Source organism: Lutjanus erythropterus, chromosome 22, assembly GCF_056507025.1.
Source record: "Lutjanus erythropterus isolate fLutEry1 chromosome 22, fLutEry1.hap2, whole genome shotgun sequence".
Lineage (NCBI taxonomy): Eukaryota > Metazoa > Chordata > Actinopteri > Lutjaniformes > Lutjanidae > Lutjanus > Lutjanus erythropterus.
In genome coordinates, this window is record NC_139338.1 from 27,252,670 (window position 1) to 27,395,827 (window position 143,158).

Sequence of the window (143,158 nt, forward strand, 5' to 3'; positions counted from 1 at the left end):
TCAGTCAACTTTCTGTTTTAACCCAGCACTAGAAGAAGAGCAGTATGAATCTAATAGCCCTGCCCTCAACAATGTGTGTGTGAAAAGGGGCTAAGTTATTCCTGGATTAACTCTTAGCCCAGGGCTAACGATATGCAGCGTGAAAAGCCCTTTAGCTATTCTATGTTTTCGGCTCATCTATGTTAAAAAGAAACCAGATTTTGAAGATGATTTAAAGACGCTACTGACGGACCTGTAAAGGCAGTGTATTTCCACATCTTAATCAAGCTAATGTTAGCAAAACCTGAGCTAATTTGACAGTCATTAGCTAACTAGTTAGTGAGAATTAAGATAGCATTAACAAGCGAGTTAGCTAACATTTTGCTAACATTAGCTAACTTAAGATGTGACCTTATATGTTGCTTTACAGGGAAAGGACAAAGTTGATCGAAGTGCCAAGTTTGCTCAACTGTTGTTGGAGCACAGAGCAAAAACAGTGGAACTTATGAGTCAATTGCAATATAGTTTACAATATTACAAGGAATTGGTGTTGCTCACAGTGGAGCAGAAAGTTGTCAGTGTGGCAGTAAATGTACAGTTCAGGTTACAGTGTGTAAGTTAATAAACAGCAGTTTCTTAAGATGAAGAAATATCTTGTCTGTTGTTTCCTAGGTGCTAGAAAAGTGAAGGTGGGTAGCACCAAAGTAAGCCGAGCAGGAATAGCCAACGTTAAGCTAACGCTAGCGTTGTACATTTATATGCTGGCTCCGGTGCGATTGTATCCGTTTCAGAGGTTTATAATCCAGCCTTGAATTGCAGTGTAAAATAAATCCATAATGATAAATCCAACACTGAATGACTCCTGTGATTGTTGATCCATTTTTTCATTTTCAAAACAGTTGCTTTTGTTGTTAGCATGTTGTTAGCTATTCACTGGCAATGAAAATGAAAATGACTTTTTAAGTCAAAACTTGGACTAAGTCAAAATTAAATTAGGTGAAAATTACAAAATACAAAACTGTGAGAAAGTTAAAATTTTACAATAGATAATTTTGACATAGTTCTATTTTTACTTAATAAGTCTTTTTTTCCCTGGTGGTAATGGGCTTCCACACAACTTAGCAGCTGCTACTTACGCTGCCTTCAAGACAACTGGAATATTCAAGCATCCAACCTCCTTGCAAATAAAGGTGCAATAGAGAGATAAACATGATTCTACTGACCTCTATTTCATGATGTCATTTTGCATACAGACTGGATTATTATTAGTTTACACCATGGCCTCTTTTCTCTTCATATCCACAGAAACAAACTCTTGGCACAGTCGCCACCAACCTTCAGATTAACATGACGGATTGTTTTCTTAAATGAATTTTTAGCGGTTTCGTGGATTCAATCCCTCAAATCTTTTGCTTTTTTTTTTTTTAGTACATGTTCAAATTAATATTTTTAAACCAAATTTTTATTCACTTCTGAGCAATTCTTAGAAATGTGGGTGCTTAATCTGAGTTTTGAGATTATTTTAAAAAATCTTCACTCAACTGACCTTCACTAAACCCCAAAAGTAAGCTGCAAATGTTAGCATGTCTGGCTAACTAGCTTACTATAAACAGTAAAGTTACCTCCAGCCAAAATTGTTCAGAACATATTTCATTTTTGCTGCACCCTGTTCTGAGGGGTTGGGAGACAGAGGTCAGAGGTCACAGGGGTCACATGGTGTCTTTGGGCTTTGCTGAAACAAACCAGGAGCCAATCAGCATGCAGACTTTGGCCACGAAAACTCACCCAAGTCTCTTATGACATCTTCGTGAGCTGCACCAAAATATACTGAACAATTTTTGTTAAATATATTAAGAGATTGTTGCCATGACGTCACCGCTGTAGATATGTGTGTGTGTGTGTGTGTGTGTGTGTGTGTGTGTGTGTTGGGTGGGCGTGGCATGGCGATGAGATACTGAAGGCACAAAGTTACGACTCTCAGCACTCGTCTCACTAAAAAAATTTAAAAAATTAAAAAACACAATCAACCAACCAATCAAATCCTTAGAAAACAAAACAAAACAAAAAAAAAAACATCAGAGAGGACCTCCCCACCCATTCCCCCCACGTGCACACACTTCCTCCTCCTCCTCCTCCTCCTCCTTCAGGTACTTCCTGTTTACTGTCCAGGTCCAGGAGGGGGGGGGGGGCGGAGCTTCCCCTGAGATGGGCGGAGCAGGTAGTGTCTGTGTGTTTTACATTGATCAGTTCCTTCTGTCATTCACTTTTCCCCCTCCATGTGCTACATTACACCACGGTTGCCAGGCCGACGGCTCTTCCTCATCATCCTCCTCCTCCTCCTCTTCCTCGCCCCGACAAACTGCAGAGTGCGTTCAGATACGACTGTGTGTTTCTACATGTGTATATATACTGTATGTGTGTGTGTTTGTGAGGGAACAAGCTTTAAGAAAATCTCTCGTTAACGTTGACATTACACACACACACACACACACACACACACACACACACACACACACACACACACACACACACACACACACAGCTACATACAACACACACATACATACACACACACACACACATTCAAGTATACGTTATGAACTGCACATCATAGTAAATATGTAGATTAGATTAATAAATATTAATTAAATTGTAGTAAATAAATAAGAAGCATCTTCAAACGCCCGATCACATTGATATCTCCATTTACCAATACTGACCTCTGATCAATACATTAACAGTCAGTCTGACTGCTCGACACATTACTATAACTGTTTATTTCATTTTAATCTGCATCAGGGCTCCGTCACACCAGGAGGTGTGATTCCTTCATGTGATGTTGAGAAAACAGGCAGCGGCAGAAGCGAGCAATAAAGCAAAATGCTCTGGTTTATCCTGTTCAGGTTCGCAGGAGGCTGGAGCCTTTTCCCAGCATGCATTGAGAGAGAGAGAGAGAGAGCTACAGTTCATGCACGCAAGAAACCAATATGTCTGATGATTCACAGCCATCCAGGTCATGTCAGGTTATTCAAGAAAGGTTGAATTGAGGGACTTGAAAATGATTCGCCACTCGTCTGAGAGGCTTCTTCAGCTCTGACTGACTGTTGGGGCGTTTAGTTTGAACCAGGAAGTCAGAATTTCTGACCTCCGAGTTGGAAATACCAACTTGAATTAAAAAGAAAATAGACAGCAAAGTGACAGCTCAGTGCAGACAAATGGCCGTCTAACAACTCACCAGTCAGTTCACTTTTAACCAGCTGACAGGCACAAAGCTAGCACGCTAACACAGACTAGCTACACACTGTAAAACAACAGATAGCTAAGAAAGTTAGCCAGCTAACAAGTAAATTTAAGTTAAATGTGACAATAAATGCCCACGTCTTCCTGTCTTGCTGCTCACAAAGTTTAACAACTATAATTCTTTTCATGAATTTATGATGCGTTCCATTTGAACCAGGAAGTTGGAATTTCCAACTCTGGATGTTCTCAAATAATCGATGAATTGATCCTGTCACAATCTTGTCAGTTTGAAAAATAGGTCCAAACACGAGGAGCACGCAGACGTACGTCGTGCAACAATTATTTTCCTTAACGATCAGTCTGCCGATCATTTTCTCCACTAATCCTTTAGATGATATCACGATATCTAGTCTCATTTCATGATGTAATATCAACATATTGCCCAGCCCTAACCAACATAATGACGCACACTTGTCGAGGCGGTATTGTGCGATCTCTGCGTACGAAGAGCTGCTGCAACAACCTGCTAACCAGCTCAAAACACACATTAAAAAACATTTAAGCGCACCTGTATCACCTGAACACATGCTGATGTGACTGGAGCCCTTTTTTTTTTTTTAACAATATCATTATTTATATACATTTCATTGGAGATGTTTAGAAGTTTGAAAGAAACCCTGAATTAAAACTGGAGCTCTGTTTTATCCAATCCTCTTAGCTTCAGAGTTGGCTGAAGTGATTCCACTAAAACATTTTGTTCCAAATCCATGTCTGATCTTTGCTCTTGACTTATTATGTGTTCAGTTGTGTGGTAATTTAAATCTTTCATTGTTCCCACCTACATTTGAGTTGAACCCAGACGATATCTCTCTATATAACCAGCTGACTGATACAGTAACGGTGTCTGTAGTCCTAAAATACAACTGAAGGCTCATGTTTCTCTGCACTGGTCCTATATGTCAGGTACCTTCAGGCTATCACTGCTGCTGCTGAGCTCCAGTTACATAAACGTTGAAGAACAGTCATAAAAACGTCTCCATTGTTCAGACACACAGACTCCATATAGACGGTTTGAATCGATGATGTAAAGCTGCAGCCAGAAGGTAAAAACAGTCAGTTCTCTGCACGTTGTCAGAAAATTTTACAGCCGTCTAAACAAACTCTGCTCTGTGTTGTGATATTGAAGGAAATATTCTGCCATCATGTGATTTCTGTGTGTCTGAGGGTCTTTTTTTAGCACGCTAAAATTGAGTTTCCCTTGATAACTGCTGACTTGTTCTTCTTTTCTCACAATAATCCATAAAATTAGTTTCTTAAGATGTTTATATTCTTTAAAAGAACATGGTCTGAACAAGAACATGTTGATAGAACAGCTTTTCAATCTTGTTTTTACGTTTCAGACCAGGACATTGTGCATAAACCTTTAACTAATTGTAATTTAGCTAATTAAATGCTAGCCTGTTGTTTCAGGTCATACTACAGCCACACGTTTTATTTTCTCTCCTTTCAGATATGAAAAACTTTGGTTGCTAACAGCCCTTTGATTTAAAAAATGATTTAGAACTTCTCCATAAAACTGCCTTTATTCCACTTTCTTCTCGATCTTCACAGCTCCTTCAGCCATTTTTTATTCCTTAAGAATCAGATTTGGTTCATTAAATAGAGAACAAAGTGGTGCAAGTTAAAACAAACATACTTATTTTCTTGTCTTTTTGCACTTCAGCTCTCTTCTCTCTCTCTTTTTTTCTTCTAACCTTCAGAAAACTTAAAAAAAACGTTAAAACTAAATCTGTGCTTCGTAAGGCTGGGCAGTGGAGAGCTAACAGGCTATGGCTAAAAAAGGCTAAGGCTAGCCACCAGACTGCCAAAAAAGGCAAATCGTGAGCCAGCTACAGCTAGCTGACTGATTTAAAGTTTGCTAGGCTAACTGCTAGCCAGTTAGAAGGTAAATAGGTAGCAAAGTGACAGCTAAACGCAGACACCACTGGTCATTAGCCAGTTAACAGTTAGCCAGCTGACAGGCACAAAACTAGCATGCTAACACAGGCTAGCTACACACTGTAAAACAAAAGCTAGCTAAGAAAATTAGCCAGCGAACAGGTAGATGGTAGGCTTGCTAAGATTTTGTTTTGATTATGTTGCCATTTACGTCAGAGGTGATGAGAAATACCCACCAATGTTCCCCAAACTGAAACATGACACAAAATTAGTTATTTCATGATGATATGTACAAAGATTAGCAAGCTAATCATTGCTTTTTTTTGCATCTGTTCACTTAGTATTATAAGGATATATCTGACTTATTTGTCAGTAAACCACATGAGACCGTAGATATGTGTAGATATAACCTTGCAAGACTAAGTTAATAAAAAGCTGACTGATTTAAAGTTTGCTAGGCTAACTGCTAGCCAGTTAACAGCTAAACAGGTAGCAACGTGACAGCTAAGCGCAGACAAACAGCTGTGTAACAAACAACCACTGGTTATTAGCCAGTTTACAGTTAGAAAACTGACAGGCACACAGCTAGCATGACAACACAGGCTAGCTAAGAAGGTTAGCCAGCTAACATGATATGGGTCAGTTCAGGTTGCCAGGATTTTGATTTGATTAACCGTGTAGTTATTTATGTCAAAAGTGATGACCAATGCTCAAAAATGTTCCCCAAACAGAAAAATAACACAAAATTAGTTATTTTATGATGATATGAACAAAGATTAGCGAGCTAATCCTTGCTTTTTTGCATCCGTTATCTTGGTATTATGAAGATAGATCTGACTTATTTATCAGTAAACCACATGAACCTTTTACATGAGCCCACATGAGTAGATGGAACCTTGTTAAGACTACGGTCATAAAACTTGATTTAAAGTTTGCTTGGCTAACTGCTAGCCAGCAAATAGGTAGCAAAGTTAAACACAGACAAATAGCTGTCTAACAACTAACCAGCCAGTTAACAGTTGGCCAGCTGGCAGGCACAAAGCTAGCATGCTAACACAGGCTAGCTACACACTGTAAAACAACAGATAGCTAACAAGCCAGCTAACAAGAAAATGGTTCAGTTTGAGTTCAGTTTTGATTCATAGTTAAAGTTAAATGTGATGACAAATGCCCATCAATGTTCTCAAACTGAGACATAACACAAAATCTGTTATTTGATGAGGATATGAAACAAAGATTAGCAAGCTAATTGTTGCTTTTTTGCAGCTGTTACCTTAGTTTCATAAGGAAATATCTGATTTATTTGTCAGTAAACATCATGAACATATTACGAGTAGATATAACCTTATAAGACTAAAGTTATAAAAAGTTGTTTTTGGTGTCAAATCGATTTATCGACTATCAGCTCAGCTAAATAGATTCTGTGCTAAAAACATAAAAAAGCCTTGTTCCCTCCGTCAGCACCATGTTTTTGTTGTGTTTGTGTGTTTGGAGCTACAGAGTTGTGTGTTCTGATTGTCTGAGCAGCTCCGCAATCATTTTAAACACGTCTTCCTGTCTCGCTGCTCACAAAGTTAAACAACTATCGTCTCTCTCAGACAGGACAGAGAATTTCAGGAGTCTGAACGCACCCCACTTTATCAATAAAGTTTCCTTCAGCTCGGCTCACATCCCAGCCTGGCCGTTCTGCACACTTTAACACCCCAACGCCGAGTTTCCACGACTGTCCTGAACGCACTCTAACGCCGCTGAGAAAACCAGCGTGAAAAAACCAAACGCTCTTCAAAACTGGACAAACCAGTTTTATTCAGTTCCAGCTGGTCGCTCACAGACGTGAGCGCAGCTTTCATCTCCCGCCACGGTGAGCGGGGTGCATTCACTCTCAGCTGACCAGCTTAGGCAGAACCGTCCTAGGCTGGATGTTTCCGTTGGCGTCGGTGATCGCTGCCAAGTTAGTCCTGGTTTTGGAGGAGGAGGACGTGGTGGTCGAGGAGGTGGTGGCGAGCTTGGAGATGGAGGTGATGGCGCCGTCGGTGGTGGTGGTTCCCCGTTTGGAGGAGGAGGTCTTTTCCCCGGTAGTGGTTCCTGTTGGCGGCTTGGGGAGTCGCCTCCGCAGCCACGGGTGGCGCAGAGCCTGGCTGGGCGTCATCCTGAGAGCCGGGTCCCACTCCAAACACTGTTTGAGGAAGTCCAGGAACAGCGGGTCGTCGCAGCCTTTCAGCGCCGCGCTCCAGTCCTTGCTGCCCGGTGGGCCGCGTACCTTCCCCCGTCGCGAGCGGCCACCGTTCAGCACCGTGGTGCCATCAGGCAGCGTGGTGACGGTGCAGTACCGCGGGTATCCTTTGGACGACACAAAGTTCTTGGCTCTCTTAGAGGCGTCGAGAAGCTTCTGGCTGGGCATACCCAGCAGCTCGATGATGCAGGCCAGCTGGTCGGCTTCGTCTTCGCCCGGCAACAGCGGGTAACCGGTCAGCAGCTCGGCCAGGATGCAGCCCAGAGACCACATGTCGATGGGCATCCCATACCTGGAGCCTGGAGAGAGGGAAACCATTGATCAATGATCGTTTTCAGGGGTGGAAGTAACTAATTACAAATACTCAAATCACTGTAATCAGGCAGGTTGTCTGCTGGCTGCAAGGAGCGCGAGAAGAGCGAAACATAATATTAGACACACTCAAACGAGGACGAGTCTTCCGCTTTGTCCGTCCTCATTTGTTTATAACTGTCGATGTAAAGTTAAACCTGTTTTCCTTAAACCAAAAGCCCACCGCTCTGAAAATACACAGTCCACACCAAACTCCATTAACATTTTGCTCGATTTAACCGTTATAAACATCTACTCCTTCTAAAAGATTTTTTACGACTCAGAAACAGACACTGACTCATTCTGCGAACATTCAGCATTAATTCAAACTCTAATTAATACGGAACGGGCAAACAAAAACAGATGTTTTGGCCCAGACTGGGGAATTTTAAAAGGAGACCATGCTGGCTGTAGCATTGATGTCAGAGTTTTTAATTCAGCATTCAGTTATCTCTGATAACACGGTCATGGTCCATTTTATGATTTATTACATTAAATATACTGCAGATTTTTCCTTTAAAGAAGCACATCTGCTCTCAGATGAACTGCCACACACAGAGAACAAAACTTTGACCATGATGAGCAAACTTCAACGCTGCAGGAAGTCTCAACAAATTTGATTTTCGTGGTTGAAATGAAGTGAAACTGTGTCGATCACAGGCTGTTTTCAGTTTCTCGTGTTTGGTCTTCTTACCTAGGATGACCTCCGGTGCTCGGTAGAACCTGGACTGGATGTAGGTGTAAACTCTCTGATGTTCGTAACAGCTGGAACCAAAATCTATGACCTGCAGAGAGACGGACAGAGAGTTTTATAGACTGATCAACAGGATTAACATTTAAACAGACGTGTGAAGTTTAGCGTCTCACCTTGATGCCGCTGCGTCCCTGCTGCTTGAGTAAAATGTTCTCGGGCTTGAGGTCGCAGTGGATGATGCGGTTCTTGTGCAGCGAGTCGAGACACTGCAGGATGGAGTGGGCGAACTTCCTGACCAGCGGGAGGCTGAAGCCCTGGAACTTGTTCTTCTTGATGAGCTCGTACAGGTTCATGCTGAGCAGCTCGAAGGTCATGCAGATGTGGTTGCGGAAGGTGAAGTTCTCCAGCATGTGGATGACGTTCATGCTCGAGTCCTTGTCCTGCTTCCTCAGGTGCTCCAGGATGCGGATCTCCTCCGCCGCCTGCCGGTGGAAGCGCTTCTCGTTGCGGACCATCTTCAGGGCGACGTGCGCCTGAGACTTGTGGTCGAAGGCCTTCACCACCTGGACAAACAGGACGTGATACATACTTACTGGTATAAAATCACTCAACTGGAGCAACATGTGACCACATTCAGCACAGACACGGACATTAACCTGCAAGGAGAGCAGCTGCTGCTAGCGCTGCTAATGTTAGCCACAGTATTGCAGGCTGGCAGCTGATGTCAGCTCCGGGTAAACAAATGTTGAAATGCTGAACATTTAGTGAGTTGCTGTCATGTCTTGTAGGTATTTTTTGTTGTTTGTATTTTTTTTGGACGACATTTAACATCATCAATTAATACAATTTGCTCAATTTGACCTGTTTTCTGAGTGTTGCTCTTAGACTAGTCAACATTTAATCTGACAGAGAAAATTAGTCAGAGAACATCTCTGGTAATATTAGTAGCAGACACAGGATCAACTGTTACTCCTGTTGTATAACTGTTAGTACTCGTACCTGTCCAAAGCTGCCCTTGCCGATGACCTTGAGGACTTCGTAGCGGTAGGAGATGTGGTCATGTGGAACGTGGATGTAGGATCCCTGATCGTCGTCATAGCCACCGTTGTTGGCTCCGCCCATGACCCCTGACCTCTTCTTGGCATTTGGACCAACAAAATACACTGAGGAGAGACGAGCACACAATCATTCGTTATTCTCATTCAGATCAAAACAGTCGGTTTAGTTTAGTTTCGACCCGCTCACCCTCGGGGAAGTTGAACACCTCGTGGTGTTCGAACGACGACATTTTGGACATGTACTGCTTCATGGCCTGCTCCGGGGTCAGGGAGGTGGGCTTTGGCTTGCTGTCTGTCGACTTGTTGGAGGCGGCGCTGCCCTGCCGGCAGTGGTGGGCGGGCTCCGAGGCTGATGTCTGGCGGTCCGGCAGCGGCAGCCCCGGCCGCGTGGAGCTGAGCGGAGCCAGGCCGTTGGGCTGGGAGGTGAGGACCGGACGCTTGTTGGTGTTCTCCTCGTACAGCTGGGTGACGTGGACCTGCGACTGAGACGACAGCTGGACGGCGTCCGACATGGCGGCTTTAGAGCCTCCCTGAGGAGAAACAGAGGCAACACATTCCAGATGTTTATTTGATAGAAGATCAATTAAATTTCACATGATCGATCAAATCCTTAACAACTGATTAATCGATCATTGATGAGACCAAAGTTTTCACTGGATGTCAGTGTTTGAGCCGACGTGAAGCCTGACAGAAGAGGGTGAGGGTGAGAGTATCGTTTGTGCCCTGCAGTGATGATCATAACACTCTGTGGTGCCTGAAAATTAAACCCTGTAGAAGACCAACAATTAATGTCTAAGTCCTTGAACACATCACAGAGAGATTTCTGCTCTGCGCTGTATGAAACCTGGATGATATCAGGAGAAAGAATTGGATAATTAATGTCCACAAATTAGTAATTTGTTCCCTCAAATGAAGAACTCACACAGTCTAATTACACACACACACACACACACACACACACACACACACACACACACACACACACACACACACACACACACACACAGAGAGAGACACACAGCTGTCTCTCTCATTTGGTCTCTTTGTCTCTCGCTCAGTGAGTCACTCCCTGTTGCCGTAGAGACCGGCACACCTGGGTCCTTTCAGATAACAGAGGTGCGTTTGGTTTCAGGTCACCATCTGACACACACACACACACACACACACACACACACACGACTCAGTTCAAAGACCTGCTATTAACCGTGTGTGTGTGTGTTATAGAAACAAGGAAGCGAGTCGACAGAGGAAATCGAAACAATAACAAACTCATGTTGTGTGTCGTCAGTAGTTACAGTGACACCCGAGAGCGGAGTGTTTGGCTCCGTTAACTCCGCCCTCACATGACAACACCTTCTCTCTCACGCACGCGTGCGCACACACACACGTTTTTGTCTTGCTGTGTTCAAATGACAACATCTGCAACTAAGGATTTTGTTTTTTCTTTAAAGGAGTAAAGGAGACACGCAGAAAATCACATCACATCTGAGAGGCTGGAGTTAAAGAGGTTTTAGATCATTTTAGTTTTGAAAATGGCTGCAAAAAAAATTCATTCTCAAAATTGTTGTTAATTAATTTTCTGTTGATCAAATAATCAGTTAGTTCAGCTCTAATCCATCCAATCCTCTAATCCTAAAAACGGGTCCAAACATGAAGCGCATGTTAATTAATTGATTAATTGAGAAAATAATCCACTGATTAATCGACATTGACAATAATCGTTAAAACAATAATAAAACAACCACCTACGACTGTGACTACTGCTATAAAAATACTGAAATTATTGCTCATTAGTGGCTGTACAGTCTGTTCAGATCAATAAATATTTGCCTCATTCATTAAATATGTGGCCGTCGATAAGTGATACAGAATCTCTGATCAGTTTCTCTAAAACAACCATTAAAACATGTTACAGGAAACTCTGCTAATGCTAATAGTCAAGGACATCACTCTGAAGCTAATGGAGTAAATAAATGCTGCATCAGCTCCTACATACCATTAGTCCAGTGTGTGTGTGTGTGTGTGTGTCCTTCACACCAGCCTATAAACCAATCAGCTGTTTAAAGCATCCTGAGAGCCGAGGGCTATTATTAGCCGGGGTGGCTACAGCTGACTGTTCCTGTTGAGAGCTGCTGCTCAGGCTCAGTGCTTCACAGGGCTAACAGCATGCTAACATGCTAACTGCAGCTTGCTAGTCAAACTACAACCTTCCTAAGCCTGCATGGCTCTGACACAGCAACAGAACGGCATTTTATGCACAAACAATGTCAAACTGCCAACAGTCCAACAGTTTAAGAGCAAAGTTTCTCAACACAAAACTGCAGGAATTTATAGATTTGACCATCTACAATCTATAATATCATTAAAAGAGTCAAAGAATCCAGAGAAATCTCTACATGTAAGGAGCAAGACTGAAAACCAACACTGAATGTCTGTGACCTTTGACCCCTCAGGCAGCACTGCATTAAAAACTGCATTAAAACCCTCATCATTGTATAAATGATACTACATGGACTCAGGAACACTTTTGAAAACCGTCATCAGTAAACACAGTTTGTCTCTGCATCTACAAATGCAAGTTCAGACTCTACCATGCAAAGAGAAAGACATATATCAACAACATCCAGAAACACTGCAGACTTCTCTGGGAAGATGTGAGTGTGTTCGTACCGTCAGCGGGTTGTGGTTGTTATTGCGAAGCCGCGGCAGGGCGACAGGCGACGTCGTCTGAGAGCCACTGTGACCAGGAGAGTAGACCGGCTCGCCCACTTTGCCTGAAATTAAAAAACAGAGACAGATGTTAATCTTTTATCCTGTCATGTATGGAGATAAATCAGTGTTTAGCCTAGCTCAGCACAAAGACTTGAAGCAGGGGGAAAGTGCTAGCCTAGCTCCATCAAAAGAGGAAAATCTCCACCTTCCAACAGCTCAGCGTCTCCCTGATTTACACATCGAATCTTGTAGGTGCAGAAAGAGAAATATAAATTTAGCAGCAATTAGCTTTGGAGCTATTTGTTGACTGCAGCTCTGCAGTCTTGTCCTCGTCGTGGGGTTGCCATGTTTGAGCTCTGACTAATTAGTGATGTTACACTGGAAGCAGACTACATGACACCTTTTCAGAGTACAAGATGTGTCGATGCCTCCCTCCAACATACCAAACATATCACATGACTCGACCGCCACGAAAAGAACTCGTTACGTAACACGGACACATATCAGGAACACGCTCGTCAATCTCCTGAAATACTGGAAAGTGGTCAGAAACCCTTCGACCCCCCAGCAGGGTATCTGAGCAGGGAAGACTTCAGTGTTTTCATTGAGACACAGACAGACACATATAGAATCTGACAGTCAGACAGACAGACAGACAGACAGAGACGTGGCCATTTAAAGATGTGCAAACACATACACTGATCCTAAGCTCCTCCTCTTTCCTTAAATGCACCAATCACAGCCAATCATGAGCTTGAAAACCTGTCTAGGGATATTCCTTGTGACTAATTACCCTGTTGATGAAACGGAAATTTGAATTTAGACCGGTCAACTAGTCTAAAAGTAAGAAACTACTCATAAAACAAACAAAAAAAAGAACAAAGAATTACAACATGTATGTTTTAAATGTTGATGTGGACCAACAACTAACGATAAGCTAACGATTAGTTGTTTTGTTCCTTAAGTTTTCAGAAAATGGTGAAAAATATCAATCAGTGTTTCCCAAAAGCCCAAGATGACGTCCTTAAAATTTCTTTTTTTTGTCCACAACACAAAGATATTCAGTTTTCCTGTCAGAGAGGACAAAAAGCTTGAAAATACTGACACTTTATATATATGGGCAGTAAATAAAGACCTATTAGTTTGCAGAATGTGGCTAATGTTAGCACTGCAGTACTAATAGCAGCAGTAGCAGCAGCAGTCTGCTCTCCTTGCAGGTTAACGTCCACATGTCTGTGCTGAGTGTTGTTACACATCGCTCCGGTCCAGTTGTTATAAGCCTGTTTATCCAGACACAACCTACATAAAACCTTATTTTCATTTCCCAAATCAAAACACTGACAAACTAGGCTGGTTTTACGAGATGTTATCTTTGTCCTGCTTTCCACCTCACTGATTTACATCTTGAGATGACCTCTTGATAAAAGTGAAATGTGTGACAAAGCAGCGTTATAATGAAGCATTGCAGTGCTGCAGAGACGCTCTGGCCGACAAAACATGTTTGTTTAGTAGGGGTGTAACGATTCCCTCATGTGCCCGATGCATCGGACTTTAATGTGTTAGACACGAGTGCATCGGTTCAGACGGCCCTGCATCAGTAAAAAGCTGAACATGAATCGGAAACAAATCGATGCAGCACTAGCGTATCAATACATCTCACTGGGATGCGCATACGTTCAATTTTGGCATCAGGGAGCTGCCACTGTAACTCTCCTCCGCCTTCTCTCTCCCGCTGTCTCTGCCTGCACTGCTCTCACTGGACGTCTGCTGCCGCGCTCACAAAACAAGCGCTCCCTCCTCCCTCTCCTGTGTCTCCTCTTCATTTGCTCATAACAGACGGCGCTGAAAACAGCGACAGAAGTGACATTGTACCGCGTCGCACCACCAAGCTTTCAAAACATGTAGAATAAATGTGATTAAGTTTGGGTTTCATAAGAAAGATGAGAAACGCTGCTGCAGATCATTTATGTAAAACGTGTCGGACAGCGAAAGTTTTAAATTTTCTCATTTATCTCATCTCATTTACACATGAGACTCATAATAAGATATAAACATCACTGTAATGTCTCCTTCTCTCTGTCTCTACTGTTAATATATTTAGTAAAATTATCAGGATTTTTTGGCAACTAACAGCATTAATTGAATCAAAATGTAAAGACTGACACACTGCATTGTCTTGTATTGTATTGTATCGTATCGTGACAGAGCTGAATTGTATTGAACCGAATCGTTGGCCACTTAAAGATTTATAAAATATATCGTATCGTTGAACATGTATCGAGATACGTATCGAATCGTCTCAGTGAGATACACACCCCTATTGTTTAGTCAAGACACACTGATACCAAAACATGTCACATGCAGGTGCAACAGCACGGCAGCGCAGTCAGTGTCAGAGTTACTGCAAGAAACGTTATACAGTTACAAACAGGGCTGCATAATTACTTGCAATATGGCAAAGTGCAATATCCACATTGCAGAACCAAATCACAACTTTTTGGAAAAGGAAAAGAAAACAGCAAATCTTGATCTCTAGATGAAAGAAAACATGTTTGGTTCAGACCCCAACAAATGTCACGTTATCAAGATTTTCATAGTTTTAATTTGCTTTATTTCAAAACTTTTTTGTGGATGTAAACTAATGCAAAGAGCTCCAGAATCAACATGAACTCAGAGACGTTTGACATGGGAGGACTGAAGTACTAAAGACATGAAGTATCACAGGCATGTAGACACAGCTGTTTGTGGCTCTCACATGCTCTGTCTCACAGACCGTCTCTTCAGCTTCCCCGTCATCTCTCGTCTGTTTGTGGATTGATATAATCAGGGAAAATGGAATTAGAGCTGAAAGTTCTATTTACAACCACGAGACGCAAGCAGGAACCAAAGTAAGCGGCATGTACTGTAGGGGTGGGAACTTCTGGGTACTTCACGATTCGATTCCGATTCAGAGGAATACGACTGGATGATAAAATGATTCTCCATGCGTCACATTACATTCAGGGGAAGGAATATTTTTGTCTGATTTAATTCAGAATCTGAATCATGAATGAACAGAAGAGGGAGGCACGATGTACAGTCTCTCACTAAATACCGAAACCCTGAAATGTTCTGCAACCGTTTTATTTTGAAAAGTTAACTCAGATATTGCACTTGGCCATGGTGCCATTTTGCTAGTATTTAAATGAACTGTGAAGCCCTGGTCTTTGTTGTAAATAAGCCAGCTTGTGCAGGGGCAAGTAAAACCTGACTTTGGGCAAGTATGTTTCCTGAGTGAGCAAGTGAAAAAAAAAAGTTGAACCCTGTAACCCCACTTTAAGAAATGCTGAACTGTCTCTTTAATTCTACTACATGTTTATCACTGAGGTCGTAGTTAGTGACGTTGTTGTACTTTAATTATATGGAACTGTTTCTAATGTTCGTCCCCTTCATGTTTGTAAATGAGGTGGAAAAACATCTTCGTAAAGGTAGAACTCGTGTCAGATCCGTTGTATTGGACAGGTGTACCTAATAAAGCGGCCAGTGGAAGGTGAGTCCATTTAAAACCGTTTATTGCTTTGATATTCTTTGGATGACGTCCAGCCTCAGACGGCCCTGGAGGGGACTGACTCAGGTCAAAGTGATCCAGCCCGTCTGGATGCCACGAGTCCTGCAGGTTGTCTCAGTCTAAGGAGGATGAAGGGTTTAATATAGCCTGATAATCCTCGATACACTGCCTACATCATTCTCTGCGTCTCCTTGTCTCTTTAACTGCAGCTTCACCTACTTCACAGCAACATTAACAGCATCACCACCGTGGGAGGGTCAAGGGTCAGAGGTCAGAGAAGACGCCGCTATCTTCATACAGTGAAGAGTGATAAGAAGTTCTGTACTTTGACTGACGTCCCTTCCACTGTTTTACACCCGAGACACTGAGACATCAGCCTCAGCGCAGCAGCTGTTAGCGTCAGCTCAGTCACAATTAAACACAAAACTAATCACAGGAACACAGGAGGGTTTATTCTCACCAATATTCAGCCACATTAATTGTTATCTCATTATAAATGTCAAACTCGTGTGATGTCTCCAGCTGTGACGATAACCACGTAACCACAGTCACCTCATGCTCGCTGCAGGGATGAGCTCATTACCGTCATCACCGCAAACTTTATTTTGAAGGGTCAATCTCATGTTGAGATCAGCGCATGGATCTATTAATACACCTAAGGATCAGCTGTCCCACACAAGTCAGGGACGCAGCCTCTAATTGGTCGACAGACTCAATCCAAAGCATCTTGGGATTGCCAGAAGGGCGGAATGATTTAAATAAAATATCTAATTGTGATTATTTTGAATTATATTGCAATATTAGATACTACAGGGAATGCTTTTTACATCATTATCATTTTCATTTAAAACATGTCTGCAACATGATATTTAATTCAAAATGGTAGTTTGACACAAATTTTGCGGCACATCTTGCGCCTCATGCAATTGGAAATTTGTAATTTCGATAAAATGTTGATTATTTCTTCAGCCCTAATTGCAAGTGGGCAGCCAACATCATGCTAACAGCAACAACAACAAGATGGAAAAACAGATAAATAACTACAGATGGCGTTCAGTGTTGGATTTATCATCATGGAAAGTAAGTTCCAGAAGGTAAGTTGCAGCTCAGAGGTTGTTCTTGTTTCCTGGGGACTTCTACCAGCAGTGTGCATACAGCGAGTCAGACTAGTAAAAACCCTGCGGATTGGTTTTTTAAATCAATCAATTGGTCAATAAAACATGAGACAATAGTGTCCCAGAACCCAAGGTGACAACTTCAAATCTTGTTTTTTTCAGACCAACAAATAAAACAGAGAAAAGCAAAAAACTGTCACATCTGAGAGGTTGGAAAGAGCATATATTTGCAGTTTTTGCTTGAAAAAAAAAAAGGTCCAACCAAACAACCACTTCGACTCTATCCAGATTCAGCATTAAGATCACTGATCAGATCACACAAAAATATTCTGGACCTGAACAGACTCTACAATAGTCATGGACAGAATAAACATCAAAGCGATGTAGTGAATGAATGGAAACAGCCTCTGAGCTGCAGACCCTCACAGGCCACCGTCCGGCTGTCAGCAGCATCCTGCGTCCACGCAGCAGCAGCAGCAGGTTAAAGCAGACAGATGGTCTCTGTCGCTGCTCTCTGCCTCTAATCTGAACCCTCACTGTAATCCTGCTAATGAGGACGACTAGGAGAGATGTTCGGCAACCGCACACGTCCACACGGACAACACGCTGCAAAACCGCCGCACAAACAATACAGCTTCTCATGACTGTGATATAACAAACTCCAGACTGGCTTCAGACCTGAAACGGAAAGTGCAGACGCAGCACAAACATGCTGCAGTGAAACAATGCAGCCTCTAATGCATCTTCACTGTGATCCTGCACAATCAATCAATATGTTCTGATAGTCTTATCAATACACAAGCACTTAGATGTCTTCTGCTCTGTCCCTAAATCGGAGGTTTCTGCAGAAACAACTCATTGATTAGATTAACTGATTAGACAGTTAGTTGGCTGAAAGACGACGATTCACTAAAAGTAAATTATCAAGCAAATATGCCAAATATTCTCTGGTTCCAGCTTCTCAGATAAAAGTCTGAACTGCTCTTCTCTGTTTTAAATGGAACTTGAGTTCTAGGAAATTATGATGGGCGTCTTACCAGCTGCATTATTTTATCTCAATCACAATACGTCTTTCTGCAATCTTCAAACTGCAGGAGGTGCAAAAACTGTTAAAAGCTAAATGTGTGTGAAAAAAACTTTAAATGAATGAAAGTGGTGAGAACAGTTGTTTCTTTTAAATTGCCAGCAAATGGTGAAAATGTTTGCTTTATAGGCTGCGTGTTTACCTTTCTTAAAAATTTATTTTCATTATTATTATTGTTGTTTATAATAATAATGATTTGATACCTTATTTATATCTTCACCTTTAATATTGTTGAATTGTAAATATGCTGCTTTTATCACAACTTTTAATTAACAAGCCTGTACTGTTAATTAGGGCTGCAACTAATTATTATTTCTGTCCAATAAATCGATCACAGATGTTAAGAGAAGAGTAAAGAAACCAGAAAATATTCACATTGATTATCAAAATAGTTGATAATTGATTGATAACCAATTAATGGTTGCAGCTCTACTCTTAAAAAACTGCAGTCTCTCATGCTTTAATTCAAACTGTCCACTACAGCTGCAATCAATAGTTGATTAATTGATTAGTTGTCAACTAAAGTAATCTGCAACTATTTTGATAATCAGCTAATCATCGTCAAATATGTCCAGTTCTCTTATTTCAGCTACTTCACTGTGAATATTTCCTTGTTTCTTTACTCCTCTCTGACAGTAAACTGAAAATCTTTGCAATGTGAACAAAGACATTGGAGGAAAATGACTGACAGGGTGATGGAGAATGAAAATAATCATTAGTTGCAGCCCTGCTGTCCGTAGGGATTCCCCACAGGTCTTCATCAGCTCTTCATCACGAGACGACACTGTGCTCTGCCTGTTCTGTACACACTGATAATGCAGCAGGGATCTATACTGCAGAGCACACACAGTGTTCCTCGCTGCCGGCCTGACAGATGCATGCTAACAGAGTGGAAAAGCAGCGTGCTGAATGTGAACCTGACACTGAGCTGGAGATGCCAGAGCGCCGGCGAGCACGCTCGGCATGCTGCTCGACAGGACGAGTGGGAAAATCTGCAGCAACGTGACCGCACACAGAAACTAACAGAGGTGTCGAGAAAAAAAAGAAAACAACCTGCAAAGCCCAGAAAGTGACCTGGAAGTTACAGATGAGTGAGGGTGCTACAACAACCAGCCCATTTCAACCTGCTGACATTCTGTCCCTCACAGGCTCCTGTAGATTAATCACTGGAGGTTTTTAAGATCACAGGTGCGTAATATCTACAGGTTCAAACAAAATGCTTACCAGCATTTTAGAATATCTAACAACAATTCATTTTAAACCTCAGTTCAGTTTTTACTCCAAACTTTGATTAAATTTAGTTCTGTTGGGCCAAAACTTTACTACAGACTTGAAACTTGAGGAGGTTAAACATTTAAATCAACTGCTTTTTTAAAATGGATGAGTTCAGAGTTTAATGATGCATCTCTTCTTTCTTTCAGTCCAGCTGATAATTCACCAACAAGTTTTTCTCAAAAGATGAGAAATTACAGTTTCTCTCTTGAGCCATCAAGAGAAGCTAACTGTGCTAACTTTTTCATCTAGCTAGCAAACAATGTAGCTTTTTAAAAAAGTTTTCAGCTAGCAAGCAAACAATATCATGATTTTTACTCTATAGCTAACTAGCAATTAACATCTTGTTAACTTTTAGCTAGCTAGCAAACAATGTTTTTGTATTTTTGAGCTGACAAGCAAATGATGCAACATTTTGTTAACTACTTATCTAGTTAGCAATCAATATAGGTTTGTTTGTTTTTTGGACTTTTTGCTAACTAGCAAATGATGTAACAATGTTGTTAACTTTTAGCTAGCTGGCAAGCAATATAATGGTTTTTTTTTTTTACTTTTTAGCTAATTAGCAAACAGTGCAACATTTTGTTACCTTTGAGCCAGCTAGCAAACAATATCATGGTGTTTTTTACTTTTTACCTAAAGAGTAAACTATGTAACATTTTGTTTAAGTCTGAACTATCAGGAAATTTACATTTTTACAAATTTTAAGCTAGCTAGCAAACAATGCAAGGTTTTGTTAAGGAATACAGAGCAAAGTTAAAAGTAAAGTTAATTTGGATAAACAAGCATCAAAAAAAGGTAGTTGGCACAGTTAGCTCAGTTAGCTGTGCAGCTAGCAGCGGTGCTATTAGCTGACTCTGTACAAGAGGAAGCTCAGAAGGGGAGTGGTGCTGGAACGGGCACCCGAGTTGGAACCGGGCCAGAATATTTTCACATCTGATGCAGTGAAGTAAGGGTTTATTTCAACCAACTAGTGGTTGCTGGAACAGTGGAAAGACAAACCAAGGTGAGTTTTGTTTTCCTGTCGAATTTGAAGAATGTGTTTTTATTTTTCTGTTTCACAAGAAAAAAAGTGTAAGAATATTTCCTTTACTGACATTTTGTGTTTTTCACAATCTGTGTATAACTGCAGTTACTTCTTGTAGTTAGTTCTCATGTATTGGTCCTTTAAATTGGCGTTATGAAACTGGGACTCAAAATGGAACGAAACTGAAAATGCAGCCTGAAGCGGCACAAACTGTCACCACACAGCCCACAGGAACAAACTCCAACAAACTCAAACCACTAATAAACTATTAGAAAACCACCAGAATGAATACATGTGGTAAACAGAGGGATTAAATAGATTGCAGAGCCAGAACTATACGAAATAAAGTTAAAACAGCCACAGTCATGAGGTTAAAAGCCAACATGGAGGTGTAATTCTAGTACTTGACTTAACAATCAGACTGAGACAGAAAGCACTCTGATGAGGCCGATACCGGCAGAATCCAGACTAACGGACAAACTAAACTGCAGCACAGTGAGCCAACAGTGAGGTGAGCGTTTGTTTACATAATCAAAACTCTTCCTGCATCAAATTTTATAACAACTCAGCAACTGAAATGTCCAGCTGTATTCATCCCTGTGATCAGCTGTGTTCACTGGGAGGCTGCTGAGCCCAGTCCTGTTACCCGCTAACGGCGGCCAACAGTTAACGCTTAGCTACTTTAGCAACAGGTAAGCTAAAGCTACAAGCCAACTTAGATGCAGCATAAATGACAACTGTCTGCAAGACAACAAACATTAAATATTTATATTTAAATTATGATAAATATTACAAAATTCTATTACACCCAGCCCCATGCTGGAAACATCAAGACAACAATGTCTTCTAATGGTAAAAACATTTACATTTTATAAAGATGTAAAACAACAGTCCCCACAGTTAGATGCTGACTGTTTTCAAGCTAATACAAGCTAACTTAGACGCAGTGTAAATGACAACTGTCTGTAAACAAACAAACATTAAATATTTACATTTAAATTATGGTAAATCATCACAACATTCTATTAATACCCAACACCAAGCTGGACAACAATGTCTTCTAATGGTTTAAATAAAAACATCAGCAGTTTTTAAAGCTGTAAAACAGTTAGACTGCAACTGTTTCAAGCAAATACAAGCTAACTGTCTGTAACCCAACAAACACTGAGTATCTCCATTTGAATTATGATAAATCATAACATTGTCATAATATTCCAACACCATGCTAGAAACATCAAAACAACGTTTTCTAATGGTTTAAATAAAGATTAGCATTTCATAAAGCTGTAAAACAACAGTCCAACAGTAAGCTAACACAAAGCAGCAGCATGAATATTAACATACAGCTAATAATAGCTCCAACAGTCTATAGCAACATTAGCATGTGTTTGTCAGGCAAATTCAACGAAACAAGGCGTTTTATTGTCGTGAATGTATTTTCTTTTTCTTTTTTTTTTTTTAACTGACAGCTACAAATAAAACTCCATTACAGAGACGTTCAAACACCAAAGAGAAAACAGCTGACCTCTGACTGAACTGAACCGAAGCTTTATTTCTGTCTGCAGAGCTGGAGGCCAAAAATTACCCAGCAACCAACTGACAACACACACACACACACACACACACACCAACACACGAAACACCACCAAATACCAAACCAACCAGCACACACACAACCCTTAAACACGCTGATAAATGTGTTACAGACGTGTGGCGGTGTTATGAAGGCGTTATAAGCAGGTAAACGAGAAGCTAACAGGCAGTAAACACACCAGTAGAAACCTGTTTGTGCTGCTGCTGTCACTTCTCATCTGTTGGTTAACAGCTAACTTAACGCTAGCTATAAATAAACCTCCCAGAGAGACAGACAGAGGGACAGAGAGACAGACAGGAGGAGGAGGACGTCTGGAGCAGCTCGTCTCTGCTTTTTTGTTGGCTCCGTGTCCACATTGAGCTTGTCCTGTGTCTCCCTTTATGAGATTAACACATAATTTAATGAGCAGAGAAAGAAAGACGAGCCTCAGTCTAAGCTAGCAGAGCCTCCAGCCCTTCCCTTCACTGTTTTTCTTCCCTGTCTGACTCGTTACGTTTCGGTTTAAACAGCGTAAAACTGAGGCGGGGGGATCGGCGGTGTGTCCCCGCCGCGCTGGCCGGGATCGGGCGCCCCGCGGCCGGCTACAGAGGCTGTGCTCACCCGTCGGGAGGACCGAGGCTCCGGGCTTCTTGGTTAACATGGCGGCCGCTCCTCTCCTCTGGACACAGACGGACAGGACGCCTCCTCTTCCTCCATCTGCAGCTCCTCCTCTTCCTCCTCCCTACTCCTCCCACTCCGTCTTTAGTTAATCCCTCTGTTCACCAACTCCTTCACACAACTCCATGGAAGACGATTTATTTTAGAATTACTTATTTTGTTTAACATCCTGACTTTTTATCTCCTACTTTTGACTTTTTAATCTCAAAACTGTGTCTTTCTATCTCAGAATTATGACTTTATCTTATAATTTTGACTTTTTATCTCAGAATTATGACATTTTATTTCAGTATTTCGATTTTTAATCTCACAATTATCATAATTTCTACTTTTATATGTCATAATTATGACCTTATCCCATTATTTTGACTTTTTATCTAATAATTATGACTTTATGTCATAATTATGACTTTTTATCTCATAATTTTGACTTTTTATCCCATAATTATGACTTTTTATCTCATAATTATGACTTTTATCTCCTAATTCCTTTTTTATATCTCATAATTTTGACTTTTTTTTAAATCTCATAATCTCTTCTTACAATTTCTGGAGATTTCAACCCAACCCCCTTTTTTCTTTTTGTCAAACTAATAATATTAATCCAACAGCAGGAAACCATAACAACAAAACTTACCGGCTTACCAATCAGAGAAAGGTAAAAAAAAATAAAAAAAATAACGATACTCACCAACTTTTCCAGAAGAAGTTTAAAGTTTGTCTTTTCTTGTTTGGAGGGAGAATCCCAGAGTCCCAGAACAGAAGATGATGCTCAGTGTGTATCAGAGCAGCTCGTGCAGCATTTTCCTTATGAGGACATCATGCTTTTACAAAGTGTGTGATTATTTACGCGGCTGCTTGGAGACCAACAACTTGTTTCCATCAGAGACACGGACAGCAGCTTTCTGACTGTTGCTCCTGGGCAGCGTTGTGTTGACAATAAAGTTTGTTCAACCATCGTGTGTGTGGTCTCAGGTTTCACAGCTTTTAGTTAAATTACAGAGTGACTTACGTAAGACACACACACACACACACACACACACACACACACACACACACACGGAGTGTGGAAGTAACTAACTCAGCAGAAATAAGCACAGAACATCACCACACCCTTTTAAACTGTGACGACAACAACAACAACAACAACAACAACAAGTTCAAGGCAACTGTCTTCACTATTTTTTGGAGTTTTGAATCAAACCTTAAATCTTAAGTTTTGAAATAAATTGTAAAAAGCTTAGAGAAAGAGAACTGTTGCACCAACTTTTGAATTGACTTTGATCGAAACAATTTTTTAAAGTTTGTTACCAAACTTTCTGTTCAGCGAAATCATAAACTGAAATTGTAACTCGAAAAAATCAAGATAACAATTCCTTTAAAATTTATTTGATAAAACTTTGTTTTTGGTTTAATTCTGGTTTACCAGTTGAAAGACTTTTTTAAAGGTGGTCTCTCATTTCAAGGCAGCCATCTTTACTTGTTAACTTGATTTGAAAAAACTCCTTTCATTTGTGTTTTAGTGACTGAAATACTTCCATTTGAAAGAAAACGTTATTGTTAACTATTTGTGTGTCACCGAGTTTGGTTGGCCCAGCAACAAAAACATTAAGAAACTAAATGCTTGAATTTTAAATTTTTAAAAGACCAAGTCTTTTGCTCTAGAAACTGAGTTAAGGAACCAGGGGTAGTGTGCGTGTGTGTGTGTGTGTACGTGTGTGTGTGTGTGCGTGTGTGCGTGTGTGTGTGTGTGTGTGTGTGTGTGTGTGCGCGTGTGTGTAGGGGGGGGTGTTGGTGTGTCAGGTTCTAATCTGTCCAAGTAGATAACTGCAACTGAACACCCACTTCTAAGAATGAGTAGAGAATACTTCAGGCAGGGCCAGACAAGGCAAATTTATTTATAAAGCACATTTCATAAAGGCAACCTAAAGGGCTTTACAGCGAACACAGACAGAATATTCTTTAAAACTTTTAATGTCTTAGAGGAGCAGTTCAGTTTGGAAAGTGAATGAATACAAAAAGACCAGCAGTGAATAAAAGCAACATTAATTATCTTTTGCAGAATATTTTCGCTGAAAATAATGAGTCAGCATCCCAAAGTAATCATAATATGCTTGCTTGCTGTTATTTTGAGAAAGTTTCTTTTTTTTGAACTCATTATTTTGAAATTGCAATTAATTATTTTGAGATATTAAGTCATTACTTTTACATACTAACTCGATATTATGAAAAACTGTTTACTCTTTTATTACTTAGTATTTATTATTTTTGAAGCAGTCATTTTGAGAACGTTTCTCATTATTTTGATACACCTCTCATTATTTCTAGATATTTATTATTTCGATAAAGTTTATGATTATAATGAGTTAGGATCTTTTTTTTCATCACTTTGGAGGAAATGGGCCTGGCTGCGATATTGATCACCCAATGAGGCTTTTATTGTGAAAAGATAAAGGTGACCGGAAGTAGTACCCTCGACCTGACAAGGGCGGTTTCTTCAACAAACTCCATGATGGCGGTCGGACGAGGGGAGTTTTTCCGGAGTTTGTTGGAGGGCCTGGAGAGGATACCCGCTCAGGCGGCTCCGGGTAGATTACAGCCGTGTCACGGTGAAGAAAACCCGGGTTTAGGCGGAGGACAGTTCGGTCTGGATAAAGGAAAAAGAGGCGGCAAGAGGAGGAAGAGACGGACGAGCTGGGTTAACTTTAGCGGGAGTGACCACAGGTGACGGGGCGCGCGGTTACCTCCCACACCCAGCATTATTTACCTGAAGGATTTAACTTAAACTTGGTACGTTAATGTTTTTTATACAGCTGTCCAGAACCGAGAATAGAGAGAAAAAAAGCAGATTCTCCTCAATTAATAACGTCTCCACCTGAGGAAAACTTACTGGAAAGGTAAGTTAGCTAGCCACCATAAATTAGCAGTTAATGCTAACTGCAATTATCTTTGACTCCATCTGTAGTGTCTGGTTCAGTTGAAATTTATTGTGCAGAATAAAATTCAAAAATGCTTTTACTTAACATTAGCTACTTTAGCTAACATGATGGTTGATAAATTATTACTTAAGAAGAAAAAGGAAGCTAATTGAAAAAATCAATCAGTAATTTGACAGAAATCTGTAAACTGTAGAGCTGCAATGATTATTTGATTTTTAACCGTTTGTTAAGTTAATCACAGCTGTTGTCATAATTGCTTAATCGTTTTGAGTCATTTATAATAAATAAATAAAAAAAATTCTCAGCTTTCAGCTTCTCCGATGTAAATATTTTCTGTTTTCTCTATTTCTTTTATGACTGTAAACTGAAACTCTTTGTGTTGTGGACAAAACAAGACACTTGAGGACATCATCTTGGGCTTTTGGGAAACACTGATTCACCATTTGTAGTTGTTTTATGAACCAAACAACTGATTAATCTAGAATATAATCAATAGATTAATTGATTATTGAAGTAATCGTTAGTTGCAGCTTGAGTAAATTGTGTTTCTTGATAATTAAACCACTGGGTTAGCTAAGTGATTAATAAATGTACAGAAAAAAAATATCTATTTTAATAATTATTCAAGTGTTTTTTAAGCTGCTGTGCAAAAAATTTACTGGTTCCAGCTAGTGTTGCTACTTCTGTGCTTTTTACTTAAAGGGATAGTTCAGATTATTTGGTGTGGGGCTGTATGGGGTTGTCTACTCACCCATAGTCAGTAGATGCTGGTCGGTAGGCCCCCAGTTTGAAGAAGCAGAGAGGAGTACCAGGATGGAAGCTGTTCAATAATGCTATTAGTCGGTGTCAGTTTAAGTGTATGCTATATTTAGAGCACTTTTGCCAGTTTACTTTGCCATCAGACAGCCTTCTCTGATGGGGAAACCCAATATTTCGCTTATATAATTGCGGTTTCCTGTCAGAAAAGACTGTCTGACAGCAAGGGTATGTCTGTCGGTATGTGACTGGCAAAACCACAGGTGGAATGAAAAGGTAGAAATGCCTTGTTATTTGTTCTTCAGGCTGCCCTCTGAGATCCTGGTAAAAATTCTGACGTACCTGGACGCCTCCTCTCTGTTCTGCATCAGCCACGTCAGCAAGCTCTTCAACCAGCTTGCCAACAGCAAGTAAGTGTGACAGAGTCAACACAATTCTGCTTTGAGTAGAGGAGTATTTTAATAACTGTCCTGCACATCAGTTGCCTTTTTATCTCATTGAAGGCAGATATTGATGTGGACATATTTTCAGATATTCAAGTATATGTCTTTAATATGTAGGCTGTGATGTCTTCAGTTGTCTTCTTTTGTCCAACCAGCAGTCCAAAACCCAGTGACTCCTCATTTTCTGCCATATGTGACAAAGAAATGCAGCAAATCCTCATGTTTAAGAAGCCAGAACCAGCAATGTTGTCAGATGTCTCAACCATAACATGTCGGCTCTGTCGCCCTTCTAAATCAAAGCTAAGAGTAAAAATCAAGAGTCCCTCAGAATATGGTTTTGTCACAGTTCACAGAATCATATTTTTTTGTGTGTTTTTATGTGCAGTCACAACAGTCACGTGTCTCTCGGCTTGCAGCAGCTTCAGGGTCTTGTTTCCTCCATTGCAGTGTCATGTGGCAGAAGATTTACATGTCAGACTTTGGGAGTCAAACGTGGAGGCCTAAGTTGGCGGATGGTGCAGAGCAGAAGGATCCGTCGGAGGGCCACTGGAAGAAGCTGTACCTCAGGACCATCGCTGGACAAGAGCTGAACAACTGGAGGAGACAGCTGAGACACATCAACCCGTACACCGGGATGCCCAGGGACACAGAGTGGGTCCTCAGGTACGTCGATGATGATCAGTGATGATGTCCCTTAATGACTTGTTTTAACCACAACCCAAAGATTTTTTTTCTTATCCAGGTACCTGAATGTGAGCTGGGAGCTGACGGTGTGCGACTGTTGGGGAGCGGAGCAGACGCTGCAGCAGAGCCGAGTGTACTTCTGCAACTCTTCTGTGATCGTCCGTTGGAGCGGAGGCAGCTTCCCCCTGTACCATCAAATCAGCAAAATCCAGCTGCACGGAGTCCGGAGAGAGACGCCGACGAGCCACGATGTCAGGAAGTAAGATACACTTCCCACCTTCCACATCACCTCCGCCACCATCACCACCACACCTTCACCCTTCACTCCTCTTCCTCTCCGTCAGGCTGGATTGGCGCTCTCTGATTTTAAAGCTGGACATGAAGACTCACCCGGGTCGGTTCATTGGCAAAGACAGACTGATCAAACTGATGCACGTGCTGCCCGGCGTCGTCATCGGCATCTGGAGGGTAAGTGTTTCCCAAACTTTTTCTGACAGGCCTACATTATTTATTCATCAACTATTAAATTAATCATCAACTATTTTGATAATCAGTGAATCATTTTGTGTAATTTTATTCAGAGAAAAAATGTCAAAATTCTCAAAATCTTTATTTTTGGGTTGTGGACAAAACGAGACATTTGAGGACGTCATCGTGGACTTTGGGAAACAGAAATCAAGAAAGAAAGAAAATCAACTTTGTTCATCATTTTCAGACATTTTATTGACCAAACAACTAATTCTTTTATCAAGAAAATAATCGATGGTTTAATCGATAATGAGGAAAGACTTAAAAAATCGGTCAAAACATGGATTTATTTTTCAACATTGTGACAGGATTAATTAATCAAGAAATTGAAAAAATAACTGACAGATTAATGGACAATGAAAATAATTGTTGGTTACATCCTTAAATCATTAACAATAATTGGAGAAGCACCTGATAAAAATGAATTCAAAAGTTGAATTTTAGTGAAATAAAGGTCGGCGTGACAGAAGTAAACTCTTGATTATTTCCCTACATAAATGATTCAACTTTCTTTGTCTCTTTATTTCTTCCCTGTAGGGTCAGAGCAGCGTTGCCTTCATCATGGTCAGTCTGCACTTCCACAGACTGGTGGAAAAGAGTCTGCTGGGAACTCCAGTGTGGTGAGTTCACATGTCATCAACTCAACCCGTCAGACTGACAAAACAAACATCCAGTGAATGTGGAAGCACCTTTTTCCAGTCTGAACTGGGTCAAAGTGCTGAAGTTTATCCAACAAGTTCTGTAAAGACCAGCGAGTCGGCTCAGTTTGGACATGATCAGAGAGGTAAGAGCTCCCTCTGCTGGTCACAACGCATCACTGCAGCTGCAGTCACCAAGCTGATAACATGTATGAAGGTGGAAGTTCCCAAAAATATTTACAAAGATACACTTTTCAAATGATAAATTGTTTTTTTTTAGTTTAGTAATTTAGTAAAAATTTAGTATATAAAAGTAGGAGTGAAGACAAACATGTTTTGTGATTATTGATGATAGGGATTAGTCCTTATTGCAGTAACATTTCAAAATCATATCAAAATGCTCTTATTTCAAATGACTTGAGAGCAGTTTTCATCATCTTAAAATAAACTTTTGAACCCCATTTTCATGCCTCTGCACCTGCGACAGCTGTGGCTGGAGGTATTATGTTGTCAGGTCGTCTGTCCCTCCGTCCATCCCATTCTTATGAACACAATATCTCAAGAATGCCTTCAGGGAATTTCTTCAAACTTGACACAAATGTCCCCCTGGAATCACGAAGGAGCCGATGAGATTTTGGGGGTCAAAGGTCACTGTGACCACACAAAACACTCTAGATTTCATACACTTATTACGACAAAATTTCACACAAATATCTGATAGTATAAAGTGATGAGGTAATGACATTTTATAGCCCAAAGGTTGAGGGTCAATGTCATTGTGACATCACAACAGAAACCTTTACTTGATGCTGAAGTAGTTGCTGCTGCTATCTTCTGTTAAGCGGAGTGGTGCTGGTGGCACGCAAAAGTCGTTGGCGAGAGCTTTGTGAATTAAAAGATGCTGAGCTGCCGTCTCTTGCTGTTGGACTTGTGAGTTTCAGTCGGCTGATACTTGGTAAGTATTAGCTGGCGTTCTCTGTTTTGTCTTGATGCACTTGCTTGATGTTTTGCTGCGTTAGCAAAGTTGCCGGCTCGCTAGGTTTTGGTTAAAATAATGTAATTATAACTAATGTTTGTGTACATCTGTCCATATTTATGATAGCAGGGTGTAAGTAAATCTGAAACTGTAGAGGGCACCAAATCACAAAAATATCAGTTCCTTTCTTATAGTGGTTTGTTAAATCCATAATTTACAAATTCAGGGACAGACCGAGTTGTAACAGTAGCTGTAAAATAAATTTTATCTGGTCAGTTACATTTTCATAAGCTTTGATTTTAGTGTAAGAAAATATTGAGTATTGTGATATTATTTTTTATGATACTGTGTTGATTCTCAGATCGTGACGTGTGTGGTGATATTCTGATACATGCAAAGTTTCATGGTTAACTTTGTGTTGTGTTTAAACCCCCAACTGCTGGATAGCACTGCTGTTACCTGTCTTCTCTGTTCTGATTGCATAAAACTTTTTTAATATGGTGTTTATACTCTATTCACTTTATACTTTTCTTAAATAAAGTAATATATCATCTTGTTAACTGTATTGCAGTATATTGACTCTTAACCCCTGTATTGTGATTTGTATCTTATTGTCAGATTCTTGCTTTGATTTAGTTCCGTATATAGTCCTTATAGTTGTGTCTGTTGTGCTCATTTATGCTCTGCTCAGGTTTTTCCTGTAGTTTTCATCATGTTTGTCCCTCCCTGCAGCCTGTACTCTGAGCCTGTGGACATTGCGCCTGTGGATAACTCGGACCCTGTGTCCGGTCTACACGGATACACTCTGCACTTTGTCCTGTACAACACCGGCGCTGAGATCATGTCGGGACACTTCAGCCAGCTCTCCTGTCGTACAGGTAATCTGATTACATAAGGCAGTCTGATCAACAGGAAGCCCAATCAGTATGAATATATCTGAGGTTATCTAATCCACATATAATCTGAGTATTCTGTTTTTTCTGGTTAACCGGTAATTTGATCAACATCTACACTGATTAACAGGCAAATTAATGACTTTATCTGATTACTTAATCTGAGAAATTAGTAATTGATTACTCTCACACTCACAGCCTCAACCTATTAATAAATATTAATTCATAATTCAGAATTTGGGGTTTTACACTTTTTTTAGTTGTGAGTTAAACCTGAATCTTGTCTTTATTAATTCAGACTCATGACTTGTATAGATGTTTAACTTTTAAAGAGAATTCTGGCTTTAGATTCTAACATTTTGATGAAAAGACAACTGCAACTGTCCTGCTCATGGTGTAAAGGCCTGATGTTTGTTTTATTGCTGCGCTCAGTCCAGGCCCAGCCAGGACTTCTGGAGCTGAGGGTCATCAGCAAGACCAGCTTCTCTCAGCACAGATCGCTGTCTGGAAGCATCAAGCTGCCCTGGAAGACCGAGGGACTGGAGGGCTCAGTGGAGGTACAACTATTTTTTAACAGGACAGAACTGATTAAGTTTAACAATAAGAAACAATTATTTCATGTTTGGTAAAGCTTAAACCTAATAGTTTAAGTTTTTTCTACTAATTACTGTGAGCATTTGGTTTTACACTGTGTGACACTGTGGTCATAGACTTCTGTTTTGACTGAGCAAAGTAAGTTTCGTTTTTGCTCAGCTGTCTGGGGGGAACAATGGGACACATCTTTTTTATCTCTGATGTTTTTTGGGTGTTTTTTTGTCCTCACGCTGCGTAGAACTGCTGCATGATGATGCTGACCCTGCTGGATGTGTTCCAGAAACCCTTCTGGTGCGTCAGCTCACCCATTCGCATCACGATGGTGAAGAAGATGCAGTCCTCCGACTACAGCGGCGAGCACTTTCTGATGGAGTACTGGGACCCGGAGGGTCATGTGAAGATGAGGCTGGTCTGGTTGAAGGAGCAGAAGCAGTTCTTCCTCATCAGACTCTCTGTCTATGTTCCTGTTTTCAAAGTCAACAAGCATTTCAGCACAGATTACTGAAGCTGAACTGGATCGCTCAGTGTTGTAGTGTACGAGTCTTTCAGTTCTGACTTCTGCAGTGTTATATCAGTTGTTAACAACATTTCCTACTTAGTGGTTGTTGTTAATATATTTATACAAAAGGCTCAAAGCAAAAAGCACTAAGTGTTTATTTTGAATTCCAGTATTTACTGAGGACATATTAAATTTAGTAAGATATTTCAGTTTCAATCACAAACACATGGCAGAGTTTCATGTGACTAAATGTTGAGCTTCACAGTCCTAAGAAAATAAACCTTATTCTCAGAGATTTTGCCATGATTTTTTTTTTCTTTTCAAAAATGCTTCTCATCTTTGACAAGGAATTCAGTTTTGATGTTATGATTCTTACATGGTTACATTTTAATGTACCTAAAAGGAGCAGAATTTCAGCTGTGCATTAGCAGTTTTAAATGACAGAGAACCTCTTTTGAGAAAACCGATTAATTTAATTAGTGTGATTTACAGGAAAAATATTCAGAGTGTTTTATATTAGTGTAAAAAAGGTACCCAACACCTCAATGATATTATGGCAAAAGAAAAAAAAGTCCTAGGCACAGAAAATAGAAATGTCACAGAAAAAAAGTCACTGAACGCTGTCTGGTTTTGCCACCAACCGATTTTCTGGCAGGACAATAATGACTGAACTGAACAAAGTGCTTGAATGATTACTAAGATAATTTCTTTTTTACAGCATCGGTACCTTGAATACTATCATGTGGCATTGAAAAAGTATTGAAGTATCATTGCTTTTAACAACTGTATCTGACAATTCGGAGAGATGGACAAGGTTTTCATCATTGTCCTCATTTCCAAAGGCCAGTTGCCAACATCAGGACTCAGTTGTGCTTTGTTCCCTCCTGTTGGTTGATTCTTTGGCCACTCCAACAGACACATCTGAAAAATCTCTCGGGGTTGTCCAGTAGTTTCTTCCTCACGTCACAGTATTGTGCTTGTTTTCCATCACCAGATAAGATGAGTTTAGGATCCAGAGTCACGTCCACTGTGAACGGCTGGACGCTCTTCAACTCGCTCTTCTTTCTTTCACAGTCTCGCAGACTAACGTCTAAAACATGGCAGAGGTGGAGACACTGTTATTATCATTAGGCTGTTATTATTGGACAGAGGTTATAACTTTTGGAAACTAAATCAAGTTTTATGATGCATAATGTTGCCAGGCAACCAGCGATTCTGTTTTGTTTTTTGAACTAAACCAGTGGACACTGCAGACAGACACTGCAGCCGCTCTACTCTGTCTCCTGACCCAAAAACAGATGGATGGCTCAATGACTGAATGAATAGTTGACAGAATTATTATATTATATTTTCCCCAGCTTACCTTTTGGTTCCAGGCAGGACTTCTGTAAACTCTGCACCAGATCGTTCCTGCTGATCTTCTCTAACACCTTCATGGTTTCCTCCATGGCTCCGGTGCCACCATATTTCTGTGCCATCAGATCCACTGTGTCCTGCCTGTCCGCTTTCTCCAGCTGAGCTGCTGCGATACCCGAGTGGCCTTCCAAGACGTCATCCTGCTTCAGGAACCACTTGAATTTCTTGAACTCGTCATCTTTTAATTGCTGCAGTGCTTTCCAGAGCTCTATGGAAAATTTTGCCATTTAGGCTCCCTGGTAAAATTTATAGAGAAAAATATTCTTAAGGACATTTGTGTCTGTTGAGATGATTCAATCAAAATTATTTTTTGGTGACTTGTTGGCAACCAAACAAGCTGTAAACAACACTGACATATTAACTGACATTAGCACGTCTGCAGCCAGAGACTTAACAGTGTAACTTAACCCTCCATGGGCATCAAAACTTCAATCAACATCTTCAGGTGATTGATTATCTCGTTGGGTAAGTTGTTGTTGGAGATAACTGGGCTGCTTCTGAAATATGACATTAAGCATGCTAAAACAGTTTGAGATTTATTATGTCTAGAACCTTGGTATGAAACCAATATTTGTGAACTGCAGACTCTTAAAGGGAAGATATTACAGTATTCAAGCACAGAAGTGCTAACGACATCAACATAACAGGAAGGATGTCACGTGTGCTTTCTCCGCGACACAAACGGCAGCATTGCCTTGGTGACACACTGACAGGCTGCAGGTTGTAGGATGGGTTTGAGAGGGGAGAGGGAGGGATTCTACTTAATGTGGTGTGTAAATTGCTCTAAATAAATAAATAACAGTATTGAAATTGATAGATTTGGACTTGGAGGACTGAAATGACATTTTTCTTACTACAGAGTACAAAGAAAGGTATAGTTGTCCAGTATTCACTCTGTTTGCTCTGTTTTGCGCCGCACAAACTCCTGATATTTTGTTCTTTAGCTGCTAAAAGCCAGTCCATGCTTTTGTTTTTCTGCTGTTTGGTGCCAGGCAGGTAGAGTACGGTAACCTTTCAGAGCATTTTCACTGATAGCAATCAAATCTGTGGGTTTGTCAGTGTACAGCTTCTGTCAGATTACATGTTAAGATTGTTGTAGACAGCGTGTCAAGTGCAGCTCAAATTATGTGACTTGTTAAAAAGCTGAAGTTGTTGTCATGGTGAGAACTGGAGACCAGGTTGGAGGTGGGGCTCCGTTCATTTCACTGAAAGCTGTTCATTGTGGATTTCTGGGTATAAAATGACCCAGATCTTCCCCCATCTTGCAGCCTATAAAGCAAGTGCACCGTTTGCTGAGTCGACTTAACTTCTGGTTTAGTTCTCTGCAAATGTGAATGGGCATAAAATGATTTAATCGTGAGACTCTTACAGATTTTCCAAATGCTGTTGGACCATATGGATCAAATTCTGACAGTGAAATCAGTCTTTTCACAGAGTTGAAATGCAGAAAATTCCTCCACCGTTTTACAGTGGCTTCTTTCAGAATTTAATCTTGAGGAAAAAAGTCGTTTTGGGTCGCTGTATATCACATGACGTTGTCATTAGGATTTTTACAATTTTCTCTCAGGTTTTCAGTTTTCCCTTTGACTTAAATTTCTGGATAAAATTATTTTCCATGGATTTAAACAGCTTGTGGATAATGAATGAATGAATGAATAAATAAAGCTGATTCCAGGACCGACAACTGTAAAAAGTACTTTCCCAAATTTAGTGACAAAAAGACCAGGAATACACTTTAAAGACCACCACTATCAAGGGATTTTCTAACATCTGTGTGTGTTTTTTCATATGTTTTAATCAAACTCACCAAGCAGAATTCAGCACTGAGATCTCCAAGTGTAGAGAGATGAACGGTCCAGTTTGGTAGTTTGTGATCCTCTGTCCAGGAGAATTTGGATGTCTTTTCTTTCACTTCCACTTCTCACCATTTTTGGTTTTGCACATTTTTTTATTTTTTATTTTATCTTGTCATGAACCTCAGGTTCCTCATCGAGGTGGACATGACCTCCACATGACAACAGGCCCAAAGCATCAAACCGGCTCTTAAAAAATACAGTATAAAAGATAAAACAAATACAAAACAAAAACATTCATTCCTTTGTTGGAGGATATACTTCCTAATGCTGAAGTGAGATATACCTTCTTCAACTTAGTAATTTAATTAATTATAATATTATGTAATATAAAAGGACTCGGTCCTTGAAAGGTCATAAAGTTAAAGTGTCAGCGACACTGCACTGTGAAAAACCACACAATGGATACTGATTACTTGCACAGAAAGGTTTCACTTCCTTCTTGCAGGGTTATACGTGAGGCCACTTGTGAATTTTTGCTGCGGCTAAAATGAACACTTAAGAAAGTAAATTTCAGTTTTACTGACACCCCTTACTGGCTGTGTCACCTTATCAGCATTTTTAAGAGCCACTGTTTCCTGTAAAAGCAAAGGGAAACTCTCTGTGCATTAAATCGGCAAGTTAGCAGATTTGAGAGTGATAAATCAAGGATCTTATTCTTTAATAAAAAGGTCTCACTTTGTAGGGATCCTTTCCATAATTTTGTCAGCCACTTAGCATAACAGTCTGAGCCCTTTAAGTGGCAAAAACAAGTAAGTGGTCTGGCTCAATACTGGACCAATGTCAAAAATTATTCTCCCAATTAGTGCCTTAGTTAAAAAAAATCATGAGTTACCCTTTAACCTCTAAAATGCATTATTTATTATTCATTAGTAATTATTTTTGATGATGAAATTGTTGGACACAATGTTATACATTTTGTAAAATATTACATGATTATTCTGTTGTGTTAAACTGATTACTTTAGACTGTTAGCACAAAAATATTTTGTTTTGAAAAAAAGCTTCTGAAATTCTTTTTGTAATTTGCTCACAATTTTATTTAAAACAATTGGCACAATTTTACGTAAGTCAATACATTTCTGGAATTTACAAAGCTAAAGCAAAAAAAAAAAAAAGGATGACATGACTGATTACTTTTTATATAATCAGATTGAAATAAAAAAAATCATCCAACATTAGTAAATAGCTGCACTTGAAACGTGAAATCTTTTGTTTCTCAGCACAAAACAAACAAGCTGTTTTTCTGGTTTTTACAAACAAGACTAAACAATCCAATCCATTATTTATTTGTCAGTCATTTACTTGATTTAATACACAATCGTCTTCACAAGTCTAAAAGATAGAAGTGCAAAGTTGGATCAGTTTGAGTGTAGCGGCTTTCAGTTTGGTATTCAGATATATTGTTTGGTACGGCAACACTGGATTACATTTGGAACACATACAGCACTATTAATTAAAGTAAGGAGAAAAGTGATGTATTACAAAAATGAAAGTAGTAATGGAATACAGCAAAAATAAAAACATCTACAAACGCAATAAGAAAAATTCACCAGTATTTGAAATACAGTACATACAAGTCATTACCAGTGAAAAAGTCCGAGCCTGCTCAGGCATCAGGCGTAGCAATATGGCACTTATTTGAAAAAAAAAAAAAGCTTGTCTTGGATCTGTTTTTGTGAAGTTACGTGTACTTGCTCCACCTCTAACATATTTTCATGGTCAAAGTCATCCTTGGCGTTTGTTTCCCCTCCAGTCAGCGGCCACCGTGGCTGACGAGAGACAAATTTACAAGATTGACAAGCAGCAGATCTTGTGAGTCACGGGACTTTCTTTACAAGGATATCCTCAAAAAGAATGTGGTTTCAAAAGAAAATTGGGGCACTGTTGGGAGTTAGTAAGTAAGTAAACTGTCCTAGAACTATATATAAACAAGCAAAAACAATAGGTTAGTTATGGATAAACAACTGAGACACAGTAGCACCAAATAAAAAAAAATCTTATCCATTCCTTGCACCTCAATATTGCTTGTAGATGATGAACATCTCCTGCCAACAAAGTCTGTTATGTTAAAGTTTTTTGGCGAATTGTTTCCAACAGCTGTTGATCAGGAAAATTGTGTGAAACTGAAGGATGTTGTACTGTATAGCCCCCTTAGATTTGATAGATATGACAATCTGCAGGGATGCAAATTGTATTACAGTGTACGCTAACAGAGTACAAGATACAGACAAGAGTGGTTAAAAACTTTAGTGAGATAATATAGTTCTATATTAGTCTGATAAGTACTGTTTACCAGGTTCATGTGATTCACAACTCAACCCTGTCCAACTTCAAGATGAGTAGAAGTTTAATCAATTGGTATACTGAAACACCTCCAAGTATGATTAATTGTCATGATTGACAGGACATATGATCAAGGGGGTGGAGTTTATACCATCATCATTAGTACAGGGACTTAAGTATGGAAGGACTTTCTCAGTGAAGGAGCAGCCAGTGATTGAGTAGAGACGATCTGCAGTATCTACATCATAGAAGGAGACCAGACCGTCCTCATAATCCACAAACACTCCCACCCTCTGAGGATTGGACTTCAGAGAGAGACTCACTGATGGGTCATCAATGGCCTCATACTCATCTCCATTCCTCAACCATAAAGTCCAGAAGCCATTCTTTGGACACAGTGTGATGTTTCCTTTTCTGTCAATGGACTCTTTGGCGATTCCTACGGTCCAGGCTGTCTTCCCTTTAACCTGAACCTCGTAGTAAAATCTTCCTGAAGAGAAACTCTGCTTTCCTAAGACGTTCACACATGTGTTAAATCTTTCAGGGTTGTCAGGTAGGTTCTTTCTCACATCACCATGATGAACTCGTTTCCCATCATCGGACAGGATGAGTTTAGGATGTGCTGTATCGGGATCCAGAGTCACATCCACTGCAAACAGTTGGACACTCATCAGCTCAGCCTTCTTTCTTTCATGTTCCTCTGAATTTTCAGACGTTTGAAATCTAGATGTCTTAATGTTCAGTGGATGGTTGATGGGAGAGATAACCAGAGGAGCAGAGTTTATACCACCATCTTTAGTAGATGGACTGAAGAATGGGTAGAGTTTCTCAGTGAAGGTGCAGTCAGTGAAGGAATAGAGATGATCTGCAGCATCTACGTCATAAAAGGAGACCAGACCTTCTTCATAGTCCACAAACACCCCCACCTTCTGAGGATGCGTCTTCAGTGGGAGACGCACTATAGGGTCATCAACAGCCATGTACTCATCTCCATTCTCTAAAGAAACTGTCCAGAAACCATATTCTGGACTCAGTGTGATCATTTTCTTCCTGTTAATTGACTCTTTGGCCATTCCTAAAGTCCAGGCAGTCTTCCCTTTAACCTGAACCTCAAAATAAAACTTTCCAGTGGAGAAACTCTGCTTTCCTAAGACATTAACACATCTCTTAAACCTCTTAGGGTTGTCTGGGAGTTTCCACACATCACCATCATGCACTTGTTTGCAATCATCAGACAGGAAGAGAGCAGGATGTGCTGTATCAGGATCGAGAGTCACTTCCACTGCAAACTTCTGGACACTCATCAGCTCAGCTTTTTTCTTCTGATTAACAGGTGACATAATCAGAGGGGCAGAGTTTATACCACCGTCGTTAGTACAGGGGCTGAAGAATGGGTAGAGTTTCTCAGTGAAGGAGCAATCTGTGAAGGAATAGAGGTGATCTGCAGTATCTACGTCATAAAAGGAGACCAGACCATTGTCATAATCCACAAACACCCCCACTTTCTGAGGCTGTGACTTCAGGGTGAGACACACTGATGGGCCAGTAAGAGCCTTGTACTCATATCCATTCCTTAAACCAAAAGTCCAAAGACCACCTTCAGGACTCAGTGTGATATCTTCCTTCCTGTTAATCGACCCTTTCGCCACTCCTACGGTCCAGGCAGTCTTCCCTTTAACCTGCACCTCATAGTAAAATTTTCCTGAAGAGAAACTCTGCTTTCCTAAGACGTTCACACATTTGAAAAATCTCTCAGGGTTGTCTGGCAGATTCCTCCTCACATCACTACAATATACTTGTTTTCTATCATCAGACAGGATGAGAGCAGGATGTGCTGTATCAGGATCCAGGGTCACCTCCACTGCAAACTGCTGGATACTCGTCAGCTCAGCTTTTTTTCTTATGCACGCTTCTTTCTGATTACTGAGGTCATGTGTCTTAAGGTTGAGTGGGTGATCAACATGTGACATAATCAGAGGAGCAGAGTTTATACCACCATTATTAGTACAGGGGCTGAAGAATGGGTAGAGTTTCTCAGTGAAGGTGCAGCCAGTGAAGGAGTAGAGATGATCTGCAGCATCTACGTCATAAAAGGAGACCAGATCATTGTCATAATCCACAAACACCCCCACCTTCTTAAGCTGTGACTTCAAGGAGATATTGACAGGAAGTTCATCATTGGCAGTGTACTCATTTCCATTCCTCAACCATATGGTCCAGAAGCCATCCTCAGGACTCAGTGTAATTTTTTTTTTTCTGTTGATGGATTCTTTTGCCACTCCTACAGTCCAGGCAGTCTTCCCTTTAACCTGAACCTCAAAGTAAGATTTTCCTGAAGAAAAACTCTGCTTTCCTAAGACGTTGACACATTTGTAAAATCTCTCAGGGTTGTCTGGAAGTTTCCTTCTCACATCACCATGATTTACTTGTCTCCTGTCACTAGACACAATGAGATTAGGATGTGCTGTATCAGGATCCAGAGTCACATCCACTGCAAACTGTTGAACCCACTTTAGCTCAGGCGTCTTTCTGTTATATTCTGCTTTCCGAGCAAATTGTTCCAGCCAGTTTAGCTTGGGCATCTTTTTCTCATACTCTTCTTTCCTAGCACCATCTAGAACCAAGCAGAGGATACGTGGACATAATTAATTTTAAAACTTAAGATGCAAAGGTTTAACTTCATTACATCTTGTAGGCTGCGCCTGCCAAGCATACAGCCTAGTTTTTAACAGAAGACACAAATAGACTCCTCTTCCACGAGGATTAGTTTCTCATGTTCTTGTTTTCCTCTAGTGAGAATCTGGGTTGGTTGTCAGAGGAACAGGGTACACCTGACACTTGTAGGTAAGGGCACCCTCAAATGTGTTGAAAACCTTGAGTGAAGGTGAGACTGAAAAATGATTAGTAAATCCCTTGCTAGGTCGTACCCATATCTAATGCTGGTCTCAGGTTTAGCCGGTTTCTCTGATGACCCATGCAGGGTCTCCAAAGAGGAAAACAAGAACACAGGAAACCAGACAGATTGTCTCATCAAGCAAACACTTGTTCAGTTTGCAGCCAAGTGTGAAGTGATTGAGTCGAAGAGGCTGCAAATAGTTAGATTATCTCTACTGGGCTGGGTGCATATTTTTGCCAGAAGTCAGGAAATTCAAGTATCTTGTAGCTCTTGTTTCGCAGTGGGGTGAAGATGAGACTGAAAAATGACTAGTAGCAGTTTGTGATGCAGAGTAAAAAAGAGGGAATTGGGTTGTTATGAGCCAGTTCACAAATTTATTTATAGCTCCTAATTATGTCATCTTTTTGATATAAATACAAGGATATTCTTTTTCCAGCTTTTCGAAGAAATAAATTATTACTAAGTAGTCTCTGCATTTTTATTAATACCTTTCTATTAATAAAATAGTCATAACATGTAAAAAATTGAGATGAATGTAACCCTTCTGTGTTTTTCAGACGTTCTCATTTTCACCTTCCCCTGTCTTACCTTTTGGTCCTGAGCTGAAGTTTTCTAAACGCTGCACCAGATCATTTCTGTTGATCTTTTCTAAAACCTTTATGGTTAACTTCAGAGCTCCAGAACCTGGATACGTCTGCACTATTAGATCCACCATGTCCTGCCTGTCAGCCTTCTCCAGCCGAGCCGCTGGGATGCCTGGAAAGCCTTCCAGGGTGCCATCGTCCTTCAGGAACCACTTGAAGTGCTTAAAGTCGTCTTCTTCTAAGTCATGCAAAGTTTTCCAGAGCTCCTCTTTAATTGTCGGCATTATGGCTCCCTGCTTAAAATAAGAGGAAATTTAATCACCCTTTCTTGACAATTGGGAAAAATCATGTCCTAACCCAAAAAGATGACAAATTATTAATATGAACACTTAAATTCCAGTTTTTGGTCAAAGACGAGGCATGTTTATATATAAAATATGTGTAATTTATGACAAAAATTCAAAACTTCAAATAACTTAAAATTGTTAAAATCCTTTAAACTGTAAAACTTAACAGTACCTACTGATATCATTGGTATAAAAATGTGCTAGTACAGTCATCTTTGTTTTAAAATAATTTTTTAAATGAAAATGTTGGCCCTTTAAATTTGTTTCCCAGATTTCCATCAACTCTGTCAGATTTTTACTTAAGCATGATTTAATCAGGCACAAAAGGGTTTAGCTATACTGTCAGATGAATCTTAATCAGTTTGATTTAATACAAAAAAATCAATGAAATAAATTACTAGCCAAGAGTTTCATCTATTAAAATATATTTTCCCATCTTAATTGAAGATTAAAAATGAAAACCCTCTTCTTCACATACCTCTACAGGAGTTCATGGATGGTCACACTGGATGTTGAGGGCAGCAGTTTGGCCTGTGAAAACCTGAAAGAAAACATGAAAACATGATAGAAATAATGATTAGATTCTGCACCTCACCATTTTTATTCCTGGTGTTTCAACTGGGAGGTCAGAGGTCAGCCATTGATGAGGAACTCAAGTATTCAGTGTGTATGTCAAGAACTAATCGGCATGTATGATGCTCGTCAACATTTGGAGTAGAAGATTCACCTCCCAAACAAATGCTAGTTATTCGTGATAAACGCTCCTGTAACACCTGGCAATCTGAGTTTATTTATTTTGCACATTTCATACAAAAAGACAGTTCAAAGTGCTTTAGTTAATGTGAAACCTCTAACCTAAGAAGAACAGTATAATGGCTGCTTTCTGTTTCCCCAGTTCCTGAAGTTTGCTTGACCTCTTTCTGTTGGCTGAACGCCAGTGAAGGAAGCAACACACAGCGGGTAATTCTGACTCTACACTTGACATGTCCCTGAAAAAGACATTTATAAGGGTGATGTCTTTCTGCTTTTCTTGTACAGACTTTCCATAATATCATTAAAAAAACTCATATATATATATATATATATATATATATATATATATATATATATATATATATATAATATATATATATATATGTATATATGTGTGTGTGTGTATGTATATATGTGGCCTGGTCATAAAATGACGGGACCGGACACAGAATAAAATTTTTTGTGGGTCTTTATTCCACGACTGAACTTATAAAAACATAAGAACAGTGTTAATACTGTTGATTGAGGATTGTAGATAATTACAGTGATAATTGTAAAGGATGGCTACCTTGCTTTTTCGTACACAGAACTGGTACTCTAACTGTTAACCTCGTACTCTGATAGCATTGATGCAAAAAAAAAAAAAAAAAAAAAAAACACCCATTAATACATTTGCACCTTTAAAGTGTAATCTCTGGTTTACCCTCTAAATACACCAGGTTCATCGACTACAAAACGATAAACAAATTACTACAGAATATAGACAACAGTAGTGGCTATTTCCTAACAATAAAACAAAAAGACAATACAAATTAATACATTTTCTTAGGCCACAAAATTATTCAAGTACTTCAGTAACTTCAATTGTGTATTACCTTAGTGGAAACGTACTGTGCATTTATGAACAAAATACTGCCAACATTTACACAAAAGTCAAAAATAAAGTTCACAGGAAAATAAGAAAAAAAACTCACTTTCACTCCAGTGTGTAGTCTGCGTGCCAGGACACACACACCAGGAACTCAACACGGCATATCTCCCCTCTAAAATTAGGCAAAAGCAGACAAAACTCAGATATTTCAGTTAAACGACTAGCATAAAGCACCATAAACTTTGTTTTCACCCATAAGTGTAATAAATCACCACTTTCGCTGCCCCGCCGTTCAGTCTTTCCCTCAGAGTGATGGAGAGATGACACACTAAACACGTTTTAACAGTCTACAAAAATCTTCAGCAATACAGAATCATCACTCATCTGCTGGCGCCAATGACTATTTTTGCGTTAAATTAACGTTTACAGGGATATTTTCCTCTATACGGACAAAGAGACACACCTTAGTGGTCCAGTGTTTTGCAGTTGTTTTATTTAGTCTCAGTTTCATGTCCTAGGACCTCCATGCTCTTGAGGGTTTAGCCCTGCGCTGCTCTTAAAGGGACAGTGTTACCTTAGTTGGAACAAACAACTTTTACACTATTTATGCCTCAGTTCTTATCAAATCAGGCTATCAACACCCTGTAAAAAGTCTCTAATTCACCCGGCTACATATATATATGTACATATATATTTGGTTGGTTTATGTGTCCCTGGTCACAGTAGGACCAACATCCATTTTCTAAACTCAGGTTAGATGAACATTGTGGCACTATGAGGTATAAAAATCAAATTTATCACACTGCTTTTCATACATGAAACACCTCTAGAGATGTCAGAACCTAATTTACTTTTTCACTGTTGAAACCATACACTGTTTATGATAGAAGGCGTCTTTGAGTTTTCTGGCTTTACACTTCCCCACCCTTCCTTCCTACTTTGGGTACTTCGTATGCAGGTGTTGTATCAATGCCATCAATAGCAGTGGAACTTTTTACTTGAACAATTTCCATATGAATTTTAAAGATCCATAAAATTGCCAAAAACTCACCCTAAAAGTAAATATCTTGTCAAAAACATACCAAAACTTAATATCGTCAAAAGCCCATAATAGAATTTAACTGAACTTTGAAACCCTTTTCAAAGGCTTCCTTATTTAACATCTCTTCACCAAGAACATGCATATGCAGCACTCCTGGTTTCACTACTTTCTGAACATCACGTTTCACATGCGCACAGCAAGAACTTGTTCTTAGAATGGCTGTCAGTGACAAATGCACTAAAACTTATGAAAAGACATGCAAATAGACGAAACAGGCAAATTTTAAGAAAACAAACACTTTAAACAGCCTTACTAGAAAGAAGCCAAATATTCTTTAATATTCATCAATTTATTATTTTATTTTGTTTAGACAGAATTCAACAGTGAGTTCTTCAAATGTCAAAAGATAACCAATGCAATTAAATTATTTATTTTAACAAATGGTACAACATACCGAAAGTTGCTTTTACAGTTTCCAGATGAAGTTTGTAATCTTCAGTCTTGGAGTTCAACAGTTCATTACGCTGACCTGCTCTTCTCCCTGTAAAATTTTATGTTTGCCCCCACCCTCTTGAAAAATTTACTTTCGTCATGCGCAAGCCATCCCCCTCTCACCATCTTTGGGTTTTGTGCAGTCGGCCCGCCTTATTCTCTCTCTCGTCACGAAACTCTGGTTTCTCTTTGAGGTTTATTCTATGTGACCATAGGCCCAAACCATCACACCAGCTCAGAAAAAAATAATCCTTAAAGGTGCATAAAGTCAAAGTGTCAGCTACAGTGCACTCTGCAAAACCACGCAACATATGCTAATAATGTGCAGAGTAAGGTTCCACTTCCCTTTTTACAGGTTCTCACGTTGCCTTCTTGCCTCTGTTACAGCATTGTTAAGAGTTAATCTGTTAACAGAGCAATAAATCCACAGACTAAGGCTGGATATGCGTCATATGATGATTTGTTGGAAATTATTACCTAATGTAAGAGCAAATCAACAAGGCCCATGCGGGTCTCACCACATTCCCCAACTCTGATTGCAGGTAACTCTGGACTAATGCGAGACAGAAAGCAATGGATTGACACTGACTGTTGATTAAATGTTGAATTTACAATAGAATTAATTGACTGTACTAATTACCAGGAAGCAAAGCCAAAGCTCAGTGATATATTTTAATTTCTTATTTAGGTTTAAGCCACTACAAGGACTGTTCACGTTGTGTTCATTTCAGAGGTCCCTGTGGACAAAAGTGGTACCCCACCACATACATTGCCATTATTCTTTTTGCCCCTGCCCCTCAGACAACCTGGGTCACTGTGTCAAAAGCAGACCAATGGCATATCTGGACTTAATCTGGTGAGAATTAGGTATAAATAAATAATTAAATCTAAAATATAGACGTGTATTTTAAGATATTGGGTGTCAAGCAAGAACATTTTCGTGTTCTTATCTTAAATTTAATTTACTTTTTTTCATATGAAGGGCTTGTATGAACATGTCACGTCAGACTCTGCAAACACTGATAACTTCAGGTAACTGTGCAAACGATTCACCTGTGCATATCTGAGTGCATTAGAATTGTAAATTAGCCTAAATAGTGGTTAGATAATATCATATAGGGCTACACTTCCCGCCACATATGTCAGGAAATGTTCATTCATGAAAATGGCATCAAAGAGTGAAAAAAAGAATGTTTCAAGTTTGGAGTTTGACGTCCTGCTGTCAGAGATCCACAAGGGAAAATGTGATTTTAACAGCGTCGACAGTGGAATTAAAGAAGCTGATAAAGCAAAGAAACAGGAAACTCAAGTGCTGTTAATGCAGGGATACCTGAGGGACTGTCACTGAGATAAAGAAGAAATGTCTTGATGTGAAAGTGATCACCCTGCCAGGGGCAATGGATGACTCCAGTGGGATGAGAGGGTCAAGGGAAAGTTTCCATCACGGAGACAGAGGACAGAATAAATGAGGATGTTCCCATGAACAGTGACTTCATAAGATTCAGGAGAAATTAGTAAAAAACTTTCCTTTGGGTAACAGCGGACTAACTGGACATAACTGTTTGCATCTGAAAGAAAATTATAATTACAAGAAATTTGGTGAATGCGACGAGTTCTCCTAAATCTCTCATACGCACCACTTAAGAACAAATCTGTTTGTACGAATGGTTCTTGCATGAGGCCCATTGTCTGTAGTTTGCATGTGAAATAGCTCGTCATTGTTTTTGCACCCCTGGACTCCCACTTTTTGTATCGCCTTAAGTCCCTTTTATATTTTGTCTTGATACCTTTTATGTTCAATGTAAAGCACAAACCACATCCAGTCTGGACTCCAGCTTTGCTGCTCTCTGAGCTACTTTGACTAAAATCTGAGAGTTGTGACACTGAGTCGCTCCTTTGTTTTCGCTTTCTCAGACAACTTTTATGGTTTATTGTGTTTGCTTGGCTTATCTAATCTGCTTGGACTTGTAAATATTTGACATCAAAGTATGTTACCTGGACAGGGTCTATAAACTCCATATCTGGCAGTCAGTATTTATGATTATGATTGCCACAAAATTGAAAATGAAACTGCAATGCTGCTAATTAATCATTAATTGTGATGCTATAGTAACAAGGGCTGAAACTCTGTAGCTTGTCTAACTTTGGCCTGGACCCACAAAAAATGAATAGCAAATGTCTTAAGTCTTTTTAGGTGTTATCATAGTGACTTTTTTGCTTTTCATGTGTCATTTAAAGCCATTTAGTCTGTATAGACTTATACAGAGTCAGCCTGTCATTTTATGGGTGAATGTTATGAAGGAAAAATGTTTTAATTTTCATCCATGGCTTTCTGATTGTGAAATAAAAGGGGAGCAGAGGAAATCCTAGGCATGATGGTTTCCTCTGATTGATTTATCTGCCGGTCTCGAGGGAAGGTATTAAATGGGTGAGAAAATAGTGTGATTTGCCTGAGAAAAAAATACTTTGTTTTTCTCACGTGTGTGAGCAAAGAACTGCAACGGATAGAATGTGCACTGATCAGATTGTCATGTCACACACCCCTGATGTGATGCCCCATGTAATTTCCAGAAGGGAGACATTGTTTAGTATTTGTATCACAGTATTCCCATCGATTGTCTGGTCTGTTAAACCTCTCAGTGATTATTACTGTACTGTACTTGGTACAGGAGCAAAGTCCAAGTGTCAACATGAAAGCTCACAATAAATTGTTTATGACCATATTTTTTCTGTACCATTTCATCCAACCTTTAGCTTTACCTAGTTTCCTTTATAGATAATGTGGCAGGTGGTTTGTTGGTACGGACAGAAGAAAAGTCAGTGATCTGGTGTCTTTGAATGAGCACCATTTGCCTTTCCTCCACTTTCACCGTTTCACCGAAATTGTCTTGTGATACCAAGAATTTTGAGATCTTGTCACCTACAGATTGAGTACTCCTGCTAGTAAACCAGCACCACTTACATTTTTTTTTTTAAGGACGCACATTAGCAGAAACGATACTCTGCCTCTTTTGTCCTCAGTAGTTGCCACACAAAATGGCCATCCTAAATGATTGGTTCAGCAATGGATTTTCTTAAACTCGCTGTTTGTTTCCACTCAGTTTTAGCAACAAAAAGCTGAGAGACTGTCCTCAGTCTCTGCTGAGTGAAGCGTTTAGAGACTGACTTGAAAGCCCAGAAAAGGAAGAGGCTCTGTTAGCTAAGTCCACATGTTGAAGTTTTGATATAATATTTCTGTCTTCTGGTACAAGAACTACAGGTATGACTATGCACTCGCTGGTACTTGGCCCATACATAGGGCTTGATGAATATTGACTCATCACTGTGGTCTGAGGAGCCCGTATGTTTTGGGGGGCGGGTGTTCAAGTGGAAATGAAGGGCACTCTTGTCATAATTTTTTTTTATAAGTCTTCAGTTACGTATGATATGACGAAACTTTATTTATATAATAGCACATACTTTATATGTATTTATTTCAGTATACACTTGTAGATGTTTAATACTCAGAGGTTTATGCAAAATTATCAATTCACATGATAATGGTCTTTAGCATTCACTATTTATATATTTATGATAAAAACATCTGCACTGAGTACTTTTCTTTTAATACTTTAAGTACAATTTCCTGATTATACTTTTCACTTAAACATTTTCAATGCAGGACTGTTACCTACTTGTAGAGTCATTTTACAGTGTGATCTTAGTAGTTTTACTTCAGTAAAGGATCTGAATACTCCCCCAACACTGCTCAAATAGACTCTCTCCTCTTCTGTATCTTATACACAGAGTGAATACTGCGTATAATGATTGACACAGTCACTATAGTAGCTCTGTCCAGCTGAACCTTTCAGATATCCAGTTATGACTCCATAAGCTGTTAACCACATGGATTCATTTTTATTTATTTGTTTCAGTTGCCTGACAAAGGAACTAACTTCTACTGGAGTTTATTTGTTGCGATGACAGAATTTTACTTGAGACTAGCTTGTGAAAATTAATGGCGCACTATTGCTTAAATTAGTCAGACTGAATTGAGATGTTTTAATGGTAGTTTAATTTCACATCAGTGGCTGTTACGTGCCACAGTGTCTGTGTGGTGCTGTACTCACCTGTGCCCAGGTTCTGCCCCTCCCCACTTGCAGGTTGCAGTGATTGGTATCAGGTGCAGCTGCTCTGCAATCAGGACCTGGAGCTTAAAAGCCCGGAGAGTGCAGCCAGTTAGGGCCAGTGGGCCATTCGGAGGGCGGAAGTCTGCATTTCAGGGCCAGTGGACCATACGGCAGCCTGAGGTCTGCATTTTGATAGACTAGTCATTTGTGTGTGTCTTGCTAGCCTCATCAGCTAGCAAGATACTCGTTTGGGCGCCCCATGTGCCTTGTGAGCTTCACCAGCTTACAAGGGCACTCGTTGTCTTTGTCCTTGTCCATGTGTTCTTGTTAGCCTCCCTGGCTAGCGTGGACACTCGCTGTCTTGTGTGTATTTGTCGTTTAATTTAGTAGGTTAAGTTAACCCTTTTGTTCAATTTAACTTAATTTGACACAATTTGTTAATAAAGGAACCTTTGTTTACATTCTTGTCTCAGTTTTCCTTCCTGTCTTTTTCTCCTGGTTAAATTTATTTATTGTTACACCCCTCATCCCCTAACCCAACAGTGGCAAATAATGCAGAGGCTCGGGGCAAAACACTATTGTTACCTGACTGGTTATCCCTGATAACAGCTGCAGGTCAGGGAGATAAAACATGGATCATGCTGCTCTGTAGTGTGCTTGATTTGCGTGATCATGTCTAGAATGGAACCCCAGGTCAAAGATCTCATGAGAGTGATCGTACACATGAGAAAAAAGCAACAAGACTGCAACAAGAATAACTAATGTCCAAATCTTGTGAGAGTTGCATAAATCAAGACTTTCCTTCAAGAACAATTTGCATCCTGAAGGGAAGTCCAAGGGTGAGGGGCAGGGCCTCTGTGGTCTCTCAGAATTAATTGAAATACACTTGTTGGGCCTCATTTTGTTCATATTTGTTACTGAAGTTGTACTCAGACACAGAGAATGAACAGACTGGACAAATGTCTTTCCAAGATTAGTATTTATTGTAGGCATAAAGTCGGAGTTCCTGAGAACGGGTGTTGTAAGCATAATCTCTGAGGCACAGGTGTGATGATAAATTAGGTTGACATTTTTTAAGTAGCCCATCATAGGTGAATCCATAAAACTGCTGATCACACCTGACAGAGAAGGAAGGCCAGCCCACCTTCTGATCCAAAATGCAATGATCGGTGCCATGTAGGTTGTCAGTAAGAAATCTAAGAGCTGCTTTATTCATACATGAGTGGCTGAATATGGATTTGGAGAATTAACTCTACAGACTGTGGCAGAGAGCAGAGCGAGGCAGCTGTAGCTCCAATTCATCAAACAGAAAGTGGCCCCATCTAGTTGCACAACTTAGTACTAACACATTCCTGAGAACTGGGACAAATCATGTCCTACCAAAGAAAAACTTTTAAAATTGTTAGTACCAGCACTCTAATTCCAATTTCTTTGTGAAAAATATTTTTTTAAGGATTTATGTAATGCATGTAAAATGGTTAGCTTTACCTTGAGAACCCCTGTCTCACTTCTTGGTTAAAAAAGGCTGGAATGCTGCTCGTGCACTGGTAAACTTTCTGTTTTTCAACAAATTCATTAATATTGCTCATGTGTATCTCAGCCATAACATGTTTGACTCTGTAGACTTTCTTAATCAAACCTAAACAAGAATTATGGTGTATTTTGATTAGCATTAAGAGAACCAGTAGCAGCTTTAAAAAGTAGCTGCTCACTATAATTGAAGAGTAAAAATCAAAACCCTCTAAAAATGTACTTTTGTCCAAATTCTCAAGAATGAGAAGAAGAATGTACTACAGCCAAACCTCAAAACACTGTCAGACTGCCTCAAAGATGTTCCTCATCTCTTAAATTGTTTTAAACATATTTTATTGATTTCACACTAATTTGATGCTTTTAAAAAATGTTTTTTTAATTGAATCAGTTTTGGATGATTGATCAAATCTAAACAGTGTAATTGACAGGAGAAATGACCAGAGGGGTAAAGTTTGTACCTCTGTGATGACGACCGGGACTGAAGAATGGGTAGAGTTTCTCAGTGAAGGAACAGTTAGTAAACTCGTGGATAATGTCTGCAGAATCTACATCATAAAAGGAGACTGAACCTTCTTCATAATCCACAAAGACACCCACCTTCTTTGGCTGACATTTTACATTTACATGGGCAGCAAAAGCTTTGCACTTATCTCCCCTCAAATATATAGTCCAGTAGCCATTCTTAGGGCTTGCCATGATCGATCCTTTTCTATTGATCGACTCTGTGACGACACCTAAATCCCAGGAAGTATTCCCTTTAACCTGAACCTCGTAGTAAAATCTTCCTGTGGAGAAACTTTGCCTTCCCAAGACATTGCAAGCAGTATCGAACCTTTTTGGGTTGTCTGGTAGGTTTCGCTTTACCTCACCACAGTAAACTTGTTTCTCGTCATCAGACAAAATGAGGTAGGGATTTGCTGTATCTGGATCTAGAGTAACATCCTTTGCAAATTGCTGGACCCTGTTCAGCTTGGCCTTTGCAATCAGCTTCTCCTTCTCTGTGGTGATTTTTTCCTGCAGTTGATTCACAGCGCTGTCCACATTTCTCCCATAAGATGGCGGAGAAATGGTAACCTCTGTCCAGTTCTTGGTGGTTGGAATAGCACTTGGGGACAAGAAGCCTTGGAGGAAGTTGGGGTGGTCTTCTGTGTGTGAGAGCTGCTCCAACTCATTGCTTCTCTTTGTCAGCTCAGAAATTTCCTGATTCAGCTCTTGAATATATTTATCAGCCTCTTTCTGAGTTGTTTTCTGCTTTTCATCAATGGCTTTGATGAGATCAGTCAGACTTGTCTTAACGGACTGCAGCAGAACAGTAAAGACCTGCTTACTGTCTGCGATATGTCTGTTTGCAGATTTGCTGCTGAGCTTCGCTGAGAGTTCAATTTCCCCGATCTTCATCTGTCTCTCCCGGATCATCCGTTTGATTTTAGCCCCCAGCTCGTCCTTCTGCCTTTCATAATCGCTATTGAGCAGAGCAGAGTGATTGTTCTTGAGGTCTAAAACAAGGCAGAACACAGAAACATCGGGTCAATCTTAGAGAACATCTCTTTGTGATGTCACAGTTCACTAAAGAAGGGGTTTAATTATGAGAAGATGTGAAACCTCTTTTAGATATTCAAATTTTTATGTTCCCTCAACTTACCGTTTTGAGCTGAGCTGGAGTTTTGCAAAAGCTGCACCAGATCATTCCTGCTGATCTTTTCCAAAACTACCAAAGTTAACTTCAGAGCTCCAGGACCTTGATATTTTTGGACCATGAGATCGACTGTGTCCTGCCTTTCTGCCTTCTCCAACCGAGCTGCTGGGATGCCTGGAAAGCCTTTTACGATGTCATCCTGCTTCAGGAACCACTTGAATTTCTTAAAGTCACTTTCTTCTAAGTCCTGCAGGGTATTCCAGAGCTCCTCTGCAAGTTTTGCCATTAATGCACCCTGCTGAAAATAACAGAGGTTTCAGTCAGAAGGATACCACCTCACCAGTACAACTGTTATAAATGTGCATTGATCTGAATCTACTGCTCGATTAAGAGATAACAAGTTGTTCTACATTTCTTTCTTTCTTTGGATCCTTTTACCTGGTGTGAATACAGTCCAGTTACTGACAATCCACACATGAATTCAAGCTGGGTACATTACCTTAAATTACATTCATTTGGCAAATTCTTTTTTTTTTTTTAAACCTATTTACTATGCATTAATTCAAACTGAAAAGGAACAAGATCTGCAAATGCAAATAGCTACTGTAAACACTAGGCAAATTAGCTTGATAAGGCATGCAAAGGTGACTGCAGTGTTTTTGATACATTTTCACACAACAGGAAACAAAGAGTCATTGCGTGTTTTTTTTTTTCTGTGGCGGAAAAAGAAACTGAAAACTCAAGAACCTTTCTTCAAAGTAGCAATAAATATTGACAACAAATATTGAAGCTTAGTTTTGAAGCTCAGTTTTTTGTCCTGTGTAATCTTTCACTTTGTTTTTTGTCTTGTTAGGACTTTTTTGTCTTGATATGTCTTTCACATAGTTTTTGTCTTATGCAATTCTCCTGAGGTAGTTTTACTGAAGTAGTGAGCCTGTTTTGAAAATGTAAGAAATAGAAATTACAGATATTTGTGTTAAAATGCAGGGAGTAAAAGTAAAAAGTAGTCAGAAAAAAAAAATACTCAAGTAAAATACAGATACCTGAAAAATCTACTACAGTAATGAAGTATTTGTACTTAGTTACTTCCCACCTCTGGATGACAAAATACTGCTTTATTTGTTTTGAATAATAAATGGTCTTGCAGTTTTGTAACCAGACTAAATAAGAAGTGCAAAAGAAAAAAAACCATCTCGCTCTGGCAGCATTAAAGTGATTCTGAGGCCTGTTCTGACATGACGGATCTCTTCATGAAAACAGATGTGATGAAATAAGGATAAAAAAAAAGAAAAACTACACTTCACACTAGAAACATTTCATGTTTATCATGTCATACTCATATAACATTACTTGATTATTAATAAATATTTTAAATTAATCACAGTTTTCATATTCTGCCTCACTGTCATAAATTAGTAACAATTAGTAATAAATCAGTCGTTAATTTATTCATCAGACGTGTCTGTTTCCTGAAGGAAGTCTTACCTGTTAAACGTACGCAGATGACTGTAGACAAATCCTCAAACTTTCACCTTCCACACCTACAAAAGTAAAATATCAGACCAAATTACCTCTAGGCTATATAATGAAAAGAAAACAGAGTATGGATGCAGCGCAGATGGAAATATTTGGTGTTAAGCCAGCAGTTCACGGTTGAGTAAATAAGCAGATTAAGATATACTAGATAATTTAAATATACCATCACCGTTCCTGTGGAAAAGATAAAAGGGCAGAGGACCCGCCAGACGCAGGAGGAGCAGGTTGAAACCAAGAGACTAAAGTATAAACTATGACTAAAAACGAGCTTGATAGTAGTCAAAAAACGTAAGAAGCAGGTTAGCAACTGACAGGTGTGACACTGCCTGTTGCCTGGCTACTGACAGGTTTACAGAACAGAAACAGGAAGAAGATTTTGGCTCACACCCATCGGCGTCATAAAAATTAATGAATTGGCATAGGGGATACCGAGAGTGAGTGGTTTTTGGGCCATTCTACCAAATTAGTGCAAACTGCTTTCCCACTACCAAAAAGCAAGCTTAAAAATTTTCATAGCTTTTTTTAAATGATCTTTTTGATGTATTTGAAAGTTATGTTGAAAAAACTACTTAAAAATCTTACTTAAACTATTTATTTTGAATTTGCTTTGTAAATCATGAATCTCTGTTGTCCTGCATTTTCATGTCACACACGAAGTACATGTGTTTCAAAAGTCTTAAGATCAGGCCGTACCTTTTAAGGACCGTCAAAAGATCAGAAAACGTCAAGCATCCACAAGAAATCCTGCACGACTTAAAAAGCTGCTACTAGTCCAAAAACAGCTGGTGAAGGAACGGAAAGGTTTTACACACTGCAGATGTGGAGTTGTACCGAGATACCAGACGGGCTTCTCATTCTCCCACTCAGCTGCATGCTCACACAGAATCAACCCTCTCCCTGCCCCCTCTTTGTCTTTCACCAGCCACGTACACACAAACACATCCCGACCAGCCCGCCCCCGCCCCCCGTCGGACCGTTGTGTCTCCTCCCCCTCAGACACAGACAGTGGTGGCAGATGTACCCACATTCTACACTCAAGTACGTGTTTAAAAAAACGACTGATTCAACTGATTCTTTACTGCAGTAAAAGTGAAAAAGTTCAGGCTCTGAATCGTACTCAGAGTATAAAAGTAAAAAGTCGTCTTCTGAAGGACTGTTTCCGTGCAAAGCTCACTGAACCTCATTTTGTTCTGCGGTTGAGTCCTCTCTCTGTTTCATCTTTTGTTTGTTTTTTACATTGTTTTTGTCTTGGGACATCCTCTTATGTATTGTTGTGCAGTTTTTGTCTCCTTATGTCTGTTACATCATTTCTGTCTTGTTACGTATTATTATGTTGTTTACATCTCATGTATGATAACATTGTTTTCATCCTGTTATATTGTTTTATTTTTTTATATAAAATTGCTCTTGGTAGGACATCCGGGGTGGGTTGTTTTTAACAACATTAGCACGTGGAAAGGTTCTGCATAGACTCCCCAGAGAGGGTTGTTTTGTGGAACCTGCAACATGGTTTTATGAAAGTAAAAAGTAAAGGACACTGAACTGTTGTGTCGTTACTTTTTCTACATCAGTTTCATCTTGTTACGTCTTTTACGTTATTTTCTTCCTGATACGTTGTTTTGTCTTTACTGTTTTCGTGTTGCGTCTTTTGCATTGTTTTCATCTTGTTACGTCTTTTAAGCCAGACTGCACATATTTGAAGCCAGAGTCTGTGCAGTAGGGATCAGCATTGGAGCCACGCTTTCAAACTCAAAAGCTCAATGGTGACCAGAGCTCAGATGTCAATCATGATGTGAAAATCCCCTTTTTATATAACTAATTAAAATCAGCATGATAATAATTACCTAAAATGACAGAAACCATCTTTGGAGAAAAAAAATTACTTGATGTGTACATGGATTTTTATAAGTTTGGCCCAGAGGAAAATATGTATTTTCTGTTCTGTTTCTGTTCCTTTAACTGTTAACTAATCGGAGGTGAGACAGGAAACTTGTCGATATAGAAAGGAAGGAAATTGTGCAGAAATGTTTGCATGATTGTGTTGTAGGTGAGCACAGCTGCCACTAGATGGTGATAAAGAATCATTTCTATGACTTCACCTTTCCTCTAGTGACCATATCATTGTGCTGATGCTGCTGTTTTGCTGCTCATTTGTTTAACTAAAAGATAATACATGTTCTGCAAAAAGAGATTCGTAGTCTGTGATGAGGCTGAAACGATCAGTGTCATGGTTAACAGTTCATAGTTTGAGACTGATTGCTTTCCTCTCCTCCCGTACAATTTAGGGATATTGTGGTATTTGACTCATTTGAGATAAACTCGCCATCGCTGTTGTTTGTTTAGAGATTAGTCATTTCCATGGACGCTTCTCACTGTCAGTGTTCCTAAAACCACACCTGTAGCTGCCAGATCGGCTCGCAGCACCTCTGTTGCAGACAAAAATGGACAGCTTGGATTCTGTCAGGATGGATTCTCAAGATGAGATCTTCTTTAAAACATCAATGGTAAAAAAATTGCTGAATTTTGTTGAAAATTGTTGAAATTTGGAGGTTAGGTTCCGAGACAGCCACGTCCCAATTCAAAGTACCCTACAAATGATGGTTTTATATATATGTTATCTGTATGTATGTTATATGTGTGTTGTTACCTCCTTCAGCTTGTCTGCTTTGAACCGTAGCAAGAAGCACACTGCTTTACTGTTAACGTGGCTCGTAGCTTAGCTGGCAGCTAGCTTTAGCAGTCCAGACCGCCTTGTAGAGACAGACCAGGTGTGAGGCGTTTAGGTTTCATTCACAAAACAGGGGTTTTAGTCTCCTCTTCGGCAGCAAACACAATACACTGCCTGCTCTGCTGCAACCCAGAACTTATTTGAACACTTATGCTGACTACAATCACTCACCCCAAGAGATTAGACCTGCTTCCTGCAACAACTCTCCATGAGCTACGTCATACACGCACAGGGTTTCCCACACACCTGCCCTCTTAAAGGGGAAGGCTGAGCTGATAACAGCGTGTAACATGAAGGAACTACAACTCTTTTTTTTGTTGCAGCTCTGTGCTGAGCAATGATAACAGACTACCTTGATACCTTTGAGTTAACTTTGATGTGGATCTTAGTTTTGAACCGCATGTTAGAAACATAACTAAAACTACATTTTATCCTCTTAACATAGCCAGTGTGCTATTTTCTCTCTCAAGCAACACAGAGACACTAGTGCATGCTTTTGTTACCAGAGGTGGGAAGTAACTCAGTACAAATACTGGACCTTTGCTTGAGGAAATTTCCTCTTAATTGAACTTGTTTGAATTTTAATTGAACTCACACAAGCCTCTCAGCCCATTTGGACGATAAACTACGACGAAATGAGGAGGTACGGGACGAAAGAAGGTTGAGGAGCAGGTGTAGGAAAGAGGAGGAGGAGGGTGCATGGGTGGGAAGCCAAAAGGGACGCACCCTCTGAGAGAGGAAACAGGTAGAGCAGGCTGGTCTGTTTACTCGGCTGAGTGAGTCTCTGTTTTCTGCTTTCATTCTGTAGGAAGCTCGAGTGTCTTTAGGACAGCTGCTGCTGAGGAGGGACGACTTGAAAAAAAAGAAAAGCCATGGCTGTGAATAAATGCATCAAATACCTTCTGTTCTTCTTCAACCTTCTTTTCTGGGTAAGTCTGGAAAACAAAACACAGTCATTTAAAATATTTTTTACATAATTTCAAACTTCTCTACACTTTGAATTTACAGGTGATGTGTTGGACCAGTGTAGATATAACATTTTAGAGATTATGCCGTGTGTTTAAATCATAATAATGTTTTCAAGAACTGGTGAGTCAATCTGTTTATTTGGTTAGTCACTGAAATTATTTGAATTTTCTCAGTTTTGATGCAGGATTTATTTGTTACACTGTTGTCTGCAAAATGCAGCAGCTTTTAACTGAAAAAGTCAGATTATTATCATCGTTTATTTTTGTTCCTTTTTTAAACTATTTTAAGCTTGTTGACTGTTGAGCAGGTATCAGACATTTTTATTTTAGACTTTTTTATCTGATTTTTTTCAATCTTAGTCCAACGGTACAATAGTTCCCTCTGGGACATAGTGGACTTGAAGTACAAAGTGGACTGAAAAGAAAGTATAAGTGCTTCAACTTTGCACAGTGTCTGTAGTAAATGTCAGTTGCTGTATGGAGCCGTCCGCCTTTACGTTGTTTCAGCCAGCCGTTTCGTAGAGTAGAACAGGTTGTATCAGCTCTTTATGATCTCTCTGCCTCTCCCTCCACAAACAAACACTTGCTCAGTTTCAGGGCGTGGCTCCGCCGCTCGGCCTCGCAGCATCACGTCTGACATCTGCAGCCTCACATCACTCCTCAAATGGACGAGTTAATGATGTTGCATGTAATTGACTTTGATGAAATCATCTCCTGCTTAGTCAGAGCGCTTGGACCACTTCCTAAATAGTGGTCGGTATTTGCTTGATTCATTTAGTGGAGAATGTGATTCAGCCCACTCTGAATTCTGTGCTTCCTCATATTCTCTGCCGGGAGTTCCCCTTTAAAACCTAATGGTCCATGTTGGCTAATCTATAGCTCCGCTCAGTCAACACAAACCTGATGAGACTTGTTCAGGGTTGAGGGTTTGCACGTATTATTTTTGTTTAGTGTAAAAGGTGGAGTTACATAACAAGGAGCTTATCAAACGAGACATGGTAGTTTTATCAGATGTTAGTCTTGCTGAGTCTTGTTTGGCTATTTCCTGACCCACAACCACTAAAAGATTATTAATCAGATAAATTGTTGATGAGTATTATTTGTTTTGGTACATATAGCACACAATTAAGCATTTTTATGTAAAACAATTGAAAATCAAAGACAAAAGGAAACAAAATCACAAAAAAAGACAAAAAACATATAAACAACGAATCAACACCAGTAAAACTTTTCAGCTGCATTGTGTCGTGTGCATCACCTTCCCTGACAGTCGGTTACAAACGTACCTTCACTGACCCTTTCAGTCTAAATCAGTGCAGCAGTTCACCTCAGCTCACTTCACTCCAACAACCCGACACAGAAGGAAAAAAAAAGTACCGTCCTGTCACCGTCCTCTGGCTCAAACGTGTCTCGACATGTCCAATAAAGCCGCAGTGTTTGACACAGTGGAGCCAAAACGCCCCCAGCGTTTCAGAGCAGAGAAAACTGCTCATTTTTTCATGAATTTTTATATTTAGCAATTTTTTTAATCATTCAAATTAGGCTCGGTGGTTAATAACACATGTGAAAGTAAAAATTTAGTATAGTAGTTATAATGAGGAAAATGTACTTAAAGTATTAAGTACTCAATGCGGTAAAATGCCCCCCGTGACGGTTATATCTGATGTCATTACATTATTGTGACTCATGCATTAATGTAAAAGTAGGATTTTATTGTGTAATAGTTGCAGTGGAGCTGATTTTGAAGAACTTTGTATCAGACTACAACTAATGATTATTTTCCTCATGGATCTCATTTAGTAAAGCTGTCAGATTAATGTAATGAAGTATAAAGTACAATATTTCACTGTGAGATATAGTTGAGCTGAAGTTGAACGCGGCAAAAAAAATTTAGTTACTTACTTCTCCAAACTGTTTAGATATCCTGCATCATATCTTTCCTTTTTTTTTTTTTTTTTTTAGGTGAGAAATAACAATAAACGTGAGAAATAATCCAAACATCCTTGTTTAAAATAAACCTGCTACTTTTTGGAACGTCGGCCCTGCAGCACGCCGAGGTTATTTCAGTCCTTCTCTCATGTTCCCAGAAACGATGTTAAATCGATGTTAACTGGATTCTGACCACTCAGTGGACATGATGTGTTTATGATGATGGTGATGATGATGGTCATGGTCAGGGTGGGGTGGGCGTCTTATTTTCTGTGAAGTCTGTTTACTGTAGTTTGTAACTTGTGGCTCTGCTGTAGCTTTCAGTTGCTAAGTGATGCTGAACAGCGCAGCCATAATGAGCTCTGTAGGAGGATGTTGGTCAGATCATATTCGTTTGATTCCTCTCCACTTATTACCAAGTGCGTCACTGTGAATTCAGCCGTGTGGCGTCCGTGAGGAGGGATACATTATGAGGGTCCCACACCAGGGCGAGAACAGAGCAAGGCTATTATAGTTCTGAGTTTGCAATTAGTTTTGACTTTTAGATTTCATTTTACTTTACTATTTTGTTGCTTTTCACACTGTTTGGCTTTCAATTCAGTTTACAACTTTTTTTGCTGCTTTTTTTTTCGTTTCAGTTTTAGGTGAGGGATCATTTACAAAGAGCAGGTCATTATTATGAAATAAACCCTGACAGGTGGTGGTGAATCATCCTGAAGGACTTTATGTCACAATACTGACCTGCTCACCGTACATTATCCCACTTCTTCATAGCAAACGGTCTGTTCTTCATAGCAACGGTCTGTTCTTCATCTTTGAGTCCCCTCACTAACTTTGCCGTTGTCTCTCTGACTGAAAACTGAACATCTTGTCAAGCAGCAGGGGTTTTATGGACTGTGGTGGGAGACAAACAACCGATCATGTGTGGTTCTGTCTCCGTACATTAACGCCTTTTAGCAGAGTGCCCATATACTCCATGAATAATACATGCTGCGTTCAGGGACCAGTCCTGCACAGGAAAGAGACGACCGAACAGAGAGAAAACACGCTTTAGCACTGCAGCAAACTACAAAGAGGCAGTAACTAAATACCTACTACCCATCCAAGGTTAGGAGAGTTAAAAATGTCTTCTGATGCAGTCACTAAGTACCTATAAAAAAAAATATAGTCAGTACCCTGATCACGTCATAATGTGTATATAAACTAGTTATCAGTGCAATGAAATTCTTAGTTTGGTGCCTTCAATTATTCCATTCACAAATATTAAAATATACTACAAACATCAGTTTAATAAATAAATAGAAAAGAAAGAAGAAACAAGAACAAGGAGACTGAGGTAGACGAGGTGATAAACAATTTAAAAAGAATTTTGTGCAGTGTAAAAAACAGTATAAAAGTTTGTTTACCTCAGTCAATGTTTGCACAAAGTGATAAGCAGCTGTGCTAAAGACAGCACAGAAAGATTTAATGCCTGTTGAGCCACATGGACCTGAAGAAGGCCGCAGACTCTGTGGCATGTCTTTGACAGGCGCAGTGAGCTCATGACTCTACACACTTACCTGTGTGTGTGTGTGTGTGTTTTTTGGGGGGGGGTGGGGGTGATTGTGTAATGACACCGTCTCGTCTGCTCACTGGTGTGATGGATTTACAAAGAAAGAAACCCGCGGATCAGTTTGTGTCTCAGTTACGCAATGACTCATTCCACCTGTGTTACTCGCTGCCTGTGAGTCACTGCTGAGGAATCAACCGCCCCGCCTCCACTGTAACTGACGGAAGGAGCAACGGTTCAGCTGACCTTTTCATTATCATCATTATTATTATTATTATTTTCACAGTGTTTATTAGCTGACCTCAACATTTCATTGATACATCTACAGAAACCCAGCAGGGACAAAAATTGAATCTTTTTCCAGTAAAGCGAATGAATGGTTGAGATTTTATACTCATGCAAATTGCTTCAAGTGTAAGAAAAACAAATTAAGTACATTTAAAGAAAGGAAGATCACACAGGAGTTAAAATCCTGATTAACAATAATCAAATCCACATCCTGTTCAGGTGTAATCCTGATCAGTTCCAATCCTGATAAGCTGCTGTCCCAATAAATGCTGAATGCAGACGTGCTCCGGTGAACACCGAACACGTGTTTGTCTTTCAGACCTGTTTGCTATGTTGCTCTGCAGGTTCGCCATGTCGTCTTACTGCAAAACTGCATTTTGAACAGTTTTAAAGTTTGTTCACAGATTCTCATTTAGGTTTCAGCTTCTCGTGTACAAGTAAGATTTCTAATAAGGAGGCGTGGACGTCTCATTAGCTGCTGATCCGCTGCTCTGTTTCTTATCAAGAGTGCTGTGGTTTTGATTGAATTTGACCGTGCAAACAAAGTGGGGTGTGGAGGAACAGTGATGCTACGTGTTACCTGCTCTCGCACTGACCTGGCATCTTTTCCAAACAGTTTCTGTGGATGGCTTCCCAGATGGTGCTGTGTAACAAACCATCTGACATTTCTAACTGTTCTAACTGTTAACGGAGAACAAATATACTCCAGGAGACTCTACTGAAAGTCTGATTTAACCCAAAATCCAGAACCAGGAACTTCTCCAACTCGTCCCGTCTCTTTGACCTCTTTGACCCTTTTGGTTTTGTTTATCTCAGGGAAGACACTGGCGGATTTATTTCCATAGATCTGTTCTTTAGATAACCTTTCTGTCTGTCTTTGTGTCCTCTGATGGTTCAAATGTTGAACCCAGTCGGTCTAGTTGTGTTGTGACCGTGTGCTCGGGTCCCACATTCACAGTTTCCATCACATGTTTGAGTGATAACAAAGATCAACATCTCTGTAAAAAAAAGGCTTTTCATCAAATGTTTGTCTGCTTCTTTTTCACTCCAGCGTGACTCACTTGTTACCGTTGGCAACCATTTAAAGTAAAACACTTTTGTACAGGCGTGTTTTCTTTCTCAGTGATAAAGCAGGTGAGGCAGAGGAGAAGCGGGAAATCGGTCCTCTGTTTCACAATCCACATATCACGTATCAACTGAGAGGTTTCCTGTTTGTCCCCATCGGTTTTTCCACAGCTTCGTTCTGTTTTGGGAAACCACATGTTGATAGATGAGTACGTGACACACGCAGCTCCAGAAGTAGATGGTAGCTTTAAGAATCAAGAACAAAGAAATGAAAGAGGCAGAAAAACTATAAGAGGACGTCTTCTTTTGAATGGCAAAATAATTGTGTACACAGAAATATGTTAATTTTATTTTTTTATACAGAAATAGTATATATGTTTTTTTGTCAATGTGTTGTTTTTATATCTTTTAAACAGAAATATGTAGTTTGTTTTCTATTCTATTTTTGCTTTATTTTTTTTTCACGGACATGTGCTTTTTTACTTAAAAAAAAAACTTTAAAAAACCCAAAAACAAATATGAAGAACCTGAAGAGTTGGAAGTTTTGTTTTTTGTTATCTTTAATCTCTTTATTGCATGTGGGCTGACGTCTCCACAACAAACCCAGCGTGTGCAGACAGATGGAGGTTTTTTCCTCAGGCGGTTTTACCACCACCACACCGACTGTCTCTGTGTTTGTTGTTCAAACAGTCGGCGCTGTGGCTGCCTGTTCTACTGACACCTCAAACTCTCTGTCGCTCCTTTTCGAGCTGAACTTTAAAAGTCATATATCATGGTGCTCTGATGAGGGTCTTTTTGGACTGAGAGCTTAGGTTGTTATGTGCAGGTGAAATAACGGGGAGGATGTTTTGATCTTTTTTTGGTCCATCTACTCTCTTTTTAAGTGAGCAAACAGCCAGAACAAAGATAAGTTAGCAGTTGCTCTATGTAGCTAACGTAGCTAACTTTTTACTTTTTTACACAGAAATATGTAGTTTTTGCATTTTGTAAAAAAGAAATATGTATATATTGTATTTTTTTCCACAAATATCTATGTTTTATATGTACGATTTTATAATTATGATATTTTTGGAAACAACTTATGAACACATAAACCTATAACCTTTTAAACTGATATGTTGAACATATCAGCAAATACTTCATCTATAGAGAGCAGTGACAGCAGGTGCAGGTTTGTTTTTAGCCGCTTCAAGTCAATGAAAATTGTTTGGTCACCTGTGAAGATGTGTTTGACCAATCGGCTGCGACCTCAGCTCCAGACTGTGGTCGCACTGGTTTCGCTGGTCAGGTCTGTGCCTCTGTCATGTAGGTGTGACTCAGAAAGAGCAGTCAAATCTTCAGCATGCTCTTATTTATTCAGCCTTCCTGTATAAGATTACAGTATAAATAGTTTGAGGGTGTGGCGATGTGTTTGTTAGTGTGATACCACAGTGAGCGCAGAGGTCACGTCCTCTCGCCGTTTGTCTGTTTCCTTTCATTCAGAAGTCCACTGAATGATGATTCTTTTTTTCTGTCCCGAACATTTTGTCTTTATTTATAGTTTAAAACAATCATGTGTCTTCATGCCAACATTAATTCAACCAGGGGATGATCAAAGTACTTGCAACTTTTTGCCACGTTTCCTCAGCTTCCACTGCCGAGAGAAGATTGCCAGAAGATGCTAGAAAGTTTATAAATTAAACTGGAACTTAAAGAGAACATATTTTGTTTGTTCTAAATTCTACTTTAAGTGCTTTTCACATGATCTAAGAACACTTTACATAAATAAATAAGACAAAACTAAATTAAATAAACATAAAAAATCATTTAAAAACACATTTGTCCATATTGAGACAATAAATTAGCTAAATTCTCTTGGAGCTCAGACATCAGTGTGTTTCTGTTTCATCAGCATCCTGTAATTAGCCGCTCTGTGTTTGTCTCCATGGAAACGCTGTGGTCCAGTCCTCTGACTGGTCTCTGTCTTCACTCTGCTGAGGATGAAATATTAATGGCAGATAATTACTCGCAGTAGTGTGTTTTTTTTGTGTCGGCTAATTGTATAAGTGCTGAATTATAGATGTACACTCATCGCTCCTGAGGCCCCGCCCTCGTACGAGCCGGACACGAGTCTCTCTGTGTCGTCCTCAGAGACTCCTGATCCTCGCTGATGATCAGCTGCTTCTTCTGTCTTTGGTCCAGTTTCATTAGCATGCTACCATGCCCACAATGACAAAGCTAATGTGCTAATGTTTAGCAGGTCCACCATCTTACTTTAGCGTGTTAGCGAACTAATGTGCCAATGTTAGCTAGCTTAGTTTGTTTGCAAGCTACTGTGCTAATGTTTAACAGGGATAATGTTAGGTCAGCATGTTAGCATGCTAATATTTTCTATTACATTCTATATTATTAATATTTGCTGTTGGCATTAGTTTTGCAGGTATTTGATCATTAAAACAAAATAAATTTTCCACCCATGAGATTTAATTTAAAACCAAAAACTACAACAGCATTATGTTCTTGAAGGTTCTGTGTGTGTGCGGTAGAATAGTACAGACAGGTTTACACACATGATGATGTGTGCAGCCGTCAGTCAATCATCTTCTGTTTAAATTATTTAGTGTGCATTAGTTTGTTCTGCTGTGGGAACCTTTGATAGAACACGACAAGCTCTCCTGCAAACTGATGCACACACATCTTCAGTCCACACTCACAATCAAAACACACTGCACGTTATCTGGCGTGGGATAAAAATGTTTCTCAAGAACACAATTAACAACATGGCCAAAAGTGTGTGGACAGTCCTGCCTGAAAACAGATGAAGCAGATTAATGAAAATGCACTCTTAGAAATAAAACTAGAACCTTGGTTCTACCTAGTGAAACAGTCTGCATTTCCACCAGTTATTTAATTTTTATCCATTATGCTTTAATATGCTTAAATCTTTCCACTGCTGATCGTTGCCTCATTATGGAAAGCAATAAATAATCATGATCAAAACAACAAAGTTAATAAGGATTATATACACTGATTTCTGTGGGTTTAAAGAAACTTGCAGCGGCATTTCTGGTAACAATTTAGAAGTGATGATAAAAGGTTAAAGAGTCTGGAAATTTTTGTACTAGGAACCTCGAAATTTGTACAAACCCTGTCAGAAAACAGCATTCATCTCACAAATCTACTCAGTAAGTTTCAGGAACTGAGGTATCTTGTTTGTGGCGTTTGAGTTGTGGCAGGTTTTCACCACCAGGTGGCGCCAGATTCTCACCAGTAAACTCAAATGATGCTTGTTGCACATTTTGTACTTCTTTTCTCTCTTTCTACAGATCAGCGGTTGCATCATCCTGGGCGTCTCCATCTACCTGAAGGTTGAGAAGAAAGGAATCGAGGTGAGACTCGACTGACGCCTTGAACTTTTCCAAATGTCTTAATTCAGAGACCTGATGATGATGATTGTCACCTTCCTCAGCAGTCGCATCAATGTTAAAAATCCAACTTTCCAAAACGGTATTAATGACTTTCTGCTGTCATCAGTGTAAAATGCTGATTTATTTCCTCCCGCCTCCTCCTGTCTTCAGTTCGCCGATGAATATCTTCCTGGCGTCGACCTGATGATCGCCATCGGAGTCATCATCATGGTGCTCGGCTTCCTGGGCTGCTGTGGAGCCATCAGAGAGAACCGCTGCATGCTGCTGCTGGTGGGAACCATCGCATTATTCCATCTGTTCTACATTTGATTGGATATATAATCAGGCTTTAATCATTTATATTTCATTTAAAAAAAAGAGATTTGCTTTGTTTTTTGGGGGAAAACAAAGCAACAGTGTTTCAAAGTTCCTTAATTATTTTTCATCCATGAAAAAAAGTTTTTAATGCTAATAATTTCATGCATTTTCAGCCTAAAGAAAGACACAACAGTAATGTTACATAACCTGCAAACACACGATATAAAGTGTGTTCTTTGTGTTCAGACCACATGGAGAAATTAAAACTCACCTGGAAGAAACCATCAGTACTTTCAGACCTGTTTAAAACATGGAGGAGTGGCGCACGGCGGCCTCTTGTGGTCATAATGAGGACTACAACAACAAAGGCTTGATCACAAAACTGATCCTGAGAAAACTTGAAGTAAAACTCCAGCAACACCTGCAGGATATTAAACAACTTTATTGTTTGAACGTGTTCTGACTCGTGGCCTTCACCTGCGTCAACACGAAACACGTCGCTGATGTATAGATTCTTTTTCCTTTATGTATTTTTTATCGTGCATCAGACTCTTCTGATACTGTATACAATGCTGCACAGTGCTTCAATTTCCAGGTCCCATAATTTCATGGTAAATAGATGAGAATTACCAAATAATATATTTGGTAATTACCCATAAATTTCATGGTTAATTAAGTGATAATTACCCTGAGATTATTTAGTAATTATGAATGAGAGACATTTATGGGACAGTTACAGAAAACATTTTCACACGATGTTTGCAAACTGCTCAGTTTTCGGAGATTTCTGCACACAGAGAAGATTTTTTTGTGGTAAAGGTAACAGTCATCTTCACATTTTCTCTGCCTTCCCTCAGTTCTTCATCAGCCTCCTCCTCATCTTCATCCTCCTGCTGGCGGCGGGCATCCTGGGTGCAGTGGGTGAGAAGAAGGTAAAACAGGAAGCGACGCCGTCCTCGCATCACCTGCGCTCTCACCGGTTTGTGTGGGAGGATCACAGTTTGTGTTGTTTGTGTGTGCGTGCAGGTGAAGGACTGGGTGAAGGAGCGTCTGGAGGAGAAGTTCATCCCGCTGTCGACGCAAGATCAGAGCGTGAAGGACGAACTGGAGAAACTGCAGAGGGAGGTAAACATTTTCTGCACAATCAGACTTTGTTCAGTTTTCCTCAGTTTAAATTGTTAAAGTGATAATACTGACAGTCTGCAGGTAGAAAATGTAAAGTAGAGATCGACTGTCCTGAAACTGGAAGAAGAATGTAACTAAACTAATCATAAGTTAGAAGAATGTTTCAAAATAAATGCTAGAAATTTTCAGTTCGACCGAGTTCAGTCACCTCTGGATGATCTGAAATCATTGTGCGTTTTCCTCCCAGATCAAGTGCTGCGGTGTAGTGCAGGGACCAGCAGACTGGGGTTCTGCCGTTCCCGACTCCTGCCGCTGCAACGCCACTGAGCCAGACTGCAATTCCAGCAGAGTCTACTCCACGGTGAGACCAGAGGCTTTAGAGCTTTTCAGAGTGACGTTCCTCCTTCCAGGCGGGAAAATCAACCTGCAGAGACTTTTAATCTCGTCGCAGTGAAATAAAAATAGAATGTGGATGTACAGTTTGATTATTTATGATGATGTCATGGTCTCATCCTGCAGCCCTGCGCCTCCCAAATCGCTCGTATACTGGAGAAAAACATGGAGGTGGTGCTGGGAATTGCCTTTGCCATCGCCATCCTGCTGGTCAGTGTGCAACACACACAGACACACACACACACACATGCACGCACAGCGGCGCACAATTTCTTTTCCCAGGAGAAACAACCATGCAAAGAATAATTTTAAATTTTGACCAGACTTGATGATTTACGGAGTAAAATGAAGCTACATTTCTTTAGTTATGGTTTTGCTGATGTTTTTTGCCCTCGCTCTGCAGATTTTCGGCATGGTCTTCGCCATGATCCTGTACTGTCAAATCGGCAGGAAGGACGCCGCCGCCACCACCGCCTGAACGCTCAAACATGGCCGCACACGTTCGCTGCCTGGCGACGGCCAATCAGCGGCGCCCAAATGACCCATGTAACATGCACCATGTATCCTCAGTGCTTCTGTAACTTAACCCCGTGCTTTTAATGTGAAGGAACACGCTGATATTTTGTCTTGAATGTGCAGAAATGAAACAGCTCGTGAGATTATTACCTTATTTTTTCCCAAAATATCAACGTGTTCCTCTAACTTAACAGAAAAGATGTGACAGCTGTGAGTTTATGGACATTTTATCAAACAGATCATGTCAAAACAAAGCTATAAAACGAGTAAAACAGTAACACTAATCTATGTTTCCGTTCACACTGTGGCCTCAAGGAACAAAACTGTCAAAAACACGGGCTCATGTATGGAAGCCCATTACTGCCAAAAATTAAATAAATGATTAAAAAAGTATATATGAAATTCTTTCCCATACAGATGATTTATATGTATACACAGTTAAATGACATTTTCTGATAATTATGACAAAATATTTACTCAAATTTAGACGTAAGAGTCAAACTCTTTAATGTTCATTAATTTTACCACTTTCTGTGTTAACTGTCTGCACGTTATGTGAAAGATGCTTAAAATCAAATGTATTATGACTTTAATGAAGTACTGAATTGTAGTTTTTAGATCTCTGTCACAGTTGTATTTCTGCAGTGTTGTATTTTTTCATTTCTTTTTGGCAGGAATGTGCTTCCATAGATTCAGTCCAAGTTCTGCTGTAACTGTCTGTCGCAACGTCTGCTGCCATTTTTGGAAAATAATCCTCAGGAAGTTGTCGTGTGTTTGTCGTTCTGGCTTCACAAATATAATATTCTCATTATAGAAAAATAAGCCTTAAATTTGTCACTGTTGCTTAGATTTATTATCTTTGGGACCACATTGTCAAATTACTCTTTAACTTTTGATTTTTATTTTCAGTGTAGAAGTGGTTTAATCTTGTGGAGCAAAACTTGATCTCTTATTTTTTCGTTGCATCTGTTGCATTTATGAATTAATTCTTTTTTTTTTTTTTTTTACCAGCACTGGTTGAAAACTGTAAGATTATTTTGTGTATTTTTGTCACCTAACTGTCTTAAGTTTGGGACATTATGTGTCATACTATCTAAGAGTTTCTCCAAACATTGCTTGTCTTTTTATTTCGTTGTCTACTCTCATAGTCATCTTCATTATTATTATTATTATTAAAGGAATAGTTCAGAATATTTGAAGTGTGAAGTATTTTTCCATTGGGAAAGCAAACAGGAGTACCAGCATGGATGCTAAGCTAATGAAGTTTACGTTTTATTTAGAATATTTTCACTACTTTACCTTTCTGTCAGACAGACTTTTCTGACAGTGAACTGCTGTTATATAAGCTAAATATCACTCTCTCCAAACTAACCAGACTCCATTGGCAAAATCAGTAATTTTACCTCACAGAACACAGGAGTTGATCGCCTTCTGTTGCCTCAATCGGCTAGATCGTAGGTGTTATTGTGCGACTTTGGTGTTTTAAAAAGTTGGATTTCAATTTACTGAGTTGCAAAATAACTCAAACGAACTAACAGATCGATGCAGCGGTAGAACAGCGACTCCTGTGTTCTGCAAAGTAAAATTGCTGATTTTGCCAATGGAGTTTGGTTGGTTTGGGGAAAGCGATCTTCGGCTAATTTAACAGCAGATTCAGGTCAGAAAACTCAGTCTGACGGCGACGCTAAATGGTGAAAATATTTTAATTATAGCGTACAAACTTTTTAAACGTCTTTTGCGGCGTCTTCCTACACCAGTACTCCTGCTGCTTCTCCAAACTGGAGCTCTGCTGTTGGTAATACGCAGTTTCAAATAATCCAAACTGTCCCTTTAAGTACATTTAAATTCATTTAAATTGAAGTCATAGTTATGCGATGCATTAGAATTTGTATTTTCTTACAGGAAGTGGCTTCCATATTCTTCAATGTTGTCAAAGTAAATTTAAATGTTAGAAAGACAAAAGAAGATGTGTTTTTTTTTCCTGTGGACCCCCTCAGCTTCCCTCCAGGACCTCTGATCGCCCGTCACGATCACACTGTGATGAAATATAACAGAGGATGTCGTTTGTTCACCGTCTTGACACGCTGAGCCGTGACGTGTTCCCGTGTGAGCGTCTGCAGCCTGTTGTTTAAAATGGTTTTATCACCGTTCCAGCTGTCTAAATACAATAAAATGATGAAGGGAAGCTCTGGCTGCAGCCTCTCTGTCTGTGTCGCAGGTGAAGTGGTTAAATGTTGGATTTTCTGATAGATGCCAGGACTCTGTGTCCTTCCTCCTCCACATGAGTCCAAACTGCTCTTTTATTACAGGAATTAAAGCCTCTCAAGTACCAAAAGTTCAGAATTTAGCATCTGCAAAGATTGATAGTTTCCTCATTTCGTTTACTTTTTAAAAACTTAATCTGAGCTCAGAAGGTTTATTTACACTGGAGAAGAGGCTGGTAACAGCAGCTGTCTTGTGTATCAAAGCCAGTGACCGCATCAGTTTGGAAGGGGTCAAAGGTCATCCGCCAGGAGTCAGGGGACGTTCAGGACAGACACTACAACCCAGAACAGAGACAGGAGTCACACAACCACCTCTCATCATGTGACGAAGCTCAGCTCCAGTTTATAAAAGAAAGACTCTGTTCAAGTTGTGCGAGGTGTGAACAAAACGATGTGTTACTGTGGGAGGAACAGGACGGACCTGCTGGGCCAAAGAAACACAATTAAAGGGATAATCCGCCCAATTATCTGCTCACCTTCATGGCAGTTGAAGGTCAGGTTTAGTTTTTTTTTAGTGTTGCAGAATGACTAAAATGACTGAAAATGTTATTTCCACCATGTTTTTAGCCTGAATCTTCGCTGCAGATCTTTAGCTTTGAGCCACGTTAAGCATCAGATTCAGAGTGAGTGTATATTTACAAAAAACAATAAAGTTAATCAGTTTGAACATTAAATATCTTGTCTTTGTTCTATGTTCAGTCGAATTAAGGTCAAAAAGTACTCGCAAGTCACTGCATTCTGTTTCTATTTACATATTAGACATCATCCCAACTTTACTGGAGTTGGATTTGTAAAATAGAAACAACTTCTAGAAAATAAAACACAAAAGACAACTAACTTATCTATGTCTTATCTAAGAGTTGAACTTTTACAACAACTGCAGCAACCAAGAGAGACGAGTGGATGATCGACTCTCTATACACTGACTCTGGATCAGCAGCTCAAACACACTTCAAATAATCCAAACTTCACACACAAGACAGAAGCCTCTCTGAGCTCATTGTCTGAGGTCTCCTGGTTCTCGTTGCTAATTGGTTCCCCTCAGATTCAAAATGACCAGTGAGGAGTCGAACCTGGAGCTCACAGGTGGAACCCAATCAGCTGATGACACCTGGTATTTATTTGGAGAGCTGCTTGTCCTTCAACTCTGTGTGAAATCTGACTTGGAGGAAACATTTCTGCAAATCTGATCTATTTGTTTGACTAATTTTCAACATTAAAATTAGCTGAATTAGCAGTTTCTTTTTACAGCGTATCAGTGGATGTGCAGACAACTGTCACTGGATGACTTTTATACTGAAGAAAACTTAAAAATACGATTATTTTCAGGGAAGTTCTGCAGGGCCTTTCTTTCATGGTTTCTAATTGGATTTATTTATTTTATTTTTTCTAACTGGAACTATGACAGTTAAATGTGGGATAAAAAGCGAGGGGGGAGACATGATCTCCTTTATCTGTAGATAATTGTGCACATTTTCAGACGGACTCTGCAGGAGGACATTCAGTGTTGCACACAGAAACTGTCATCAAGCGTTAAAAAGAAAGTTGAAGAAAAAAAAAAAAAGCTGCTGATCTGACCAGCCGTCACACACTTCTGACAACCAGTGTTTCCTGAACAAAGATAACAGTTTGTGTATAAAAGAAGTTTCAATGAAAATAAACCAAACATTAATAAGATGAAGTGTTTTGTTGTTACTACACTCAGACAACAAGACAAAGAAAAGAGTGGACTGGAGGCAGCTGTGGTGTAAAAAGCTCAGATTTTCTCTTCCTCTCTAAAATAATTAATGGCTGAGAAATAAACAGTCACATGAGCATTAATCATAAAGTACTTCAGAGTGTTCCTTTCTGTTCCATTTCCATTTTGTATAATTTAATGTTTTATTTCTGCAACTTTGTCTGGATTCTAAGTTTGTTGTGTTTCTACTGTTTGTGGATTTGTCCGCTGAGGGACAGTCAGTCATTGTCCCATTGTAAATAATAATAATGATAAAAAAACTTTTCCACAAATAGCACCAAGATCTGATTCAACTCAAACTCCAGAAAGCTCAAAATCACCCTCAGTTAGAAAAGCAAGGCTGAGAAGACCACAGCAGCTGCAGTGAGTCGGTGAAGTTTCACACTGGCTTTGATTCTCCACTTCTCTTTACATCGACAGAAAAGGCGTCATGACCACCTGACTGACGGAGAGATCGACTCGCCCAGCTGCTCTCAATCATTCATCAGGAGTCAGCTGATCTGGTTCAAACTACAATCTACATTCAGAGGAAACAAACTGGGAAAAGTGAGGAGATAAAGGACAGATTCTCCATATATAAACCTCCTCATTATAGAATAAAGATTTATTATCTCTGTGTTTTGTTCAGAGGATTACTTCCTCCATTACTTCTTCTTTCTGTGATGATTAAAAACAACTAAACTGTCTTTGTTTCATGAACTTTATTCATGTGTGCTCCTTCAGGGGACACCAGAAGTCAAATTCAAGCACTTTTCAAGGTGCATTTTCAAGCTTTTCCAGCACCTCACAGCTGTGGTAGATTCTATATTTCTATTCAAAGTGATTATTTCACCTCTTCATCACATTAAGTCAGATGTAATGTATGGATTGTATTATCAACCAAAATGATCTTTCATGACAGAATCCAAGAGCTTAAAAACATTAAAGTTCGAGTGTTTTCAATCATTTCCTGCACCTGTATGAACCTGAACTTTATAAAAGTCTGAGTATAAAACTATTTAAAAAGATGTTAGAATAAAAACTAAAAACTGTTTGGAATGAATCATGTAATCACAGTGATGGAGGGCTCAGATTTCCTTAAATAGGTAGGGGGCGCTCTGAGGAGAAAAGTTTGGGAACCACTGCTCTAAAACATTACTGCATTATATTACAAATGTAAAAAGAAAAGTGTCAGGAGAGCTTTAACTCTAAAACAATGCATGCTGGGAAATCTGCTAATATGCTGCTAATTTCCCTTCAGAAAAACTTAATTTAATGAGTTGATTGAATTAAATTATTAAAACGTGAATATTTACATGAACTTAATGAGAAAAAACGAGTTGAAGCCTAAAAACTTCACTATAAATGGTCAGTCTCTGGTCTGAATGAAGTCCTGACGGCGCCCCCTGGAGGCCGTAACGTGTACTGACACTCCACACTGTTCAAATGTTGGATGGAACAGAGTGAGAACCCGCTCAGAGAACCAGAGTGACTCCAGATATCTGCAGATCTGAGGCGTGTTTACAGACGTGATGGATGAAAATGTTCCAGTCGGCTTCGTCACGTGTTGCTGCAGCGAGCAGCTGAAGTGTCCGTCATTGTTTATCATCATTATCACACACACACACACACACACACACACACACACACACACACACACACACACACACATGTATGGGCATAAACGCACACACACCCAGACAGTCCGTCCGTCCCCTTCAGTTATTTTTAGTCTAAAGTCAACACAGCACTTTGCTTAAAGACTCCACTGGATTCCATTCTCTTCTATTTTATTTGATCATATCTGTCCAACAGGCTCCACTGACATGTTGTCAGAAATGTTTCTGTCAGTAATGAAGCGTCTTATTCTGTTTTTATTTCTAGATTATTCTAAATGTTTTGTTGTTTTTAATTTGCCTCGGTCCTGAAATGTTTAAATCCTGTTCAGTCACGTAAAAAACTTTTGAACTTTGTTTTGAAAAGTTCTGTACAAAGACATGGGTGCATTATTTGGCAGGACAGATTTTGGACCTGCTGAGATTTGCACCCTCCTGTTTTCTCAGCATGGATGAGTGTTAGATTTGTTAAATTCTCATTGTCAAGTGAAAACTGCCATAAATATGAGCTGCTAACAATGTTTGACCACAAGTGACACTTTATATTAAAGCTGCTCATAATAAGGATGAGTTAATAAGTAATAAAGCCCTTATACCAGGCTTATTAACACATGTTTAATGTTAACAAGTGCATAATAAAAGACTAATTAACTGCACTGTTCACACTTTAGATCCAGTGCCCCAAAATGCATTAATTAACTGTTAATAAATGCCTTATTAAGTATGTAGAAGTCTGAATAACTTAATAATAATACATAGTTAATGTGGGAGCATTATTTGGCAGCAGTGTCCACCTGTTCTCTCAGGATAAAAGACTTTCAGACGTGTGAAAATCTCGAGAGAAGCTCAAACGGCTGCTGGGAGTCGAAGGAGTCAGCTGAGTTGTTTTGGGCGTCAGATCAGAGGTTTCCTGGGAACAACAGGAAACTCTGCAGGAAGTATTTAGTGAGTCGGGCGTCTGTGTGGTTCTGTTGAGTCTGATGTCGAACACTTTCAGCTTGTTTTTGTTCTGCAACGTGTTGTATAAATACACAGATCATTACATCAGAGATGTTCTTCTCTCTGCACTTGTTCTTTGTTTTCCATCTTTCTTTCAGCTTCAACACACTTTCACTTTCTCTTTCATCCTTCATCCTTCTCTTCTCTTCTCTTCTCTTCTCTTCTCTTCTCTTCTCTTCTCTTCTCTTCTCTTCGTTTTGCTTCCTTCTCTTCAGATCTACTTCTTCATCAGTCTCTTCTCCCTCATTTCCACTTAATTTAACCAATAATTAACTAATAACTACAGTAACCTTTCCTCCTCTCCTCTCTCCTTATTTCCTCTCATTGTTTTCCTCTCCTTATTTCTTCTCTTATCTTATTTCCTTTCTTGCCTTGTTTCCTATCCTTATTTCCTCCTCTATCGTGTTTCCTCTCCTTGTTTCTGCTCCTATTTTATTTCCTCTTCTTGTTTCCTCCCCTTGCTTCCTGTCCTGTTTTACTTCCTCTCTGTACTTCCTCTCCTATCTTATTCCCCGTCCTTGTTTCTTCTATTTCCTTTCCTTGTTTCCTCTCCTTACCTCCTCTCCTATCTTATTTCCCTGTCCCTTTTCCCCTCCTTGCTTCCTGTCCTATTTCATTTCCTCTCTGTTTTCTCTCCCTATTTCCTCTCCTATCTTATTTCCTCTCCTTGTTTCCTCTCCTTACTTCCTCTCCCATCTCCTCTCCTCTCCTCTCCTCTCCTCTCCTCTCCTCTCCTCTCCTCTCCTCTCCTCTCCTCTCCTCTCCAGTTGATCTTCCAAACTTGGTCATGTTCTTCGTTCTGCAGCCAAACACTCTTGAGGTTTAAACAACATCCATCACACACACACACACACACACACACACACACACACACACACACACACACACAGGGTCGGCTCTGGTCTTTACTCTGTTTCTATTTTAGCTCGACTCTCTCAGACAGCAGTCATGGCTCGCTGCAGGAGTTACTTGCGAGGACTCGCCATCTGTGTCACTGTGCTGCTACTGGTAAGCTAACAGCTAACAGCTAACAGCTAACAGCTAACAGCATGTTTGTGTTTGGTTTTGATGGATGTGACGATGACGAGCAGCTGGAATCTTCAGCAGCAGGAAAAAGAATCAGAGGAGGAAAATAAATTAAATTATTTCTTAAAACATTTTTATTTTATTTAAATTTTAGCTTTTATTTAACTTTACTCAGAGCTCTCTTTTAAATTAAACTGCAATGGATTTTTCAGTTAAAACACATAATAAATGTAGAGGTAAGATGTGATGTAGATTAAATATGTTTATTAATAATTAAATTCTTTACATATATATTACCTGATTTCTAACTTTGATAACTGCTTTAAAAGCTTTTAATCAGCGGCTTTTAAATGACAGTTTAATTACTTAAAACAGACTTTATATGTTAAGTTAAATTTTTTAACTTAGAAGATTGTTTTTTTTTTGTCCATGTTGGCTATAGAGTTAATTACTTAGCATGTTTCTAATAATTAATTCTAAACATTTTAATTAACTAATTAAAATATGTACTTTGTCTGATCCGTATTCAGTCTGAGTTGAGCTACAGAATGATGTCTGAAATTTAATTATTTTTAGTTTCTCCTTGTCCTGTTGTTGTTGTTTAAATACTTCTTTATTACTCTGCCAGATTTATTTGACAACTTTAGTCGCTAACAGGTTTACAAAATAAAAAATAAAATATTTTACATGGCAAACATCCTGTTTATGATCAGATTATAAAATATGATGCACTGTTGTAGATTGATCACCTGAGAGCTGCAACATTTAAATCTTCTCACTGTGATTAAAACTCATCTTCTCACAGAAACACAAACTAACAAACAAACCGTCTGTAAATGTTTGAGAAAAAGCAGCAACATGATATTTGTCTCAGTTGGTTATAAAATAAGGGGTGGAGTTCCTCCAGGATCCAGTTTAGGGCGTCTGCAGTTTAATCTTCATGAAGTCTGTAACTCTGCTCAGTTTAGTGCAGAAAGATATAAAACCTTTAAACACAAATATTAAACCAAACCTTTTATGGACATTATTTTATTTATTTTTTGGTGTTGAGTTTCTGTGTTTTTTTTTGTTCGTGTGCTCTCTGAGTTTTACTGAATGACGTTTTGTTGCTTATGAAAAAGAAACTGCAGGATCACAGACACACTTTTAACTTTTAATTTGCAAAGTAAAACAGCTGTGAAGTTTCACACAGTGAAACATTTATTTTAATTATGTTCAAACAGATTGTTCTCCAGCTGAATTATTTTTCATTTCTGTTTTCAGTTCAGTTTACTTTCAGTTAGTTTTGTTCATTCTCATTTTTTTTTTTTTTTTTTTTACATATTTTTGTCTTGTTCAGTCACTTTTCATCTTATTACATCATTCTTATTTTCTTTCATCTTTCTGTCTTGTAATGTTTCTTTTTGTTACATTATTTTTGTCTCATTAAGTCATTTTTATCTGTTTGTGTTTACATTTTTTTCTTTCGTTCAGTCTTTTTTCTTCTTCATCGTGTCACTTTACATCTTTTTTCATGTTATATAATTTATTTATATAAAAGTTATGTCATTTGTCAGCTTGTTTGTTGTTACATACTTTTTCTTATTATATCTTTTTTCTCTTGTTGCGTCTGTTATATCTTTTATTTTTGCTGCTTCTGTCGTCCTCAGTATGCACTGATAGATACACAAAGTAATCTTCTTTTCCATGTTTTGTTTTCCTGTTGAAATCCGTCTTAATTCTTGATGCAAAATAAAAATAATTCTCTTCAAATGCATGAAAACTAAATGAACAATCCTGTTCTGAGATACAGATATTTGTGTTCAAATGTTGGAAGTAAAAGTAAAAAGTTGTCAGAAAAATAAAGTAAGTAAATCACAGATACTTGAAAACTCAGTACAGTAACAAAGTATTTGTACTTCCCACCTTTACGTGTTTATTCAAAAAATAAAAACTGTTTTGTTGTGTAATTGGCGGTTAATCTTTGTTTTGGTGTTTTGTTCTTTTCCTCTTCTTGTTTTCTTTTCCCTCCCACTGTTTCCTTGTTGTTTCCTTCATTTCTTCCACTCTTTTTTCTCACGAGGCCTAAAAAAAAAAAACAGCTGAAAAACTTTTTAACTTTTAATCCTCTTCCTGCACAAACTCTGAAAATATTCCACAATCCTTATTTCATTTTATTGCCTCTTTGTTGTTGTTTGTTTTGCAGATATTTGTGCTCCGTGCACGATGATGCATAAAATAAATAACTGATTAAATCAGTGTTTTTATTTGCTGTTGTATTTAACTACAGTAGCTGCAAAAAGTGATAACCTTCAGATAAACAGCTGCAGGAATATTAACTCCTAACAGAGTCTGGAAAGTGTGAGCCGGATGACGTGTGGGACTCGGAGTCTGATGAGCGTCTCTCTGGGGAAGAACAACAGTTTCAGAGGAATGTTGTTGTTGCTGCTGTTAAAGATTTCTTCCTCCTCCTCCTCCTCCTCCTCCTCCTCCTCCTCCTCCTCCTCCTCCTCCTCCTCTGGTCTCAGCAGCTTCATCCAGTGTTTCCCTTCGTTATCTCTCTGCAGGTGTCCGGTGTGGTGATGATCGGCGTCGGGTTTTCCTCCATCGAAGGAAACACACCGGTTGCCGCGGTAACTGTCTCCATCACATTTGATATCAAAGTTTTACTGCTGCCTGTTTTTCCTTCCAAAGTGTAGATGTCACATTATTATCTTCATGGGGAGGAAATTAAATATATAAGTGATAAAACTGTAACTATAAATATAAAATTATATCAACTGATCATTTTAACGTCACTGAAGGAGAAAAAATACACAATAAAATTACTGAAAAATCCACGAAATACTAAGAAATGAATCAATAACTCCATTAAATCATGGCAGTAGAATGATATGCATAAATACAGATTTTTTATTTCATTATATTTTCTAGGTGTGGATATTTAATCATAAAATCAGAAATATTAGCGTCAGGCAAATGAGAACAAAGGGGAGGAAGATGTTTTTTCATTTTTCATTTTTTTATTCATTATTTTTCAACTTTATTCTCAACATTTTGCCTTTGAATTTCATATTCATTCTCAATATTTTACGTTTATTTGAAGAAATCCAACTTTATTCTTCATATTTTGACTTTATTCTCAACATGTCAATTTTCTTTTCTTTTTTTTAACTTTGAGTCAACTTTTTAAACTTTTATTTCAGCTCTAAAACTCCTTGATACTTTCTAGTGTGTAAGTAACTTGATTACTTGTATAGTTTGGATTATTTTCATGTTGCAGGACGTGTTTTGTCCCATTTTTCAAGAATAACTGCAACTGAAATTCAGTTTTGTCACAAGAGCCGTTTTGAACTTAACACTGAATACATTTCTGAGCTGTCAGTTAAACAGTGTCTTCAGCTGCTTCTGGTCCGAGTTTATAGACTTTATCTGAACAGTAGCTGTTTGTTTTTATCCACAGAAAATCATGTTGCATAAAGTTTTCATTTTATAAAGTTAAGAAGATGACGTGGGCCGTGACGGCGGTAACAGATAGATGGAGTTCAGCTGATAATACTTGTAATAGTTTCCCTCTCAGAATAATTCCCCATCCTGTCCGTCCTCACTGAGCTGCAGCCCAGTTGGGAAAAGTTATTTTGGTTCTCATGGTAACAGAAAGTTTTGTTCTTTTCCCACAAACGACTGCGTTTGTTTTAAAAGTAGAATAAAGTCTGTAGAGTCTCCAGAGGGAGCAGCGTAAAATTTAATACGTCCTCAACTTTAAAATGTGTGGTTTTGATTTTGGGGTGAAATGTACCTTTACATCTGTCTCTCTGTCTCTCTCTCTGTCTGTCTCGCCGTCTGTCTCTCTGTCTGTCTCTCTGTCTGTCTCTCTGTCTGTCTGTCTCCCAGTTGTTTGACCAGTTGTCCACCAGTGACGGTTTACTGGTCCTGCAGGTGTTCGGTCCACTCACAGTGGTTCTGTCCGTTTTGGGTGTCTGTGCTGCGACACTGGACCTCAAACCTCTGCTGCTGGTGGTAAGGAACACACACACACACACACACACACACACACACACACACACACACACACACACACACACACACACAGGGAGGGAAGGGGGTGGAGCTAATCTGTGTTTGTCTCCTCCTCCAGTTTTCTGCTCTGATCTTCGTGGAGTTCGTGGCCCTGATGGTCGTCGCCTCGCCGCTGGTTCAGGTTCAGGCTCAGGTGACACTTCCTGTCTGTGTGATCATCTCTTCAGCTGCCTCTGCTGCCCCCTGCAGGCTGCAGGCTTCATCACAGCCTCACTCTGAAAGATCCAGAGACAAACTGTTAATATTTGATACAGAAATCCTTTCAAAATAAAACGTCCTGTGAGCATTAAATCTCTCCGTCTCTGCTCCACTGCTCTGTTGTCGTTTATTTCCTGTCCTGCAGATGGACAGCACGGTGGACGAGGCGTTTCTGAACGCGACTCCCCTCTACAGAACCGAGTCTGACATCCAGAAGGAGCTGCACAAACTCCAGGCCTCGGTAAAAACTTTTTATTTTTAAATGAAGACGTGAACCAGGGAGGGATTGAAAAAAGAAGCAGAAGGTTTATTATTGAGATGTACACATATGATGTTTACTCGGGCGACTGCTGTGATTGGTGGAACTGGCAGGAAGTGATGATGATTGGACAAAGTTTGGACAAAATTACAAGTTTGCACAGAATTAAAAGGGATCAGTTGAATTTGTGTGAATTGTTGTGTTATGAATTATTTTTCTGCTTATTAACTAAAAGCATCTTCAGTTTTGATAAACCAGGACTCCAGATCTAAAACCGACTTTACAAGAATAATTAGTTATATCTCAGTTGTTTTTTCTTAATCTGCTTTTTCTAACGTTTGTCTCTCAGGACTCTTGTTGTGGCTTGAGGAGTTTCGAGGACTGGGACAAAAAGTTTCCTCTCTCTTGTTTCTGCTCGCCTCCGACTCCTCGTCCCGCCTCCGAGCTGCAGCCGAGGTACGAAAACAGCTTCACGACCTCTGGAGCGTATTTGAGTTTCTAAAACAGCTTTTGAGTTTAGACATGACTGCAAGTTTATTAAGAGGTTTTTTTTTCCATAAACAGTTGATCATTTTTATGGGCTTTCAAACATTTATTTACATGAATTTGTGGATTTATATGTGATCTTATCATCTCTGTTTGCAGATAAATTCAACAACTCTTTTTTCTTTTCTTTTGATTTTACTGAGTTTTTATTGAACTTTTATTGAGTTTTTCAGCTGCTTGAAGAACTTTTGGGTAACTGTTTTTTCAAGTTTTGAGAAGAATTTATATGGATTATGGATTATTTCTCAGGTTTCTAGATTTTTTTGAGTGATTTGTTGAGCTTCTAGATAAGTTTTTGGATTTCAGAAAGAGTGTTTGAGTTTCTCATTAAGCCTCTATTCCAAAATTTAAGAACGCCACAGCCCAACTAGAAATCTGAGAATCTTTTGAACATCTTTTCTAAGACATAATTTAAATCTCATAACTTTGTTTTATTAGTTCTCTCTCTCTCTTTTTTTTTTTTAATGAACCACAAACATTTTACGGTAATTTCAAACTTATAAGACTGAAACTTCAGAAAGTTTCTGACGTTCCTCAAAGAATTTATACATTTCTCTTAAAGCTTTGGAAATTCTAGAAGTTTGTTGAAGATTTCCTTTTCTTCAGTATTTTTTTTTTAGATGCCTCCTGCAGCAAACATTTGTGAAATTCCATATTTCGTCTCTGACAGAGATGCTGCTCAGGTTCTGTTCTTCCTCTCTTGTCTCACAGCTCTCAGTCTGGTAACGTCAGCTCCGAGGGCCCCTGTGTGATGGTGGAGGGTCATCGTTTGGCCTCACAGCGCTCAGATAAATTATGGGTTCACTCCAAGGTATCTGCACCGCCTCCTCTTTGTTTCTAATATCTTTCTCTGCCTTCGTCCATGTTTGGTTCTTTGTGTTAGTTTTCCACTTTTCCATCTCTCCTCCTTTTGCCACTTCTACACTGACTGAAGTTCTCCTGATGTACATCAGCAGAGGTAATAAAATCTGTTGACCTTTGACCTCTGTTTGTTGCAGCCCTGTGGTCCCATCCTGAAGAGCTACCTGAGCTTCCCCATCAAACTGAGGATAGGAATCATTTCAGCCTTCGCCACCATCGCGGTACATTAACACACTTCATTTCCCTTCATGGAAACAAACTAATAATTTAATGAAAATGCAAGTTGATGATCAGATGGAGAAGATGAACAGATGAACAATTTCTAGATGAGTTTTCTAGAAGAATTTACTTTCAGTATATCCAGATAAAAAAAGGGGTTTTTGGAGCGACTGGGGTTTCAAGTTTCAAGAAGAGATCAAATCTCTGGTTTGACAGTAAATGTTTCCAGTTACACTTTTCTTGAAGAGCTTCTGGAGCAGTTTGAGTCTTTAGAAGACATTTAAAGTTTCTAGTTATGGAATCACACAAATACAATTTTGTCTCTTGTGTTTCTGGAAAAGTTACGAGAATCCAGAAGAGTTTGTAAGTTTCTGGAACCAGTTTTTACAAAAGATTTTTGGAGGAGTTTCTAGGACTGCTTGTAGGTTTCTGGAAGTTTCACAAGAAGGAAACTAGAATTTAACTGGAATGCAGAAACAGGAAAAAACAAACAAACAAACAAACAAAAAAAATGTACAAAACCAGCAAAATAAGTGTGCAAAGTCCAACAAACAGTCCAGAAATCCAAAGATGAAGACGAACCAGCAGCTGAAGAGGGAACAGACACAAGGCGATCAGGAGCAGGTGGAAACAATCAGACGTCAAAAAAGAAGTAAAGACAACAAAGTGACCTACAAACCCCCAAACCATGATACACAAGTTTCAAAAAGTGACAAAAGTTGTTAATAAAAAAAGAATATTAAGGGTTTCTAGACGTGTATCGAGATTTGGTGGATGAGTTTACGAGATTTTAGTCAGTGAAGGTCTTTGTGTTTGTGTTGCAGATGGCGGCCATCGCTCTGTGTCTGACGTTGGGTTTGGAGAAATACTGGAAGAAGCCTCCAGTAGAAACCACAGTGGACGACTTCAACAGAGTCAAATACCAACCCAAACCCTCCCTCACCTGACCTCTGACCTCCGACCCCTCACCTGCAACCGAAGCATCAGTTCATGCCGCTGGTCAGCCGCTCTTACATCGATCTGAAAATTCTCTCAAAACAGCGTATTTACGTTTATTCAACAGAAACTGTGACCAGCAGAAGTCGTGGGCTTTCTGTCATTTGGACTGATATCATTTCAGTCTGCAGGTTGAGACGTTGAGTCTGGTGAGGGGTGAAAAAACAGCCAGTCAGTGTTTGAAAACTTTCTCCAGTCATGATGTTTAACTGATATCTTTTTGGTAAATCAGCTGCAGAAGTGACGCCAAAAGACTCCTGGGACTGCTGGGAGGAAAACTTTGTAATTTAAATCAGAAGGAATGACTGCGTGTTTGAAAAGTGCATTATAAATAAAGTTTATTTTACAAGTTATGCTTGTGTGGTCATTAGTCGTAATTCCCCCCTGCAGCCACAAGATGGCGGTAATGATGCAAACTTCCCACCATGCCTGCAGCAGGTCTGTCAGCACGTGTGTGTGTGTGTGTGTGTGTGTGTGTGTGTGTGTGTGTGTGTGTGTCTGTCTGTGTGTGCGCATCCTGTTACTCATAAAACAAAAATGTACTGAGCAGAATGTGGTGGTCTGGTCCTGTGAGCAAACACATTTTATTAACATACAAACAAGCTTTCTGTCTTCTCTCTACCTGCCTTGTTGCAGCACCTGAAACCAATTATCACGCAGGAGGAGGAGGAGGAGGAGGAGGAAGAGGAGGAGGAAGAGAAGGAGGAGGAGGAGGAGGAGGAGGGAGATTAAGAAATCCACATGTAAACGGGTATTTTTAAACTGTAAAGCAACAAAAAGTGTGTGTCCTGAGTTTCTCACACAACAGAAACATGTTATTAACCACCCAGATGAATATGAATGATTAAAAAAAGTATAAAAGTATATAAATTTAAGATAATTTTTCTCTGGGATCTGAATTTGGCGGGAAAAAAAAGCTAATGTACTTAAAACAGCAAGTTGCTAACAAAAACTTTTGGCTGAGACAGAAATTACAAAAGAAAAAAAAATGTTAACTTTGGTAATTAATAAAGTCCTAATAAAGTCTAATAGTAAAATAATTAATAAATGCAATTTGGCTAAGAGGAAAAAGTTGTAAACAATGTGAACTTTGCTTAAAAAAGTTTGTATAGTAGACTAATGTTGCTAACTAATAAAGCTTCTATAGATTGCTAAAATGATAAACTGCTAGTTTAAATAGTTAAAATGCTAAAATAATGAATTGCTAAAAGTCAGCTAAGATAGGTGTTATCTTTTCTAATTGATAAATATTTCTGAACATGGCTAATAAAAAAAATGCTAATAAATTAGTAATAAAAAAACAGGCTAGTGTCCTCGAGACAGCAAGTTGTTAACAAATACTAATTTATCTGAGAAAATAAGGTGCTAACAAACACCAACTTTACCAACTGATAAAGCTTTCAGTAGATTGCTAAAATAATACATAGTTAATGTTACGTGCCACAGTTTCTGTGTGGTTCTGTGTTCTCCTGTGTCCAGGTTCTGCCCCTCCCCCTCCTTGCAGGTTGCAGTGATTGGCATCAGGTGCAGCTGCTCTGCAATCAGGACCTGGAGCTTAAAAACCTGGAGAGTGCAGCCGCTCGGGTCCAGTGGACCGTTCGGCATTTTGGCAGACTAGTCATTTGTGTATATGTGTCTTGTTAGCCTCATCAGCTAGCAGGATTTGAAGTTTGGACGCCCCATGTGCTTTGAGAGCTTCACTAGATTACAAGAGCACTTGTTGTCTTTGTCTTTGTCCATGTGTCTTTGTCAGCCGACACTCGCTGTCTTGTGTGTATTTGTAGTTTGAGTTAGTAGGTTAAGTTAACCCTTTTGTTTAATTTAATTTGTTAACTTAATTTGACACTTTGTTAATAAAAGAACCTCTGTTTGCATTTTTGTCTCAGTTTTCCTTCATTCCTTTTTCTCCTGGTTAAATGTATTTATTGTTACACCCCTCATCCCGTAGCCCAACTTGGGAGTCGTAACAGTTAACAATTATTAAGTCAGCTAAAATGGTTGCTGGCAAATGCTATCTTTTCTAATACTGCTAATAAATTGCTAATAATAAGAATGTTAATGTAAGACAGCAGGTTGCTGACAAATACTAATTTGAACAAGAAAGTAAGTTGCAACGTCACGCACAAGGAAGTGATTGCATGATCCCCTCCCGGCTTACAGTTGGCAGGGAAAATGAAATGAACTTTTTAGCTACTTCACAACTTAATTACAGATGTGTTTCCCTCAATCATACAGGCATTAATAATCTGCACACAGTACAGAAACAGTCACAGAACGACACCATCAGTCGATCTGTTTTCATTTCATGTTTCCAGGATTGAAATATTTTCAGTGATGTATTTCCTGCTATTGATTGGCTCTGGGTTTTGTGACAGCAGCAGAACATCCTGCTCCTTGGAAAAGCATCTCAAACCATATCATCGTCGGAGCTGACAGGAAATCATGCCGGGCGCCACCCAGGCTCCACCTGGGGGTTTCTATAATCCACTCAGCGGATGGACTGAGCCTCCAAAACCACTCAGATTTATTTTTCTCTCATTACTGAATATTTACAATCTGTCTGAGAGCACTGAGCTGCTGGAACTCGGCCAGAGATGATGTCAAAACTGTCCTGAAGTCAGAAGAAACCTGTTGGACAGTCAGTGGGCTTTTATTTTGACAACTGATATTTATAGCCAAAGCATGAAATAAATTCTATGCCCAGAGACGGAGACTCACAGAGACAGAGACAAAGTTCTCACATTCTTTATTCAAATAAAAGAACAGATAAAAAGACTAGAAGTACTGAGTCAACTTCCTGTCTGCAGTAAAAGTGAAAAGTATAAAAGTAAAAAGACGTCCTCTGATGGACATTTGAACTGACTGTTTCTGTGCAAAGTCAACTGGACTTCATGTTTTTATTACGGCCGAGTCTCCCTCTGTCTCATTATGTCAGTTACATCTTGTTAAACATCCTTTGTCATTTTTGTCTTGATGCATCTTTTATATTGTGTTTAACATTGTGTTTCTGTCTCTTTTGTCTGTCTTTTATGCATTTTTCATCTTGTTACAAGTCTTACAGTTTTACAAATTATGTGCACTTTTCGTCTTGTATGTGTTTTGTTTTTCTGTCTTTTGTTGTCTAGTTTCATCTTTTATATCTTTTTTGTCTTGTCATGTCTTTCATGTTGTTTTTTTGTCAGGTTATGTCTTTTACATCTGTCTTGTTATGTCTTTTGTCTTGCTTGTCTTTTAAGTTGTTATTGCCGTCGTGTGTGATTTGCACTGATGCAGGGAATTGTCTTTTTTTTTTTTTTTTATTGTCATATCCATTTAGATTGAAATCAGTCTTGATCTTTGGAGGACAATGCTGCAAAAAACCAAAAATCAATAATTCCCTTGAAATGCATTAAAACTGAATGAACGAGCCCGACTTGAAAATGTCAGGAGGACATACAGTGTAACTACACTGACCCCACAGAGTCGTCCCTCTGGACACAAACACACTTTTTATATCTTAATGTCCCTGCCACAACAGATCGATGCAGACATTTTACTACAGGACACTACGCAGTAATGTCCTGTGGAGACCATCTGGGAAGCGTACGATATTTTCTGTGATTAAGAGGAAAGCCATCCCAGGTAACATGGATTAAGATAAGTGGGGTGTCATATTACAGAAAATACACAGTATCTCACCCCTGTGGGAGGACGGGCTGCTGCAGCACACGGTGTGTCTCTGTGGGAATCTCTTCATATCACAGGGCCCATGTTTACATGCATTGTGGGTCTTATTGTGAAAAAGACAATAGGCTTCATGCAAGAACTGCTAGTATGAACATATTTGTTGTAGAGTAGGTAACATTGTTTTGGTATCATTGAGAAATAATTTCATAATAACCTTTCAGCACATTGTAAATCAAGTGGTTTGACTTCTGCACCTCCTCTTGCTTTCAACATTTAAAGAATGTGACTAAACCAATCACGGGTCATCTCAGAGCAGGGCTCCTGTTGGCTGTTCTACTGGTGCAGCTGTGTGTGCACGTTCCTTCAGTGAGACCCTGAATCAACGGTCCGAACTCCTGCAGGAAAAGTCACTATAAAATGGAATTATCAGAAAGAGAATCTTAAAAACAGTCCAGCTAACGAGCAACATTCTTTACTTTTGACTTCACCTTTAGTTGAGTTCATTCACGTGTATCTCAGGGCTTTTACTGAGGGCTGACAGGACCGTGCAGAGCTGAGACACAGCTGACAGACAGTTGCTCAGAGGTGGGGAGCTCTGCAGGAGAGGGTCGGTCACAGACAGGAGCTTCTGGAGGAAGAAACACCAGAGTCCCTCTGATGCCGACTCCTTTATCGGCAGGAGGGGAGTTCAGACTGTATGTTTCAAACTTTTGGAATTAAAAAGTGGATTTATTTTCAGTCCTGCTTCTCAACCTCTCTGCAGCAGTGAACCACGAAGAAATCACGAACCTGCGGACCAGCAGTTTGTTTATTAAACACTTTAGATGAAAAAGAGGATTTATTTTTTTCTCCTGCCTCTCAGCCCCTTTGCAGCATCGATGCACAGAGAAATTGTGGACCAGCAGACTGGCCAGATGAGAGCTCACTGTGTTTTTATCTTCATGTTTGCTTGTGAATCGGTGTGCAGCAGCACCACGGAGGAGCCGACTGCACTGTTTACAGTAAGGTGATTAGTCTGTTTGTCCATGTTGAGCACTGAGCAGAGGAGAAATCACATCATGAGAGTAAAGAGAGAAATGATGTAAAGGAAAGAAATGAGTGCTGAGACACAAATACTCACACGGGTCTTTTGCACTGGCAGTGGTGGTTTCTGTTACCACTTTTATCACACCAAGCCACGCCCGGGATGCACCTACTCTAGAGTGGGGACAACGTGAACCTGACTCGCCTCCGGGCAGGATGTGGTCATGTTGTGCCAACTGTGACCAAAACGTGAAAGGCCTCCTTTTCTCCCCCTAAAACAAGCACTGAGCTTGAGTGTGCAGGAGAGCAGAGTCTCTTTATGTTCAGCTCGCAGTACTTCTGTAGCTTCACACTGAATCTTTGTTTTGAAATGTAGTTTCTCTCTTCTGTTGGTGTTTTTTTTGCTGCCAGGTATCTGCTTTATGATGCGCATACATGAAGCAGGTGCTGATGTCTGGTAAGACGAATGCTTTCGTTGTAAAACGAAACCAAACTACAAAGAGACTCAACAATAACTGTCTCAGACTTTCAGGCAGTGTGATATAATTTAGCTCTGGTTTTATTTCTTGTGCCCAGCTGCCAGCTGCAGATTAGGTTTAATTTGATCTTGGCTGTGTTCGAGTGGCAAACAGGAACATTTCATAACAGTTTCATAACCTCAAACTCTCACTTCCCCCTCACAAACTGCCCTCTGTGCGAAACAGAGAGATCTCCTCTGGATCATCACAGACAACCCTGTCAGTATCTCCTGTTTATACAACATATGGCCAAAGGTCTGTGAACGCCTGAACATTACACCCATATGTTTTGGTTTCAACCCAATGATGGAAAAAGTTTTCAGATCCTTCAGTTAAGTACCGAACCAACAATGTTAAAGTACTCCATTACAAGTAAGAAACTCTTTCCATTCAAAATCCAACCTAATCAAGTGTTTGTTCTGCTATAAAGTGTCTTAGACTATTAATAATAATGCATCAGTGCTGGAGCAGGTTTTTACTGTTGTAGCTGCTTCAGGTGGACCTACATAGGACAAAACTAAGTTCTGAGGAACTTGTGAGGAAATGTGTCAGTGGTGAAACTGAAAACAACTCATATGACATAAGAAATGTGACTTGCACCTGGTATTCAAATGGAATTTGTATCTGGATGTGTTATCTGAGGCGGCGGCAGATCAGCCCCAGACTCCCTCAAAACAAACAGTGTTTTTGACCTGTTGAGTCACGGGACACTTTATAAACTTTGTGAAACAACGTCTATAATGATTTCTTAATTATCTCTTTCCTCTTGTTCATTCGGCAACTGTAATACATGACAATCATTATTTCTTTGTATAAAAAATGTTTGTCCAGGTGTGTTGTAGCGCCGGTGTTGACGCTACTTTGTGATTAGATAAATTGTATAAAAGTTGAACTATATCATTCTACAGACTGAGTATCATGAGTCACATTTCCAAAAAACACTGTGCATCACATGTTAGTTGGTCTTTGTGAGTTTTATTTCTGCAGCATCATTGCTATACTGCATATAAAATTCATCAGCTTGCTATTTTATTTTCCAAAATGCAAATGTTAGATTTAATCTGTTTATTCAGAACAAGGTAGTTTATTTTGGTATTTTTTAATGCTGGTTTATTGTTACACCATGAGTGACTTATTTTTTAATTTATTAACAACTGAATTTTCACTTCCTGTCCTAGGTTTTTTTTTTTTTTAAACTGATAACATGCAAAGGGAAACCAGTCAAGGTTCTTATACAGCATTTCTTCATGGTGCTGTCTTTGTGTACATTCATGTTGGAACAGGAACAGGCTTTCCTCCCGTCACGCCAACTTGGAAAAACTCCATTGTGTCAAATACAGAGCAGTTTTAAGATTTCCTCTAATTACATGCTGGAAAACAGGAAAACAGAGCAGAGCTGCAGGTCTGAGTCACTGTGGATTTACAGGAATATACAGGTGGATTAAGGGTTACACCTACAACCTTCTGTGAAAGGTTCCACCCAGAACCCCTCATGAAAGGTTCTACAGAGAGCCCCTCTATGCTGTAATGGTTCCACCCAGGAAGGTCTTAAGGAGAACCCTTTTATATTCCAAGGTTTTTATCCATAACACACTGCCGAGAACCTTTTTATATTCCCAGGGTTTTATCTAGAACGCACTTAGGGGGTTCTATCGAGAACTGTTGTATATTCTCAGGGTTTTATTTAGAACACACTGAGGGGTTCAGTTCAGAACCTTTTTATATTTTAAAGATTTTATCTAGAAGCCACTCATTTTAGTCCATGGCTTTAAAAGGTGCGAGGAGTTTATTTGGAACATACACAGGAGGTTCTCAGGATAACTTTTGTATGCTCCATGGGTTCTATCTAATATAAAGGGTAGAACCCCGTGGGTGGCGGTGACCTTCAAGAGGATCTCAGAAGTTTAATCTGCCGCAGCCGCTCGTCTCTACATGTTGAACACGTTAAATGTTTTCTGTTTCTGTTTTTACAGACCCCTTATGACAGTTTATAAAATCTCTGCTGTAACTTGTCTGGTGTGTTTTGTTGCATAATCCTTTGACTCAAATCTCACTTCCCACAATCCTGCTGCTGACACACAGTTGTGGTTTACCAACAAACTGTAGGTTACGCCTGTGGTAACACGAAAGTTGAAAACTTACACAGAACGCAATGAGGTGAGCTGCAGCTTTCAAGGATGTGCATCCAGCATGTAGGTCCTAATTTTTCAGAGAGAAAAAAATTCATTCAGACGAACCAGAAAAATGAGAAATGTAAACAGATCCATAATCTGAGATAATTAGTGGGTGGGGGGGGGGGGGGCTTTCACAGTACACAAAACACTGGCAATGCTCCTTATTCCTGGAGAGTGAACAAGAGAGTTGTGTGTCCGATCTGAAAACAGAATAAACTGCCGACAGCTGCAGGTCATAGCATCGATAACGTTGATTTAGATGTCAGGACAGCAGACAAACGCCGAGAGCAGCCTGACTGACCCACCTCAATCAAACATCAGCAGCAGCTGTGTTTGCTCAGCTCTGCATGTGGCTAACAGGCGTCATCGCAGCCATGTTTCTTCCATCTGTTTACACACAGAAGACTCTGAGAGCATTAAACTTAAAATGTTGTGTTACAGTGATGGTACTGTGACATTATGCTTAATATGTTATAGTGCAGCAATGTTACTGCAGCAATACGATTAAAACACTGCATTGTAGCAACTTTACTGCAACTTTACACTTAAAATATTACATTGTAGCAACTTTACTGCAACTTTACACTTAAAATGTTACATTGTAGCAACTTTACACTTAAAATATTACATTGTAGCAATGCTACTGCAGCATTATAGTTAAAACATTGCATTGCAGCAGCGTCACTGCAGCACTACTTTTAAAACGTTGGTAACAACAGTCAGGTGACCTTTATTGTCATAGTTGGGTGTCCTTTATCGTCATGGTGACGCCTTTTGGACAGACCAGGCTGGTGTCTTAGGGCTGCTGCTCCACTACTGAGTATAGATCAATGTTCAGAAGTTTGCAACGTGACAGAATAATAAAAACAACAGTAGGTCAATGGATGATAATTAATAAAAAAAATAAGGTTTGTTTGTTAAAGGCTGCTGTTCCATGAGTCCTTTTCAGACTCAGACTAATATTAATGGATTAATTCAATTTTCCTAATTGCCCTTAATGACAAAGAAATGACCTTTTGCCTAATAAATATGTAATGTTCTTATGATTTATAGGATTAGTTGTGGTGCTTTTCAGTTCATGTTTAGCTTCTATGGATGGACATCTCATACTTCATGATATATTAATGTTGTTGTATGTTCCATACAAAGAGCAGGAAGGGTGGGAGTGCTTCTTCCTGCCCTGAGTAGTGACCCCAACAACCTGCACCAGTAAGTGCAACTCTAAAAGCACCATAACATTTCATCGTCTCTTCTTTCATGGTCATTTAAATCACGCTCTGCACCTAAACCTATTGGCTTTGTGGAACAAGTGATGTTAGAGCTGCCATCGGTGCTGATTCCTGATTCCCCTGAGATCAGCTGACTAATCGATAAAAATATTCCAATTGTCGGTAAAAATCCTCAAAACGTCAGTCCGCTTTCCTTGTTTTAAATTAAAAATTCAACTTACTCAGGTAAAAGTGAAAAAGTACAGATTCATGGTTTTGGCACCTTGTCAAGTAATTTTTGGTCTTGTTACTTTTTTTTTAATTGTCATGTTCCATCTTTTTTGTCCTGATATGTCCTTCACATAGATTTTCATCTTCTTATGTAACTTGTTACGTCTTTTTTTTCATCTTTCACGTAGTTTTTCATCCTGTTACACCTTTTAATTTATTTTTCTTCTTGTTACATCTTGATATGTCTTTCACGTTTTTTTGTCATGTTACACTTTTTTACCTTGTTTTTCATCTTACGTCTTTTTTTGTTGTGTTACGTCTTTATTGTCTTGATATGTCCTTCACATAGTTTCTCATCTTATAATATAATTTTTCGTTTTGTTAAGTCTTGTTGCATTTTTTTGTCTTCTTGCCTTTTCATCTTGACAGTCTTACATAGTTTTTCATTGTATTAGATCAGTTTTTGGATTGTTGTGTCTTTTTTTTGTGTCTAATTTCATCTTTAATGTCTTGTTACATTGTTTTCCTTCTTAATACGTCTTTTTATGTCCCATGCCATTTTGTCTTGTTAGATCTTTTTTGTCTTGTTTTATTGTTTTTTCGTCTTGATACATTTTTTTTTTTTGTCGTTTTCATCTTGTTATATCTGTTGCTTGCTAATGGCAGCTAACAGTCACAGTCAGGTTAGCTACTTTAGCAACAAGTAAGCTGTCCACCAGGAAACTCTGTAATAAAATCACAGTTGAAGCTGAGCAGCTGGAGGACATCAGAGGGGGAACTGGAAACTATTTTCTGCACAAAATATGATCCAGTTTCATCCAGAGCAGTGAAATTGTGCTTGTCTTTTCTTGTCTCCTCTAATCTTCCTGTAAGCAGACAGATGGGAAGAGGCAACATACTGTATAGCATCTTAGTCAGGTGTTGGAGATGATGATGGTGATGGACAGCACCACAGCTGCTTAATTATAACCTCTGTGTTTAGCTTTTATTTATGTTTCCCCTTACTTTCATTTTCCCATTAGTGTGCTTTGCTGGAATGAGCATGCTAAATGCTAATGATGAGATTAAACCCCGGCTCTGTGTGAGTGGGTGCATATGGAGATGTAAAACAGAGGAGCAGCAGCAGCAGCAGCAGTAAACAACTCAGCTAATGTGATTGTAGCTATCGGTCATCTGCAGGTCAGGCTGAGAGAGGATGTAACATGCCACCGCCAACTCCCCTCAAAAACAATGAAACAAACCTTTAACTGACAGAGACACAGTCTGCACACACAATCATGCATTGTACATCAGCAAAACTGTGGAAACATTCTAATCTGAGCTGAAGCATTTAGTCTGTTTTTCTGAAAGTGCATCCATAATCGTGAGGCTGGTGCCCAGTAAAAAGGCACTGAAGACACTTTTCATCCACATTTTCTAACCTGCTCCAGAGCCTGAGAGCTGCTCCAGTTTAATCCCACAGACTCTTCTTCACTTTACCTCCAGCTGGGAAGCAAGACGGAAACTTCTTGAACCTTTTCTGCAGTGTTTATTCACGGTCAAACTGTACATTTACTGCCACAAGAAAGCTTCACTCCTTAACTTTAATCCCTCTGCTCTGATCACAGGTCTGCTGCAACTGACACTGTATGTTTTAAATTTATTGCTGAACCACACTCAATATGCAAAAACACGCTGCTGTGCTTATGTCACAATCATATAGATAAGGAATATTCACACATTTCAAAGTAAAAGAGGCAGTAGAGTTGAGCGATATGGGGATTTGGGATAATGAACATGTAAAACTCAATCTTGATCTAGTTGTTTTACATTTTAATCTGGAAAAGTCACATATTATGCCTTTTAAAAAGTTGGAGCCTCAGACAACAGACTGGCCAGACTCGATTAAAAGAAAAAAAAAGCAGCTCAGTGGTTGTCAGAGGTTGTCGTAGATCTTGTTCTGGACCGAACAGCTGGACAGACAGAAAAAAACTGGCATCATATTGTCCTGCCAATATGAAGGAAAACAAAGTGAAACATACATAATTTCTGCATACTCTATTTTCAGCGCTCCACATGTTCTTAAAAGTTCATCGTACTCATATAACAGGGGAAATTGTCATGCCTCTAATTGGGGTCATGGACATTTCCGGACAAAACAGTGCAGGAGCCGGAAAAGACTGAAAAATCCTGTTGTGAAGCGTTTAAAACACAGTTTAATATGACACACTGATGGAGGAACTGAAGGGGAGTGCCAAAGTTCAGGGGCATCCTACTAAACAACTGAACAATTTCTGAAACATCAGCCAAAAAACTCTCACAGCTTCAGCTGATATGAAACACAGCTGGGGTTTTTATTTCATTTCATCAATCTGTCTTCTTCTGTTTATCCAGCGTTGGGTCACGGTGTCAGCGGGGTATTCCTTCCTTCCTTCTTTCCAACGACATCTTTCAGCTCCTTCTAGGCATCTTGAGGTATTCCCAGGCCAGGTGAGATATGTAGTCTCTCCAGCGAGTTCTGGGTAACTTCCATTAACGTAACGTCCATTTATCTGTGCTAAGAACATATCTTTACAAAACAATCAGAAAATTATGTTTTATTTCTCTGATTCATCGTATCGTCCATTACCATTCACCGTCTTTCCCCCAACCAGTGTTTAGACGTTATTTTCTGATATTTTCTCATAGCATGTAGCTCAAATAAACAGACACAACGTTACTGGATGACATCCATTACATTACGATAATGGACGTTACCTAGAACTCGGGCTGTGGGGTGTGTCTCTTGGTCATATCTAGAAGGAAACCCTTGATTCATGCAACTCTTGCCAGATTTGTACGTGCTGCTTCTTTCTTGTGGACGTTGTATAAACTAATGATATTTTATAATGCAACAACACTGTTGTCAAGATCTGGGTTGGTTTGGACTGAAAACACGAGGCGAGGATCGAGGAAAGATCACGGTTTGCGTGAAGATGATCACTCTCATGGGATCGTTTGCATGTCTGGGGTTCCCATCTAGACACTAGCATCTCTTCCTCCATTCAGCCACACTCACCTTTCATGTTTTCGCTGTGTAATCAATACTACTCACTATCACTGTGCTCGTTTGTATTTTAAGAGGCTACAAAGTATATCAGCTACAAGAAAGCCTGAACAGTTAGAGAGAGTCACTGTGATGGAGATGATAAACCGTCTGGTCGAGTCACGTTGGTGTAAACCGACAGGTTGCAGAACGTAGCAGACAGGTGCACTGCAAGTAGCTGGAAGTTTAAAACCGTTGGTCTGAACTGGATTTACCTTTGGTTTTACGAGGACTGGATGGCTCGTAGCAACAACCACAGGATTCCCCAGAGGACACCTTCGTAAGCTTTCTTAAAGTTCTCAATATCTTTACTATTTTGACTTTAATTTTGTCTCTGGCCTGAAACGTTTTAATCCTCTTTCAACCATGTAAATCACTTTGTCGAAATGTGCTGTTTAAATTAAATGTATTAATATTTTTGTTGAAGTTGTTATCTTATTATTCCAATTCTTGGCCCTGACATGGAAGAAGTTTGCATCCTGTATCATCACTCCTTCAACATGCCCGGTGTTCCTCTCTGTGTGCAGAGAGCTGATGAGCGTGAACGGAGGCCCACTGGGAATCTTCCTGTAAAGTGCTGACTTCCTTTAGTCTGCGGCTCTTCTCTGCCTCCTCTTCGTGGAATCCATTATGTCTCGCCATCGTCGAAAAACCCTGGAAACCGCTGCTGATGAGTTTGGTTTTGTAACTGCTGCACTTTGATTTTAGCACTGAGCATTTATTTTTGGTAAAGCACTGCTCAGGAGTTTGTTTTCTTAGGAAGCTGCAATGTTGTAAGCATGTTCATTCAACCAATCTCCTTGCAGTGTCGTCTAATTACTGCAACTTCTCCACAAATCTGACCAACTTCTTGCAGGATCAACAATTTTTTGTAATCCTGGCCTTTTTGGTAAGGTTACTTAGAACACAGTTATATTATCCGTGGAACTTCCTCCTGCGGTTTCGCACAAAACACCCAAGAAAGTGTCAGCAGGCATTGGCAAAAGCTGTTGTGAAATCAGGTATTTTAGGCCACAAGAATCGCCCAAAAAGCCGCTAAATCCAGAAGGGACTGTTTTTGTTGCACTTGAGGTGGGCAGTAAAGACATCCGCTGACAAAAGAGATAAAACTACTTACAGAAATTTAATATTTATGGTCAAATTTCAATATTTCAAATTTTGCATTCATGCGCCATCGAGAAGGAACCATAATCATTTTGATGATGCTTCTAAGTTTCCTTTAGTCCTAAAATAAGGAAAAAAAAAAATCCACTTATGTTATGACCTGTGGGTCATTTGTGAATTTGTTCTTGTTTTTTCCTTTTGCTGTAGTGTCTCCTCTCCCAAGTGTGTGTGTGTGTGTGTGTGTGTGTGTGTGTGTTGCTGCTCCAGTGTGAATTGGGAACAGGTGGCGCTGGATGATGATGATGATGACGACGACGATTGCTGCCGCGCGATTGGTCAGGGGGCGGAGCCCTAGGCCTACATGAGCGCTGACGGCCTGCATTCTCCCTCCTCCTCCAGCCTCCCCACCGCAAAGAACCGCCAGCACGGTGTTACGAGTTGTTTAGTTTTGGTAATCTTTGTAGATCAGTAGATGACTGTAGTAGCTTCGAGTAATTTGTTGTTAGCACTCTGAGCACATGTCGAGTAAGCCTCGAACCCTTGAAACTTTTTATAAATACGTGTAAATAGCAGGGCAGTTTAGTAGGGGGGGGAGCAGCCTTTATTTTGGTGAACCTGTTTTCTCCTGTTGATGTTTTTGTTAGGAGATCAGGGTAGTATTTTGTCGTTCTTTTCCCTTTTGTTTTTCTTCGTTAGGTAAGTTTAGGGTTTTCCTTAGATTGTTTTGTTTATTGTTTTGGCCTGTGTTTCCCCCTGAAGCAAAATAAAAACTGCTCCTTTTTTTGAACCTGTAAACGTGGTTGCTGGCCTTCTTTGGTGTGGGAAGACGGAGGGAGCACATTATCTGTTGTGTCCAGGGTTCCCCTAGACCGGGACATAACACTTATAAAACAGGAAGTATCAAAATCTAATGTGCAGATTACAAAGATGACAGTTAAGATATTATTATGAACTAACTACTGAGCAAAAACACATCAGATTTGCTGTTGACGAAGAAGAAGACGATGAACCTTAATGATTTTGGTGAAATTTCTAGGAAAAATTAAAATGGATGTTCATGACGGCCAGATATGGAACCATAATAATTTTGACAAACCATTCAGCCACAGTATCAAGACGACATTTCCACCTTTACAAAGAAAACTTCTAAAACATCTAAAAGGTGGCTGAGCACATACATGTGCTTGAATGCTAGATTCAGTGAGTAAAAAGCCTTCTCCGCCGGTGTAAAGGGATGGAGACAGACTAAGGCTGACGAGAAATAGATATGAAATCTGATTAATCTGAAGAATCAGACGAGTGCATCCTGTTTCTGAACATATTTAATCAGATTAACCCTGTTCACCTCAGGGGCTCAGGTGGCTCGCTGCTCCTCTCATCTCTTGTCCTCTGCGGAGGGAACAGATAGGTGATGCATGAAGTGAAAAAGTAGGCTGGAGGTCTGACCTGTTAAAACTGTGCCAAGAATCTGCTGGGTCTCCTCTGACTGACGAAGGCCATTGTGTTTAATAGGTCAGTATTTTTTAAAACAAACCTGTTGTACGATCAGTACGGATACATCTGTCCCACGCACAGTTTCCCATGAAAACTAATACTGTCCTGTTGACACAATTTCGTTTAACAATATTTCTCTGAGATATCATGAGAATGCAAACATTATTCCAAGCGATCAAACAAGCAAGCCAGGACATGTCAGTAAAGTCGATGTGTCACAGAGTAAACAGGTCTTAGGTCTTGTCTAACAAACTATTTCCCAACAGTTCCCATCTTCCAACATGAGGGACTGTCTTTCTACTCCTAAACTTCATTTCATGTCATTGCTTTTGTCTTGTTGTGTTGCTATTTTGATTTCCGCAACATTTAAAGTGTCTTTAATATGTGAAACCATCCAGAAAAGGCAGCTAATGGTTTCAGAACGAGAAGTCGGCGGAGCTGTGTCTGGTTCTATTTATGGTACGATAAAAGTGGAAAATATATGTGAAGGCTGGACTGGTTATCGGTGTCACTGTTATCTGCAATATAATCCAAGCTCAGCTCATTCAGCTACTCCTGTCTGTCACCAGGGCAGCCGAACACATTCCAACACTCGACTCCACTGAAAGGAAATGATAACCAGAGTCGGTGCCGTGGTGGCTAAACCCCAAATGTCCATCTCATCTCCAGATGATGATTTAGATTTATATCCATCTTGAAACATGATGCTGGACTTTTCTTTCAAACACTGAGTCACAAAGCTTACATGACAGAAAGAAAAAGAAAAAGAAGGAGGACATAAAACGTATGAGATCAAATTTCAGAGCATAAATGACCAAGTGACATCCAAGTCAGTGGGCTGAAGCAGCCAGAAAAGTTCAAATCAGAAACTCCACGACAGTTTGTTCTCTTGGTCCGACAGTCTTCAGACCAAGAGAAGTCCGAAGTGAACAAACCTGTGTGACCAAGACAAGTCAGAATCAGAAAACCTTCATGTAACACCAACATGAAGCTCGAGTCAGAGATCCTGCACAGACAGAATCAGGCCAACACGAGTCTTGAGTCACAAAGCTGAAAGAAATCCAAAGTGGAGTTCAGGTCACAGACTCTGCATGCCCGGGATAATAAGAGTGACCACGACGAGTCAAAGTCACAGAACCTTGTGGATAAAGATGAGTTCAAATCACGATGCCTACAAGACCAAAGGGAGGGCGAGGTGAAGCACAAACACCTGCAAAACCGAGACAAGTCTGAGTCAGAGAACCTTTTGCCAAGGTGAAGCTCACATCTGAAAATCTGCATGGCCATAGAAAGAAACTTAAAACCTAGATAGATGAGTCACAAAGCCTACATGACCAAGTCGGAGTCTGAACACCTACATGGTCGTGACAAGTCCAAGTCACAATGCCTTCATGTGGCCAAGATAAGTAGAACCCAGTGAACCAAGACTAGAAGTTTGTGTCGGAACAACCTGTATGACCAAGACAAGTCAGAGACAGAAAATTTAAATGCAAGTCAGTAAACCATGTCAAATTTATTTTACAAAGTTTCCATGACACCGACAAATCGGAGGGATAAAACCTTTGTGGGAGAGAAAAGGCAAATTTGCAAAAGTGACATGACCAAGACCAATCAGCTGAAGCAAATCCAAGATGATAAAAAAAAATCTGCATCAATAATATGGTATTTAGACATGGTGGTGATTCCTGAGGTTTGGAGGTGTCCATCTCTCTCTGACTGCTGCTTAAATACAACAGAAGTTAAATGTTTGCAAAGAAAAGGTGCATCTTGCCATGCAGATGGTATTTTACCACTTGAAAGTAGAAAACATGTATTTTGGGTGATATGAACCATTACCACCTGTGGTTTAACACCTTCTGTTGATTGATAACATCATGGTAAACATCATAACGGACGTCAGTCTGCTGGAACCTCGCAGCAAGTTAACGAGGGAAACATTATGACCTCTTTTCACAAACAACCAAGGATTTTTAACGTTTCCCTGAACAGATAACCTACTTTCACTTTCCTCTCTTTACCACAGTCCTGCAATATGTTTGACACACCTACGCCCGAAACCGCTTCTCACCAAACACCTCGGCTCACATCTGTGTCAACCGGAAATAGACAACTAAAATATAAATATTGGCCGTGATCTATAGGTGAAGTCTAATTTATTTTTCTGTTTGTGCAGCAGCTCTCTGGTCGTTTGACGTTCAAACTCATTCACTGTCTGCTACAGATCAACAGCTGCAGCAGCTTCAGATTTTCCATCCAGCAAAGTGTGAAAACCACATTCAAACATCAAAAACACACACCGACCAGTGTCAGTCCATGCCTCAGTTCTCTGGAACTTGGGCTGTAACAGACAGAAGAGACATTTTAAATCAAACCCACCAGCGGCTCAAATTTTTAAACCTCTTTTGTAAATTTTTTTTTTTTTTTCAATTTCCAAAAATGCCAGGTGGAATTTAGGAGAGATTTTTGGGGAGTCTAATGAAAGAAACATAAAATACGATAAAGATGATAAAAATGACCTTATAAAGTTTCGTTCAGTGCACAATGTCAGAAAATGGTGAAACCAAAGACGACGTCCTGTAATGTCTTATCTGGTCCACAAACCACAAAGCAAAGAAACCAGAAAATATTCACATTTAAGAAGCTGAAATCAAAGAATTTTGACAAATTCTTCTTAAAACTTAACCTAAAACTCTTAAGACGACTCAAATCGATTATCAAATTGTTGGTGATTAATTTAATGATTCATCGCTCTCCTCTGAGCCTCCTGCACACCTTCAACATGGAGAGACAGCCTTAGTTACGGTTGCCATGCTATGATTGGACAGTTGCTGTTTGGAGGTGCGGCTTAGCGAAGGGTTGATTCACTTTTAAAAATACTGAAACTAATGTCCCGTCTCTTGTTGGACAGATAACCAACCACGCTTGAGGATAATCGGGTGGCCAATCACACCTCAGTGGTGCCCAGCGCCCCCCATACAGAAACGCCCCTGTCTTATTATATTACAACAAATAAATCTGACAAAGTGTTTTAAAAGTCTGCAGCCAAGAAAATCATTGCAGCTCTCTCATGGAAATTTTGCCAGCGGTTGTTGAACTTCTGCTTCGACTGAGGTTGATTTTTTTCTAATAGAGGACAACCTTTCTCCAGAGGACTTTACGTTTTTTGTCTGTTTAAGCGAAGAACGCCACCTCTTTTGACCCACTCCATCCTGTTAAAACTGCGGAGCTGGTGTGTACCACCGAGGCAGGAATGTAACTTTTCCCCTTTTAAAAACTTTAACAATGAGTCTCGTAAATCCTAACAGCTCCGTGAGCAGAACTGCACATTCCTCAACACACACACACGCTGCAGCTTTCAGCCTCGCCGTGTTTGGCAGGTGTCTGACGACGGTGCACGCGGGGACGACCCCCAAAGTAGTTCGCAGTTTAACCGCAGGTCAGAGGTCAGGGTTTATTAAACTGCTGGTAACCACGGCAACAGAACTGATGCTTCAGGATCGACTAACATCACCGTGGGTTCAAGTTTAGCTAAAAGAAATCAGCATATAATACATCTTTGACGTGTGTTTAAGTTTTAATTTAAGTTTTATTTACTTTTCTGTTTGGATAGAGACCCCTAAATCAGTGTCCTCCAGGGGATTTTATTTATTTATTTATTTATTTTTCTGGCACTTTTTCATGTTTTGTGCACTGCAAAGGAACTGGACCACTGGAAGGGGACTCTAGAGGGCAGCTAATCATGTTTTGTGTCTTGGAAATGTACTCTAGAGGGCACTTTATCATATTTTGTGCACTGCAAAGGAACTCTAGTAAGTTTTGACCACTGGAAGGAGACTCCAGAGGGCACTTTATCTTGTTGTCTGTTACAATAGACCCCTCTGGAGTGCTTTTCTTCCTGTTTCTAGGTTTCATGAGTTGTAGTTGGTTGTGCAACTTTGATTGAGCGTGTGAACATCTGTACTTGTTCAGTGACACCTCAAATGTTGGGGGGCGTGACTGTTTTTTTCCCCCATTTCCCTCCTTTTTTTTTTTTTTTTTTTTACTCAAAACTTTGAGCGTGACATTCAGACATGACTTTCAGGTGCCTCATTCACATTGTTTTTCTTTTCCCTTTTTGTCCCTGTTGACCTCGGCAGGAAGGATGGAGCCATTATCTCACACACACAGACAGAGGGTGGGCATGAAGGGGGTGTGGTCTCCTTCAAGACACTCACAGTAAACTTTCCATAGATCCAGAGCAGTCAGAAAAGACATGAAGAGCCGAGTGTTAACAACAACATCTCTGTCATGGGAACAACTGATTATTTGTTTTATTCTTTAATAAAGATTCTTTTTAAAAAAAAAACAGATTTGGAGTTGATCACGTATATGTATTTATCAGTTTTATGTAATTCGTAGGAGAGAATAATACCTGTGAATATCTATAAAACAACCTTTTTTGCCATGGATGACGATGGACAAGTGTGATAAAAACACTTAAACGTTGATTTTGACGTGTGGAAACTTTAAACTTATTAGAAAATCTGGCCTGTACAGGGAGATATTGACCAACAGGCTGGTAAAATAACTGCTTGTTGAGTCTCATTCCCAACTGCAACTTTAAGTGTAGCCCCAAGATACGTTGATTTAAAGAAAACAGATAAAATAAATAAAAGTCAGGAGGATAAAACTTGGATATCATAAGAATTCTTAAAATATTTGTTCAAAGAGATAGAAATGTACTGTATTTGAAGTTTATTCTTTGAATAGTTGCTAAAAATATATATGTCAACCTTATCTTGTGTGCAAAAGATAAAAATCTGTCATGACTTCTCCCCAACGCTGCCCACCGCAGCACGGAAAGAAGCCCAATATCAAAAGTAGAAATCATAAAGAACCCAGTATGAATGTTAAAAATCTGAAAGAACCCCAAATTCAACACTGCAAAATGTCAATAACCCCACTGTCAGTGGTAAAAACCATAAAGAAAGCCAATAACAACTTCAAAAATCAGAAAGAAGCCCAGTATAAATGTTAAAATCCCAGTTTGAACACTGTAAACCTCAACATCAACATTAAAAATGTCAAGAGCCCAAATATCAACACTAAAAACCATAAAGAGCCATAAAGAGTTTTTGTCTTTATTAAAGTTTAATTCAACATGTGATGAAGACTGTTATATTTGACATCATATCAGTTACTCTGAGGCAAAAACACCCCAAATTATTCTTAGAAAAATATGTAAGTAAGGCAGTAAGTGCTAATCTATCATTTTTATTTTTATTATGATCAATTTCACAATTTTTTTCTCACGATGAAATATTTAAATATATACTGTAAGAATAAATTTGAAGTATAAATATAATGTAAGCAAATGTAAGAAACATATATATGAAACTGTACAATAAGGTATACATGTTCATCTTTCATGGGAAAATAAAAATATTACATATTTATTTTTTCTAAAGCTTTATCTGTTACAGGAAGTTAACTTCCTCCTGTTTCCACCAGATTTCACAACAGATTAATGAGAAAAATGATGTTGAGAATCACACACACACACACACACACACACACACACACACACACACACATGCACACACACACACACCAAATCAATGTGACTAATTATTTTCAAAAATCGGCCGATCATAATTTTTTCCATTCTAAGAAAAGTTTCTTATATTTAAGTTTCTCACTCATCCTCATCAAGAGACGCATCATGATTCAGAAAAATGTACAGAAAATGTAGATTGCATGTGATGAAGTGATGTTGTCACAAAATCTCCAGAACAACACGCCGATGATGTTTATCCTGCAACGACTTTGTGTCAGTTTGAAAGTTTCAAAAATACAGACGTACTTTTCTGTTTTGTTTCAAAATTTAAGTTGTGATTTTAGTTAAGAAGTGAATCTTCAGAGCAGATGGGGACTTCCTGTGTCTGTCCCTCTTACTACAAAAACTTAATTTGAATATTTCTGGTTTCGTATCAGACTTCAAGCTGTTAAAACATGTTCTGTTTGTTCGGTTTACTCTCTTTCATACATCTTATTGTGCTACATGTCAGTGTAGGAAATTAATTGTGTTAAAAATAACTCTTCTGAAAAGGCCTCTAGAAACGGTTAAATAAGAAAAATCAGGTGCTGAACTAAACCCCCCAGACTTAAAAAAAAAATCTTTTCAAATCAAAACAATCACTACTATTTAAAGGTTAAATAGATTATTTTTTTCTGTGTGAAACACCTGAAGCAGATTTCTCAAAGTCTGATTGCGTGTGAAGTGAGGAAGATGACGGGGGTTTGGCTGCAGATCAGCTCTGCATGTTGTAACTCTGTGCCCCCCCCCCCCTCGCTCACATTCACTCTGCAGGCAGTTTATCACAGCACACACTCCTGCACATCATCACACACACTGCATCACACACGCAGGTTTACTTCTTCTTCACCTCTGAGAGACAATTACTCAAAAACTGAAGATGGGAAAAATTAACGGATGCCTCAAATGCCTCTTTATCTTCTTCAATGTGGTGTTTGCAGTAAGTAGAAACACTTTTTTAAAAAAAAATAATTTCTAAAAAGTTTTTTTTTTCCTTTTTTCTGCTGTTTGTTTGATGTTTGTGTTTGGAGCAAAATGTTAAAAAAAAGAAGAAAACTGTAAGATTAAATTCATCAAAAAAGAAATTTAAGTTTTTTTTCTTCATAGCTGTCCACTGGTTAGATTTTAGAAAATAGTTTTAAAAGGCAGTAAAAAGTTTATAAACATGATAAAAAATTATTTCAGCTTTTACTAAACTAAAAAGCCAGTGAGGAAATAGTTTCTGTGCTAAAAAAGACAACAAAATGCAGATTTATTTAAAAGAAAGAGAAAAAAGATACTTAAAAACCTTGATATTAATATAATAAAGTCTAAAACTCTTAATTAAGTGCATGCATGAAAAAAAAACACTAAAAACATGATGATGTTGAATTAAATTGAATCTGAAGCAATAAAACTTTAAATAAAGGTGTGAAACAGAACATTTCAGTCACGTTGTTTCAATCAGATTACGTCTTTTTTTCGTTCATGTTCAGTAAACAGTCATTTCCAGTAAAACAGGGAGACAGGAAAAAAGAAAAAAGGGAAAAAAAAAAAAAAAAAAAAATCAGGACAGAGGACGGCTTCATATTTCATTCCACCCTCCAACCCCCTTCTTCTGCCCCCTAATGAAGTTTGATTCCTCTCTGCTGCTGCAGCAGAGGATGTTTTCAGCTCCCGGCGCTGACAGAGAAAAACAAGACAGAGAGGAAAAAAAGAAAAGAAAAAAAGAAAAAAAGAAATTAAAGAAGGCGGAGTTCGAAGGGGCCATTTTAATTTTGAGGAACATGTGAAGGGGTTTTTTATGAGTGAAGAAAAATAACTTTAAAATTAAATAAACTGCATTTGAATTTTCTGCAAGAACTAAATGTAGTTTATGAATAAAAACAAAAAACTTTTTTTTGCCTAATTTTTCTAAATTCAGTTTCATTAAAAGAGAAACAAGTCACACTGTAAAAACTGAGAAAACAGCTGCCTTCATGAGCTCTTTGAGGTTTAAGGTTTGAAATAAACTTCAGTTTTGTTGACCTAAAATCTTTTGTTGAGATAATTTACTTCTTAACTTTAGATAAAATTTAAAATATTTAATTATTAGTCATGATTCACTTTCACTTCAACAAGTTCACTCAGTAGTTTTAGAGATTAATTTATCTAAAGAAGTAAAGTAAATTATTTCAACACACGATCATCATGATTTGTGTTTTATAGTGTAGAAATGAGACTCTTTCAGATTTCATTGACTCGACTTGTTGACTTTGCTTTCGATAGTTGAATACAGCGACATCTGGTAACGTTTGCAGCTGGTCAGGTGTCTGACAGAGGACGTCTCCGGTGTCTTTAGAGCTCTGTCTCCCTCTAGTGTCTCAGTGCAGAAATGACAACGACATGAAATTTAAAAACCCCAGCATGCACTGGTACATCCTCCTCATCTACTTTATGAGAAAGGATGCTCTGTTTTATTTATTTATTTTGCTTTATCAGTTTTCACTACTGGAACAGAAACATTAAAAAAAACACAGGGAAAAAAACAAGGCTTTGACTCTAAACTAAAGTAAATTCCCTCTGAGAAAAGGCAGAGCCAGCAGGATTTGTCCGAACTGCCTGTAAACGCATCAGGATCACAACCGCCATCGGTTTTGGTCGGTGAAACGGCCCCAGCTGCAAAATAAGCAGAAAAAACTAATTAAATACAGACAGAGAGCAGCGTCTCTGCAGACAAAGACACCACTTCAAGCTTTCAAAATGAAAAATACACTTTCCATGTCGTGTGTTAACATTTGACTTTTATTCGGTTACGTCGTGTACAAACGGTTCCACGAAGGGGCTGCAGGTTTTTGTTCCAATCAGTCGACGGCACTCCTGATTCGACTAATCAGCTGATTAAATGAGTCGAGTCTGGTTTCACTGTGACTTTAAAGCCTTTTAAAAACTTTGAAAATGTCAAACCTGCTCTTTAAAGTCATGATAAGATATTCAGATATATCACAGTCATTAACAGAAACTTTTTTTAAAAAAAGAAAAGTCTTTCCCAAACCTTTTTTTTTTTTTTTTTTTTCCCAGTAACGCACTTTTTTAAAAATGACAAACCATCTCAACCTGATTTACAACAGGGCTTATTAATAAATACTTAATGTGCATAAATTATCTTGATGCATGTTATTGAAATCATGCAGGTTTTAAATACTTGATAAATGAGAAATAAATGTATTTAGGCTGAGCTTTTTTTTCTCTCATCAGGAAAAAAAAAGAAAAAGGACATTTTTAAGCAAACAAAAAACAAGAGCATCATCTTAAATTTGCAGAATTTTATTTGGGCACCCAGATAAAATCTCCCGTGTCAGTCTCTGAGGAGCGACCGCTGCTCTAAAGATTTTTCCATCATGTTTCTTTTTTGGAAGTGAACGTTTTTTTCCGATCATTGTCCTCACGGTGGCTCCACGCCCAGTTTAGAAACTCTGCTCCATGTTTCTTTCTGTTATATCATCAACATTATGTAACAGCTTGTATAATGTTTACAATGTAGGATGTTATTTTTGGCCAAAATGCTTCATTCTTTATAGATTTAGGAAAGATGGAGAAACCAGAGGCAGCAAGCAGGATGTTTTCATTTAAATTTAATTTATTAACATGTCATTTGGTCCTTCTACATTCTTTACACTTTATGTTTTGCCATTTTTTCTTTTCCTTTTTAAGACTCAGTATTTTGGTGGCACACTTCGGCCGCCGTACGACGTCTCGCTCCGCCGTCTCGCGCCGCCGTTTTGCTAACAAACTAACTCGTGTGATTTTTTTTTTCCTCAGCTCATCGGATGTCTGCTGGTCTTCGGGGCCGTGAAGTCCAGCGCCTACAGCTCCATGGTAAACAACAACAACATTTTGTGAAATACACCTTTGTTCAATGTTTAGTCGAGCAGGTAAATATGCAGCTGGAGCTAGCAGCCAGTTAGCTTAGCTTAGCATAAAGGTTGGAAGAAGAACACAAGCAGCTTTTATGTTGTTTTTCATCTTGTTATGCCTCTTCTGTCTTGTTACATCATTTGTTTTTTTGTCTTGTCACCTTTTTTAACGTCATTTTTTGTTACATCTTTTTCATTTGTTACATTGTTTTTTGTTTTTTTATGTCACTTTTTGTCTTGTTACATTTTTTTTTTTTTAGCTTTTTCCTTGCTATGTTTTTTTTTTTTTTCTTGTTACATCCTTTTTTTAACGTCATTTTTTATTTTGGTATGTTTTTCATCTTGTTATGTTGTTTTCAGTCTTCTTACGTTGCTCTTGACTTTTATGTTTCTTTGTGATTTTTTTGTCCTTGTTGCATCTTTTATGTTTTTGTCTTGTCATGGCTGTTTTTCTTTTTTCTTTTTGTTATATCTTTTTTGTCTTGTTGTGTTGTCTATAGTCTCATTATGTGTTTTTGTCATCTTTCACTTTTTTGTCTTTTTTTGTCTTGCTGTGTTGTTTTTTTTTGTCTTGTTACATCCTTTTTATTGCGTCATTTTTCATGTTGGTGCATCTTTTTCATCTTGTTACGCTGTTTTAAGACTTGTTATTTGTTTTTGTCATGTTACGTCGTTTGTCTTTTTTATGTTTTTGAGTCTTGTTACGTCTTTTTCACCTTATTTATTATTTGTCTTGTTACATCTGTCGTGCTTGATAAGCATTGATGGATACAGAACCGTCTTATCTCTGTGGTGTTGTCCATCCATTTAGGCTGGTCTTGGTGTTTGAAAGGCAGTGTGCAGAGAAAAATAAAAATAATCAATAATTCCCCTTAAATGCGCTAAAAGTAATGTAACAATTCTGTCTTCCATCTTAAAATGTAGGGAGTAAAAGTATAAAGTTGTCAAAAATGGAAATACTCAAAAAAAGTACATATCTGAATAATCTACCTAGGTACAGTAACAAAGTATTTGTACTTAGTTACCTCCCACCTCTGCATATTTTTCCGGTGAGTAAACAGTAGTAATCGGCCCGACAAGAGCCAGGATGGGTGGAAATGGATGGATGGCCAGAATGATTCCCAGAACATAGTCTGGCCCCGATTCCTCTGAACCTCCTCAAACTTTATCTTGGTGTTTCAACATCGGACGGCGCCGACAGCTGCCGCCTGTCAGGAAAACACAAACCGAACCACAGCCGCTGGCAACGGAAGCCACACCGGAAACGAGGGAAGGTCAATCTGCCAGGTTACGAAATCGTGAATCAGTCAGATGAAGTTTCCTCCACGCTCATTATCTATCCGGTCAACGGTCGCTGATGCAAACACGCAGTTACAGCTTCCCATCACAGGATTTCTATTGGCAGAAAGAGCGGCAGATTTACTGTAACGTGAGTCACAGGGTGAAACAAGGAGATCATATGTGAACAATTACATCAATCAAGTCGAGTCAAGAGGGTTTAAGAGTTTGTTTGTGCTCATTACTGGGGATTTTTATTTTACATCAACTTTTAAAGAACCTCATACGACCTCTTATAACCCGCAGTATAAACTGTCACGATACTCTGCCAGCTTCCAAGGCTGGTTTGCGTCAGTGGAAATCAAGGCTGATTGTGTTAGTCATCTGAAAATACTGAATACCTGCTTAGAAATGTTTAAAACAAGCTGAGGTGAAGGACTGATGGTGTTTATAAGAAGGCGGCCAAGCTGCCGAGGCGTAGTGGAGGCTTTCGTTCCTCCTCTTAATTCAGAACAGATGCAGCTTCGAGGGGAGTTTTTCCATTCTCGCGCTCCGTCGTCTTTCCGTGCAGAAACAGAAAGACAGGAAGGTCTGAAGAAGTTATCAGATCAGAAATACTGTGGGCAGAAAAATAAAAAAATCCTGCGTCTCTTCAGCCCTTCAGCTCGTCGTTGTCAGCTAATCAGATTTACTTTTCATTTCTGCCGAGCGTTTACTGAACAACATCGTGAAATTTTAGGTTTCCTGCGTTCCAGCGTCCATTTTGTGGGATGAAGCATTTAAACTTGTCCATGGGCTGAAATTTGGCTCCTAAAAGGACAACTGCCTCTGTCTCTTACCAAAAATCCATATGAATGTAATGTATTTATGGGACAAAATAAAAAAAAAAAAAAAAAAAGTTTAAAAGATGGCAATTAATTAATTAATTAATTAATTAATGACGTCAAACTTTCCACTTGATGGACTTCTGAAGGACAGGATTTATTAAAGGACATTTCTACAGGCTGTTTCTGTTTTCCTTTTTTGTTTTCTTATGTCTTTTAATGTCTATGTCTATCTTCGTTTTTTTGTCTTGTAAAGTCTTTTTTATTTTGTTACGTTGTACTTGATGCACTGATGGATCCACCCAGTGTTTCTGTCGCGTCCATTTAGTCTGTGGTCGATCTTAATGTTGGGAAGCCGATGATGTAAAATAAAAACTAAAGTAAGGAGCAGAGGTCTAATCTCGACTGGCAGACCTCTGTGGGTCTACAGAAGCTTCAAGTTGCCGTTTGAGGTTGCAGTTTTGCAGTAACTCAGTGTCTGTGTTGTGTTGATTCCCTGCAGATTTCGGGGGTCGGGGGCCCGAGTCTGGCGTGGAGCTGGGTGTTCGCCCTCGGCGTCCTCTCTATCTCCTGCCTGGGAATCTACGCCGGCTGCAGCGAGAAAGAACTCGCCCTCAAAATAGTGCGTACCGCAGCCCGAACAAAAGAATGACTTCATATAAAGATGTCTTTGATTAGATTTGTTGCTCAGATTGTTTCGTGTTCAGTTTGCAGGTTTTATGGCGCTTGGAATGGTCATCATGCTGATCTTTGGCATCATCATCGCCGTCACCAGGAACCAGGTCATATATCTATTGATCTGTTGATCCATCGATCTATTCGTCTTTCTATTTGTTAGCCTTTTCACTTTAGCATGCATGCTAACATGCTCTGTCCATCTTGACGCTGCCATCGATAACTCTTTACTGCGTCCAGTTTCGCTCCCGACAAAATATTCACGAAAATGTCCAGAAGTATGGGGGACTGAAACTGACACAAAATAAAAATAGATAAAGGAACAACCTCATGAATAAATTAATATGCCACATTTATTTTTCTTCCTTCGTTTTAATTTCCCAAAGTATTTATTAATTTATGTTTTTTAATTTATTTATTTTACTTTTTTGTGTAAATAAATTAAATGTATGTAAATGTATTTATTGAGTCATTTGTTTATTTTTAATTTTGACAGTTTCGATTCTCCGAATTGAAGTTTCAGAAATCTTAATTTTCTACCGTCATTTAGGACAAAAATGCTAACGCTCCATCTTTCACGATGACACTGTTTCTCTCTGTTTTTCTTCACTCTATACTTTCGTATCAAATCTCTATCCTGATACTGTTTTTCCAACGATAACATCCTTTATCTTTGATTTTATTCTCCATCTGTCACGATGCCAATGTTGTTCTTTTCTTCTTCCAGATAAAAGCTTCGTTTAGCGAGGCGTCTGCCTCGGTGGCGGAGCCCTTCATGAAGGATGAAGGGATGAGAGCCATGATTGAAGCGCTGCAGATGAGTGTAATGTTCTTTGTGTAATATTAACCCTTCTGAGTGACGAATGCTGGCAGAAAACTTTAACACACAGAGTTCTGTGTAATGATTAAATTACAATCACACAAATGGCACCAATAATTTGTGATTTATTCTTTGGTGTAATTATGTTTTGCATTATTCTCAGTTCTTTCACATAATATTATTGATATTTACTGCAGTTAAAACTCACATTCTCATGGTTTTGCAGAGCGGATGCTGTGGAGTGGTGAGCGCCTCCGACTGGGGTAATAAAATCCCTGATTCCTGTGAATGCACCTCCGGACAGCAATATGGACCGCTGGGAATTGGACAAGGCTGTACATCCAGACCTGTGGTTGGTTTTTGTAAAATGAAACTGAAACATCAGGTTTAGAATTTAAAATGGGAATTCAGTGAGTCTGATCTGATGGAAAAGCTGGTGCTAAAAGCAAAAGCAACCTTTTTTCTCACTGGTTGAACCAACAAGGATTCATTTTTAAACCTGATTAAATCATGAATTTACTTAGTTTAACTCTGAATTATGCTGCACCAAACTTTAAAACTAGCTTAACATAAAAAAAAAAAAAGATTCATTTAAACCTCTTTAAACTCCAATTTAAAATAAACTGGCTTCTTTTTTTAAGATGGAATGAAAAACTTAGAAAAACATGAGAGGGGCGTTCAGATGGATTCTTCCAGTGAACACGATGAAATGGACCGTCATAAGAAGGCTAACTGGGCTAACTTTTTAGCCAGCTAGCAAACAATATAAGGTTTAGTTAGCTTTTGAGCTAGCTTGCACATAATATATACAAATTATGTAATGAATAACCTATTAGCTAGCTAGTAAACAATAGAACTTTTAGGTAGTAAACATCGTGACATTTTTAAGCAAGCTACCTAGCAAACAATATATTTGTTATTTTAGATTTTATTTTAGATAGTTGGCAAATAATGTAATATTTTGTTAATAATTTAGCTAGCTGGGCAGCAAACGATATAAAGTATTGTTTTTTCTTAACGTTTTTTCATGTTGACCATATTTTGTTCTTGTTTTCTTGCAGGGAACCACGGGCCCCGACCGAATCTATAAACAGGTATTCAATCAGTTACCCAACATAAAACTTCCCGGTCAGAGACGGAGTCCAGATAATGACCCTTTCTCCATCTCCTCTCCTGCAGCCCTGCAGTGATATCATCTTTATGTATGTCGACATCCTCTTCAAAATCGCCATGGCCTTCTGCTTTGGATTTGCTGTCACTGCAGTAAGTTCTGCTGTTATTCTCCTTTGCTTTTATTTCTTTATTTATTTTTACCATGGTAACTGTGACCAGTGTAGCGATGTCCAGCACTCCATTAAGATCTCTTATCACCGCGGCCACATAAAGCTTCAGAGGAGGGAAAAATGAACCGATAAAAACAGGAGAGTTCCAAACCTTGTTCTTGTTTCCTGCATGGAAAATGTCCAGCATCGGGTGCATCACAATGTCAACATGATGTAAATTTATTATTTTTCTTTTACTTTTGGATTACTTCAATATATATCTAAAAAAAATGTTTTGTCTAATATGATATTTCATGTTTATTAGGTATTTTAGGTTTATTAATTGTTTGTCCAGAATGTATATTTAGTTAGTAGTGATGGGTTTGCTAGCTATAACTGGATTTGTTGTGAGACTCTGCTAACAATCCAGTTTTTCTAATTCTGTAATCCCATTACTCCCCAAACCTGAAAATCTTATGACTATAACATGAACCTATTGTTAGATTATCCAGGAAACGTCTATATTCTAATGTTTCTCTGAGGATCTAAATAAAAGCTTTTAAATTTAAATATAAATGAGTAAAAAGCAGCGGGGCCGTCCATTCTGCAGCTGTATTTTTGGGTAAAGACAGTTTGACCTTTTAGCTCCACTCAGAACAACCCAGTCAGCTATTAAACTAACAATATACAGGCAATAAACTGAAATAAAAAACATTTTTATAACAGCTGTTGGTCGATTTGTTCTGCTGTACCTGCCGCAGGTCTTTCTAACTGTCTACCTGTCTTTACAGCTGTTGGGCCTGCTGGTCTCCATCCTGATGATCTATCAGGTAAAACGCCATGACAACTCAGGAGGACCATCCATCGCTATGAAGGGGTACTGAAGGAGCCGTCCGTCCCTGACCCCTGACCCCTGATCCCTAACCTCTGCACTATAACAGGAGGACTCAGCGCTCAATACATGACCTCTTCTTCTTTTTTTTTATGTCATTGCTGTCTTCTAAGCGAGCGACATGGAGAGCAGGAGACAGAGAGAAGATGAGGCAGCACTTTTTATTTCTCCCAGCTTTCTACTGTATAATATCTGCAGACTTTTATTTTTTGTGAATCATTATATCTCTTTTGCGTTATTTGATGATATGCAGTATTATAGCAGTCTTATGTAACAGAGACATATTGTACAAAAGAAGCAGTTTATATGCTCAGTCTTCACCACATCTGACTACAGTTTACTCATTCTTTAGAACTGGGACAAAACATTTTTGACCAAAACATGTTAAAGTTTAAAATTTCCATCAGATTTTTACAAAAACGTGAATTTATCAGGCATAAAAAGGGTTAGCTATATGCTAAGGACCCCCGTCTCACTTCCTGGTTTAAAAAAAGGCGGGAAAACTGCTCAAGCAATGGTAAACTTTTCATCAAATCTACAAAATATTGTCATCAGATTTGTCTCAACCATAACATATCAACTCTGTAGCCTTATAAATCAAAGCTGAGTAAGAATTATGTTTTAAAAATATGTATTTTGATTGGCATTGCGAGAAATCTGAGCAACTTAAATACTTAGCAAAATAAAATGGCTGCACACTATAAGCAACATTTTGTCAACTCTGTAACATTTAATAATAAATTTAATCACTAGGAAGTTGAAGCGTAAAATCAAAACCCCTAAAAATACAGTTTTGTCCCAGTTCTCAAGGATGAGTCAGCTTTATTAACCTGAGGAGGTCAAAACATCACAGTTATCACCAGTTATTTTAACAATAGTGCTGAAAATACTCTCATTTTCCATCTTAAGCCCCAATCGCACCAGAAAATAACAGTGAAGTTCATCTCTGTGAAACTGGTGATGCTGGCAAACTGGTGTAGCTGGAGAGCTAATCGCTAACAGCAGCCAGGAACACGCTAGTGCATCTGTCACTGCGGCTCTTCCAGCTAAGTGTCTGGTCTGCCAACTGTCAGTCGCTCTGCAAGTTGCTCTGACTGTCAGTAAGCGAGCAAAGTCCTTCAGTGACACTGTGTGAAATAAGTTCGCACAGTTTATTCAAGAGGAATTTAGTACCACAGGCTCCTGTCTGATAACATGCTAACAGCAGAGCTCTCCAGTTTTTATTCCTTTCAAAGGTCGGCACTGTCAAAGTGGCTAACCATTGGTCAGACGTGTAAAGCCAATGAGAAGTGCCTTAAACCTGCAGACTCTCTGGTTACAAAAATAAGCGATTGTATTGACGTCTATGAGAAAATTACTTTTCTTCTCACTTGAAGTATTACTTCAATAAACAGTTTCCTAATAAGTTTATGGTCCCATTGACCATTCCTAATTCTCGCCCCTTTTTGCTTTCTGTTCTCCAGTAATTGTTGAAGGCTGGCTAACTAGCTTCTTGATCTATATTAATCCTTAGCTAGCTACTAACACTTGTTGGTTGAAAAACTAGCCAACTAGATACTACTTCTATATGCTGCAAGGCACTTAAATATCATGTTGACTGTGCTCATCACATTTTAAGTTAGCTAATGTTAGGAAAACACTAGCTAATTTGCTATCTAATGATTTACATAGAGTAGCTAGCTAGGTAGCTAAGATTTTGCTAAAATTAGCTATCGGATGTAACTTGTTGGATGCTAGCTAGTTAGGTAATGTTTAGATAAAATTAACCATCAACCGTAAGTTTTTAGCTAAAGTTTGTTGTAGTTGAGTGAGCTATGTAGAGAGTGTTTTGTTAATATTAACTAACTTAAAGCTAGCTAGTGAGGTAACATTTCGCTAACCATAAAATGTAACCAGCTACCCAAGGACTGCTCTAGATTAGCCAGTGTTTTTCTAATATTAGCTAATGTGAAAATACTATAAATAACGGTCATATTGTGTCAACAGCGTCACCAAAAATGGAAAATATGCGGATGGTTTTACTTCGTCTCTATGAGCAGATCTCAACCTGGACTTATTTAGCAAGACTTTTCAGAATTTGCACTGATTTTTTTTTTTTTTAAACATTGATTGGGAGATAAAACCTTCAGATTTGATCACTTTTACAAAACCCTCCTCGGGTTAAAATGATGAAGTGGTGTTTTTGAAAAAAAAAAAAAAAATAGCAGGACAACTAACCTTTCCAAAGCTACATGTGTATACATCTATGTAAAGCACTTCAGTCTGAAACTCACAGAACACTCCAGTGCCAGTACAATTATTCATGAAGAAGCCAGTGTAAGATAAGGTTACATAATAAAACCAAAAAACAACTCAGGGTTCAGTTTTTACATCTCCCACAGACAGTGAACACACCACCCTTATATCAAAAAAGGGACAGTGGTTCAAACAGAAGACAGCTACTGTGGCAGGAATTGTTTTATTTTGAAATGTGCACTCTTATCTTTTCAGAATAAACTCCAGAGGCTGAATATCCACCAGGTCTCGCTCTCTTGTGTCCCGATGTGATCAGTACCTCTGGTTCTGGGTCTCTGCTTTCCAATTAAGGCGCGAGAACTCGGAGCTCGGGAGCAGGCTGATTGAATAAAGCAAAGATTACTGTGTCTGTAATTAAAAACAGGGCTCGTTACTGACAGATGGTGAAACAGGCAGACGGAGAAAAAGGGAACAAGAAAGGCATGAGGAGGGAAATAATGGGGCTGATTGGGAACAGGTGTGCAGGTAGAAGTCAGAGGAGTTCAGAGCAGCGAGAAACAGGAGCAGAAACATGCACGTGTAATTGACAGTTTCGGCCTGTTGACGCAGACGCCGTAATGATTTGGTCAAGACTGGCCTGCGAACAAATCCACTGCCCGGCCAAAACAAGAACCAAGTCAGCGCCGAGCCTTCTGTTGGATAATTACTGCAGTGATTAATATGTTTCTGCTGACAACAAGTTATTGAACCCTAACTGATGCAGTGAGGAGCTTCTTGTTTCTTAAAAAAACATGTCAGAAGACATATCCTGTGGTTGTGGAAAAGATGTTTTATTACCCATCATGCCTAGTGCCTACTGTACAAGCCTGTGGGGGCAGTGTGATGATCTGGGGTTGCTTCAGTCGCTCAGGTCGAGGTTCAGCAACGTTATGTCTCCAAAAAATGAGGTCAGCTCACTGCCTGAATGAGCAGGTTTTTACATCAATGGATTTTTTTCTTCCCTGGAAACACGGACAGATTCCAAGATGACAATGTCAGGATTCATGGGGCTCAGATAGTGAAAGAGACGTTCAGGGAGCTGGTGGACAAAGCACTCAACCCCAGTACTTGAGCCAAAGTATAGATACTCCTGGTCAAATATTACTCAACTACAAAGTTTTACTTGAGTTAAAGTACTAGAGTTCTTGCTTTTAAAAATACTTAAGTATTCAAAAGTAAAAATCACAAAGTACATTTTCTAATTTCAATCCATTGCTGTATTGTTCTCATGATGCATTCACAGAACCTTGTAACTCTCTGATGCACTGATGCTTGTAGAACCACTCTGCTACACAAAGCCTATAGAAACACCTATAAAAACTTCAGCATAGAAATACAATCAAAAACAAAACGGACAGCTGTTGTTATTTTCTGATGTAACTGTATTAAAATCAGATCATAAAATTAGATTGAAGTAAGGATTTCTCCAAGTCTGTTCAATAACTGAGACTTCTTTCTGTCTTCAGAGGCAGTATATATACATGAATTATGTAGTATTTTTCACCCAGATAAAAACAATCCAACTTTAAAAGCTACCTGGAATAATGAATAATTATAATAACATCTTGAGATTTAATTTAGTCTTTCTTCTGCTGTCAACATTACCTCTTTTTGTTTGAATGACAGCGGGAGAGCTTGCTTGTTCTTGTTAGTGCGCCTGGACGTATTTCCAATTTTACATCAGTCCCATTTGAAAGGAGCTACTGTGATTGGTCTCCTTTTGTGAGGAACACATCATGTGACCAACTGCATTTTAGAAAAGAAAAAACACCAACAGCTGACTTCAAAGCTTAGTCGAAAAGTAACAACAACCTTTCTAGAAATGTCGTGGAGTCAAAAGTACAATATTTGTCTTTGAAATGTAGCGGAGTGAAAGTCAGACGTTTCCAAAAAAACCCAAGTACAGTACTCAAGTAAATGTACTTCACTACTGTCCACCACAGAGTCCAGACCTGAACCCCACTGATAATCTTTGGGATGTGCTGGAGAAGACGTTACACAGTGGTCTGACTCTCCATCATCAACACAAGATCTGAGTGAAAAATGGATGCAGAAGAAGGCAGCGGCCACTAGATGGCAGGACACACCAGAGAACTGAGCAGCACACGTGACTGCATGTGCTGAGTAACAGTTCATATATTATCTTTATGATGCAGGAACACAGTGAGCGACTGACTGGTGTGAATGAACTGCAGAGGAACATCCAGTCATAAATAATGTGGTTTAAAGGGAGTAAAATCACAGAAATAAAGCTGAGCACCAACCGACTGATGTCATGTTCAGAGTGTCAGTGAAGCTGATCACACACTTTGTCTTTCTGCAGTGACAAAACTCTACAAATACAAAAATCTGAAGGAGGATCTCGATGCAGCTGCACAGGAGTCGCGTTAGCAGTTTTCCTTCATGTCTTGGTGTTGAACGCACCTCTGCTCAGTCGCTGCTGCTTTATTCAAGCAAGTTAATCAAACAAACAAAAAAAAAAAAAGAAAGAAAGAAATGAGATGCAGCTACGGCTGGTGACAGCCTGCTCTTTTAAAATCTGTGACAAACGCAGAGAGGGAAAACACAAGCTGTGCAGGTGACAAAGATTAAATTCTCGGACCTTTTGCTTGACAGATGAGTTCATGCGTGAGTGTTTCCTGCCGTCTCTGCTGCGCCGGCTTCAGTCGCTCCATTTCTCTCAATATAACAAACACGCTTTTACCTCCTGCTTGAATATTTTACTAAGAATTAAAAGCATCTTTTTAAACACAGTCTTAAATTCTGCTAATCTGACAGTCTTATATGAGAGCTTTCTTGCTGCAAGAAATTTTAGTTTGAACATCCTCATGATCACCACTTCTTTAATTAAGCCGCTTTAACATGTGATCCAAAGTGGAAAACGTCTCCATGAGTCTCAGTTGACCACCTGTGGTCCCACTTCCCTGCTCTATATGCAAATAAAACACGTAGCTTCATCATTTACATTTGCAAAGACCAAATGCATTGTTGTCCAACAGTGGGACAACATGCTGGGACAAAAGGACACAATGTTTTTTACACAAAGGAAGAAATAACAAACTGTAGAACGTGCTGAATTTACAAGAAGGCTCATATAATTAAGAATCTGCCATAGACAGTGTTTTACTAAGTTTGTAAAGTTTCTTAAAACTCAAAGACCCACAAAATTGCACATTATTAAAGGGAGTCTGGGGATTTTCTCCACGGGTGACTAGTGGACTGTGAAGGCCCTGCAGGTGGGTCCTGAGAGGTCATGAAAAGCAAATAAATAAAATATTTTCAAGTTTGAAATGACTAGGGCTGCACAGTTAATCACAATCACAACAAAATCGCAACATGGCCAAGTGCAAAAGCCAAATTGCAGACCCGGAACGAAATCGCTATTTTTTTGAAAAAGGAAAAATGTGAGAGAAAACAGCATCATAATGAGGTACTGCAGAGCTGCAGAGACGACCTGACCTAAAAATCTTTTTCTCCAGATTGAAGAAAACATGTTTGTTTGGCTCAGACCTCAATAAATATCACATCATCATGTTTTTTTATAGTTTTTCTCTTCAGTGAACATGATGTGATGCAAAACTGACCATTTCCACTAATCGTATCAAAATTTCAGTTGAAATAATCACAATTTGACCTTTTTACCAAATAGTGCAGCCCAAGAAATTACCATATAATATTTATGATTAATGAAAAACAATAATCAGAGCTAATAAAGCAAAGACATGACATTTAAATGACATGTTATTCTTCATTTATTTGACCTAGTTTAACTGATGTTATTTGGTGTATTTGCACTTATGCAACAAACTGTAACAATGACTTTTTACAAGGAAAGAAAGAACTTAAAGCTGAAGTCAGGCACTTTATTTTTGTTGCAATCGGACAAAAGTTACATAATGAGCAAAAAAACTGATCATGGTGTGTAAAACAGGGGGTCCTGGAGAGTCCAAGACCTTTCAATTGGCAGATGCGACCCTCTTGAAAGGCTCAGCAAAATGTTGAATCAACAACAACAAAAAAACAATTTGTTGCCTGCAATTGTTGCTAAAAATATCTTTTAAAAGCTTTTTTCCAGTATTCATGATTCAAATTGCAAAACATTTATTCACAAATATGAATACAGATGAGCATCGTTTAGAAGATATGAGAATTTACTGTAACTGCTTGTGGAGTTTCTCCTCACCTTTAACAACTTTTAACAAAACTGGGAATCTGGGGATGTTGCGCTCACTAGTTGCACGGTGAAATCAGGTGAATAGACAGTCTGTTCACAAACATCTGCTGCTTAAAAAAAGCCTGAACATGTAATTTGCATCACAGCGAACTAAGAGAAAATCAGACAGCTGTCTCATGTGTACTCACGGGTTGTCAGTTGAGTAGGCGATCCTTCACTGTGGCCCAGAACACACTCTGCACACGCTGCTAAAAACATGCATCCTTTGGTGCATTCATACAAGCTGTCGACCTGTGATTGGATCACACTTTAATATCAGGTGTAAACAGAGCCCAGGTTTCAGTATCCTCCACTGTGGGTACAAGTAATTGTGGCTAATAAAACCTTTGGGGAAAACACAGACGAGGAGCCAAAGACTGCTCCTTTACTCAATCACAACACAAACTTCATCATTTTGAATGTTTCCTCACGTTGCGTCTGTTGCTTTATGTTGGATTTCCTGCTGCAGGCAGCGTGTGAGCTGCTGAGCCGATTCCATATGTGAGTCGGCCTCGGGCTGTTTTCACTACAGGCCTTTTGGCACAGATTACTGTACACAGAGTACACAGCTGCCAGCGTTCACAGAGAGAAACACATCAGCTGCTGTTAAGGTGATGTGAGCAGGGAAACATGAGTTCAGGAATGGACAGATGAAGACTCCGTCATCTTTAATTTAATGGTGTAAATGCACATCTCAAACAAAAGGTGACACGGTGTCTTCTAATGAGAATCAATACCAAAAGGACAACTTGGTTTTTGAATGTAACAGCAAAATTAATGAGGACACAAATGTAGCATAAAGCAAGAGACAGTCCACGTAGGACGGTCAGGGTGGACACGGGACTTTCACGCAGGAGACCAGCCTTGTCGGGAATTTCTTCAAACTTGGCACAAATGACCACCTGGACTCAAGAATGAACTAATTAGATTTTGGTGGTCAAAGATCACTGGAAGCTCATGTTCGTCCCATTCTCATGAATGCAGTCTGTCAATGCTTGGTAGGAATTTCTTCAAACATCGTCTTGGATTCAAAGATGAACTGCTTGTATATTGTCGTCAAAATCAGGTCACGAACCGTATTTTTGGCCATAACTCTAGACTTCATATGCTAATTATGACAAAATCAATCGAAACGTTGTTTGTGTTTCCAAAGAGGTAGCATCCAAATGTTCTTTTCTGAGCTTTTCATATTGCATATTAGCCCAGGACTATCTTTAGCCGTGGGCTAAGAGTTTATCCTGGGGCTAGCCCGGGGCTAACCCTGCTCCAGAGCAGGGCCAGCTAGCCCTAGGCTAAAGTCAGGGTTAGGCTAACAGTTCCCTTAGCCTGGGGCAAACTGCTCTCTCAACCCGGGACTAGTCATGTCGAGTGTCATTAAACAATGAAAAACTGGTGACGTTTTGTGACTATCTCACAAACTGTTGTGCAGCTGCACAGCACACTCTGTCCTTAGACCACTGATTCAGATATAACTTTATCAAAAAGCCCTTAATTAGCGAGGAAATGTGGAAGTAGCCTCCGGCAGAGGAAGGATCCCTCTCCTTGGACAGACAGATGGACTAAAGTATAGTAATCCATATAATGAAAATAAAGTTGATGCAAAATTCATATTTTTCCCAATTTAATCATCATAATAGTTTGAATACTACTGAATTTAGTTTTGAGATGTTTTTAGATTTTATTATCAGTTCAGCAGTTGCTAGAAAAATGAACTCACTCCAACAGCGTCCTCGGGGCTTTATGCAAGTTTTAACTGACAGTGTAACATCAGTGTATAATATTCTCTTGTCCTTTTTCTTTTGACACTGCTCAGCTGCCTTTTTTTTGACCTGTCTGGATGTTCTGGATGTCTCATTATTTTCCTCAACTGAACAAGAGTGAGTTTGAGGTTACTTTATTTGACACACCGTTCCATTTATCCGCTTCACGCCGTTGAAAGTCTGTAGCTCGAAACCTTGGAACGCCATCAGACTCCGACACGTTCTGTGATGCTCAAATTAAGATTCTTGTACAGACATCCCGCTCTCTTCTTTTGAAAGATTCCAAAAAAGATGCACCTCCGCCCAAAATACCTGCGACTTTTAGTTTCAGGAACTACTTTTCAAGGGTCTGAAAAGCAGCTCGGACAGAACAAAAGAGTGAGCAGTCAGCTGTAAACGCACCGTGTGACAGTGAGGGTGAGAATGAAACAGCAGTCACCCTGAACACGTTCACAGGCTCGCCTCCATTAAGACCATCAAGCCTTTTTCATGGAGGACATTTTAAAATGTCACAGTGGGAAATCTACAGGTGTAAATAATAAAATGAACGATGGCTGAACTGTCCGCGCTGTTATTCAGTAACACCTGTGATTTTTTTCCCTCCTGCTTCAAATCTCTGCTGTGGAGGAAACCTAATTAGACTGTCGGCGTTTGTCAGATTCATTTTACAAATAACCAGAAAACCACAGGTGTAATAACAAATGACTGTGTTCTAATAAAACGATCAGGTTTATGAGCTCTATTGTGGCCCAAGGCGTCGTCGGTGTTATTAGTTCCTCATGTGCTTTTTTATGCTATGATGAGTCAAAATATTTGTTAAGGCATTTTAAAAGTTTGCTGCTCTGGTCTGGATCAGAGGATGAGTTGGTAAACTTTATTTTATGGGAATTGAGACATAACTGAAAGAAAGAAAAACAAAACGTGAATAGCCAAAAAATGAACACACACAGGCAACAAATTCTCAATGAACAAAAATTTAAATTTATTTATTATGTTACAGGTCCAAAAAAGAGTAAAAGAAGTAAAGTATTTATATTATTATAATACTTTTATAATAATATAATAATATAATCATTTATATTCTCTCCATTTGTCCCAGTGCCTAATGAACCTCTGTAATAAACACTGTGTAAGCATCCTCATTATACATACTGTATATAATCTATGTTCATCCTATTCATACATACATTATCAACATGTAAGTGCCCAACCTGCATGTCCCAACAGTCAGAGAAAACAAAAAACAATACACAATCAACATCGACAAAGAGCGTCACCTTTCTCAGACAAACAAGGCCCCTTCCTCACCAATCTACCTCTCAAAAACGTTTTTTTTTTTTTTGTACATTTTCTTAAACTGATATTTTTGTTCTGCTTGAGTTCTACATTAAGACCAGTCAACAAAGTCACTCCACAAAATGATCATAGTTGAGACTGGTATGAACACAGGTGGTGCTTTGCACATTTTTGCACAGAAAAAGTTTTAGGTGATTCGGGTTATAATCTTCACTCCACTCATTGGTAAAATGTGTCTGATGCTGGATTAAGAACATAATTTGTTGATATTCGAGGTCAGACCTTGACTCATTCCTGGCTACGGGAACCATTTACCACACTAGAGTGCATCTTGTAGTTGGGTCAGATCGAGGTCAGATCACACAAACCACCACAAATGAACTGCTCCAGAATGACTTTGTGACTAGACTGAGACCATTTCCACCAATGAATCTATGCATTAAACTGCACCATAGTCCTCAGAATCTGAATCGGACCATCAGGTGCCAAGAGATTTCCACCCTCAGTAATTACACAAACACTGTTGACACATCTCTTCAGCTCTGGCAAACCAATCATTGCTGGTTGATGTAAAATGGATCAATTACCAGTACACCAGCATGAGAAAGTTGCCACAGACACCAGATTTAAACACTGCAAAATACAGAGAGATTTACCTGGTCGTAATAGATTTAATCAGCATTATAGGAACTTGTTTGGGAAGGGCTTGAATGTAATTATTTATAATTAAGTCCCACACTCTAGGTTTAAGGGCAATGATATGACAAAATTGACCAGAATTTTCAATATAATTGTGGGCAAGTAGAGGTCACACAGAATCATCTGTAAAAAAGTCAGTGATTGACGGTTAAAATTACCACAGGGGCAGAGTTTATGCCATCATTATTAAGGCCGGGGCTGAAGAATGGGTAGAGTTTTTCAGTGAAGGAGCAGCCAGCAAAGGAGTAGAGAAGAGCTGCAGCGTCTACATCATAAAAGGAGACAAGACCTTGATCGTAATCCACAAACACCCCCACCCTCTGTGGCTTTGAATTTAGTGAGAGAGGTAGAGGAGAGCCAACAAGAGCTGCGTATTCATCTCCATTTTTCAGCCATATAGTCCAGTGGCCATTTTCTGGGTTGAGTGGGATTATTCCTTTCCTTTTGATTGACTTTTTGGCCACTCCTAAAGTCCATCTTGTTTTGTCTTTGACTTCAGCCTCAAAGTAGAATCTTCCAGAAGAGAAACCTTGTTTTGCTAAGACACAACAGCTAGGATTAAATCTCTCAGGATTGTCTGGGAGATTCTTCTTCAAAGCACTGTGATGTACTTGTTTGCCATCTTTAGACAGGATGAGGGCAGCATGCGCTGTATCGGGATCCAGAGTCACCTCCACCGCAAACTGCTGGACCCTGTGTACCTCAGCTGTGTGGAGAAGCTTCTTCATCTCGTTGCCAAGCGTCTCCTCAAGTTCATCCACAGCTGCCCTCACAGCCCCCTCATATGACGGCTGACTCACGCTGACCTCTGCCCAGTCTTTGGTGACTGCAGAGTCATTCAGGGACCCAAAGGTTTGGAGAAAGCGGAGGTGGTCTTTCGAGCGTGAGAGCTGCTCCAGCTCAGCCTGTCTCCTCATCAGCTCAGAGATTTCCTGGTCCAGCTCGTGGATGTAACCTTTTGCCTGTTCCTCTGTAGTTTTCTGCTCCTCTTCAATCATCCCGATGAGCTCAGCCTGGGCGGTTTTCAAATACTCTATCAGAGAGGTGAAGACCAGGACGCCATCTGCGATCTCTCTGTCTGCACTTTCTTTGCTGAGCTTTAAAGCATCTTTAAGATGCTCAATCTTCAGCCGTCTCTGCTGGATCATCCGATGGATTTCAGCCTCTTTCTTCCCCAGCTCGGCCTTCTTTCTCTCAAATTGTTCTTTCAGTGGAATGACTTCATGCGACTTATGGTCTAAAACGGGGCATAGCATGCACACGTAGGTCTGGTCAGTGTTGCAGAAGAGCTCCAGAGGTTTATCATGAATTGTACACATCCTGCCCTCCAGATTCTCCACAGGATCAGTTAGCTGATGTCTTTTCAGGCATGACGCCGTCAGATGTGGCTCCAGGTGAGTCTCGCAGTAGGAGGCCAGACACACCAGGCACGACTTCAGAGCTTTCATTTTGGTGTCAGTGCAGATGTCACAAGGAACCTCTCCTGGTTTGGCGACTCGAGAGCCGCTCCTTCCAGCTGACTGCCTGAACTGAGCAGCCATCTCAGATATGAAAGTGTTGACTCGCAGATCAAGCCTTTTATAGAAAGGCTCTTTGCACGAGGGGCACTGATACTGGATGTTGCTGTCCCAGTGCTGCATGATGCAGTTTTTGCAAAAGTTGTGTCCACATGGTAATGTGACAGGATCAGTGAACACATCCAGACAGATGCCACACAGAAGCTGCTCTTCTGTCAGCAGACAGCTGGCTGCTGACATGTTGACAGTCTAAAATGAAAAATTAAAGCATGACATTACAACACTGTCATTATGAAATTTGATACGCTTGCTGCAAAACTTCAAAGCTGGATTATTAGTATACCAAAACTCTGTCAGGGTGATTTTCATGTAGCATATAATGACTTGTTCAGCACAAAATAGAAACAGGAAAAGTGTCTTGAATACAGCCCGTACTTTACATGTTACTGATGGCTGTTTAAACACAGTACATCATCATCTACACTCACCGATGTTGGGTGAAGACTTCCTCAAAGACTTGATGAACAGCTTTAAATCCCCAAATAATGTAAATGCTTCTTTTTTCTTGTCATGGAAAATGTTCTTTCTTGTATGTGCAGGAATACAGCTCTCTTGCAGTCTGTTGGTTCTTTGGCTCACACATCAAGAATTTAGTAGGTAAACCAGTTTGGGTGTTCCTGGCAGGAAGTTTAGCACATTTCTGTTGTTCATCCGTCTACATTCCTCTACTCTTCTGGCTGAGGTCCAAGTTTAGTCAAATATGATTGGGATTTTCTTTTTATCCGGAGTCAGGCCGATGATATTTGATCTCATCTGGTCTGTGTCCCTTTGTATTGATGTGGATCTCTGTACGTATAAGCAGACTCTATCAGCTCTGATCTCATGGTGCATCATCATCATCATCATCATCATCATCACAGGAGGAAAATGTGTTTTTTTTAGGCTTAATAAGTGAGTGTGTAGACTGTGAGGTCTTAAAAAAGATACATCTGTTGCTGCTCTGTATGACTTGTTATCTAATTACTATCTGGTCTCTTCAGACTGGTTCTGATTTTCCTTGGATCCCTTTCAGATTTATGCATATTTTGGATTTGATTAGGGTTTCTGTGGGTCTGTTTTGGATAATGCCCAACATTTTAGATGCCTGAAAATTCTTTTAAGTTGGGCAACAATTTTAATCATGTTAGTGGAGCGCAGCTTTAACCCTCAATGGGTACGGTGTTGCCTCCTGGTAATATACCCATTTTTGTCCCTTTACACTCACACAATACATCTTCAATTATGGTGCAATATGTTAAAAAAGAGGCAGCGCCTGCAGGAAACTAATAGCAGTGTTTTAATTTGTTACATGATTCCCTGGAGGTCACATTGAAACCCTTTCCTGCTGCTTTGGGTTCAGCTCTCACCACAAAAATTGCATGGAAAAATCATTTTACTATCTGGAAAAAAGCTTAAAATGTAAATGTTGCCTTGAAGTAACACCGTACTGATACAGATTCTCACCATGATACTTGTGGTATTATGTATTTAGGTTTATATCCTGTTCAACCAATATAAGATAAGGTGTAAAATGCATTATTTTGCTGAGGATTTGTGGACTCATTTACTGTCAAGAGAAGACCTTAGCGTTGTACTTTTATGGATTTATCTTCACTCCTGCTCCTCAACCTGTCTGCAGCAGCAACCCACAGATGACCGCCTGTGCTACACTGTTTACTGGATGCTAATTAGTCTCTTTGTCCATGTTGACCGGTGACTGGAGGAGAAATGTATTTTAAAAATACTTTGTGAATGGACAGAGAGGAGGGGAGAAAGAGGAGAGACACCGTTTGTGTTGTTAGCATGTTGCACATTAGCTGATGGCTGCCTGTTTGGGGTGCATAAACACACTTGTGCGAGTAACAAACGTTCCCAAAATGATCCAACGATCAAACTTGCTCGAGTGAGGCGAGACGAATATTTGCTTCAAGGTCTATGTTGTGTTGATGGCACAGTGCTGGGGGTGTGGCACATGGACACTCACTGTGGCAACTCCGACCTATCAAATTGACTTGAAATTATCAACTGCTAATTTGTACACCTGGTCCAGATTGACTATATGTTGCTTGCCCCACATCCCAGACTCTGACAGTAATGTTGAAATGTTGGTCTGTTTACACTATTGTAGCTGTAAATTTGAAGCATTTGATTCAGCTCCATTTTCAGACTGAAATATCTCAAAAACTGTGTGAAATGTCCTAACAACTGCTGTGTGGGTTACCATGAACTTCGCTGCACACATTCCTGCCCCCCTCAGGATGAATAATAATAACTTTGGTGATCCCATAACCTTCAATCTATCTAATTTTAATTTGTACAATACTTTGGTAAAAAAAAAAAAACTTTGACTATTGCAGAGTGAGCGGGCAGGGCTTCACACACACCTGAGTCCATCCATCACACACACACACACACACACACACACAGACCTCACCGTAGTCATTTTGGATTGTCGGTCTCATTCATGAATGACATTAATAACCTCCCCATGTGCGTGCGTGTTGACCCACATTTCCTAATGGCTTCTCTAATATGTTGTGAATTTATAACGACATTGACACCCCTAATATATTCTTAATGACCTCTGTAATGTATTTTGTGTGCGTGCGTGTGTGTAATAGGTTTTAAATGGATGAGCTCCTTCAGATTGAACTTGTACCATAGGCTACTGGCTATCGAACCGTTATGCTAGCTGACACACATCAGTGCTAATGAGAGAGGCTGAGAGAAAGAGAGAGAAAAAAATCACAATATTTATTCTTCCTGACTGTTGTTGTCTGTTTGTTTGTTTGCCTTCTTCTTCATCAGTATTTTTACTGTTGCTATTACAGATTTCATACACTGTCATCAATCTTTGTCTAAACAGACGACTACGGCGAAGTAAGTGAAGGCGATGATGGGAAATCCAGCAGAGACTTAGATTAGAATATTGATACCACTCAACATGGGGGCTGGCCTGACCCCGAATCCACCTACCAGCACCTCTAAGGCTCACTAATTAAAGGAACAAAGTCTAACAATAAAAAAAAAATGAGTACAGCAGTCCAAATAGCAAGTTGGAGCAATAGATGATATATTAAATGGGTTAAAATCCTATTTATTATTTCATCTACGGTGAGTCTAAGTTGTTTCCCCCTCAGGCAGGCTGCAGGAAAACTGCAAGAGTGCAACATTTTAATTTGACAATAACAAGAAATGTGGAGTCCTACAGTGTAAGTTGATCAGCTGTTTATGACTGTAAATTGTCTGTTGATGTAAAATTCAACCTGTTATCCTGAAAATAACAGCAAACTCCTCTGAAAATACACACTCTGGAGTTGGAGTTCAGTGACTGCCTGCCAAACTCCGTTAACATTTTGCTCAATTTAACCGTTTCAAACATCTGCTCCTTCTAAGAGATTATTAATGATTTCTTACAACTCATAAACACATACTTACTCACACGAAAAGGTGAAAATAATCAGTCATCAAAAAATTAGGGAAAAAGAACAAAGGCGGGAAGTCAAGACAATAGCAACAAGAGGAAAGGAAAGAATTGCAAAATAAAACAGGAAATGACCTACCAAAAAAAGTTTTAACCTGCATTTTTAGATGCAGCGACAAACTGTTCACTGACAACGGTTTTCCAAAGTGTTCCTGAGCCCATGTAGTATCCTTTATACAGTAATTTGGGTTTTTAATGCAGTTTCTGACATTCACTGTTGGTTTTCAGCCTTGCCTCTTACGTGCAGAGATTTCTCTGACTCTTTAATGGAATCCACAATTTCCCACTCAGTTTGAGCATTAAATGCCTCATCTTTGTACTGTATTCAATTGAATACAAGTCTAAAAGTTTTGCAAATCACTGCATTCTGTATTTATTGACTCAAACGTTTTTGGTATAAGGGTTAAACAACTTGAGAAAATAGCCATAGATATGCACAACACCAGATCTATTTGAATCGTTGATCTAATTAGAGATGTGGGCAGCAATTAAGAGGTTTGGAAGCGGGCAAGACAAGACTGTCGGGAGGACCGGGGCTGCCAGACTGTGGAGGTGAGGAGGGAGCTAAGTCTGAAGACTATGCTCTCGATTTACAAGTCGATCTGCATTCCAGCTCTTACCAACAGACAGCTATGAGCTTTGTGTAATGACAACAAGAATGAGCTTGTGGATATGTTGTTAACAGCCAAAAAGCTGTTTTTTTCCTCACACTTAGGGACAGACCGAGGAGTTTAGACATCCAGACACGGAAACAGAATTGATGTAGTTGGTTAAACTGTCAAACATGCAACTAGTCATGTTTTTATTATTCCTAACAATCATAATTGACGTATTTTCAAGTAAAGTGTTGTACTGGCTGCTTTGATTTCAAGTTTTAAAAAGCAGTTGAGGTAGTTTGGGCTTGTGATACCCCACCCCCCCCCCCCCACAGTGTCTCCCTGTGGAGGTGTTTCCTGGAGCAGACCCAGAACACACTGGGGGGATTAGGCTACATATCCCATCTGGCCTGAGAGTGCCTCGGGTTCCCCCAGGAGGAGCTTGGGGAAGTACCAAGGGAGAGGGGCATCTGGGCTAATTTGCTGAGCCTGCTACCACCAGGACTCTAACTTGGATAAGTAGCAGAAAGTGGTTGGGTAGATGGATAATACTGCTGCAATATGTATAGAGTGTTTTTTTTTTTAAAAAAAAAACTGTCCTTATAGCATTGTCCTCCAAGTTCACTTACAAAACATGTTTGTTTGAACGGCACACAGAAGTGTTTTCTGACTTGAGGCCCAGACCTGTTTTACCAGGGTTTGGTAGGGTTTATGGTTTTGGTTAAGGTTAGGGCACTTTTGTTGTTGTGGTTAGAATTATGAATGCTTGATTGTGGTTAAGGAGGATTGTCATCATGGTTAAATGAAAACAACTGACTGTTGGTGGTGGAGTTGTAGAGTTCAAGATCAGTCTTGGTCCCAAGACCATTTTTCATTTCATCTTGGACTCAACCACATTTTTACCTATTCTTGTCTTGATCTCAGACAAAGAGAACTTTTTTATTCATCATTTCAAGACCAGTCAAGACCACTCTGGTCTAGGTCTTGACTTGGTCTTAAGCCTTCAAAGTCTTGGTCTGGATACAGTCTGGTTTCAGTCTTTACTTGGTCTCAGTCTCTAATAGTCTTGGTCTTGATGAACTCTGGTCTCATTCATGTCTTGGTCTTAACCTCTCAAAATCTTGGTCTTGCCTTGTCTTGATAAACCCTGGTCTGGTCTGGCCTGCATGCTCCACATTTTAAGTGTGCAGAACTCCTACAGGTCTTCTACTGGTCTTGACCTGATTTCTAACCTGCCTAGGTCTCAACTTGGCCTTAATCCCTTAAAGTCTTGGTCTTATCTTTGTCTTGATAAACTCTGTTCTTGGTCTTGACCTGGTCTCAACCCCTCAAACTCTTGGTCTTGTCTTTGTCTTTATACATTCTGGTCTTGGTTTCGACTTGGTCTCAGTTTAGATGGTCTCTTGAGGGCTCTGTCATTTAAACATAAACATGTCGCTGATGCTGTCGGTGTCCAACAGTCTGAAGTTAATTAATAATATTTTCAGCATCACTTTGTGCTGCAACATGACAGGACTTTTTCTCCCTTTTGTTCAGCACATGATTACTTTATTTCACTTTTCACTTTGTTTTGCAGCTGTGTTTGAGTCCTCTGTGTAAAACAAATCCTTCATAATGTCATACTCAAACCCTCACTTCTGACTTCTAGATGAAATGTTGCCCAGAAACACACACACACACACACACACACACACACACACACACACACACACACACACACACACACACACACACACACACACACTGCAGCAAGAAGCTACACTAAGTGGGTGAGGCAAAGGTTTTCTGAGGTCTTTAAGTTGTTCTGAATCTTTCCCATTTTCTTAATTTGTTTTTGTTATTCATATTTACATATAATACCTGCCAAAGTACTTTTTTTTTGTTGAAATGTCTTTAGAAATTCATGTGTGACTTGTTTTCCATGTGATCGAACTGTACTCTGAGTGTGTGTGTGTTCACTTTCACTGTACAGTCTGAAAATCTACAGACTAAAAAGATTGAATGGATTTTACGGTTGAGAGAAAGAAGAAATGAAAGAAGGAGTGAGAGGTGAAAGAAAGGAGAGAGGGAGGAAAGGTGTGTGTGTGTGTGTCTGTGTGTGTGTGTAATGAGGCCTGACTTGGTTAATATCTCAAGGCGAGGTTTGCTTTCTGATGCCAAAACACACACACCCCCCCTCTCCACCACACACACACTGCAGGCGAGGTAATTTTTTTTAAATGGCAGGGGTGAAATACAATTACAGAGATGAATGAGGGCTGTCAATCAACCAATGACGGCCTTCACTTACAGTCTGAGGAAAGTTTAACAAGTAAGAATGTCAAGTTTTCTGCTCCATGAACAGAGCAGGTTAGGACTTTTATTCAGTTTTTGAAACAGACATCATGGAGGTAAAGCTGCTAATCTCTCTCTCTCTCTGTGTGTGTGTGTGTGTGTGTGTGTGTGTGTTTCTGTCTATATGGCAGTCGAGCTGATGGATATCAGAGCTTACGGGCAGACCACAGTGTGATGTGGGAACAGGTGGCTCCACTGTGTAATATCACTGTCTGGTGAAATCAAATGTGAGGACACCTGGGAGAGGTCTGGTCAACCGCTCTAAATCTACATTTATTAAACTCCAGGTAGCCATGGCAACAATACTGATGCTTCACACGGGGTTATCAGGCAGCTTTACGCTGGTTTCTACTGATGTTCCATCTGCCATTCTTATAGTCTACATCCAAAGTGGAGTGTGCATTGCTTTATGCATATTTATGTGTTTCCTGGAAAAACAGGCAACAGAATTTTCAGTAAATTATGCAACACCAGCTCGATCCAAAAGTGCCTGACCACCATTTCACTTCGTCTTGGAACCACTTCTGAATTGACTCACCAAAAGTCATGCAACCACCGCCAACACCCAGGAAGTTATTCAGCTGGCGTCACTCCTGAGGTGGTTTTCATCCCTAACCTCAACCCTCTACCTCCCTCTGCTTCTACCTTACCCTAAACCTGTGCCACCGACAACTCGATGACCATATCTCAGAAACGGCATCGTCTAGCAGCCACTTGTTAAACCGCTTGTTATTGAGTAAGTGCCACTCCCAAAGTGCCTAATCAATCAGGCGTATAAAAGTGCGTGAGATTGTACAACCTGTTTTCCGACCACGTCTGAAGGCACGGTGAGAAGCCTGCTGTCATAGTGAGGGGAGAGACACAATAATCATTTCAGTGGTTATAACAGCACACACTCTCCCGTCGAAGTGATTCAGAGGGTTGAACTCACATGATAAGTGATGAAATTTGTTGTAAGATTAATGAAAAAAGAGACCTTGAGGGAGAGAGATTTCCTTTTCTTGTGTCTTTTTTTTTTTTTTAAAACAGAAATGAGACATCGATAAGTGTTAGCATGGTGTTTTGAGGTGCAGTCAGTGCTGAAATGGTGGGTTTTCATCCTGCGACATGCAAGTTTAGTTTACTAAACAATGTGAAGTAGCACGATTGGAACCAGGTCGTTTAGTGTCTGTGGGTTTTTTGTCAAAGTGCATCTCTATTTGGCTGTTTTATGTCTCTTTGTGGTTATTTTACGTTCCTTTTTTGGGGAGGGGGGTTGTTGGTCATTTAGTCTCTGGTTCTTTTATGTCTTTGTGGTCACCTTGTGTTTCATTTTGGTTGCTTCATGTCTCTTTTTGATCATTTTGCCCCTCTTTCTCAGATTTGACCCACAAACTGCTGCTTTTTGGGCCCTTTCACATTCGGACGAATTAGAAATCATCAACATCAGACTGATCTGTTTATATTGAGGTAAAGATGGTGAGAAAAAACACACGCCCACCTTTAGCCTTCAGTCTCTACTAATAAAACCCAAGGGACCTGGTCTCTGTGAGTGTTTCTGTCTTGTGTTTATATCTTTGTGTGTGTGTGTGTGTGTGTGTGTGTGTGTAGCTGTGGGTACCGCACACAAAAAGACTACTATTTATTTCCCTCACGGGAATCATGAAAGCTTCATCTCAGCTGCTTCACTGTGAGCTTTTGTTCACATGAGCCTGAGTGGGAGACAAGTGTGTGTGTGTGTGTTTGTGTGTATGTGTGTATATGTGTGTGTGTGTGTGTGTGTGTGTGTGTGTGTGTGTGTGTATGTGTGTGTGTCTGTGTTTGTGTGTGTGTGTGTGTGTTAGCAGTCTATGTTTAGCCTGCAATTTTCATGACCAGGTGTCATCGTTACCGTGGCAACCCTCAGAGGCAAGAGGTCAGGTATAACTGAATCTCTCTGTATCTCTGTTTCTCTCTGCTGATTTTTTCATTTTATTTATTCATTTATTTATTTATTTATTGTAGTTTTCACTTTAACCCTTCACAGGCTGTTCCTCGAACACAACATGGAGATCTTTTTAAAAAGATATTCTGAGGAGTTTTTTCACTTTGACAAACACAAAAACTGCCACCATAAAAACATATAATATACATATTTAAATGAGAAAAGTTAACAGACTCTTGCTTGTTCTGAGGCTCATTTTCTCCACAGGAAAAACTGCAGCAGGTGTGAAACAAACGGCTGCAGGTGGGCATGAGCAGAATCACCTAACAATGGCGTTGTTCCTCTTTTTGTCCACGTGTGTTCTGCTGTTTACCCAGGTCCAGGTCTAATTGGCAGCAGGTTGATCCGGCTTCAGCTTTTCCTTGATGCCCTCCCCGCGGTGTCACCAGACCTCCTCCATTCAAATGTGTGAGAGCGCTGTTTATTTTCATGCAGGGCTGAAGTCAGTGTGAAGTCAGTGGCGTTATGAACTCACATAAACAGAACCAACAACAACTGGGAGTCTGCTGGGCCTTTAGTCCGTAACAGAACATCACATTTAATTAGATCAACATATGATTTGTATATAAACATACTGTATATAAATAAAGTACGATATTTCCCTCCGAAATGTAGTGGAGTAGAAGTATAGGCTACACTGGATAAACTTAAAGGGTAATAAATGGGCTACACTGACACTCATGAAATTTTGTTGTTGGACATAATTTAGTTCATCTTGTCAATACATTTTAGCATTATTTAGTTCAGGGGCATAGTGGTGGTTAAACCAAAGTAAACTCAGTTAAAGGTATTCTTGAGATACACTCACAAGAATAGGATGGACATGAGGTGATCTTTTATTTCCAAATTCCAATCAGTTCATCTCTGACTCCAAGTTGATATTTGTGCCAGATTTTGAAAAGGAATCTGTCCAGGTCTTCCGGAGGTATCAGATTCACCACAATCGGATGAGGTCCCGGTCCTCCTTGACCTTCAATCTTCAAATTCTCATCAGTTCATCCTTGAGTCCAAGTGGACGTTTGTGCCAAATCTGAAAAAAAAAAAAAAAAAATCATGGCGTTCTTTAGATATCGCATTCACAAAAATGTGACTGACAGACAGATGGACGACCCCAAAGCATAATGCTGGCCACGGCTATTGCTAACATGGAGGCATAACAAACTGAATCTTACTTAAAAGGTCTGTCCCTGCAGGGATCCGAGGGGTGGACATGAATGACCTTCATCTGGACAACAGCCACGCCCCTGTTCAAGGAGGTCGAGTTTCTTCCGTCTGGCCACAGATCCAGGACCAGTACACTCAAGAACTCAACTGTCCCTGCTGCTATTGGTCTTAAAATAACTCAGTGTGATTATATATTTTATTAATTGTCTTCTGTTTGTCTGACGATCACGTGGTTACGCTTGATGTACAATTAATTGTTCACTGGGGATGATGAGGATATCATTGATTGATCCTCAAATCCTCCTCAAGGAAGTCAGTCAGTGACAGACAGTCTCTAAAAATAGTAAATTCTTTTGTGAATTTATTACGAGGTCCAATGAAAAAGTCTGAATTCCCCCAGAACCCTAAAAAAAAAAAAAAAAAAAAGATCCTCAAGAACGAGTGAACTTTATAAAACTGCTGCAGAAGGTTTTCCCATGGAGCACATTTCTGCAGAAACAGCCAGAAAATAAATGGAAGCTTTAAATAAACTGATGAGTGTTTCGTTAGGAAGACACCGTTAATGAATCAGTATCGATAAGATCTGATGAATTCCTGATTGGATGAATTTTTTCCTCAGGGGTCGATGAAAGATTTAGTTGGTCTGTCTCTCTCTCACTGATATTAATCAAAGTTTTGTTTAAGGGGACTTTGAAAAAAAGGTTTTCTAACTTTCACCTAAGGGCTAATTAATGACACACACACACACGCACACACACACACACACACACACACACACACACACACACACACACACACACACAATTTCTGCTGTTGGTTTATATAGACGACTCTGCAGGTGGCAGATTTCCATTACTGATTGTGTGTGAATTTCCTAAACTCTTAGCAATAAAGGTCCTAACTAGAACCATCAAGCGTTCTTTTGCTTGTCCTCATAAGAGAACCCTTTTTGGTTCCCCGAGAAGATTTTATAGAGGTTCCACTTGCAAAAAGTCCTACCTAGAACCCAACATAAAGATTTATTCCTACGACCATCTGTAAACCGTGTCACCCAAAACGGAGATGGTGTAATGGTTCCACCCGAAACCCTTGCTGAGGGTTCCATCCAGACCCTTTCCCCTTTCTAAAGGTGCTAACATGAACGCAGGCAGAGTGTTCTACTGAGAATACTTTTTGGTTTTCCATGGGTTTCATCTAGAAGCCACCTAGGGAGCTCTACTGAGAACCCTAACCATACCCTAACCCTTTTGTTATTCCAAGGGTTTTATTCAGAACCCACTCAGGGGGTTCTACCAAGAACCCTTTTAAATTCTATTGGTCTCATCTAGAGCCCACCCAGGGGGTTCTACCAAGAACACTATTATATTCCAGGTGTTTTATTTAGAACCCAATCAGGGGGTTCTATCAAGAACCCTTTTAAATTCTATTGGTCTATTGGTTTCTTGCAGTCACTTCCTGTTTTATTTTGGTGTGTCTTCCCTTGTGTGTCTTTGTTGTTTTCACTTCCTGTCTTTGTCTGCTTTCCCGCTCTTTTTGATCACTGATTGTTTTCACCTGTCCTTCACTGCCCTCACCTGTGTCTTGTTATCCTCCCTCTCCCTGCTGTATTTAACCCTGTCTCCTTTAGAAGGGGTTCTTTAGAAGCTATTGGCTCTGCGTAGAACCTCAGTCATTCAGGAAGAACCGTTTTCTTTTGGAGCTCTTATTTCCAAGTGTGTGTTGTGTGTTTTTTATGAAACCACACAATGGAACATCTCTGTAACTTGGTCTCATTCAAATCAGAAAAAAACGTCCTTGAACATCATTGATCCGTCCACATTCTCTGAATTTTCTCAAGTAGTATTTTACTAAAACCGATTGTGTTCCACTTGAACATAAAATGTTTCACCAAAGTTCAAACAGGTTTGGTTTGAGAGATTTCCGTATGTGTAGTTTCTTGTTTGAACTGAATGGAGATCAGTTGGAAAAGGTGCTTCAAATGCTACATTTAGAACAATAAGAAAAAGGTTTTTATTTCTTTTATTCATGAGCCGAGGTAGGAAGTCAAGGTTTTTTTTTAGGTGGTTAAAATATGATTTATATGATTGGAAATAAGGGCTTTCTGAAGGACTGAGGTTCAGAACCACTAGCTTCTAAAGAACCCTTTTGAGTTTGTCACAGGTTCTTTTTAAGACTAGAGGTCCCCTTTTAAATATGACCCCTTTTCTTCTGAAGAACCCTTTTTGGAAGAAAGAGTTCTTCAAGGGTTCTTTGTAGATTCAGCTGAATGGGTTCTAGATGAAAGCATTGCAATATTAAAGGGTTCTGGGCGCTGGTTCCCAGTGTTTTTTTTCTGGGGACCCACTTTTTAAAAATGACAAACCATTGTGACCCAATTCATAACAGGCCTTATCATTAATGAACGTTCTTGACCATTTTTCTGCCATTTCTGCATCACCTCATATCTTGACTAGAGCTAGAACGATCAATCGATTATGAATTAAATTAATGAACTATTTTGATAATCCATTAATTGGCTCGAGTACAGTTTTAAAAGAGAAAAAAATCAAATTTTTCTGATTTAATCTTCTTAAATGTGAATATTTTCCTTACTTCTCTGACAGTAAACTGAATATCTTTGGTTCGTGGACAAAATGTGACATTTGATTAAATCATCTTGACCTTTAGTAAACACTGATCAACATTTTTCACCAATTTTATGGACCTAACAACTTGATTAATTAAGAAAATATTCGTCAAATTAATCGGCAATGAAAACTGAATGTTATTCAAAACATATCCACATGTTAAATACTTCAAATGAGAAATAAAAAGCCCATCTCATTGCATTTATTTCCTCTCATCACAAAACTAATACAGGACATTTACTTCATAATTTAGTATAAAATTAGTGCATTTAGGTTGAATTAACAAACTCTCCTCTCATTAGTTAAACAGTTTACATACTATAAATGCTTTATGAAAAGTACACTGCAGAATTTCTCCAATGGTCTTTTATTTATTTGGGAACCCAAATAAAATCTCCTGAGAACCGCCTGTGGGTCTCGACCCAGTCTCTGGGAATGACAACAGCTTTGACACGAGGGGGAGGCGGGGCCTTTGCGTACCTCGCAGGTCCCTGGGTAACTTGCGTCATGTGCGTGTAGGGCCGACCGACTCTGGTCAAATGGGACATGTTTTGGACTATTTTTGTTTTGGAATAACGGGCGGTCCCCCAGCATTAGTGGTGGAGGTGTATAATTCGACTGTAGTCACAGTATTAACAGTCGTCTTACATTAGAATTAGTGTTTCAGTGAGACATTTACGGCCGTACAGAGAGAGACAGATGAAAGCCGATGAAAATGTTTTAATGTGTCGTTCCTCTTCTCATTTAATTCCTCGGTCGTATTAAATGTAATTTCAGTGAGATATTAAACTTCTATCTCATCTTCTTCTCCGTGCTCTCTCTCCTCCACCTCTGCTTTCTCCATCACTTTTCCTCACGGCCGTCCTCCCCCCCTCCATCTGTCTCTCTCCAGCTAAATGCCAGCTGAAATGAATATGTTAATGCAGCGGGCCGCTGGCTCGTAGCGCCGTGATCAATGAGGCTCCTGGCTGTTGGTTGGGTTTCAGTTCAGGATCTATAGGGAGGCTGATCATTAAAACACCAGGAGGACCGGACCCGAGCTGCTTAATGAAAAAATTATATCACTCATTATGTATCGCAAAGGTAATATTATCTTAATTTAAATAACTTTTGCATCACTCTTCCGTTCAGCCTTCTGAAATCAGGATCAGTTTAGTTTCCTGTCGGCGTTCAGGAAACCAAACCGTGTCAATAAGATGAAGAGGAGAGGAAGAAGGAGAAATGGAAGGAAGAGAGGAAATTGGATCAGTCACTCGATGTTCCTGCTGTCAATTATAGAATAAAGTATAAATGCTCACAACTGCATAGGCTACGATGTAAGGTTTAATATATTATCATCCGTTAGACTTGTGCTTTTCTTGCCATAACAAGACAAGATGTCTGCTGCAAAAAAGACCTTTGTCCTCAGTGTCCTTGTCCTCCAAACCTTCCTGAAATGGGACACATCTGTGTCATATCAAAACTTGTCGGACTGAGTTTTGCTTTTCGGTTTTTCTGGCTTCAACTTTTACAGGCTTTAAGTTTGTCATGCAACAATCTTGTATAGCAGACAACAGATCATTTTAAGGAGGATTCTCCAGAGCAAACAGGGAAGAGAAGGAAAGAAGGTGGTAAAAAAAAAAAAAGAGGAAGAAGAGAAGAAGCAGCAAGACGTAGCAACAGAAAAGGAAAGAAAGTGTTAGAAAAGGGGAAAAGGCTGCAGGAAAGTAAAAGATGAGGTGCAGAAAGAAAGAAGGAGTAAGAGAATTAAATTAAATGAGAAAGTAGTTAATGAAGGAAGGAGTTGGCAAAAGAAAAGATGAGACGAAGACAGAAAAGAAGGAGCATTTTAATGGACATGGAACCGAGCCGAGGGAGATGCAGGGAGACGAGAATGAGGAGGAAAAGATAGTTGGAGAGAGTTTGAGACGGCGTCATTATCACAACTCAGCAAAGTGTTTTCCTCAGGAGAGACGGAAAGTTAGTGTGTGTGTGTGTGTGTGTGTGTGTGTGTGTGTGTGTTAGAGCCAGAGAGAGACAGACATACTTAAAAAGAAAGTGAGACAGTTTTTTCTCGTTGCCAAAGGTCGCCGGATCAACAGCCTGTCTGCTGCTCTGATAACACACTCTAAATTAGACTGCAGTGTGTGTGTGTGTGTGTGTGTGTGTGTGTGTGTGTGTGTGTGTGTGTGTGTGATTGGAGGACAGTGATTTATGGAGGTGAAGTTTATCATCATTACATTGAAGGATGAATATTCACAACTTTCTCCTTCCTCTTGTTCTTTCTCCTCCTTCATCTCTCTTTCTTCTCCTTCATCTAGTTTTCTTTCTTTCTTTCCACGTCTCACTCTTCGTCTCTTCCTCCTTCTCTCCTCCGTCTCCCTCCATCTTTCGGGTGGAGGGCTGTTTAACAGCAGCTGAAGGATTGAACCTCCTCTCTGCTGGAATAAACTAAAACCAGTCAATAGGACGTTAATGGAAACACAATTTATGACTTTAATTTGACCGAACAGGGTCAAGCTTGTGTGTGTGTGTGTGTGTGTGTGTGTGTCTGAATGTGTGTGTGTGTGTGTCTGTGTGTGTGTCTGAATGTGTGTGTGTGTTTGTGGCCTATTAAAGGTCAGTCAAAAATCACACACACACACTCACCTGTCTGTCCCTGAGTGTTTAAAGTTGCTGAAACTAAATGAAGCTTCAAACAGAGATGAATATTAATTCTAAATCTGCAAAAATCCAGTTTTGTGATTAATTCTTTAGTCTGACTTATTTTGTCAGAACAACAAAAACAAACAAGACGAAGACACATAAATGTCATATTTATAATCTTGCGTGTGCAAATGATCAACAGAAAAATGAATGCTGAAAGGTTCATACAGGCTTTGGAGCGACATGCTGCCATCCAGATGTCTTTTTTAATTTATTCTAGAAGACGCTCACTGTGAAGCCATACAGTTGAAACACATGCAGAACGTGTCTTGGCATCGTCTCACTGAAATAAGCAGGGACGTCTCTGAAAAAGACGTCATCTGGATGGCAGCATGTGTCGCTCCAAACCCTGCATGAACCTTTCAGCTTTACAAAAACACTAAATTTGATCAGTTTGAACACTAATTATCTTCATTATCATTGTAGTTGAAAGAAATTGTAAATCGAATCAACTTTTTTGGAATTGTGACTTGTAGTACAGGCAGCTGTTTTGATAAACAAAATAAAAGCTAACATTAACCTAATTAAAATGATCTGACAGTATTTAAAGTGTTTGCTGAACAGTGTTTCAGAGAACACACTTTTTTGAGAAAACTAATTAGAAAGCAAACATATGTAAAGCCAAATGTTTTATATCATTTTCTGCAAAGTTTGCTGTGAAGTGACATGAAGTTTATTTATTCTACACCGCAGAACACAAGAACTCGTCCAGCATTGACGGGGGACTGTTGGCCGACATGTTAACCGGATATTACACCTAATTAAACCAGTATAACACAAGGTCAGTTCACTCGTCACCCTCTCATTTGCATCTCACAACACCCTCAGCACCAACAGGGACCGTCTCAGGGATGCATCTCTCCGCCTTTGGGTTTAATTTCAGCTGATTCGTCTGCTGAAGAGCCAAAAACTCTCCAGCTGCGGCTCACCAGGAAATGCCTTTTTTAATCTTATCTTGGCAACGCTCGGAGCGTGAGCCCCTCCTCTCCCTCTGTGCACTTTAGCAGCTACAACACCAAGCAAGATGTGATATCACCTGACAAGAGAGGGAGTCATGGTGAGCCTGGATGTACCGGTGCAGGGAGGGAGTCTGAAAAAAAAAAAAAAAAAGGCTGCTTTTCAGGAGCTTTGATGCCAAAGTTTAGGCAGTGAAATATTCTGTGGTGGAGTGGAATCATGGCTGCTGAGAGTCTGATATAGAAAATACAAAACCCAATTTAAAAAATGTTGTGTAAAACATAAATAAAAACAGAATGCACAAAACTTTTCAACCTATATTCCAGTGAATACAGCACAAAGACAAGTTATTTACTGCTCAAAATAATAAACTGCAATAAAAATGCAGATCCAAATTATACCAAAAGTAAACTAAAAGCTGCTCTTGAACCGCGTGGAGAACATGCATGGTCTTGGTCTCTTGTTTTGTTGTATTTTTTATGTTTTCAATGCGTTTCTATGTGTTTAGCATTTTCAGAAATTCTTTGCTTTGGCAATATGTGTTATAAAGTGTTATGTCATCCCAACAAAGCACTTTGAATTGAATTGACTTGAAATTATTAACACTGTGAAATTTTTACTGCAGCGGTCAGAATCACTGTCTGTGCCACTGGCACTGAATAATAGAATCTGAACACGCTAAATTCATTTTAGTTTTATTTTATTATTATTTGCTTTAATATATTTTTAATTAGATTTTTTTTAAGTGTAAATGCCTGCAGATGACTGGCTGGAAACCAACAGCATTCAGACTGAGCTGGTCCCAAGTTCAAACATGATACCACAGAAAATGAGTGTTTACATTTGTTTTTCTCAGGGTGCGTCCAGGCGTTCGCTAATAAAAGTTCACCATGAGACCCCAACAACTCCCAGCCTGAAGCATAAATACAGCACAGTGCTCCATCTCTCCCTACGTTTTTATATTCTGGCTTTATTTGACATATAAAACCTGCATATTGTCAGTTTGGGGATTTCATTGGCTGACGTCTGCACAGTCTGTTCTGATTGTCTCCGTCTTTACACTGGAGAAGAGAGACAGGCTTGTCCTTTCAACTCAGACTCCCATTGGCTGTTGTGGGTCCTGGAAAGGACATGGGAGCTCCTATTGGCTCAGGTGAGGCGTCAATCAAAAAGTCAGACAGCAGAGAGGATAAACAGGTGCTGTAATGTCTGAACACAAATATTCTTGGTCATAAATTGATTAATGGTTAATTGTTTTGCTGATGCTGATATTAGCATTTAGCTGAAGTGCTGCTAACAGCTGCTAACATCTCTGTATCTGTTCCTCTTGCTAATATAAATTCATCCAGGACTTTATTTGGTGGAAGATTTTGCTAACTGCTTGAAATTTCACTGATCGTCTGCAGAGGATGAACTCTTTAGATTTTAAAGACCCCATGACCTTCACACCCTCAGGACAAACATTTCCACATTATGAGGTGTAATTCTGTCTGCAGACTGTAGAGGACGCCGGCAGGTTTTTAATATCATTAGTATGTGAGTTTGGTTTTCTTTGACCCTGAGCAGACCGTGACGAGGAAGGTGGTGTCAGGATAAAGATCCTCTGCAGAGCTGCTGAAACCAGGCAAAATTAAAATGCAAACTCAACACTTTTTTTCTAACTTAAGCCTCCTGCTTTGTTTTTTAATGGTTTGTTTTTGTGTTTTCTTTTTCTATTTATTCTTTCAGATCTTCACACGAGGCTCCCTTTTTATTTATATAACTGTTTTTTATGTGCGTTGCTTCTCGTGGCTTTTGTTCATTATTCTCTGTTTATTTGAACTCTGACATGAGTTTTATTGTTTTATGCATCGGTTCAACAGCTCATATTTGATAAATGTTACTGAGTAAACATGATTGATTAATATCTCTGCATTTTCACACACACACAAGATGAGAAAGAAAAATAAAAGAGATAGCGCTGTTATTTTATCTCTAATTCTGTCTGACTTAGTAAATCTCTTTTAAGAGGAGTTATAAAACCACCCGACCACATCTCTTATTAACCTCACACTGTGTCTCTCTCTCTCTCTCTCTCTCTCTCTCTCTCTCTGTGTGTGTCCTCTGATCTTTTGTGGAAATCTGTTTTACACCTTCAAAGTGAGGATGTTTCTGACAAGTGAGGACATTTTGCCTGTTCCTCATTTAAAAGCTAAGACTTGGTTTTAGGGTGAATGTAAGAGTTAAATTTAGGTTTTTAGATGAAAGTCTGGACGGCAGCAACAAAGGCACAAGGTTAAAATGAGGAAAATGGGATTAAAAGTGAGGCAGGGCTTTGACTAACAAATGACATCTAATCTCTGCAGAGTAAATTCAAGTTTAGTGATATAAAGTGCTTGCTTACCCAAATTAAAATAAATAAATTACAAAAAAATTAATTTGAGTGCTGATGGGGGTAAAACAGTTAACTCAAGGCTGCTCTGTACTAATAAAATGTGATAGTGTTTGCTAGCTAGCCAAAAAGTTAACAAAACTTTACGTTGTATGCTGGCAACACATTTAAGAAAACATTGTTTGCTGGCTAGCTAAAAAGTTAGCAAAATGTTACAATGTTTGTTACCCAGCTAAAACATTTGCAGAATCCTACATTGTTTTCAAGCTAACTAAGAAGTCAACAAAGCCTTACATTGTTTAATAGTTAGCTGAAAAGTTAGTTTAACGCTGTCCTCATTAGTCTTCTCATGATGACTCGATGGCTCATTTGACTCATTTGTCCCTTAACTTTCTTCATTTTACTCAATCCGTCTCTAAATGGCAGCCATATTTAAAGTTAAACCTCCTCAAGTGTAAGTTTAAATTTAATACTGGATCACATTTTAAATTTTGTTTGCAGGTTGGTGCAACAGAATTAAAATTAATCTAGGCTCAGAGTAAAAACTGAACGTAATCTGTCTTAATTCTAATTTTAAAAGTTTGTGGCGACATAATTTAAAGTTATACTATGATTTAAAACTGAATCCTTGTTAGTGTAACTCAGCCTGGATGTTTATACCTCAGCCCTCTGAGGTGGCAAAGACAAGTTTTTTGTGTGTGTGTGTTTCTGCTATAAGTTGCTGAGCTCAGCATCGAGCAGAGACGGATCAAATGGAAGAATTAAAGAGGGGAGAGATACAGAATGACAAAATGAAGACAGAGTGTGTGTGGGGAGGTGTGTGATGACGGGAAGAGATAGCTGAATAAAAAAAATGTGAGTATTAAATCATTAAAGGACACAGACACACACATCAGCAGCTGACAGAATGAAATACAGATATGGAGCCTTGTGTTAGTTCAGGCTCATTCATCAGCTGCATGGCGACCAGCTGACTCGTAACATCCACTCATATCGATGCAGGTGTGCTGTTCAGTGCAGCTGTTGGAACCTTTTCATTATCGCTGCTCTGCTGATGCTTTTATATTAATATCATTTGATACTGAAGCTTCTGCTGTTGCTGATGAACTAAAATCTAATGTTCATGTGTTCGTCTTTAAGAGCCTTTCTGCAGCACCACAGTGCCTTTATCAAAAAAAAAACTGCAGTTTCCATGATTTGGATGTTGCACTTGATCAAAGTGCAAATTCAGTAATATTTCAATGAACTGTGCGGCCCTGGGCTGGACGTTACGATCTCTTACATGGATATCTGTGGATGACTTTTTTTTTCTTTTCTCAGCCTCAGACTCGCGAACATGCAACCCTGCTGCAATCTCACAGGCTGACATTTGTTATAGACCTTTTCTTCAGAGAAAAAACTATTAATAATAGAAAACAACACAAACTGAATGTTTCTTTTCACTTGGCCATGACTGTGTGCATAAGAGGTTTACAGATTTAAAGTGGAAATCTGTAATGTATTTACTGTAATAAATCATAAAATGACCACGATGTGTCATCAGAGATGAAGGAAACATGGGATGAACTGCGTCCTCAAGATCAGGCAGTTCGGTCGGACAGTTTCCAGCTGATTTCTAGTCTGTCAGATCATCTGTAGTCCACCTGTGGTCTGAAGACCACCTACAG

At 39.4% G+C, this 143,158-nt stretch overlaps 9 protein-coding genes across 10 annotated transcripts; 4 read left to right on the plus strand and 5 right to left on the minus strand.

Annotated features, from left to right (window-relative positions):
• Positions 1-6,330: 6,330 nt before the first annotated feature.
• Positions 6,331-23,498, minus strand: dyrk2 (dual-specificity tyrosine-(Y)-phosphorylation regulated kinase 2). 2 transcript variants are annotated; one of them, XM_084711456.1, is made up of 7 exons: positions 23,193-23,498; positions 12,164-12,267; positions 9,681-10,023; positions 9,435-9,598; positions 8,609-8,998; positions 8,436-8,526; positions 6,331-7,689 (listed from the first exon to the last, which is right to left on the minus strand). In XM_084711456.1, the coding sequence occupies exons 3-7, from the start codon at positions 10,003-10,005 to the stop codon at positions 7,040-7,042; spliced, it is 1,620 nt and encodes a 539-aa protein (XP_084567582.1). In that variant the 5' UTR covers positions 10,006-10,023; positions 12,164-12,267; positions 23,193-23,498; the 3' UTR covers positions 6,331-7,039. The 2 variants fall into 2 exon arrangements, with proteins under 2 accessions (XP_084567582.1, XP_084567581.1); XM_084711455.1 differs by lacking the exon at positions 23,193-23,498 and adding an exon at positions 22,445-22,691.
• A 1,496-nt stretch (positions 23,499-24,994) lies between these two features.
• LOC146307045 (F-box only protein 15-like) lies at positions 24,995-31,656 on the plus strand. The gene is made up of 10 exons (XM_084711464.1): positions 24,995-25,225; positions 25,315-25,398; positions 26,502-26,606; positions 27,087-27,302; positions 27,382-27,582; positions 27,668-27,791; positions 28,389-28,471; positions 30,198-30,343; positions 30,791-30,915; positions 31,191-31,656. The coding sequence occupies exons 1-10, from the start codon at positions 25,011-25,013 to the stop codon at positions 31,455-31,457; spliced, it is 1,566 nt and encodes a 521-aa protein (XP_084567590.1). The 5' UTR covers positions 24,995-25,010; the 3' UTR covers positions 31,458-31,656.
• A 63-nt stretch (positions 31,657-31,719) lies between these two features.
• On the minus strand, positions 31,720-34,790 carry LOC146307046 (zinc finger protein RFP-like). The gene is made up of 3 exons (XM_084711461.1): positions 34,675-34,790; positions 32,815-33,103; positions 31,720-32,541 (listed from the first exon to the last, which is right to left on the minus strand). The coding sequence occupies exons 2-3, from the start codon at positions 33,092-33,094 to the stop codon at positions 32,315-32,317; spliced, it is 507 nt and encodes a 168-aa protein (XP_084567587.1). The 5' UTR covers positions 33,095-33,103; positions 34,675-34,790; the 3' UTR covers positions 31,720-32,314.
• Positions 34,791-35,890: 1,100 nt separating this feature from the next.
• On the minus strand, positions 35,891-40,777 carry LOC146307047 (uncharacterized). Its single transcript, XM_084711454.1, has 2 exons — positions 40,490-40,777; positions 35,891-39,619 (listed from the first exon to the last, which is right to left on the minus strand). The coding sequence occupies exons 1-2, from the start codon at positions 40,767-40,769 to the stop codon at positions 37,107-37,109; spliced, it is 2,793 nt and encodes a 930-aa protein (XP_084567580.1). The 5' UTR covers positions 40,770-40,777; the 3' UTR covers positions 35,891-37,106.
• A 9,202-nt stretch (positions 40,778-49,979) lies between these two features.
• Positions 49,980-55,886, minus strand: LOC146307048 (uncharacterized). Its single transcript, XM_084711465.1, has 4 exons — positions 55,452-55,886; positions 52,754-52,809; positions 51,275-51,563; positions 49,980-51,128 (listed from the first exon to the last, which is right to left on the minus strand). Exons 3-4 carry the CDS (start codon positions 51,552-51,554, stop codon positions 50,041-50,043), a joined length of 1,368 nt encoding a protein of 455 aa, XP_084567591.1. The 5' UTR covers positions 51,555-51,563; positions 52,754-52,809; positions 55,452-55,886; the 3' UTR covers positions 49,980-50,040.
• Positions 55,887-56,260: 374 nt separating this feature from the next.
• On the plus strand, positions 56,261-67,891 carry LOC146307049 (tetraspanin-8-like). The gene is made up of 8 exons (XM_084711460.1): positions 56,261-56,461; positions 64,637-64,699; positions 64,889-65,008; positions 65,893-65,967; positions 66,062-66,160; positions 66,408-66,521; positions 66,680-66,763; positions 66,957-67,891. The coding sequence occupies exons 1-8, from the start codon at positions 56,405-56,407 to the stop codon at positions 67,029-67,031; spliced, it is 687 nt and encodes a 228-aa protein (XP_084567586.1). The 5' UTR covers positions 56,261-56,404; the 3' UTR covers positions 67,032-67,891.
• A 6,644-nt stretch (positions 67,892-74,535) lies between these two features.
• LOC146307050 (uncharacterized) lies at positions 74,536-82,182 on the plus strand. Its single transcript, XM_084711458.1, has 9 exons — positions 74,536-74,673; positions 77,238-77,303; positions 78,565-78,690; positions 78,809-78,883; positions 79,094-79,189; positions 79,557-79,663; positions 80,465-80,564; positions 80,752-80,835; positions 81,658-82,182. The coding sequence occupies exons 1-9, from the start codon at positions 74,614-74,616 to the stop codon at positions 81,778-81,780; spliced, it is 837 nt and encodes a 278-aa protein (XP_084567584.1). The 5' UTR covers positions 74,536-74,613; the 3' UTR covers positions 81,781-82,182.
• A 20,483-nt stretch (positions 82,183-102,665) lies between these two features.
• LOC146307051 (tetraspanin-8-like) lies at positions 102,666-111,647 on the plus strand. The gene is made up of 9 exons (XM_084711467.1): positions 102,666-102,826; positions 105,667-105,723; positions 108,366-108,485; positions 108,571-108,645; positions 109,266-109,361; positions 109,585-109,710; positions 110,420-110,452; positions 110,538-110,621; positions 111,412-111,647. The coding sequence occupies exons 1-9, from the start codon at positions 102,767-102,769 to the stop codon at positions 111,502-111,504; spliced, it is 744 nt and encodes a 247-aa protein (XP_084567593.1). The 5' UTR covers positions 102,666-102,766; the 3' UTR covers positions 111,505-111,647.
• Positions 111,648-121,247: 9,600 nt separating this feature from the next.
• LOC146307052 (E3 ubiquitin-protein ligase TRIM21-like) lies at positions 121,248-123,511 on the minus strand. The gene has a single exon (XM_084711457.1). It carries the CDS (start codon positions 123,509-123,511, stop codon positions 121,889-121,891), a length of 1,623 nt encoding a protein of 540 aa, XP_084567583.1. The 3' UTR covers positions 121,248-121,888.
• Between the last annotated feature and the right edge of the window lie 19,647 nt (positions 123,512-143,158).

Coding starts and splice junctions, on each gene's coding strand:
- LOC146307049 (XM_084711460.1), top strand. CDS start 56,405: ATGGCTGTGAATAAATGCATCAAATACCTTCTGTTCTTCTTCAACCTT. Junction 65,968..66,061: donor GTGCAGTGGGTGAGAAGAAG/GTAAAACAGGAA, acceptor GTGTGCGTGCAG/GTGAAGGACTGGGTGAAGGA. Junction 66,522..66,679: donor CCAGCAGAGTCTACTCCACG/GTGAGACCAGAG, acceptor CTCATCCTGCAG/CCCTGCGCCTCCCAAATCGC.
- LOC146307047 (XM_084711454.1), bottom strand. CDS start 40,769: ATGCCGACAATTAAAGAGGAGCTCTGGAAAACTTTGCATGACTTAGAA. Junction 39,620..40,489: donor CTTCAGCTCAGGACCAAAAG/GTAAGACAGGGG, acceptor GCTTGGTTCTAG/ATGGTGCTAGGAAAGAAGAG.
- LOC146307045 (XM_084711464.1), top strand. CDS start 25,011: ATGATGGCGGTCGGACGAGGGGAGTTTTTCCGGAGTTTGTTGGAGGGC. Junction 25,399..26,501: donor GAGGAAAACTTACTGGAAAG/GTAAGTTAGCTA, acceptor TTTGTTCTTCAG/GCTGCCCTCTGAGATCCTGG. Junction 27,583..27,667: donor ACGAGCCACGATGTCAGGAA/GTAAGATACACT, acceptor CCTCTCCGTCAG/GCTGGATTGGCGCTCTCTGA.
- dyrk2 (XM_084711455.1), bottom strand. CDS start 22,484: ATGTTAACCAAGAAGCCCGGAGCCTCGGTCCTCCCGACGG. Junction 10,024..12,163: donor ACAACCACAACCCGCTGACG/GTACGAACACAC, acceptor GTTTCTCCTCAG/GGAGGCTCTAAAGCCGCCAT. Junction 8,999..9,434: donor GCAAGGGCAGCTTTGGACAG/GTACGAGTACTA, acceptor CTGTTTGTCCAG/GTGGTGAAGGCCTTCGACCA.
- LOC146307051 (XM_084711467.1), top strand. CDS start 102,767: ATGGGAAAAATTAACGGATGCCTCAAATGCCTCTTTATCTTCTTCAAT. Junction 102,827..105,666: donor TCTTCAATGTGGTGTTTGCA/GTAAGTAGAAAC, acceptor TTTTTTCCTCAG/CTCATCGGATGTCTGCTGGT. Junction 110,453..110,537: donor CCGACCGAATCTATAAACAG/GTATTCAATCAG, acceptor CCTCTCCTGCAG/CCCTGCAGTGATATCATCTT.
- LOC146307048 (XM_084711465.1), bottom strand. CDS start 51,554: ATGGCAAAACTTGCAGAGGAGCTCTGGAATACCCTGCAGGACTTAGAA. Junction 51,129..51,274: donor CTCCAGCTCAGCTCAAAACG/GTAAGTTGAGGG, acceptor GCCTTGTTTTAG/ACCTCAAGAACAATCACTCT.
- LOC146307046 (XM_084711461.1), bottom strand. CDS start 33,094: ATGGCAAAATTTTCCATAGAGCTCTGGAAAGCACTGCAGCAATTAAAA. Junction 32,542..32,814: donor GTCCTGCCTGGAACCAAAAG/GTAAGCTGGGGA, acceptor GCCATGTTTTAG/ACGTTAGTCTGCGAGACTGT.
- LOC146307050 (XM_084711458.1), top strand. CDS start 74,614: ATGGCTCGCTGCAGGAGTTACTTGCGAGGACTCGCCATCTGTGTCACT. Junction 78,691..78,808: donor TCAAACCTCTGCTGCTGGTG/GTAAGGAACACA, acceptor CTCCTCCTCCAG/TTTTCTGCTCTGATCTTCGT. Junction 80,565..80,751: donor AATTATGGGTTCACTCCAAG/GTATCTGCACCG, acceptor TGTTTGTTGCAG/CCCTGTGGTCCCATCCTGAA.
- LOC146307052 (XM_084711457.1), bottom strand. CDS start 123,511: ATGTCAGCAGCCAGCTGTCTGCTGACAGAAGAGCAGCTTCTGTGTGGC.